Below are 144,179 nucleotides of genomic sequence, written 5' to 3' on the forward strand. Positions count from 1 at the left end.
GGTTTTTATTCTGCATCAAGCATCAAGATGAATTTTGATGACAGAATGTATGAGAAACTCGTTAAACAAGCTCTAATTCACCCAGCGAGATGGTTTGACTGCATCTGTTTCTTGGCTTCTTGCTAATACATTCTTTGATGAAATGCATAATCCTAAAGAACAAGTCCCTTAAGACTCGAAAGTACCAATCTCGATAGCTGCAGTCGCTTAAGTGCAGCCAGTATCCAGTATTCGGGAGACAGTAGGTTCGAGCCCCACTGTCGGCAGCCCTGAAAATGGTTTTCCGTTGTTTCCCATTTTCACACCAGGCATATGCTGGGGCTGTATCTTAATTAAGGCCACGGCCGCTTCCTTCCCACTCCTAGCCCTTCCCTGTCCCATCATCGCCATAAGACCTATCTGTGTCGGTGCGACGTAAAGCAACTAGCAAAAAAAAAAAAAGCCTCGAAGGTAACTTCTGAATTTAGTTTCACTGTCTGTTTGATGGTGTTTTACAAGAATATTGTTAGCTACCTCAGTTTTCTCACTCTTTAAGATACACAGATACTCTGCCTTCCCCACTGAAAAAAGTGGAGGAAAACTTCTACGTTGTCGGTGTCCTCCAAAATTTGTATGTAGTGAGATATATCAGACAGAATGTGGCTTTGCAGTGTAAGAAACCACAAACCCCTGTAATGTCTTGCAAAGGTAGTACACAGCACAAGCCTCACACCTCAAATCCATCAAGGCTTTAAAACCCCAAACAGTGAACGACTGCTTGAGCAGAGTGGAAATTTTTAAACTGTTTGGCAAATCAAATCTACATGCAGCTAAATACTGAATTCCCCCAAATAAAAGAAATGTGCATGAAAGTAATGTTGATCATATAAACCATCTGAGTCTAGAGAATACTTGTCTTAAAAATTAACACCTTATTAAGATATGCACAACTTACCTGACAAGATATATAATTACTAGGGGAGCAGATGTTGACGAGCTAAAATAATCACTGAAAATGATAAATAAAATGTCCTTAAATTCATGGAAAAATGCTATAAAATAAGTAAAAAATGTCCTGAAAATATTTGACTAGACTGAATTCTGATCTAGCAGGTTGGCCGTGCTGTTAGGGGCGAACAGGAGATGGTGGTTCAAGACCCACCGTTGCCAACCCTGAAGATGATATTCCATGGTTTCCCCATTTTCACACCAAGCAAATGCTGGGACTATACCCTAATTATGACCATGGCCGCCACTTTCCCAATCCTAACTATTTACCATCCTTGTGTCGCCAAAAACCTTTGATGTGTTAATGCGACGTTAAACCACTGTCGGCAGCCGCGAAGATGGTTTTCCATGATTTCCCACTTTCATAGCGGGCAAATACTGGGGCTGTACCTAAAGAACAGGGTCACTTCCTTTCTACTCCTAACCCTTTCGTATCCCATCGTCACCATAAGATCTATCTGTGTCGGTGTGATGTAAAGCAAATTGTAAAAAAAAAAAAATATATATATATAAAAAAAACCTATCAGAAAACAAACAAATCTGAGTTCTGGTGACTGTGTAACAATAATAATACAAAAAATATTCCCCTATGTATGTAACTTGGGCATAATTTAAATCCCTCCTGACCATTTTTTAGTCACCAGTAACTGATGATCAGTTTGATTGGTCATGAAAGATATTGAGCAAATTTTAACCATATGTAGGAAAAATGTTAGTGGATTTTTATCAGTTGAGGGTAGAAGAAGAATTTTACGAACAGAATAACAATCTTATTTTATCCTCCAATGACAAAGGCTGCAGCTGAAAATTTTGTGCATACTATATCCATGCATACTTACATGGTAAACTGCTGAGTATTCTCTTTTAAATGTCCAATGTATTTACTTTTTGAACACATAGCCACAATAACAAGAAATTTACTATCTCTACCAATTATGGATATTAAGTCTAATTTTGTACATTCTAATGTAAAACCCTCAACAGCTTTGGATTAAAATGTGACTTCATTTAAAAGGTTATTACTGGACCTCAGACTTTTTTTTTATTTGCTAGTTGCTTTACGTCGCACCGACACAGATAGGTCTTATGGCGACGATGGGACAGGAATTGGCCGTGGCCTTAATTAAGGTACAGCCCCAGCATTTGCCTGGTGTGAAAATGGGAAACCACGGAAAACCATTTTCAGGGCTGCCGACAGTGGGGTTCGAACCTACTATCTCCCGAAAACTGGATACTGGCCGCACTTAAGCGACTGCAGCTATCGAACTCGGTCAGACTTTTAGGTGCTAAAAATGCTTAGATGCCTAAAATAGAATCTCAAATATGAAAATATAGGTTCTAAAAATATATTTTAAGCAGCTTAAATTTTATGTATTTTAATATAATAATAATAATAATTTCGTGTGGCTATTTCTAGCCGAGTGCAGCCCTTGTAAGGCAGACCCTCCGATGAGGGTGGGCGGCATCTGCCATGTGTAGGTAACTGCGTGTTATTGTGGTGGAGGACAGTGTTATGTGTGGTGTGTGAGTTGCAGGGATGTTGTGGACAGCACAAACACCCAGCCCCCGGGCCATTGGAATTAACCAATGAAGGTTAAAATCCCCGACCCGGCCGGGAATCGAACCCGGGACCCTCTGAACCGAAGGCCAGTACGCTGACCATTCAGCCAACGAGTCGGACATGTATTTTAATTAGCATTTATAAATTAAAATACCGTTTTTAAGCTGCTAAATTGATAGTAACTCTTTGGAGGGAAATATAAAACACATTTCACTTGCCTCTTTGCTACAAATGCCACAGAAAATAATTTTACCATCTGATGTGAACTGGAGAAACTTTTGTAACCACTGTTAAATTAAAGATGACTTGGATGCCAACGCTTTAAGCATGATGAACACAGTGAAATATTCTCACAGAGTTAAATGAAAAGTATTGTTTCCAGCAGATCAATGGACACTGTGACATGCAAACTACACGCGTTTACTGCAGGAAGTTCGGAAGGACTTCCAGGAAGTGTGGTTTACAGCTTTTCCCTTTTAAGATTTTGTTTGAAAACTATTTCAAGAATGTTCAAGACACTGAAAACAAATCGGCAAAAATTTTAGTTTTTCGGAATAAATTAAACCAATTGTTAATCGGTTTAGGGTTATATATAGGAATTGTGGGAATATAGGCAAATGTAGGTTCTAACATCAATTTAGACATTTTTAAGCACTATAGGACCACCATTTTTAATCTTATAAATACATGAAACATGTAAATACAACTTCATTTTAAGTTATCTCTTCAGGAACAAAATTGATTTCTGCTTAAAACTGGTGGTTGGAAGGGAAGTGACTGATTCACTACCCTCTGTTGACACTTTCTTGAGTGCCTTCTAGGGGCGAGTAGTGGAACTAGAAGCATGGTAACCAATGCAGTAAATAATGTTCTTAATGAGAAAATATATTTGTGAATGACTCTTCTTCTTAAGCCGTCGTCTCCAAACGGAGGTAGACGATCCACACAGCCAGCTCCGATCTTGACGTTGCAGCCATGCTATGTGGATTTATTGGAATATCTCTCAGGATCTTTAATGCAGTGGTTTCCCGTTGCCTTCTGCATCCTAATGCCGTTGTCCGAACTGGTTCCTCCACCTTTGGGAACAATTTCTTGTCCCCAGGACAATAGAGTGCCCTTACCCATACCCGCTCATCCACTCTCAAAGAGACTGTTGGCACTTGGTATAGGGGATCTCCTTATACCGGGAGATAATCGGTCCCTTCATTCGTTAGCCGCCTGCATATAAAATATTATTTTTATATGCAGTCGTTGCCCCCTCTCTACCGCGGGGAGGTGAATGTCAGGATTTCACCGTCATTGAAACAAGGACCAAATGGTGAGAATATTTTACCAGTGAATATCCAATAGACTTTATCATGCTCTTGACAGTTTCATTATTACTAGACTTTTCCTCCTCTTTCCAGCTGTAAGTAGAATTTCTTTTTATCTTCAGTTTGTTGTTCATCCTTTTAATAGCATTTGTAGAAAGCTTCATGTTTATTCTTTGTTTTTTTGTTTATTCTTTGTTTTTTTGTATGTGTTCTCAGAAAAAAGAGACAAACAGATTCATATTCATTGTAACAGAATATCATTAATGACTGTGTTATTGTATTTTGGTAATTTCCACACATTTTGGTGACCCCGATCTGATATACGCATGATGTTATGGTATCTGGACTAATGTGTTATTAGCAGTTAAAGAAAATGGATCATGTTGTAGCCAAGAGAAAACCTGTTAGGATGCTATTTATGACCAGTTACAATCAGCTGATAGAAGAATTATCAATTGATGATGTCAAAAAATTAAATGAAATTGAAGTCAAGTAAATTAGAGGAATTGTTTAATAAATGAATGTAGGTTTTCATGGCTCATTGTATTAAAATAAAAAATAAATATGCTAGCTGGATTAAAGCCACTTAAATATATTTAACAAAGCCAAGCTTTCTACCAAATTACATAAGGGAATGTGAAGGTCTGCCTCCAACAGTGAGTAAAGAAATTCTTTGAAGGATCGTGGAAGTCTCGACCATACAGTACTATCCATGGCCCCCTCCCACTAACTGGACTCTGGCATCGTTGCGCTGTGCTGTGGTGGTTGGAAGGGAAGTTACTGATTCACGACCCTCTGTTGACAGTTTCTTGAGTGCGTCTCGCTGTGCCATGGTGATGTCACGCATGTATTTCTGGAGTACAGGTCTCCATGTTTTAGAGACCTTGCAGCCATCTTCCCCGTTGATGCTATTTGGGTGCAGCTCTATCTCTATGGCTTCCCTTACAAGTCGAGCATAGAAGTCTTTTACAGGCGCGATGACCTTCGCCTTATCAAAGAGGATTTCATGGTTTGTACTGTAGAAGTGTTCTGCTATGGCAGACTGGCTTATAGCCTTTTCCATGGAGGATGTAAGAGTGATATTCTTGACTGACCTGATATGTTCTTTCACCCTGGTACTGTCCTACTCTATGGCTAAATGGTTAGCATGCTAGCCTTTGGTCATAGGGGTCCCGGGTTTGATTCCCGGCAGCGTTAGGAATTTTAACCATTATTTGTTAATTTCGCTGACACGGGGGCTGGATGTACTGTATGTGTCGTCTTCATTATCATTTCATCCTCATCATGACATGCAGGTTACCTATGGGAGTCAAAGCAAAAGACCTGCACCTGGCGAGCCAAACATGTCCTCGGACACTCCTGGCACTAAAAGCCATACGTCATTTCAAAAAAACCCTGGTTCTAACAAGCCTTCTTTGTCATGCCAATATATGAGCAACCACAACCACATGAAACTTCATAGACTGTTTAATTAGCTGACTATTGTGGATAATCAGATCTGTAAGTTACTAAGTGAAGGCATGTCTGGAAAAACAGGTTGGCCTTCAAAATGAAAACATAGGGTTAAATGTTGCCATCTCCTCTCAGATAAGAGATGTATCTGTCGTGATGTTGGGTGAACAGTGAACATATTAGATTAAATACAAAAGGTGAAAGTTCTTGTGTTTCTGGATTTGCCTTATCTGTAATGTCGATAACGGGCTAAGCCACTGTTGCAATACATCTGCCTTCTAGAGGCGAGTAGGGGAACTAGAAGCCTGGTCACCAATGCAGTAAATAATGTTCTTAATGAGAAAAGATATTTGCATTACAAAGGTGAAAAATGAGAGTATCCTCCTAATTCAATACAATAAATATTCCGTCATTAGACGGAGTAAACAAATTCAAACATGTTTTGGCTCGTTTGAGCCATCTTCAGTGAAAAATGAGGGGAGTTTGAAATAATTTACATAATATAAGTTGAAAATATGCTAAAAAACATAATGAAGGAGCAAATGAAAAATCAAACAAAAGAGAGCCTAGACGGAAACAAAATTAGCACAAATATACAATATTTACATCAATATGCGGAGCAAAAAACAACTCACTGCGACAAAATTCAGTGAAAAGGTGTTAATTTAAAATAATAATTAAAACTAAAAACTGTGTTAACCTAAGAAACAAAGGAATGAAAAAACAAATGATGCAGATGGAAATGAACAATAGTAGCACATGGTGAGGACCATGTTCTTAATGAGAAAATATATTTGCTTTACAAAGGTGAAAAATGAGAGTATCCTCCTAATTCAATACAATAAATATTCCGTCATTAGACGGAGTAAACAAATTCAAACATGATTCGGCTCGTTTGAGCCATCTTCAGTGAAAAATGAGGGGAGTTTGAAATAATTTACATAAGTGCTACTATTGTTCATTTCCATCTGCATCATTTGTTTTTTCATTCCTCTGTTTCTTAGGTTAACACAGTTTTTAGTTTTAATTATTATTTTAAATGAACACATTTTCACTGAATTTTGTCGCAGTGAGTTGTTTTTTGCTCCGCATATTGATGTAAATATTGTATATTTGTGCTAATTTTGTTTCCGTCTAGGCTCTCTTTTGTTTGCTTTTTCATTTGCTCCTTCATTATGTTTTTTAGCATTTTTTCAACTTATATTATGTTAAACCGGATCCGGACTAACCATGGTGTGTGTGCAGATCTTCTGTATAAATGGAAGGAAAAGTTGTCATCCTGCTGCGACTGTGGTGCTGAGAGGCAAACTGTGAAGCACATCACACAAGAATGCCCACTGAGACGTTTCAATGGAGAAACAAGTGAATTTTTCCTGGCGATATAAACCTGTAATTTATTGTACTGTTCATGTATATGCCATACGATAAATAATAAATAAATAAGTAAATAAATAAATAAATAAATAAATAGGAGGATACTCTCATTTTTCACCTTTGTAAAGTGAAAACCGTCAATACGGAATGATTCTAATATCTTGTAATAAAATATATTTGTGAATGACTCTTATAATAATAGATAATAACTATATTTCAGTTTTACAGAACAGAATATTTTACATGGAGGATACACTTATAATCTGTTAAGTAGTTAACCATGTCAATATTGCAGTACTTGGAACATCTGTTATGTTAGCACTCTATTCTGAGAATGTAAAGAACAACAATGAAAGTAACTGAACACCATTTAGTTGTGTGACATTCCCCACCATATATCATGACCCAAGACCCATAAATTGTGCAAAACTGAAATATTTAAAGGAACTGATGGATTATATTCCGGCAATTTATCATGCATACTACCAAAACATTAAATCTATTGCAGAATCAGAAAACATTCCTGATGAGCCATTTTTTTATGATAACAATGACTGCTATTAAATAACATCTTCAGCCATAAATTTTCTTGGAAGAGTTAGGAAGTGCAATAATCTTTATATAACATGTTCAAAATGAGTTAAATGAAAGATTACATGTCTATTTTTGAGTTATATAATTATTATTTTTAATATTGGAGATAACTTTGTGAAAGACCAAAGAAGTTTAATGTAAATATCTTCCATTTATTATTGATATTACCTTGTTTTGGGCTGACAAAATGGTGGCTGATATTCAGCTTTGCACATCCGCTCGTTTCATAAAATCGACTACTGTATATAAGGTTCATGTCAACCTGGCAGCATAATCATCTATTATGCGAAGGGTACGGCTTGACAACTTGGTTATACACTACTACTACTACTACGAAACGCTTTCATTCCTCCCCTGAAGGGGGAGGCGGGCCTCTTAGACGGTTACGCCGTCTCTCAGGCCGGGAGAGCTGTTACGGTGAAGGAGATGTGTGGTGAAGGTGAGGGGGTAGGCGGCCGTGGCCTATACTACGACCGAACTGTCCCGGCATTCACCTTAGTGCAGGAGAATGGAAAACCACGGAAAACCATTCTCAGGACAGCCGACGGGCGAGGCCAGGCGAGAAGTGCAGCACTGTGCCCCAGGCCCGTCTCCCGAATGCAGAGGTGTAGAGCCACGGTAGAGCCGTGACCACCTCTCCTCTGCTCGGTTGGCCAGTCAGAGTACAGAGCTTATGGGACAACAACCCACTCTGCATCTACCGACCCGGTTATACACCGTTTTATATTATTTTTAATAAGATCCCATTTGATTTCAATAAGGGAGTATTGGATTAAGGACACATCTGACATATCGCAACAATGCTCAACATTTTATCTACACAGACATACCCCTAATGTTGCATTTATATGGAGTGACAATGTGGACTTTACTTCCATACCATTATTAATCAATTTTTAATATGTCGTATTGTACATGTCATTTTAGTTTTATTAGTGGGTGGGTGGGGGTGGGGGGGTACTACATATTCTAAAAGTGTGAAATGTAAATAAACTTTTAATACACAGTACTGACTAGGCAGATAATCCATCTCTCTATTTACTGTGATTAAGTCAATACGGACCCAGTACTGACCATTATGGTCAAGATTATTAATAATGATTATTAATAATATGAATCTCTTGGTCGCTTGTTTCTGAGAACAAATAAAAAAAAAAAAGAATAAACATGAAGCTATCCACAAGATTGGCAGTGTATTTTCAATGCTTTTCGACCCATTTTTTCATAAGCCACAGTGAAATGCATTGACTTGCAGGAAGCCCAGAGGCATAACACCAGTGGTACTTATGTGATGTGCATCTCTTTCTCGTCAAAGCTACTATGAATAATAGTCCAGTTCTCTTTAGAAGCATCAATTTATCCGGTAATCATTAACCTAAGCAATGATGGCCAGTTTCACTGAAGTGATGAGCAATTTCTAGATGTGTTGCAAACTTACAGTACCGGCGTATTACTTATTTTTTAACGTAAAGAACAAAAATAATTATGACATATATTATGTGATTTTACTCGGAGTACTATCAGCAATCTACTTGTGTATCAAAATTCAAATTTGTATTGCAGTTGTAACACCCAAAAGAATTGTTAAAAATAAAATAGTAAAAAATTAAAAAGCCAATATTGTTTCAGATTCCAACTTGAGAAAGCCACTGAAAAAAGAAGTGAACAGTAATTTTAATACATACAAAATGTGCACAATTTTACACTGACCTGAAAAATATAATGCAAGTTATGGAACATTTGCACTCTACATTCATAATTAAATAAAACCATAACCATTGTGTACAAACTCTGAAGAACAAAACTGTAAACAAAGATCATTCAGAGTAGCCAACCTATGCACAGAAATAAAGCTTGTAACCTCTGCAACTGAAAACTATAAAAATCAATCCATATACATTATAAACAAAGGTAAGAGATTCTAATCTATTCTTAAAGTATAAATAACAGTAGAGATTTGAACACTTGTCAAGTTTTTCCCATCTTTATTGATGGTTTCAGGAATTATTTCTCATTATTGTACGTCCCCTATTATCTCTACTCACATATACTAAGACTCGCCGCCAGGCTGAGTAGCTCAGACGGTAGAGCGCTGGCCTTCCTACTCCTAGTTGGCAGGTTTGATCCTGGCTCACTCTGATGGTATTTGAAGGTGCGCAGATACACCAGTCTCTTGTCAGTAGATTTACTGGCGCATAAAAGAACTCCTGCAGGACAAAGTTCTGGCACCTCTGCGTCTCCAAAAACCGTCAAAGTAGTTAATGAGATGTAAAACCAATAATACAGTATTACTATTACTAAGACTCCTGGAGCCATACAACAAGAACTGAATTCCACAATAGATCTGCTGAGAAGGCAGAGAAATATTAGTCAATATGAAAAAGAGTATACCACCAGTGGTACACAATGGCTTCTAAGTACAACGTATGTGTATCACCGGTGGTTTACACCGTCGTAAACATGTTAAAGGCAATACAATCCTTTTCTTCACTTCTTAGGCCCTGTACTACAACTGTCAGATAAACATCCAGATATGTAGGCTGCAGTTTCACTACCTGGAAGATAAATATTTGTGTTCTACCAATGGATTTTAACTATGGTATTGTTATGCGAAAGATGTAGTAATATTTTTATTGCAAAGGCAACAAGGTTATTGAAAATGTAGTCAAATTCGGCAAGTGGAATACCTGTTCCCTGGTGTTTCGTTCGTTGAGTGGTATTTCCTTTGAAATTTTATTACAAGAGTCTAATACAGGGACATTACTTTATCCATTCGGGGGATTCTCACTCGCCCAGTCGCCTGCACTGTGAGCCTGTCTTCCGCCGAGCACTTTGCTGTAATGCAACCAGCGCATGTTCTCGCACAAGATTTCCTGTACTTTATGAAGGTATTATGTATGTACACACATTCACGTAATGAAAGTAACACTGGAACAACACATTGAGCACTCAACACATGAATACTTGACTAAACTGAACCTTATACTGATAAAACCTCAGCAGACTGCATAGGAGGGGAACTTGTGGAGCCAAGAAGTGCATAATGGTAAATTGCTTCATAGGTAATAAATTTCATATTATTCCGTATTGAAGAGCAATATGATGTAGAAAGAAAGCTACAGGTTCCTAATACTGTTGTAACCCATTGTATGTTCCATAAATATGCTGAAAAACCCATTAAATGCAGTTAAATATGCAGAATATGCTTGAAAAACACCTTTAAAAACTATAGAAAGGAAAGTGAAACAAAAAACCAATAACATATTGTTATATACGAGCTTTATTTTCTAATTGTATGTATGATACACTGCAATATACTCGCATTCAAGTTTCAAGTGAATATATATGAATAGTTTGCTTATAAAAGTTACAGTTTAAAAGTTCATTTACAAAATGTTCAGAATTAGGCGAGTCAATGAAGTAGATCTGCATTGGTCTGTACAACAAGAATTTTTTTCTATGTTTTCAGTCTTGAATGATTTTCTTAAATCAGTCAATAAAAGTTTCAATGATGAGAACAATCTTTCGACGTCAACTGACACGAGAAGTAAATACTTGAATGATGCTGCTTCTTGTGCAGAGTAGTTCGGAAAATCCTCTGACGGTGCAGACTCGCCACGCAGCATCCTCTCCAAGTCCAACGCTGCACTCCAACCGGGATTTCGAGCCAGCACGAACTCCAACTTTTGTTTCACAGTTTTCCAGTCTCTCTAGGCCACGAGTCGGCTTCTCGGATGACTCCTTGTATTGTAGCGACCACTTCAACCAATTCCATCCCTTGCGATTCCAACTTTAGGATGGCCTCAGGAATGACGCTCATGTAGGCTTTTATGAAAATCAAGGCCAGCATCAAGCTCTTCATTTTAAAAGCAGCCTTAGCTTCTGCCTCATCAAACGTATTGATCACCTGGAAAAAATATAATTGAAAAACATTAGCCGAGGAGAATAACTGAGAAAATTATAAAATTAGGTATGAAAAGAATAATAGAGAAAACCTTGAAAATGAGAAGATTTTAAACATTTCAACTAGTCTTACCTCTTCAACTGCCCTATGATTTTCAGCGTAATACAAGGCAGCCAAGATCCAAGTTCTCCATCGCGTCAATATGGGCTCGGGAGGTAAAGGGAGTTCTGGATGCATCGTCTTGAAGGCACGGATGCGAGAAAGAGCCTTGATGAAAATTTTCTTCACTGAAGAAATGACGCTATTGACACTGGACGATTTTTCGCACAGCTCCTCAGCAACTCTGTGCAATGCATGGGCAAGACAAGTAACATGTAACATCTTCGGGTAGAGGAGCTTGAAGCTCTTCCCAGCCTTAATCGTAGGGAGCAGCGTCAGTCACAAATGCGAGTACTTTGTTTACCTCCTCATCTGAAAAGGTTGGCCACAGCAAGCCTGAAAATGAAGGGTGAACCGTTCAGTTAATGGGATTCTGACATGTCGTACGACTATAAGAGATATTTAACTATCAGAACTATCAGAGTCTTCACTGAACATACATAGAATGCATTGAAATTATAGCCAGACTGTACTTATTTTTCTTTGGCAAAACGCTCGAAAAATAAATGAACAAAAATATACTTACACAGAGCTGCTTGCACTGTTCGCACAATGATACCATGGTTTGTCACATCTAGCTTCCTGCACAGAAATAGGTGGCCCTTCCCTGGTTCACTGGAACTGAGTTTTCCAACAATAATGTTGGCCATGTATCTTCCACAACTGTCTGTGGTCTCATCGATAGATAACCAAATTGCGTGGCTCCCGATGTCGTGTAGAACCTGGTGAAAAAAGTACCTGAATGAATATTCTTCATGGAATGAAGGTATTATCGAGAGATTACCTTCATTACGACAGAGCCAAATCCATGTTAAAAATTACTTCTAAATTGTTTAAACGAGAATGTGGAATACGGCAATCATGCATGAATTCATACCTTTTCATACTCTGAAGAAACGTAATTTTTATGTAGGGTCAACTCATAAGGCAACTCTCTTCCTGCAAAATCCTTGAAGAGAACTCTAATCTCAGCATGTTCGACCTTGTAGAGGGGTATGTTGGTGCTTAAGAACGCCCTACAAACTCTGGAAGAGAACTCGTCCGAGTGTTGTTGCTGATTGAACAAAGGTTGTATCAGCGCTTGTTTCTTCGATTTCTTTTTTTAAATTCTTCGACTTTTGCTGAGTGCCCACTTGTGGCTTTATGTTGGGAAAATTGAAAACCCTTTGAAATCTTGATCTGAAAATAAATAGGTAGATACTGAGCCATGCTAATATGGTATGTTCATAAAGATGATGTTTCCCATATTGCAAATAGCTTGTATCGGCCTCACCTCAATTGACTTAAGTGTTTCCATGATTGTACCAGAGAGGACAGCTCCCTCGGTCATGAGCACAGAAGATCATTCTTTTGGCGAGACAGTAGTTTTATCTCTTTGGAGCGATTCTTTACATTGTTATGTGTGTGGAATATAAACATGGACCCCACGCAGAATGGAGTGGTGTTTTTATGCCATAAATGGGTTTTTAATAGATTTAAACTTGACCCATACTACCATCCTTCCTTTACTTTTGACGACTAATATATCAGGTATGGTAATTCTTGTTTTTATATTGGTTCTACGGTGCTGTTATGACATTCTACGCTATCGTCCATAGCTGATTGATACGCATCCTTCTGCTCTGCTGCATGAATGGGCTGCGTGCTAGTTGTCTTTATTGTGATTGAGTTATGATGTTGGGTCTCTGATTGATTTTATTTACGTGCATTACATTGTAAAGTATCTTGCCATCAATGAATGTATGCCCTGCATGTCGACGCGGAGATCCATTCATGTTGTACGGAGTGCGTGAGCTGATGGGTTTATGTGTGACCACTGAGTCTCTATTAACCTACTGCTAATTGTCTGCGCCGTGCACGCTATCTCACATATGTGAGACCTTTGTTTGTGACCATGAGAGTCATACTATATGAGATTGTGTTCAACTTATTAACTGGAGCAACTGCTCAGATTGTTTGCCGACACTGGCAATGTCTGAATGTTTGGGTGCGTGCTGGTGAGTGAAAGGAGAGAAAGGATGACGTATCGGTCAGCTCATTTTATATTTTAATCTTGTTTCTGAGCCTCATGTTTGTTGCCGGTACGGTGATATTTATTTTGCCTTGGTTTCAATCACGGCCGTTTGCGTGCCCACGAGGCCGCCGTGTTCTTTTCTTATATTCAGGCTATGTGCAAGCCTGTGATTCTCTTTGGGTTTGAATTTTATTCCTTTGGTCCAGAGATGTTTCTCTCTGTGCTATGTTGTGATCTCTCGCATCTTATTTTATCTTCTCTGAACTTTACTTCTCCATGCTGTGTGGGAGCTTTTAATCTGTGTGGTAATTGTTGAGACAATATGGAAGTTAAATAGATGCGTATATAATGAATTTTATTAATCTCACGGAAAGAATGACGGAGTTGATCCATGTGGATTGTATTCACATTACCACATTATGTAGCGAGATTGCAATTGAGACGGTGAGCCCGTCTTATGACTAATTTAAGCTTGGTGTTTGAAAAAGCTGTGCTCACGCGTTAGAGTTATGACTTCAATTGGATGAGCTCTGCACATGTACGTATCCTTTGTTTTTAATTGCTGGCCTCATTTCTTGTTTTTTTTTTTGAATTTTATTATATCAAAAAACCCTCATTTAAATTTAGTTGGGATTTTATTGCTAGTAACTTTAGTCTCATTCCTGTTCTGCTTTTGAAATGAGGACCGTTTCCAGTTCAGGGCTGTGTTTGGCCTTTCCTAGTCGCGGTTCATGCCTCGAATCTTCCGATGTGTGTGTTTTATGGTGAGGTAGGTTGTCGGTAAGGGAGGGGGTGCGGCCAAGTACGCATAAGCAAGAAAAAATACATTGAATGAACAAAAATAAAGCATTGCGGACTATGAAATTATTTTCAAATATTGCAGTAGAAATACGAGCACCCTCTCAATGATCCCATGAAAAACCAGCAAATCCAAATGTTAATTTCCGCCTCAGAAATGTAAAATCTGAGGACCTAACGGGTCTACGAGAACACTCCGAATTCTTAGACTTCTCTCTACTTACCTAGTAGTAGGCAACATATGCTGCACGTACAGCTTACTCTTGAAATTTCAACTGCCTGACCAGTAATATTTTTAAGAACGTAGATGTGGAAAATGTTGATAAGAACTTACCTCTTTTTCGCACATTTTGCAGAAAAGAATTTTTCCGTCAGTAGAAAACGAGTCAGGTTCTTCCTTTGCACATCGTCGGAATAAAACACTCAGAGATTCCTTAACTTTAGGCATCGTGTACTTAAAAATCACAAGAACTCGATAGGTATGTATGGATATGATTATGATCTGAGAACTGAGAGTAGAATGCAGAAACTTCACTCGGACCAGGTCAGATCTTCCACCACTTCATGGGAAAAGCCACCTAAATAATACTGGTTCCCAAAATAGGCACACCACTAAAATACCTCACATTTCAAAGTGAAAGGATGCTTGGGGCTTCCAGAGCTTATCTGACAAGTCGCACACTCTAATCCAACAGAGGTCAATATTAGGGTGTGTGAATGACCTCACTAAAGGTTAAAAACCTGCGGTTCTATTATTCACACCAGATAGGCTTTTCAATAATTATTTCTGTTTTTGAACCTTAAGGATGGTCAGGGCCCGAATTCGGGGGGGGGGGGGGGGAATTTGAAGAAAAACAAACTATTTAGATGAAAACCACAAGAATATGCATTTATGTGCTTCTATTCTGAAAACCGTGGTTTTATGCATTTATATGCTCGATAAATTTAAATTTTGTTGGTCCCAGAGAGATGAAAATACCACCGAAAGGCTTCTTTCAATATGTACTATTTACGAAAAAAATATGCTAATATGCTCGAATCTGAGCCCTAGTGATGAGAGTTAAATACCAACATAAATGGTTCGTTATTGGACATAATTAATTTTCAAGCTAACTCGTTCCTGGTTGCCAGCATTTCGCCCCTATGTGCTATGTTGGGCTCATCAGTTGGTACATAGCACACCCACCAAGACGCATGGCACTATGAGAGACTTTGTCTCACAGGGGCGAAACGTTGGCAACCAGGAATGAGTTAGCTCGAAAATTTATAATGTCCAATAATGGACCATTCATGTTGGAATTATAAATTTACTCATTCGGATATATATTTCAGGTTCCCTATGGGAATCAACATCTATATCATCTGATGGCCAAGCAGGCATCAATTTTTTGGTAATGAGACACTCATAGTGCACTGGCACTGCCAATGGCTGCAAGTAGCCTATGCAGTGGCCTCCACGGTGTGCCCTAGCCATGCATCTTGGTGGGTGTGCTATGTACCAACTGATGAGCCCAACATAGCTCACGGGGACAAAATGCTGGCAACAAGGAATGAGTTAGCTCGAAAATTTATAATGTCCAATAATGGACCATTTATGTTGATATTATAAATTTGCTCATTCGGACAAATATTTCAGGTTCCCTATGGGAATGAACATCTATATCATGAGTGTTAAATCTTTACTTGTTTTGCACTGAATTTCAACAACACATGCTTGCTTCATAAATTTTATCTATAATTCATGTCTTGCCTTACCTTCTATTGATTTTGACTGATGATGGTCTCTAGCAAGGCCGAAACAAGTTTTGTCAAATATATGTAATATTTTTAAGGTTACAATAAATAGTATTGTATAGGTAGAAAACTTTTAGCTTTGGCAAACTGCGTGACAGGAGACAGGCTCACAGCACAGGCGATTGGACAAGTGAGAATCCCCTGAATAGATAAAATGTTCCTGTATTAGACTATCATTAGGCTATAATAAGTTCCAGCCAAGGAAAGAATTATGAAGATTAAAATAAAACTGGAAAGCTGGATTTCACTAGTCAACGGCGTGCACGCAGTGTAAGACCAGTAATTTTATTATTCAATTTATTGTTGCAAATTTAATAAGTAGTTATTTTATTTTTTTCCAAGACAATGTTAGAGTAGTAACTGGCAAGCAAGCATTTATCTTACTTTAGAGTAAATACTAAGTGGCATGTTCATATCAGATGTAAGATTTTTCAGGCGTTTGCTCTATTAACCAGCGTTTCGTCTTAGGTCTGATACCAGACTCTTCAGAGTGGGATGTGTCAGACCCCACCCACTGACGCTGGGGTGCATGCAGGTGAAATTATCAGAAGCAAACACCTGAAAAATCTTACATCTGATATGTTTTTGACATGCTCTATTGGTGAAAAATATCCAATTCCCTCCATGGGAATTTAGAATTTTCCATTAAGTGGCATGTTGTTATGAAGTCAAAGAAATACAATCATCTTAATGTCCCCCTTCAACGGACAACTCAACATGAAAAATGTTGTATACCCTCGCTCCATATGAAATTCATGGAGAGGTTTGGAATTCAACCCAGACTTTTGTCACGCACTCTAGTGATCACGAATTGTGTACAACCACCTCTAGTAACCTGCCAACCAATATTTATATGGTAAAAAAGTATTCAACCAATGGGACTCAAACTGGTAATACATGGTGTGGTAGCATCAAGAGTGTACTCTGTAATGGCGACAGCTTCCAAGCAAGCTTGTCAACACAGTGCTTGTATGCCAGTCATATAATTAGCGGGAACAACTTGCTAGCTCAGAAAGTATAAATTTAAACCGCACATTTATCTTGCTGCCGTAGTACAGGCCCTTCGAAGATTTTGTCTTAGCTGCTCCCTCAAATGGATTTCAAAGGGATGAAAAATAATCAAAAGAAGCTCTTCACAGGTATGGTAGTCGCTCAAAACCATCATCAGGTATCCGTTTCTCTCTGGATGTACAGAGTTTAGATGACAGACAATATCTGCCTTCCATAACCAAGAAGCACAGAATGTCCAGAGACTCTTCAGTGGTGAGAATACCAGTCGTTATTACATCATCTACAAATTCCTTAGAGCCCATTACTAGAAATCGAATGTGGTTCAGTGCCTCTCCCAACTCATTTCGCAGGGTTGGTCCATCAACAGCCAATCCTATTAAATAAAAAGACAAGAAATTATATTAGTCTGGAAACATAAAATCTTAAATAAACAAACATCATATACAGTAGAACTGTACATTAACTTTCCAGTACACGAGTCCACAATCGTAACCTGCATACATGGCAATCTGCTGTGAAGACATGAGTTCATACATTTCGTTCCTAATATTATGTTGTATAAGATTATTTACCTTTTAACTGCTAATACAGTATGTGTACCATCATGGAAGAAAGGGAGGCTATTCAAAGTCAACAACCACAAACATACTTTACATTATACATCAAGATGATGAATGTTATTGTCAGTGAAAGCACTTGGTATGGGAATTATAAAATACAGAAAAATACCCCTCTTCAGAAAGGTCAAGGCTAAGTACAGTAGTTGGAATGCACCCTCCAGGGCTGATATTGCTGCATTGCTAGGTGTTACGATAAACATGGGTCTGCAGCCACTACCTGATACAACAGATTACTTTTCTAGGCAATGGGTGGATAGAATGCCTTTTATTCAGATATTTTCCGAAGAGATGAGTTTCTTCTTCTGTTTTGGAACTTACATTTTGCCCATTCTATTGATAATGAAAAGGTAACCAAAGTTCAACAAATCAGTCCTATTTCAGATAAAATTCAGGAAAAATGCAATTTTTTTTCTGTCCTGGTCCCAATGTTGCAGTTGATGAGAGCACTGTATCATTCAAAGGTAAAGTCTCCTTCAAAGTATATAATCCTAATAAACCTTCGAAATTTGGAATGGAAGTATTTGTACTTTCAGACAGTACAATGGGTACATATAGAATTTCAAAACCCTATTTTGGGAAGATCCCGGTCTCGAAAGCCAAGAATAACGGCCGAGAGGATTTGTCGTGCTGACCACACGACACCTCGTAATCTGCAGGCCTTTGGGCTGAGCAGCGATCGCTTGGTAGGCCAAGGCCCTTCAAGGTTTGTAGTGCCATGGGGTTTGGTTTGGTTTGGATTTTGGGAAGATAGAAAATGTAAATTCAGACCTTCTGAAGACTACACAAGTTGTGAAAGATGTGTGCTCTAATCTCGTCAAGGATCCATGTGACCCTCCAACAGGATATCACATTTTCACTGACAGATATCACAGCCCCCACCCCACACAGACAAAATTAGCAGAAGAGTTATCAAGCATGCAAATGGCAACCACAGTAACTGTAATGCCTTCAAGGAAGGGCATCCTATAAGAACTGAAAATGGTACATACAAAAAAAATGAAACTTTTGAGACATGCTTTCTTATTGGAAGGGTAACAAGTTAGCTCTTGCACGGAAGGATAAGAGAATTGTCATGATGCTCAGTACTTTTCATAAAGGCACACAGGAACACATGACTGCAGTGCCCTCCAAGTTCCCAAACCAACCACCAATAAATAAACCTAATGTGACATTAGATTTTACCAAGCATATGCAGGGGTGTAGACCGCAGTTACCATTACGTCGCATCATATCCTTTTTTGCATCAAGCAAAGAAGTGGTACAGAAAGATGTTTTTCTGTGTGCTTGAAGTTAGCATAGTAAATGCCTACTTCTTGTATGTAATGGTGCAGCAAAAAGACCTCAAAAAGCCCATTTCACATAAGAAATTTAGGAAGCAGCTTCTCTTCTCTTCAGTCCAAGACAGGGTTGCTGTTAAGGGGAGAATTGCAGATGAGATTAGGAGAGGAAGAAAAGCTGTTTGGACCCCCTCAGGAGAGGCTTCAAGGACATCATTTCATGGCTCGCAGAGAGAAAAAGGGTTCTGTGGCCTGTATTGTCAATAAGGCTCAAAAAGTAAGAAAAGAGACTGCTCATTATTGTAAAACTGGCACAGCAAAACCATTCTCACACCCTGATACATGCTTTGAAATGTATCACACAAGTGAAAGTTTCTAAACTGTCAGGGAAGACTCAACATCACGTGTATAAAATTTTATCATAAATACCAGTTAGATTGTTACTGTACATGTTTATTAGTGAATTTGCCAGTTCAATATTTATAGCAGTAGCCATAGTGAATTATGAAGTAGGGTAGAAAGTGAATTACAGCTCAGTTGTTTAGTGATCTTAATCGAGAATACTTTGTGTTGTGCCTTGTGCCTCCTGGAATCAGGTGTGAATGACTTAATAAACCTTATAGTACTTACATATTTGCATTTTCATGTGTGATAAGAATAAAAAATATTCTTACAAAAAATAATTACGCTCACAAGCAAAAACTTATCTGCTTGGCAAGGGTTAAGCATGTGTCGGCTCGACGGGTATGCGATGCATTTGTTCAGCAATTTTCTGGAGAAGTGCCACCTTCAAGAGCACAGATTCATGTTATTGTAAATAAATTTGAAACTACTGTTCAGAAAATTACGCACTGTTTCTTTTAAGTGACTTACATTTTACTTCTTCTGAATTTTACAGTGTCTTCCCCCGTCATTTTACATTGCCTCTTCTACTGATCTGGAGTGAACTTGATCTTTTCTTTTTCCTATGCATTGTTTTTCATTTTTTAATCAGCTGATGATGACCTGGACTAGGTTTCGAAACCGGTACCACTTCTACCTATTATTAAATAAGAATGTAATCACTGCATTTCTTATTCTTTTGTATTGAATAGGTTGAACCTCTTTATTTATTATTTCAATTTTAACTGTAGTAGTTTGTTCTCACTAATACGAATGGTGTACTATATTGTTTTATACTTTATTTCTTTCTACCCAAATGAAGTACATTACACATCAGTTGTTACGTCCACCTTCTCAACATAATCTCCTTGTAACTGTATGCACTTTTGCCATCGATGTGTCAGTCTCTCCATACCTTCCTGAAACCATTCTTTCGGAGTGCTGTGTACTCATGCCTTGACAGCTGTGTCCAGTTCTGTAAAATCCGCAAAATGGTGACCACGCAGAGGTTTCGTCACGTTCCCGAACAGGTGATAATCACTTGGTGCCAAGTCGGGAGAGTATGGTGGGTGTGGCAGCACCGTGAATCCCATTTGATCAATGGCAACGGTGGTCTCTCGGCTAGTGTGGGGCCAGGCATTGTCATGTTGCAGAAGCACACCTTTAGCCCATTTTCCTGGCTGCTTAGTTTGAATGGCACGACGTAAGCACTTAAGGGTTGTCACATATGCTGCACTGTTGATCATGGCCCCAAATTCCAGCCAGTCAATGAGGATGATGCCCTTTGTGTCCCAGAACACTATCGCCATTTGCTTGCCAACTGATGGCACTGTTCGACATTTCTTTGGTGGTGGACTGCCCCTATGCTTCAATTGCATCGATTGTTGTTTTGTTTGTAGCTCATGGTAATGGAGCCATGTCTCATCACCAGTCACAAGCCTAGCCATGAAGTCAACTGGATCTTGATCATAGCATTGCAAAAGTTCTCTGCATACGTCCACACACCTCTGCTTTTCATCCACAGACAAGAGTCTAGGCACCCACGTGGATGACAAGCTTCCCCAACTGTAAGTGGCCATGCACGATCTGCTGCAGGGTGTTTTGGATAATTCCTGTGGCTGCCTCCATTTCCATAAATGTGATGCTTTTGTTTCCTTGGATGGCCTGTTCGACCCAGGCAATGTTGGCTGGCATTGACACTGTCACATTCCAACGTTCCACCTAGTTGGAAACTGTGTTCCGTGACAGCGCATGTTCTCCACAGACTGCCACCAAGCGCCAATGAATTTCTGCAGTGGTCACGCCTTCTTTCCATAGGAACCAAGTCATATAGCACTGTCTCTGACGCTTGCTTTCCATGTGTTCTGCTCCTACACTGACAGTATTGTTATGAAATGGCTATGACGAGTGCATTCGTTGGCCCCTGTGCGTGTGCTGCTACCAAACGGTGGAACAAGACACTAGTTACATGTCACCACCTTCAAAAGTGAAATGTGAACCATACCCAGACGTACAAAAAGTAAAGTGTAAAACAATATAGTACGCCCCTTATACATTAAAGGATTTCAGCGACGCAAGGATGGGAAAAGGCTGCCAAACCCGCTATATCCTGAGTGCAAACTCACAGCTGTACAGCCCTAACTGCACTACCAACTCGGTTGGTCATGGAAAACAATACAACCAGCCATTCGTTATTCTGCTGATGAAGTTTGTGAAGTTGTCGTCCCCTATTGAGTTTCTTGAAACATTTGCAAACACCCCTGGTTGCTTGGATGTAGTTGGCAGCAACTTGAATGCCTGGTCAGTAAATATGATCATTTTTGGTCTTCAATTGGTCTGCATCGACTAAGCTCATAAAAAATGCCACGGTTAGTTGTTGGGTCCACCCTGACAATATTTATGATAAAATTCGTAAGTTTACATAATTATTACCGTACGTGTTTTGAGAGATGGTCCACTCCCTTCATCAGTAAATTTAACATGTCAAAACAAAATTCCTCAAATTCTAAGATCTATTACTATTAACTTACACTAAAAACATAAATAGTTAAAATCGTAAAGTAGCATTTTAACACAAAAACAAAACAGTTTCCTTAATAATGCTTATCTAAGTAGCATTAATAGTTGTTGTATTTGTCCTTATTGTTGAGGAAGCATTTTAAAAAATTTGTAGCAAAAAAAAAAAAAAAAAGGTTGTTGATCTCTTGGATTAACTCAAAATAAAACAATTAATATCTTGGCTTTACTTGCTGTTAAAAATCCATCTAAGATGTTCTTATCCTCCAATGAATTTCTTTCTAACTCATAAGATATATTTAGAATAAGTTACCACTTGAACTGTAACTTAGTTATACAAAATCGTCCTATGACGGGCTTAGCCATATATAAACAGAGAGGATCAAACAATCCCGCTGTGCCTCTGGAATGAGTGCCTGATAGATGTTATTCTTATTCTACAATAAGAAGAAAATTTCATTAGAATGATAAAATCTAATGCTGAAAACCATTATATGGAAAAATATAACCAAACTTACGTAATGTACTAGAGCGGTGAAAACCTACTCACTCTCCAGCCAGACACACAGCTTGAACAGCTCTCAAGGTTAGGTGTTACTTCCCCTCCCTTATCCGCTAGTGGCTTTAGTTGCTTCAGGCTTGTTGGAACACCTGCTGGTAATATACTGTACTCAAAATACTCTAGTGTGTGTTTTTGTTTCATTTATTGCTTTCTTATTCAGTAGTTTGAGTAATAATGTAATTGCAGTGTTTCAGTTCCATACGAAAATTTACTTTTATGTTTTCCCATTTCTACATTATTTTACCAGTCTCCCTTAGAAAGCGTATAACTGAGGTTCATCTGTAACTTAAAATATGTTAATTAAACCTCATTCATACGTAACCCATTTATACATAATACGGTGATATGCATATTAATTTTTGTTTGTATGTAACAAAGTTAAAGTAATGTCACCGATATATGCACTTCCTCCGATCAAAACACAGGTGAGTTAGAAATGTGATAGATTAAGAGTCTGCATTATTGGCAGAGGGACTTCTGCTGCAGATGTCGGAGGGGCGTGGTGTGATGGTGTAACGAAGGTCATGGGAAGGGACCGCACAGCATTTAACTAAAAGAGAAACATTATAAGACAGACAGCTCTTCAAGGAATACAGTTTATTTGCATGTAAGAGAGTTGAAATAACACTGCAGATGTATGCATTTCCTGTTGTTACTCACATGCAGGCTAGTTAGAAATGCAATACATTAGTCAGCATTGTTGGCAGAAGGATTTAGCTGCAGATGTCAGAGGGGTGTAGTGCAGTGATGTAATGAAGGTCATGGAAATTGACCGCATGGCATAAAACCAAAGCAGACAGATTACAAGACAGGTGTTCCGTACATAGGACATGCTTCCATTTTAACTGTAAGCACCTTAAAATGACGCCAACAGCTGACATTTGCCATATCCGGTAATAAAAACTACATTTCTATCAGTAGACATCCTGCGTTGATGTCAGGCAGTCGTGGAGAATACCACTAGACAAGAAAGTAAAATTTATACACTGCTGTTTGTAGAAAGTGAAACACCAAGACCAAGAGCTGTGATCACAATGCAATTTATTCCACATATTAGGGACATAACAAGACACAAATGATTACAATTACAGAACTGTACATGCACGGTGACCGTGGAAATTCAGTACGGCGCAGCGCCACCACGCGCTGCAATCAGAACCGCTAGACGTTGTGGCATGGAATCAAAGAGCTCCTGAATATGCTGCTGGGGGATACTCTGCCACGCGGTTTGTAGGCACGTCCATAAATCAGCAACAGTGGCTGCAAGAGGACCTCAACGAACAAGGTGCGGACCGACCATATCCCAAATATCCCAAACATGTTCAATGGGTGACATATCCGGCGAACGGGCAGGCCAGGGAAGCAGTGGTATCCGTCGTTCTTTGAAGAATGCTTGCACATTCCTCGCCACATGCGGCCGGGCATTGCCCTGCTAGAATATGGCGTCTGGAATGGCCTGCAGGAGGGGCAGTGCCACGGGCTGTAAAACCTCCCTGATGTAGCGGTAGGTGTTCAGATTGCCCTCAAGACGTAGGAGGGAAGATCGCATGTTATAGGCAATTGCACCCCAAACCATCACACTTGGCGTTTGTCCGTTATGCTGCTCAAAGATACAGTCTGCCCGATGGCGTTCACCACGGCGGCATCTAACGCGTATGCGGCCATCACTGTAGGACAAGTTGAAGCAGGACTCATCCGATAACACTATATTTTGCCACTCAGCACGCCAGTGTCGGTGTTCACATGCCCATTCCAGTCTACGGCATTGGTGGTTGCTGGTCAATGGAACCCGGCGCAATGGCATGCGTGCCACCAGCCCGGCCCTCAGAAGACGGCGTTAAACCGTTGATGCAGACAACCCCACACCCGTTGCAGTGCTCCATTGTCGAACCAAAACTGTGGACGGAGCTCTTCTGTCCATTACGGCTAAGAGGACAAGATGGCGGTCATCTCGTGCTGTGGTCACATTGTGTCATCCAGTTCCCTGTCGGCGCTGTGTACGGTCCCCTTCTCTCCACTGGTTCCACATACACCTCACTGTTGGAGCAGCATGCCCTGTACGAGCCGCAATGTCCCGGAACGACAGACCCATCTCCCGGAGCCCTATCATTCTGCCCTGTTCGAACGCACTCACATGCTGATATTCCCTCCTGTGATGTCGGCGAGGCATAGTGGCACTGAGGTACGTTTCCACTTCGTATGACGGCTTCGCACCGACTGAGCATAGCGTAACACTGCCCTGGCCGGTCACACACAGAAGGGCACTGCTGGGCCTACGTGCAAGCCATCTCTCTGCAATTTAAAACACTTATTATGGTTCCACTGTTCTACACGTCCTCTGATTTTGGCGTGTTTCAGACCATTGCTTCTGAGTGTTTCACTTTCTACAAACAGCAGTGTACAAGAAGTGAGTTTCTTTGTTGAAATGAAAAGAAGTTTAAGGTGGAAAGGTCTGATTAATATTCTACTATGATGTTTCTTTTTCAGTGTATTAAACAATAATGTTCCAAACCTGATATATTAAAAGAATAAGCGCAAATTATGTTAAATACCTCTGTCTTTAATCTTATTCCCAAAACTAGAGAAAATATTTTTAATAATTAGACTAGAGGACCCATGCTTCTCTGCAGCATTCATTATAAATAGGTGAGACAACTCGTCTTGATATGCCTATCATAGTCATTTGTTTAACCTGCCCCTTTCAATAGTTTTATGAACATTTAATAAGAATACGATAGAAAAATTAGCGTTTAATAAGGTGACTTTCACAAAGAAAGTATAAAGCTATTTAAAGTTAGTTGTTGAAAAAAATAATTGGAAAACTATAAGCAAAACTTCAAATGCCCATAGCTCAAAAACAGGTTTTTTGACATTGGCCCTTTTAGAATCAAGCCACAGATATATGTTTTTTTATCCTGCAGTTCTTGGTGGAAAGCTTGACATTGTGTCGTAGAAGGCAATGGTATTTTTAATCACAGTTCTTCTATATAGAACGGTTGTTCGTGAGCTCATAGGTTAGTCTCGAAGGAGTGTTTTTTTGCCCAGCAGAGAACTCTTTTAAGATACATGGGCTTCACTCTTTCTAGTGTAGATAGGTTATCCTTCGATAGGTGTTCCCAGATAAAATGTAAAGCGTATGTCATGATGGTCTCTTTGTACGTAGACCTTTTTCTTTTAGCAGCATGTAAGTTGTTAGGAATGCTCTGCCATCTGTTGAATATATTTGGAAGCTGGGAAAGGTAAGAGAATCAAATAGTATCTAGCAGAGAATAGTATTCTTCCATGATCAGAGGAAGGGTATAATCCTTGGCTTGACAAGTAATAATCAGACATAGCTGTATGCAATGACATTACTAAGGATGAAAATCTCATATCAGAATCAGAATATTAATGAAAGTGTTAGTCACTTAGCAACGTGCTAAGTAGTGAATGTATTGTGGGTTAGCGTAAGCCTTCACCTGCAATTACTACAGTGATCATTTAATGATTTGACTTTATGATTATTCATAAGTTGGCTGAACTTAGAGACCTATTAATGTCTCATGATTCACCGGCAGATAATTCCAGAGAGAATAAAACCAAAATGAAGCAAATTGGTCCAGTACAACTGCCGGACGGATTTGCCAAAGCTCTTTTTAGTAAACTCTTTAAATATATAGATAACATAATATCTAAATCTGATTTGTAAGTGATTCTTAGTTATACATAAAATTTGCTCTTCACTTTGACATCCAATGGAAGATAAAGTAAAATTTATACAGCAGTGAACTTACAACAAATATATTTCTTGCCTTAAAGATCCCTTAGAAGCAGGCAAACATATTCTTTTTTTTTTGTTTATGGTGACTAGAAATACTTACGCATTACTTCTTGTTTATGAGAAACCAAAATTATTCATGTATTTTCAATACATAATCCTTATGAGAAAAGTGAATATAAATATATTTCTTTCCTTTATATATTTGCTACAAAATGTTGCTCCTTTGAGGTATGTCTCTTTTTTTTTTACTTAAATATAAACAAATAACATACAATAAAAGTTTGCAAAAATAACTTAAATAATTTAAACAAAATACGGTAATTTTTCTGGACTTAAGCTTATTGGAAGATAGATAACTGTCTTTGTAATAATATCTCCTTATTCCTTGAAATTTTTTGAATAAGATGATAAATTATAAGCAGGTATATAGCATGTTAATGACTTCCAGTAGAATATATACATAAAAGAGTCTGCAATGACTGCAAAATATCTACTCGATAAATGATGACCAGTTTGAGGGTTAAGTCTCTTACTATAGATCTCTATAGTCTTACCAAGCATATACAAAGAGTGTCCCCATAAATTTGTAAATATGTTGTCTGTTCAGCCTTTTAATTATTGTGTCTGTAAATGTGTAGTTTTTAGGGTCACTATTTGCAGTGCAAATCATTTAGTTATGTTTAACTGTCCTTTTAATGTTTACATTTTCATTATTTTTCTACTTTATTAGGGGCTGCCTGGACTAGGCGTTAAAGGTGTACATGGCCCTGGGGTTCACTCAGCCTACATCGTAAATGAGTACCACTCTAACCCTACTTAAGTGCCGAGGTTACGGACTGTGGAAGTCTTTACCTTCCACCCCTCCCAGGGCCTTCGTGGCCTGTATGAAGATGACTATGCTTTGCTTCTACTCCATTGCTAGTTATTTTGCACACAGCTGTAAAAAAAATTTGCTTCATACATGCCTGTGCTGTGGATTGCATTAAGTGAGCAAACAAACAAATGCAGGCTCTAGTTATTACAACTGAAATAAAAATCTGAAAATTTCTATCAACTAACCAACCAACCAACCAACCAACCAACCAACCAACCAACCAACCAACCAACCAACCAACCAACCAACCAACCAACCAACCAATCAATCTATCAATCAATGTACAGACACAACCTTAACAGTGATATAAGTGATATTTTTAAAGATGTTGGTTCTATGGTTAATTTTCTATTTCTGCATTTTAAGTGATGTATTGACAATAAATAAGCTATATTGCTTGCATTTGTAATGATCCCTTAGAACCAAGCAAAAATATTTGTTTTCTTTCTGATGACTATAAATACTTATAAATTACTTTGACTATAAATACTTATAAATTACTTCTCATTTATGAGAAACCAAAATGATCCATTTATTTTCTATGCATAATCACTGTGAGGACAGCTAACCTTTCTGCTCACACTGCGTCAAGGCCCACTTATAGCACATCTTGAAGACATCCATTTCATTAGGAATTTCTAAGGCATTTCCTCTAAGAATGTCTGTGAGGCAGTCCTGGGATATGTGAAGGATATCGGAACTCTCCAGAACTGCAGATGAATTTTCGTTTATTATCTGAAGAAAGAATAAAAATATATTCAAGATTACAGTACACATACATCTCTCAATGTGGATGATGATGATGACAATGATTTTCTTTTAACTCATGACCGTATAGCCCTGATGGGCCTTGGCCTACCAAGTTACTACCGCTCAATCCAAAGGCCTGCAGATTATGTGATGCAGAATAGTCAGCACAAAGAACTCTCCCAACCATTGCTCTTGGCTTTCTAGACTGGGGCCACTATCTCACAGTCAAGACAGCTCATGGAAGCTGAGTGGATTTTGAACCAGCCCTCATATTCAGATAAAAATCCCTGGCCTGACTGGGAATCACTTTTAAGAGGCAGAGCTGCTACCCCAAAATCATGAGGCTAGCATAGTAATAATTTTGTGTGGGTACAACTGGTGGGTGGTGGTGCTGATTATTGTTTTTAAGAAGGAGTACAACTTTGCAGCCATCCTCTATTAACACTAATTAGAGGGACAAAATAGAAGGGATCCAACACTTTGAAAAATAAAGGTATCAACCAAAGAAAGACAAGGGCCACGAAGTGCGTGAAAATGAAAAAAATTTAGGCCTTGACATCTAATATTGCCAGCCCCAAAAAAAACCAAGATTAGATCAAGGGATGTTGGATAGGATTGATAAAAGTAAGAAGACTAGCACAGGTAAGTGGAAGCAATGTCGGGACTCAGCTGAGGGCCCCATGGTAGTCAACTCACACTCCCCAAGTTATGAACCCCTGGAGCCCCTTTTATTTGCCTCTTACAACAGAAGAACATATCGTAGATGTTATTCTACTGCTTTCATCCACACCGGGTTGGGGGTATAATTGTCAGGTTAGGCCTTTCCAAGGCAAACTCTCTAGTGAGGGTGAACAATGTCTGCCATGGAAAGACCATCTGTGTCTACATAGGGAAGGAAAGTATAGTCAACAGGGTGTGCATTGCAAGAGGGACCCTGCTGCTGAGCCACAAGAATTAGCTGTACACAATTAAAAGAAGAAAAAGAAAAAGAAAAAAGAGGCTAACAGGTATTACGAAGGCCATCCAGAAAGTGGTACCCGTTTGTGCAATAAAGATACAGGAGTAAATATTAACAAATATACACATTTTTATTGGAAAGAGCATACTTTACACTACTTCTCCACATAATCTCCAAGCAAATTTAGGCATTTGTCATAACGTGGGACGAGTTTTTGTATTCCAGTATCATAGTCCTCTGCCGCCAGAACAAGCAGACAAGCCACTGACGCGGTCTGACCTTGCCCAGTGGCTACCCGAGTCGTCAGCACTTCATGCGGCGCTAACAGGTACTACTTTCCGGATGGCCCTCGTAGAAAGGAAATAACAAGCGAATATCCTGTGTGAACAAACAGCAGTGCTCAGTTCTTGATGCTTGCTAACTCTTGGTGTATGCTCTAAATATTAAGTCCGCCAACTGGCGTCCCCATAAGTGCACGTGTTTCTGCATTACAGTGCTGTTCTTTAAACTGCATTCTTGTGTTTGTGTGAAATTGAAAATGGCTGATATCACAAATCAAAGAATTTCCATTAAATTTTTCTTCAAACTCAATAAAATTGCAGCTGAAACCCATCAAACATTTGATTGGTTTAAGATTTGAAAAAGGCTGAGAATCTGTGGAAAATGACAAACATTTGGATTGACTGTAATCATGCAGCACAGCTCCCAAAATGGTCGTAAAAGTGCATGAAGTTATTTGTGAAGACAGAAGGCAGACCATTCATACCTTATGGAACTAGGGGGACTGGTTACTGTGTTGCAAAAATGCACCAGCTTCCAGACAAAAACCAACATGACCACCATTCCATCAGTCTGTACACTCCCCTGCTCACCTGATTTGGCCCCCCTATGACTTCTACCTCCTCCCTAAAATTAAACTCCATTTGAAAGGGTGGCATTTTGACTCCATTGAAGAGATCCAAATGGGAACGCAGGAAGTGCCAAACACACTCAAGCTTTTCCTACTTCTCCAAAAACCGTTAAAGTACTTCATGGGACGTAAAGCATATAACAAATTATTATTATTACTTTCCTACTTTAAAGGTGGTGAAAATTAGGTGTTAACATAGTATTCATGTTTTCATGAGCAAAGGCCTGCCAAGATTACTGTTGCCCAGCCAGATGGCTAGCAGATACCAGAGTCCCACATGGTCAACATGACATCTTCACCTGTACTGCTAGACTTTCATGCTGCCTATCATATCAACATACCACTTAGTTGAGCAGCTCTTCTCCTTTCTCCCAAGTCTTCCCAGCCCAAACTTTGCAAAATGTTTGTAACGCTACTCTTTTGTCGGAAATTACCCAGAACAAATCGAGCTGCTTTTCTTTGGATTTTTTCCCGTTCTAGAATCAGGTAATCCTGGTGAGGGTCCCATACACTGGAACCATACTCTAGTTGGGGTCTTACCAGTGACTTATATGCCCTCTCCTTTACATCCTTACTACAACCCCTAAACACGCTCATAACCATGTGCAGAGATCTGTATCCTTTATTTACAATCCCATTTATGTGATTACCCCAATGAAGATGCTCGGAGAAGGTGAGGGGTTTGGAAACCATGACATATACTAAGAAATGTCCAGGCATTCACCTTAGTGCAGGAGAATGCAAAACCACGGAAAACCATTCTCAGGAGAGCCGACGGTTGGGGCCAGGCAGGAGGTCCAGTCCTGTCCCATCTCCTGAATGCAGAGGTGTAGAGCCGTGGCCACTTATGGGCCGAAAAACAACTCTGCATCTATCGACCAAGGATAAGTATTCCTCTGCCTCCATTTAGAAGTGGCAAGTTCATTTGCTCAATAGCAGAATTAGGATGAAGCATTCTGTTCATTGTCAGGCATATCCTCAGTTGTCTCTCCAAATCCACAAAATTTGTTTCAGAACATTTAATGACACCAAATGAGTAGATGAGAACAGAGATTGCAAAAAGAGTTAATTGCCTTTACTTTGTTTCTTGCATTTAGGAATGATTTTGAAACAGATGTGGCTCCGAGTCAGGTCAGGATTATCCTGTTACCATACATGACAGTAGACGGTATTACCTGCAACTGTCTGTACCAAATCAGGCAAACCAAAGGAGAACCAATGGATGTGAGCGGAGGAGTTCTCCCTTAGCAGGTTTGATGAAACCTGTGTGTAGGAAATGACACACAAATTTATCACATTGCTGCAACATGCAGAGGGACAGAAGAATATCAAAGACTAAAGGAGTTAACCCTGACAGAAAAACCTCACCTTGTGGTAGGTCCAGCAAGCCAGAAAAAGGAGGGAAAAAATTGTCAAATTCCTTTCAACAGTAAAACGAGTCTCAGATGTAAACAGAAACCAAGATATAGACCTCCACCTATGTATAATTCTGGTAATGATGATAAGGCTCGAAGTTAAATGGAATTATTCAAAGAAGAAAATTACTGAATGGAAAAACATATTTAAAATAGCAAAATTAAATACCATAATCCTGACTGCTAAATGTGAGGAGCTTGTAGATCTCATGGAAAGAAGAAAGATTGAGGTTCTTGGACTGAGTGAAACAAGGTGGAAAGGTAATAAATTGCTGCGGAAAGGGTACAAACTCTACTGGCATGGAAATAAGAAGGAAACAAGGAATGGTGTGGCATTCATAATCAGCAAGAACATCGATGCTGTGGCTGATATAGATCGTGTTAATGAACAAGTTATTAAGCTACATCAGAAAATCAACAAAAACACCCTGACCATTGTTCAGGTTTATGCTCCACAGACTAGGTGTAGTCAAGAAGACACAGAAAAATTTCTTGAAGAATTAGAGGACCACGTCGAACAAGATAATAAGGTACTCTTGTTATGGGAGACCAAAATGCCCAAGTGGGAACTGTAAGGACAGGGTATGATGCAGTGATCAGTTCTCATGGATATGGAAACAGGAACCTTGAGGGTGAATGTCTCCTTGACTTCTGCATATGAAACAACCTAATAATCGAGAATACCAGGTTCAAACAGCAGCTGTGCGGTAAAAAGCAGCCAAGCCATAAGATCACAAGGTACAGCTGGACTGGAGAGCAAAAATCTCTTACTGACTATGTCACTGCAGACAAAGACGCTGGAACATTTATTAGAGAGGTGAAAGTGCTTCCAGGAGAAAGTTTAGGTAGTGTCCACAGGTTACTAGTAACCCCCTTAGTAAAGCGATTCAATATCAATCACTACTGATCTGCATTTAGGGCAGTCGCCCAGGTGGTAGATTCCCTACCTGTTATTTTTGTAGCCTTTCCTTAAATGACTGCAAAGAAATTGGAAATTTATTGAACACCTCCCTTGGCAAGTTATTCCAATCCCTAACTCCCCTTCCTATAAACGAATATTTGCCCCAATTTGTCCTCTTTAATTCCAGCTTTACCTTCATATTGTGATCTTTTCTACTTTTAAAGACACCACTCAAACTTATTCATCTACTGATGTCATTCCACGCCATCTCTCCACTAACAGCTCGGAACATACCACTATATCACATACCTCTTCGTTGAGCAGCTCCTTTCCATTGACAAGTCCGAACACACCACTTAGTCAAGCAGCACACCTCCTTTCTCCCATGTCTTCCCAGCCCAAACTTTGCAAAATTTCTGTAACGCTACTCTTTTTGTCGGAAATCACCCAAAACAAATCGAGCTGCTTTTCTCTGGATTTTTCCCAGTTCTTGAATCAAGTAATCCTGGCGAGGGTCTCATACCATTGTCCCATTATCTTTAGTTGGCTTCATCTAAACCTTCAAAAAGATTCTTTAAAAAAAAGACATTTCAATTATTAACCGAAATTTTGATTATCCGAAACTGTTCCCCCCCCCCCCTGCTTCAGATAACATGAGGTACCACTCTATTTCTTTTATGCTATTTGTTTTACATCGCACCAACACAGACACGTCTTATGATGGCAACAGGATACAGGAGGGGTAGGAATGGGAAGGAAGCAGCCATGGCCGTGTCCTATTTAGTGTGGAATGCAGCACATGCTGCGAGATACTGTCTCATCCAGGTGGGCAAGACAGTATGTGCCATGCAAAGATCATTTTTGTTCTTGCTCGGACAATATTTACCAAATCAAGCTGAGATTTATAAAGAGCTATGCCTTATTCTTCCATCCATTAAGATTTTGTTCAACTCCATAGTCATGTAAGCATTTGCCAGGGGAATCCCTGCAATTTTCAAAGCGCCCAAGATATATGTAAGCATTTGCCAGGGGAATCCCTGCAATTTTCAAAGCGCCCAAGATATAAGTTAGGGAATTTGAAAAACCAGATAAGAGGTCTGAATATCAGATGAAAATTAGAGGATTTAAGAAAACCCTGGTGGACACTGCAGTCAATATTGTTGGCAAAACAAGTAGCAGAGTAAGGAAAAGAAACCCCATAGTGGAATTAAAGTGTCCAAACAGCAATAAAGCATGACCAACAAATGGCAAATAAGTTAATATGGGAAGGGCAGCTGATTCAGCAAGAACCACAAGAAATTATTATATCAAGAATATTCTGGATGTGGTGCTGGTAAGACCAGACGAGCTCTATTGAGAAACTGAAGTAATAGATGGAATTAGTCATCACGAAGCATGTTTTAGTTGTAGTTAAAAATAAATGTGATAGAAAGGAAGGTATTAAAGTTAGGACTATTAGGCAGTTCATTATCCTTGATAAAACAGTAACTATGATTGGTGGAAAACGGTAAATAAAAATGTAAATAGACTCTAGGATGGGTTTAAAGCAACTGTTGAGGAATGTGAAAATAGGCTTGTACCTTTAAAGGTGGTAAGAAATGGTAAAGACCCACAATATTATAACAGAGAAGTAAAGAGACTAACAAGGAGGTACAGGTTGGAAAGAAATAGAAATGGCTGTGGAAGTAAGGAGAAACTGAAGGAACTTACTAGGAAATTGAATCTTGCAAAGAAGTCAGCTAAGGATAACATGATGGCAAGCATAACTGGTGGTCATACAAATTTTAGTGAAAAATGGAAGGGTATGTATAGGTACTTTAAGGCAGAACCAGGTTCCAAGAAGGACATTCCAGGAATCATTAATGAACAAGGGAAGTGTGTATGCAAGGATCTTCAAATAGCAGAAATATTCAGTCAGCAGTATGTAAAGATTGTTGGTTACAAGGATAATGCCCAGATAGATGGGGTGACAAACACTAAAGAAATATTAAAATTTACCTAAGATAACAATGACATTTACATTAAGATACAAAAGTTGAAAACTAGAAAAGCAGCTGGAATTGATAAGGTTTCGGGAAATATACAAAAGACAATGGGTTGAGATATAGTACCATATCTGAATTACTTATTTGATTATTGTTTTGTTGAAGGAGCTATACCAAATATATGGAGAGTTGCTATAGTAACCCCTGTGTACAAAGGATAGGGTGATAGACATAAAGCTGACAATTACAGGCCAGTCAGTTTGACATGCATTGCATGTAAGCTTTGGGAAGGCATTCTTTCTGATTATATTAGACATGTTTGCAAAATTAATAACTGGTTTGATAGAAGGCAGTTCCGGTTTAGGAAAGGTTATTCCACTGAAGTTCAGCTTGTAGGATTCCAGCAAGATATAGCAGATATCTTGGATTCAGGAGGTCAAATGGACTGTATTGCAATTGACCTATCTAAGGCATTTGATAGGGTAGATCATGGGAGACTACTGGCAAAAAAGAGGTCTATTGGATTAGACAAAAGAGTGACTGAATGGGTGACTATATCTCTAGAAAATAAAACTCAGAGAATTAGAGTAGGCGAAGCTTTATCTGATCCTGTAATTATTAAGAGGGGAATTCCTCAAGGCAGTATCATTGGACCCTTAGGTTTTCTTATATATATAAATGATATGAGTAAAGAAGTGAAATCAGAGATAAGGCTTTTTGCAGATGATGTTATTCTATACAGAGTAATAAATAAGTTAAAAGATTGTGAGCAACTGCAAAAATGACCTCGATAATGTTGTGAGATGGACAGTAGGCAATGGTATGATAATAAACGGTGTTAAAAGTCAGGTTGTGAGTTTCACAAATAGGAAAAGTCCTCTCAGTTTTAATTACTGCATTGATGGGGTGAAAATTCTATTTGTGGATCATTGTAAGTACTTAGGTGTTAATATAAGGGAAGATCTTAACTGGGGTAATCACATAAATATGGTTGTAAATAAGGGGTACAGATCTCTGCACATGGTTATGAGGGTATTTAGGGATTGTAGTAAGGATGTAAAGGAGAGGGCATATAAGTATCAGGTAAGACCCAAAATAGAGTATGGTTCCAATGTATGGGACCCTCACAAGGAATACTTGATTCAAGAACTGGAAAAAAATCCAAAAAATGACTTGATTTGCACTTTGATTTGTTCTGGGCGATTTCCGACAGAGGAGTAGCATTACAAAAATGTTGCAAATTTTGGGCTGGAAAGACTTGGGAGAAAGGAGGTGTGCTGCTTGAATAAGTGGTGTGTTCGGAGTTGTCAATGGAGAGATGGCGAGGAATGACATCAGTAGACGAATAAGTTTGAGTGGTGTCTTTAAAAGTAGGAAAGATATATATTTAAAAAAGCTGTAATTCAAGAGAATAAATTGGGCAAATATTCGTTTATAGGAAAGGGAGTTAGGAATTGAAATAACTTACCAAGGGAGATGTTCAATAAATCTCCAATTTCTTTGCAATCATTTAAGAAAAGGCTAGAAAAACAACAGATTGGGTATATGCCACCTGGGCGACTGCCCTAAGTGCAGATCAGTAGTGATTAATAAAGGAGAAAATGAAATGAGGAAACTAAGAGGTAGAGAATGACAGAAAGGTGCGGCAAGGAATGAAGAGAAATTAAAAGAACTCAATCAGCTGTACCGAGACCTGAAGCTTACAATAATCATTAAACTGAAAAAGAGAAAACCCGGACTGCATTCGCACAGAAACTAGAAGAGGACAGCAAGAACCACAAGAAATTATTATATCAAGTGGTGAGAAGCAGAAAAGGAACTATGAAGAAATAAAGGCCCTGGAGAAAGAAGATAGAAGATGGAAACATCACTTGGCATGACAAAAAGATAAGAGATGAAACAGTATTTTGAAGAATGATATAATAATGAAAATTTAAATATCAAACAACAGGAGAGCAAGGTGAAAGATAATATTCAAAACATGGAGTCTCCTATAACATGGATGGAAGTGGAAAATGCCCTAAGGAACATGAGTAAAGTCAAAGCAACAGGCATACATGAGGTAAGTGCTGACATGATCAAGGCTGCTGGAGTGCAAGGATTGCAGTGGTTATTTAGAGTCCTAAAACACCATTTGGAAAGAAGAAAAACTACCCAAGACTGGACTAAAGGAGTCATTGTCCCTCTGTTTAAGAGACAGAAGGAAACACAGAAATTACAGGAGCATCACCCTTCTATCTCATGGGCTCAAAATTACAGAACGAATCATAGAATAAGAACCATTATTGAACCACAGCTTGAAGAAAAGCAGTATAGTTTTAGAAGGAAAGGAGCAACAACAGATCTGATATTTTAGTAAGGAAGATCATGCAGAAGCACTGGGATAAGGGAAAAGATGTCCTCTTTATTTTCCTAGATAGTGAGAAGGCTTAAGACAGTGTACAGAGACAAAAGATTGGGAATGACTTGAGAATAGATCTATACCATGTGCTTTAATTAATAGTCAAAATGCTGTATGAACATTGCCGGAGTTGTGTCCAAATAGGTGATGGATATTCAGAGTGATCTGAGACTAGGCAGCACACTATCGTCACTTTTATTCATCATTGTAATGGATGAAATCATGAAAAGATTTAAAAGACTCCAAAAACAATTCTGAGTTTAAAGCTCTTGCAGATGATGTGGTGATATGGGATGATAGTGAGGCTGAAGAACAACAGAAGCTGAAGACTGGAATGCTACTGTATATTCAAGGAACCTGGTCTCAAGATATTCAAGTCCAAAATGGCAGTGTTGCCTGTTAATCGACAGAACATCCATACTAACATCACTCTAGATCGGGGCCTGTGAAATGCCCAAAATCTCACGCGTGCAAATCGAGGCGCAAGAGCTCCATGCACTGTGCATCGGTCCCACTCGGTTCACCTCGGACCAACGCTTCATCTCTGGGCTACTCGGCTAAGCTCGGCTCAATTCGGCTCAACTCGGCTCGGATGTGGAGCTCTACGGAGCAAGTGAGGAAGAGGGAGACAGGCGGAGCGAGCGAGACAGGCGTGGGGAAAGATAGAGACAGCGCAACTGCTTCAAATCGAGGAGTAGGGGTCTGCACTCTGGTCAACCAAGCAAAGTCATCTTTTGCACCATGTACAGTGCATGCACCTGGTGCATGCACTCTGAGAGGCCCTGCTCTAGATGGATCAAAGTTGAACAAGTATATCACTTCCATTATCTTGGCCAGTGTAGTAACAACAGATGGCTGATAATCTGCAGAAATCACTAGTGGAGTACAGAGAGGAGCACAGTTTTATCATCTTTAGGATAAGCAAGTTCCATTAACATCAAAACTGATACTCTACAGGAGCTTCTTTGTACCAGTTACCACATACAGTCTAGAAACCTGCATCCAAACCAACAGAAATATCAGCAAACTATAACCAGTGGAAATGAAATTCCTAATCACTATGATTCAGAAAACAAGGACAAAATAAGAAACGAGATACGCCATCTTGACCAAGTGAAGAAAGAAAAAAAAAAAAAAGAAAACACCTTAGTGAGTTCTGTGTTGAAGGCAAAAGATCAAGAGGTCAGCCAAGGATGAGATGAATCAATGAGATTAGAAATGATCCAGCTGGACGAGGTCTGGATTTGCAGCAGCTTATGGAAGAAGACATCTACACAGACAGAAGTAAATGGAGAGCGCTCACTCTCCACACCCGGGAAACTGAAGCTGGTTGAAGATGATGATGATGATGATGATGATGATGATATTATTATTATTATTATTATTATTATTATTATTATTATTATTATTATTATTATTAAATGAACAAGGGGGCATGGTTGACTCAGTGGCTTAGCTACTGGCTTCCCATCTGAAAGGCTGAGGTTCGAATCCGGGTCAATCCTGGGTTGAGATTTTCATCTCAAAAATCATGTGATTTCAGAAAGGGCATCAGCCTTAACCCCCCCGTCTAAAATGATGAACCTGGGTGGATTCTAGTGACCCCAGAATTAACTGGGATAAGCTGAAGATAATTTTTACCGGAACCATTATTACTTTGAACTGATTCCAGAATTAATAGATATTCAACTGTTAATTATCCATGAACTATTGGTTTTAAAATTTCTATAAATTAGTTATACAAATTAAACAAAGACATACCTTCATGGCAGCATCTCTGAGTTCAGGGAGGGAGTACAAGTTACCAACTTCTAGTGCAGTCCACACATCTGAGATAGTGGTGGGCCACAAGTGTTCTACACAGCGTTGCAACAAGTCGTGAATCATGTACTTATGCGCAGCGTAACAGAGCTCCACTGCTTTGGCATTCGATTTAAATGACCAGTCACAGCCGTATATGAACCTGTAAAAATAAAACCAAAGAAATGAGTGCCTTATTTGATAATACAATAAATGCTTTAATAGTTGTGGTGGTGGTGGTGGTGGTGATGGTGGTGGTGGTGGTGGTGGTGGTGGTGGTGGTGGTAAATACTATAAAATGAAATGCACTGCAGTTCATCACAGTATGGAATGTAGACTTCTTTTAATAATAATGTTTTTGGCTTTACATATGACTAACTACTTTTACAGTTTTCAGAGATGCCAAGGTGCCAAAATTTAGTCCCGCAGGAGTTCTTTTACACGCCAGTAAACCTACTGACATGAGGCAGACATAATCGAGCACCTTCAACTACCACCGGACTGAACCAGGATAGAACCTGCCAAGTTGGGGTCAGAAGGCCAGCGCCTCAACCATCTGAGCCACTCAGCCTGGCATAGACTTCTTTTAGTGGTAAGTGAACTCCCAGTGGAAAAGTTCAAAGCATGGGTAACCCAATGATATGAATAATAGTATTATTTTATTTTACTTCCTCTGTATTGGTCTTCTGGTCCTTTCCTTTTTTAATATGTCTTTTCAAGACTGATTTTTGCAAAAGCAACACTCGGAGGGTACTATCAACAGCCGTACAGCACAAGCATGTACTTTGCCGTGGTCATAGTTACCATAAAACATTGTTATGTGTGAAAAAAGGAGGAAGTCTACTTATATATTAGACATTTCATTCATCTACTGTATTTGTGATTTAAATGCCATTAAGGGCAAAAAATAACTGTCTACTAGAATCAAATAGTAATAATCATAAAACATAAATAGTTAAGTAATACTAGGACATATCAGATCAATTGGATTCAGGAGGTCAGTTAGATTGCATTGCCATAGATCTTTCCAAAGCCTTTGATAGAGTGGAACATGGAATATTATTAAAGAAATTGGAGGGAATAGGATTGGACGTAAGGGTTACACGTTGGATAAAAACATTTCTAAATTCAAGGGTTCAGAAAGTCAAAGTAGGAAATAATGTATCTCAGGAAGAGAAAGTTTGGAAGGGAATTGCACAGGGTAGTATAATCGGTCCGTTACTTTTCTTAATATACGCAAATGATTTAGGGAACAATATAACATCAAAAATAAGATTGTATGCAGATGACATAATTGTTTATAGGGAAATAAACAACATTGAGGATTGTTCAGAATTACAAAGGGACCTTGAAAGTATCCAACAATGGGTTGAAGAAAATAATATGAAGGTTAATGGAGGCAAATCAACTGTTACAACTTTTACAAACAGGAGCTTTAAAACTGAATTTGAATATACTTTGGATGAGGTAGTTATCCCAAAAGATGGCAAGTGCAAATACTTAGGTGTGAGATTTGAAAGTAATTTGCACTGGAAGGGTCATGTTGATGACATTGTTGGGAAAGCATACAGATCGTTACATGTCATAATGAGGCTACTTAAAGGATGCAACAAAGAATTAAAAGAAAAAAGTTACTTGAGTATGGTTTGTCCATTATTGGAATATGCAAACAGTGTTTGGGATCCTCACCAAGAATACCTAATAAAAGAAATAGATAGTGTGCAGAGGAAAGCAGCAAGATTTGTAACAGGGGATTTCAGGAGGAAGAGTAGTGTATCAGAAATGTTAAAGGAACTTGGGTGGGAAACTTAAAGTAAGAGAAGGGAGAAAACTAGACTTATAGGATTATATAGAGCCTATACAAAAGAAGCATGGGGAGATATCCGTGAGAGGCTTCAGTTGGAAAATAATTATATCGGCAGGACTGACCACAAATCTAAAATTAGAAGGAATTTTAGCAGAAGTGATTGGGGTAAATTTTCATTCATTGGGAAGGGTGTGAAGGAGCGGAACAGTTTACCAGGGGTAGTGCTTGATCCTTTTCTAAAATCTGTACAGATATTCAAGAAGAGAATAAACAGCAACAGAGAAAATAAATGAAGTGTTAGAGGGCATTCGACCAGTGCAGGTTATTGTAAATTAAAAAATGTGTGTGAATAAATTAATTCCATCCCCTGGTCTAAGGAGTTTGGACAGCCAAAGTAGGGGACTGCCTGTAGGGGTGAAGTACAGTTGGGACTTCGAGGGCCCTGGGACCGCTACGGTAGCTGTGAAGGCCCTTCAGGAACTCTGAAAAGTGGTGGCAAAAGGGGCTCTGGTTAAGACGCAGCAGGTCGTTATGCTACTTAGGTTCCAGAATGGGTAAAAAAAAAAGAAAAAAAAGTAAATAAGTAAATAAATGCAATGTAAATATTAATAATAATAATAATAATAATAATAATAATGTTATTTGTTTAACGTCCCACTAACTACTTTTTAAGGTCTTCGGAGACGCCGAGGTGCCAGAATTCAGTCCCGCAGGAGTTCTTTTACGTGCCAGTAAATCTACCGACACGGGGCTGTCGTATTTGAGCACCTTCAAATACCACCAGACTGAGCCAGGATCGAACCTGCCAAGTTGGGGTTAGAAGGCCAGCGCCTTAACCGTCTGAGCCACTCAGCCCGGCACTGTAAATATTAATCTTATACCAGTTGTATGGTATCATTTGAAGTAATTCCACATACTGCATATCAGTTGACTATATTTGTAAGTAGTACAGGAGATATTATAAGTAGAATTTTGTAAACAATATAAATTTATTAAGGATGAGCTGTGTGTTTAATTAATGTGCCAGACTACCATTTGGAATTGCTAGGCGGGCATTAATTCCATTGTGGAGTTTTATCTCCCGTATGCAGTTATCAGACTGTGCCACATAAGAGGCTTCTGATAAGTTCACCTGCATACACCCCAGCATAAGTGGGTAGGGTCTGACACATCCCACTCTGACGAGTCTAGTGTCAGACCTAAGACGAAATGCTGGTTAATAGAGCAAACGCCTGAAAAGCCATACATCTAATTTTTGATCTGATTTTTGACATTTCTAAACTGTTATTATATTAAGCCAACAACTGTGTCACACACACACATTATATAGCATTATATAACATTTCTCGATGCGAATCTTGTTTCTAGCATGAATTCTAAAGTTTGTCTTTGCTGTGTAAACAACAACAGTATTAGTACGTAAAGTGTACGCCAGATGTCGCACAGCGATGCATAAGCGATTCATAGTTTGTGTTTCAAAGGTTGCCCGTACGAAACTCGAAGATTGCCCAGGTCGACCGATTCAGCACTAGGGTGTAAATATATCCAGAAAAAGTGTGCCGATAATACAGTTGGCACCTCTATTCCATAATCTGCCACCAACTCATCCGCTGACTCTACCTTCTCAAATTTTTCTTCTTTTTTTTTTCTCACTAACTTCCAATATTTGCTTTTTGGTTAAAACAGTTTCTTTTATTTTTCTACCATTAGGAAACAAAATCTGAAAACCATACACACAGTATAACAACAGAAATTTTTGCAGAGACGCTAGATTGACAACAAGGGATATGGCACTCTATTGTCAAGCGGCATAGGATTTATTGCAGTCATAGAAACTATATTTCTTAACAACTCAACTTAGAGAAAGTTTATTTCAGGAGCAAGAAAAATAAATCATACTATAAAAAATTAATTTTTTAAATTTAATATTAGCTAGTCAAGTCTTTTTTGGTATTACGTTGCAGTGACACAGATAGGTCTTATGACAATGATGGGATAGGAAAGGACTAGAAGTGGGAAGGAAGGAACGAACCATGGCCTTAATTTGTCTAGTATGTAAATGGGAAACAACAGAAAAACATCTTCAGAGCTGCCAACAGTGGGGTTTGAACTGATTATCTCACAAATGCAAGCTGATAACTACATGACTCAAACAACACAGCCACTTGCTCGGTATATCGTACCGGTCTTTGACAGATTGGTAAATGGAGAAAAGCAGTGTGATTTGCATCTGGAGTGTAAGCACTGTGGCATGCTATCAGGGTCCATCGATCTAAAATGTTACTCAGAAAGGTAGCACGATTTTATTGCTGACTAGATATACAGTAATTGAAATTCTCAGCCTGCTCCAGTTGGTGTCCTCTCAGTATGATTTTGTGGTGTGTTGGATTATGTGAAATCATCATGGTCTTTGTCATCACTTATGACCATTATGCCTGCTCATTTCCTCCTGCCTTATGTTCAGATTAAACTGAAGGTTATGTGCATTTAAAGCAATAAGTGCAATGTCATCACCAAATGCTAATTCACAGATATTTGCTGGATACATCCTCCAATTTCCCACGGTGAAGCTTTTGGTGCCTTCTTGTCACTCCTTGCCATCTATCAGGATCACCCCAAGGCTTGTTCTGTATTTGCTGAAGGCAGTCCATTTTCCATTTTCCTCGTCTGCTGACTTGCTATGCCTAATACAGTCGAGACGATAAAGAAATGACCATAACATTCACTCACTCACTCACTCTTCTGGCACTACAGACCATGCAGGACCCTGGCCTCTCCTACAGCTGTCGCCCAACCATCTCTGCCTGCTGTACACATTCTCCAGTTCCGGATTCCCAATGCCTGCACATCCTCTCTGACGTCATCCCACCATCTCTTCCTAGGTCTTCCTTGCCTTCTTCTGCCTTCAGGGTGTTGCTCGAGGGCTTCTTGGGAACCCTCTCCTCCTTGCATGTAACTATTCTCATGTTTAGACCCATATTGAAACTTGCTATAATTTGCATACAATTTTTATTTTTATTTTCCACCTATTCAATTTAAATTCTCCATTCTCACCATGTGCCCCAAGTAGCTCAGGCATCTCTTCTTCGCTTCTGCAACCAGGTCTATTGCAGCTTGGAGCTGGTACACCTCTTGATTTGTTCAGATGCGCCATTTGCCTTCTTCACATACAGCCCCAAAGATCTTCCGTAGCACCTTCCTTTCCCACACCTGGAGCCTGTTCTTATCACTTTCCGTAAGCATCCAGGCTTCACATCCATAAAGAACTACTGGCCGTATTATGATGCGGTACACAGTGAGCTTAAGCCTTCTAGATAGAACAGAGGACTTCAACAAAAGTTTGTGGAATGCATAGAAACATCTATTGCCTTCTGTGATGCGTGCTTGGATCTCTGCACTGACTACACTGTTTTCAGTTACTATGACACCCAGATACTTGAATTTTCCAACTCTCTCGTGCTTTCTTTCTTCCCATTCCAGGTCTCTCACCCCTTGAAACCTTCCCTTCTCCCATGTGCTCACCATATACTTTGTCTTTTCATTATTAATTCTCAATCCCAGGTGTCTGGAACTTTCACACATGCACCGCAGTGCCTCCGTCAACTCTTGTGTTCCTACCAAAGACAACGTCGTCTGCAAATGCCACATACTGAAGCGATCTGGTGTAGATGGTACCCCAAGGGTTCAGAGGTATTTTCCTAATTACATGCTCCAGGCAAAGACTGAAGTGGGTCGTCGACATAGCATCTCCCTGCCTAAGCCCTCCTCGCACTGGGAACTCCCTGGTCAGCTTCCCCCTGGATTTTCACTTTAGCTCTGGTATTTCTCAATGTCATCTCCACAAAATAGATGATCTTTCTTGGCACCTGCATTTCTTCCAACACCATTCATAGCTTGGATCTATGGACACTGTCATAGGCCTCTTTATAATCAACGTACAGTTGGTGTACGTTGACGTTATATTTGTGGCACTTCTCCAGAATTAGTCGTAATGACAGGATGTGATCAATTGTGATCTCCTTGCAAACCTTTTAAGAAGATCTTGTATGCCACATTGAGAAGTGAGATCCCACGGTAATTGCCACATACCGTCTTGTCATTCTTTTTATAGATGGGGCAGATGACCTCTGTGTTCCAATCCTCTGGTATGTCTTCCCTTTCCCACACTGCACAAATGAGGTTATGCAGCTCCCTACAAACTTCCTCCCCACCATACTTGAAGAGCTCAGCAGGAATGACATCATCTCCTGGTGAACAATTATTATACATGAGGGATATTGCCTCCTTCACCTCCTCTAAGGCCATTTCAGGCATGTTTTCCTCCCCACCATCTACAACCGACCATCTCCCACCTGCTCCTGCGATTCCTGAATTTTTTGCTCTATAGGGTTCAGAAGGGCTTCAAAATATTCTGCCCACCTTTCCATTATCCTATTCTCATCTCCAAGGCTGGAATCCCTTCTTAATTTACCTAGCTCCCTGGAACATGGCTCTGACCTCCTTTCTGTTCTGCATTTCCTCGAACTGCTGTATCTTTTTCCCACTCCCTCTTCTTCCTTCTCAGTACCTTCTTCTCCTCTCATCTAGCTTGTTGGAATCTCTCAGTGCTTGCTCTTGTTCTTAGCTGCAGTGTTTTTTTTTCTTGCTTCATTACGCCTTAAGACTACTGCCTGACACACGTTGTCATACCATTCTGTTCTACTAACAGGTTCCTGAAATCCCACCATAACTGTGGCTGCACTCTTCAAAGTATCATGTAATACTTGCCACTGCTGAGTCACTGTAGCTCCTTCTAGTTCTTGCTCTCGACCTCTGAGCTTTTCAGCAACCACTTACTTCTTGTCATCTCTATACAGTGCCTGTACATCAAACTTCAAAGACTTCTTTCCCTGTATCTTCCTGATATTGGCTATTCTCTGACTGTACTTCATTATCACAAGATAGTGGTCCGAGTCTGCATCTGCCCCCCTCTTTGTCCTAACGTTCAAAACGTCCGACCCGTGTCTTCGGTTGATAAGAACGTGATTCTCTGTCTCTCCATTGGGGGATTTTCATGTTACCTTGTGAATATTTTTCCATGGGAAATACATCATGCTATTGTGAAGTCTACAAGCCAAGTCCATTCTCATTACTTTCCATGTGGGGCGCTATGCAGTCCAATCGTTGGTCTAAATGCTTCTTCTCTTCCTACTTTAGCATTCATGTCTCCGAGAACAATCTTAACATCATGGCTTGGAGCCGCATCATATTCCTTCTCGGGTACACTGTAGAATTCATCTTTCACATCTTCACTTGAGTCTTCCGTAAGAGCATGAGCACAGAATACTGTTATGTTAAACAGGGAGAACTTTAAGCTTGGGGAACATAGTCTCTCATTCATGGGTTTGAATCCCAGAACCGCTTGCTTCACATCATTTGCTACCATGAATCCTGTTCCCAACTGGTTTTTATCACCCCCACTGAAGAAGATGGTGTAATTTTTCAAATCCATAATATCTGCACCTTTCCACCTGATTTCTTGCAGTGCAGCAATCGACATCTTATAATTCTTTAAGACCTCCTTCAGATTCCTAAAGGCTCCCTCTTGGTGCAGGCTTAGCACATTCCAGGTTCCAAAAATAACATCTCGTTTTCCTTTTTGTTACTTAGTCACCATCAATTTATCCATCCGGCTATTTCTGTAGGTATGTCTCGTAACAAGATTTTTTCACGTGGCTGGGGTGTTAACCCTGCGCACAACCCCCAACCTGGAGGACCAGGGAACCTTCTTTCTGGGTTACCATACCTTAGCCGAGAACATCCCGTTTTAAGGCGCCAGATACTCACCCTCACCCATCTCCTTAGGGAGTAGGATTTGCTGGTTATGTCGGTAGGCAAACCCATCAATTCGAGCATTTCTCAGTATTTACCGTAGACACCCACTCGGCATTGGTGCCCACACTGAGACTCAATAACCAGCCATTGACCCTCCTCCTTTATCCAGGCTTGGGACTGGCACTAGGATTTCCGTGGTATCTCCCAGTGGCAGAGTTCCGTACACCATAACAGCATATATAGAAACATGCAGTTAGTGTACCAGGAAAAACATTATACAAATATTACATTTTCTTCTCTTTGTTGAAACACTTGGCTGTTGTTTACTTTTCTTTAAAACTATGGACAATCATCTCAAGTGTTTCTGTGATGTGGTTAGTTAATTTCAGAATTTTGTGGCTTGCCCCCAAATTGGCTAGGTAACATTAGAGTGTGGCACCTCAAGAATTCTGCCACTGTTATTCATTACTTTCAAAACTCATGAAGGTACCAAGCTGCCAAGACGAGGAATCCTTTGCTTTATGTGCCACAATGGCTGCGATCTAGAAGGAGACTCCCAGGGAGACTGCATGCCAGAGAAGAAACATCACACACACAAAAAAGAAATATGCAAAACAAGTCTACCCGTGGCACCTACTTTGACATAATGGTAAGAAGTGATTTTAACAGTATCTGCTAAAAATGTTTCCACCTACAGCATTGTGCATACCATAAGTTATTGGTCAACATCCTGTTTTTCAAGATTGTGGAAGGCTGCTTGGAAGATGTAGCTGGATAACAATTAAAGATCAAAAGCAACTCTGGTGTTAACTTAGTATCATTCACAAATGATAGGGACAGCATTAACCAACAGAACAACCAATGTGGACTTTAATAACATTCTAATTGAGAAAGTTTTAAAATTTTGTTGGCGAGAGAAAAATGCAACATCAGTCTGTTTGTACTGGCTTGTACTGATGCATATGATTGCCCTGGGGTACATGGTCAGCAGTCAATTTATTCTTCCTTCTTGGCTTATCCCCCAGTTTATTAGGGTTGGCATGTGAAGTCAATTTAGCCCAGTTTAGTGAACAGATGCCCTTCCTGATACCAATCCTATGAGGAGGAATGTAATCACTGTTGGATGTTTCTGTGGTGACTGGTAGTGTGGGGAATTGTATGTAGATGAAGAGAAATTAACACCCATTCTCTGCGCCAGAGGAATTAACCATACAGAGTTAAAATCTCCAGCTTGGGTGGGAATCAAACCCAGGCCCTATGAACCTCTCTCTCTCTCTCTCTCTCTCTGTGTGTGTGTGCGTGCATGTAATTTTTTTTAAGTCTAATTGCTGAGCCAAAATGCACACTCTTGGCGGAACGCTGCAAACATACACACACAAAGAGTCTAACAACCCAAAAGCTTGGTTCTATTGCTGTGATTCTTAAAAATTCATGATTGGCTGAACATCAGACATGGAGATAAAGTACTGTACAGACAATGTCCATTGTGCTTACATGAAGTTCAAGAAAATACTTACATGTACAGATTTGGATGTCAATCTTAGGGTAAGATTTATAAAATGTTATATCTGGTCTAATCTGTATGTTGTCCGCCTCCATAGCGTAACAGTTAGTGTTATTAGCTGCTGTCCTCGGGGGCCCAGGTTCGATTCCTGGTACTGCCAGAAATTTAAGAATGGCAGGAGGGCTGGTATGTGGTTGAAACCGAGCTCGATAGCTGCAGTCGCTTAAGTGCGGTCAGTATCCAGTATTCGGGAGATAGTAGGTTTGAATCCCACTGTCGGCAGCCCTGAAAATGGTTTTCCGTGGTTTCCCATTTTCACACCAGGCAAATGCTGGGGCTGTACCTTAATTAAGGCCACGGCCGCTTCCTTCCCACTCCTAGCCCTGTCCTGTCCCGTCCCATCGTCGCCATAAGACCTATCTGTGTCGGTGCGACGTAAAGCAACAAGAAAAAAAATGTGGTTGAAATGGTACATGCAGCTCACCTCCATTGGGGGTGTGCCTAAAAAGATCTGCACTACCTCAGGATGAGGACACGAGTTTACATTTGCATTTGTATGGTGCTGAGAGATGGATGCTAAAAAATTTTACAAAGAAGAAGATCAAGGCCTTTGAAATTTGGACTTGTCACACGATTTTTAAAATATTATTGACAGCAAGAGTAACTAACAAAGAAGTCCTGAAACTTATGAACAGAAATCAAGAACTTCTTATTACACCTACAAGGAGAAAAACTGAACACCTGGGACATATCTTGCAGAATATCAAGTATTACCTCCTACAGTAGATTACAGAAGGGAAATTTGAATGCAAAAGAGGAAAAGGGTGAAGAAGAATACTACATAAATCCCTGTTCATGGGAGCGGCAGAATACATTAATAGCATCCCCTGCCTGTCATAAGAGGCAACTGAAAGGCAAACCATGGGCTCTCAACGAGGAAGTGTGGGTTGGTAACTACGGTTTTTCTGTCAGAATTTGGCATTGTTTGTGAGTCATAAATAGTCTTACATTTCCACACCCTGCATAGCCCACCACTTTCTTTTACAGACAACTTCATTTGCAGGGTTGGAACTTCCATCTTCCTTCTAATTAGTGTTAAGACAGGAAGGTTGACCATTTGTAATTCCCCTAACAACATCAACAGCAGGAGCAACAACAAAAACATCATCATCATCATCATCTGTATGCCAGCGAATGCCTCTCCATGAATTACAAGTTGGAGAAGTTGGAGATCCTAGAAAGAAGAAGAATACGGAAAATCTTGGGCCCAATCCAGACTGAAACCAGCTGGAAACTTCGGAACAACAATGATGTCTATAAATATGTGGAGAAAATTTCACAGAGACCATGAAAAAGAGAAGGTTATTATTTTTCAGACATTTGTATAGAATGGACAAAAACCACACTAACCAAAAAGTTATTTGACTACCTCTGGAACAAGAAGACAATGATGGCATGGATTAAGGAAGTTAGTAAAGATCTAGATAAATCCAACATCCAAGAAGTTTAGATGTTAGACAGAAAAACATTTTGGACCATGATTCAAAATTTGGAAGGGTTTCAAGTCAAAAGAACTGCAAAAACGGGAAGAGCCTGGACAAATGAACAGAAAAAACAGCACACCCATATGAAGGAGTATTGGATGAAGAGGAAACTTCAAACAAAGAAAAAATGAAATGGTAGTGTGATCCTCAGTGGTCAATTCGCAAATAATTTTTTTTTTAAACCCCCACCAACAATACACAACATAAAAAAATTTACAGTGCTACTTACTCGATAGTCTGCTGAGCATACCCTGCAGCAGTAGAAATTACGTTCCAGTCGCATTGAAAGTACAGCCACAAGTAGGCCTTAAAAAGTAATTAAAAATCTAGAACAGGCTCAGCCAACTGGCTGGCGTGTGAAGTAAGAGAGACCGTGTGACGTCAGAGAGACCATGTGACGTAAGAGCGCAGAAGGTGGGGAGCCGCTGTCGTAAACTGGAGACGAAGAGACAGCCTCGCTTTGTAGTAAACACGTGAAGTGCCATACATGCTGGTGGCTACGGCTTTTATAGACACTTTTCACAAAAAGCCACACAAATCCTTCTTATTAAAAAATGTATCTCTTAGTTCTCTATCACACTGTAAATCTAATAACTCTAATTGCACGTATAGATCATTGTTATCTGCAACAACTGAAAATGGCGTAGTTAAAAGTAGAATATAATTTTCCAGACACTCCTAATTGTTAAATCTAGGATCAAATTCCGAATAAAGGTAATTTTTGATTTTGACATACCTATCAATATCCTCCGCCGTATGGTGTTAGTGGTACAGTACGTAAGTATGGACGAACCGAGCACATCACGGTGCGAGAAGCTATCTACGCCTCCAATCTTATTATCTTTATGGGAAGATCTATATTTATTTGTTGAACATGATAGGATTGCTACAACTAAATGTTTAGTTTGTAGAAAAGAGCTACAGTATGTAAAAATATATAATTTACAACGCCACTGCAGTTTGTATCACGCTGCAGATTATGATCAGTATCAAGGCGAGGAGTCCGCCTCTGTGGTGTAGTGGTTAGCGTGATTAGCTGCCACCCCCGGAGGTCCGGGTTCGATTCCCGGCTCTGCCACGAAAATTTGAAAAGTGGTACGAGGGCTGGAACGGGGTCCACTCAGCCTCGGGAGGTCAACTGAGTAGAGGTGGGTTCGATTCCCACCTCAGCCATCCTGGAAGTGGTTTTCCGTGGTTTCCCACTTCTCCTCCAGGCGAATGCCGGGATGGTACCTAACTTAAGGCCACGGCTGCTTCCTTCCCTCTTCCTTGTCTATCCCTTCCAATCTTCCCATCCCTCCACAAGGCCCCTGTTCAGCATAGCAGGTGAGGCCGCCTGGGCGAGGTACTGGTCATTCTCCCCAGTTGTATCCCCCGACCAAGAGTCTGAAGCTCCAGGACACTGCCCTTTAGGCGGTAGAGGTGGGATCCCTCGCCGAGTCCGAGGGAAAAGCCGAACCTGGAGGGTAAACAGATAATGATGATGATGATCAAGGCGAGGAAAGGGTGCATGTAATTACAGAACTAAAAGGTAAATTAAATAACCATGTCGAGCATTCGATCAGTGAGTCAGCAGTTCAACTCAGTTATAAAATTTCATATTTAATTGCAAAGAAACTTAAACCGTTCAGTGGTGGTGAATTCGTAAAGGAATGTTTAATTCTAGCAGGTGAGGAGTTTTGTCTAAACATCATTCAAGAGTTCGAAGCTACCAGCTTGAACGTGCACACAGTGTCGACAAAAATTCAATCTGATGATGTCCCCCTACAATTATTAGAACTGACAAAAAGCTTCCGGACATACTCCTTAGCAATTGACGAGGGCACAGATATTTCTGACACGGCCCAGCTAGCCGTTTTCATACGAGGGGTTGACAAAAACTTCACAATTTGGGAGGAAATACTGGATTTAGTGCCTATGAAGAATACCACGAAAGGCATCGACATTTTCAACTGCATTGTAAGTGTTGTTGAAAATGCTTCTCTGCCATGGAACAAACTAGTTTCAATAGCAACAGATGGTGCACCTTCTATGGTAGGACGCAATTCTGGAGTAGCTGGGCTCACAATATAAAAAAGAAAGGTTTCCCCGATTTCATAGGTTTGCAGCGAGAATGTTGAGTATTTTCGGTTCCACGTATGCCTGTGAACGAATCTTTTCTATTTTCAATCAACAAAACCAAAACATTGAAGCTAGTTGTCAGACCACAATTTGAAGTGTGCTCTTAAACTTAGTGTTTCCTCAAATATTAACTCCAAATATTGCAAAACTAGTAAACGAAACAAGAATACAAAAATCAAGGAAACCCACGAGTGGCAACTGAGTATCGATATCATGAGATAAAACGTATGTTTTGAGTTTACAGATTACTCTCTGTACTATTTTTGTTGTAAAACTGTACTGTTTGTTACTATTAGCACTATTTTTTACAATGGGTGATATTGTAAAACACTGCAATTTTGTGTTCAATATCAGTTCCAAAGATTAGTTTGTATATGTAGAAATAAAGTTGCTTTATAACTTTTATGTTACTTCATAACAAAGTTACGTTACAATAAATTATGTGGATAGAAATATGTACTACACATAACCGCATTATACTACCTGCAGCTCTTGGGCCTCCCCGTATGAATGACGTTGTGTTTCCCCTCGCCCCTCTAGCCATCACTTCTCAGTTACTCGTTTCGCTGCCCGAGCAGAGTGTGTGACGTGTTACCTGACATCACACGTACACGCGGTTGGCGGACCCTGATCTAGAATGAACTCTGTGCATCATTGGAGTGTGTTCAGTTAGAGTTAAATGTAATGTTCCTAGGTGGTCAGTACTACTGCCCAACTCAATGATGTGTGATATATTTCTAGTATTTCCATCATTTGAGACTATCTCTGACATTGCTGTGTAAATATGGTTGTGCAAGATGGAGATGTGCTAGATGCAAGTATAAGTTTGGACATTGCACTCATAAAACTCCTGACCAACAAAGACGGGAAGAGCCTGGACAGATGAACAGAAGAAACAGCACACCCATATGAAGGAGTACTGGATCGATCGATCAGTCAGTCAGTCAGTTAATCAACACTGATCACCTTTTAGGGCAGTCACCCAGGTGGCAGATTCCCTGTCTGTTGTTTTCCTAGCCTTTTCTTAAATGATTGCAAAGAATTTGGAAATTTATTGAACATCTCCGTTAGTAAATTATTACAATCCCTCTCCTTCCTATAAATGAATATTTGCCCCAATTTGTTCTCTTGAAATCCAACTTCATCTTCATATTGTGATCTTTCCTTTCTTTTTTAAAGACCACTCAAACTTTTTTGTCTTCTAATGTCATTCCATGCCATCTCTCCACTGACAGCTCGGAACATACCACTTATAATACCAATATAGTTGGTCCATTATTGGACATTATACAGTCGAGCAGCTCATCTCCTTTCCCCCCCAAGTCTTCCCATCCCACACATTGCAACATCTTCATAACATTACTCTTTTGTCGGAAATCACCCAGAACAAATTGAGCTGCAATTCCATTGGATTTTTCGAGTTCTTGAATCAGTCCTGCTTAGCGTCTAATACCCCCCCTAGAACCATACTCTAGTTGGAGTCTTACCAGAGACTTATATGCCCTCCCCTTTACATCCTTGCTACAACCCCTAAATACCCCTCATAACCATGTGCAGAGGTCTGTACTCTTTATTTACAATCCCATTTATGTGAATACCCCAATGAAGATCTTTCCTTATATTAACACCTAAGTACTTACAGTAATCCCCAAAAGGAACTTTCATCCCAACAATGCAGTAATTAAAACTGAGAGGACTTTTCCTATTAGTGAAATTTACAACCTGACTTTTAACCCCATTTATCATCATGCCATTGCCTGCTGTCCATCTCACAACATTATCGAGGTCTTTTTGCAGTTGCTCACTATCTTGTAACTTACTTATTACTCTATAGAGAATAACATCATCTGCAAAAAGCCTTATCTCTTATTCCCCTTCTTTACTCATTTATATAAAGAAAACATAAAGGTCCAATAATACTGCGTTGAGAAATTGCCATCTTAATAATTACAGGATCAGATAAAGCCTCGCCTACTTTAATTCTCTGAGTTTTAATTTCTAGAGATACAGCCACCTGTTCAGTCACTCTTTTGTCTAGTCCAATAACCCTCATTTTTGCTGGTAGTCTCCCATGATCTACCACCCTATCACACGCCTTAGATACGGTACGTCAACTGCGATACAGTCCATTTGACCACCTGAGTCCAAATATATCTGCTAGAAACCTACAAGTTGAGCTTCAGTAGAATCTTTCCTAAACCTAAACTGACTTATTAATTTTTCAAACATGTCTAATATAATCAGAAAGAATGCTTTCCCAAAGCTTACATACAACGCATGTCAAACTTACTGGCCTGTAATTTTCAGCTTTATGTCTATCACTCTTTCCTTTATACACGGGCTAATATAGCACCTCTCCATTCATTTGGTATAGCTCCTTCATGCAAACAATAGTCAAATAAATACTTCAGATATGGCACTATATCCCATAACCCATATCCCCTCATATTCCAGCTTCTTTTCTAGTTTCCAACTTTTGTATCTTATTGTAAATATCATTGTTAGGTAAATTTCAATATTTCATTAGTATTAATCACCTCCTGTATGTCCGGCTCCATAGCTAAATGGTTAGCATGCTGGCCTTTGGTCACAGGGGTGCCGAGTTTGATTCCCGGCAGGTTCAAGAATTTCAACCATAATCGGTTAATTCCCCTCGCACAGGGACTGGGTGTATGTGCCATCTTCATCATCATTTCATCCTCAACACAATGTGCAGGTAACCTACGGGCGTCAAATCCAAAGACCTGCACCAGGCCTCTCCGGAGGCCACTGAAGCTCAACTTGTAGGATTCCAGCAAGATATAGCAGATATCTTGGATTCAGGAGGTCAAATGTACTGTATTGCGATTGACCTGTCTAAAGCATTTGATAGGGTGGATCTTGGGAGACTACTGGCAAAAATGAGTGAAATTGGACTAGACAAAAGAGTGACTGAATGGGTTGCTATATTTCTAGAAAATAGATCTCTTACCGAGCTCGATAGCTGCAGTCACTTAAGTGCGGCCAGTATCCAGTATTTGGGAGATAGTGGGTTCGAACCCCACTGTCGGCAGCCCTGAAGATAGTTTTCATGGTTTCCCATTTTCACACCAGGCAAATGCTGGGGCTGTACCTTAATTAAGGCCACGGCCGCTTCCTTCCCATTCCTAGGCCTCTTTCCTGTCCCATGATCGCCATAAGACCTATCTGTGTCGGTGCGACGTAAAGCCAATAGCAAAAACAAAATCTCAGAGAATTAGAGTATGCGAAGCTTTACCTGACCCTGTAATAATTAAGAGGGGAATTCCTCAAGGCAGTATTATTATTGGACATGACATTATTCTTACCTCCTCTATCTGAACATTATCCTTGTAACCAACATGCAGTCCATCAGAACAAACTTTGTTTTGAGTTCATTTTCCCTTACAGTTGTTTAAAGGAAAATGAACCTTACTGTACCGTACTGTAAGAATATATGTTTGCATTACATGTTTACCCACACCTAGAGTATGATGTATTTAAGGATCATTTTCCTTTCCAGATGCGCATAGGAAAATGAACTCAAAGAAAATTGTTCCGATGGACTGTATATCAATATGTGGCTGGGAGGCGTGACCAGTCTTAAGGGAAATAATGGATAGGAAGAGCATTGTCACATTCATGGTTTTGGCATAGGAGTAACAATATGAAATCATTTCATCAAAATGTTCCTCCAGGAAAGTGTCCCTTTTTCTAATTCTAGATCTGGTCACCCTAGGAAGGACCGGGCGAGTTGGCTGTGTGGTTAGGGTCACACTGCTGTGAGCTTGCATCCGGGAGATAGTGGGTTCGAACCCCACTGTCGGCAGCCCTGAAGATGGTTTTCCGTGATTTCCCATTTTCACACCAGGCAAATGCTGGGGCTGTACCCTAATTAAGGCCACGGCCGCTTCCTTCCAACTCCTAGGCCTTTCCTCTCCCATCATCGCTATAAGACCTATCTGTGTCAGTGCGACGTAAAGCAAATAGCAATAATACCACCCTAGGAAGGTAGGCAAAAATTTATCTAATTCACTTTCTTAAGCTTGGTTTATCAGTCTCATGCAAAGGATCTTTGTCACCATTCCCATCATCTTGTTAATAGGAAACACCCAAAGTAATAAGCAGACATTCATTTAAATTGTTTTATAATGATTATGCATTGCACCACTGCAAACAGAATGATGTTAGTGTATACTAAAGTTTTGACTTCTTAGTTCAAAAATGAAATTCAGTTACATTTTTACAGTGAAAATCAACTTCCAGAGTTGTTGCTCTAGAAATGAGTTTATCAGCTGCAGAATCCATGTCCAAAGAGCTGGGCTCCTCATGATGAACATTCAGGATTGTAAGAAGGTTAAGTCATTGTTGACCTCAAGTAGTTTATCAGTCTTCTCAGACTCCAAAATCACCTTTCTGCTGAAGAAGTTGACGTAGGGATCATTTAAAGGAGTGGAACGAACTTCAACAACTCTGGAAGCATGGTCTTCATTTACTTAATTGCCAAGTTTTGGGGAGCCCAGTGCCTCCCAGATATATTTTGTGGGTGTTAAAGAGACCTAGGTCTCACAGAGTTTGTGCCTCTGACCAAATACAGCTTCAAGCAGTGCTCAGACTAAGCAAAGTATGATTCATGTTTACCTTAGCATTGTGTTAAATACATCTGGCTCTATGTCAGGTACTTCAGTTGGTTCTGTTTCCCTCAGTTCCCCATAGAACATGCGCTCGAACACAGGGCTAACGCGGATTAGGAATCCTTTAATAGCTGAAAAGTAAACCTGAAAAGAAAATTTCACAAATCAAAAGAGAGGGTCTTTTTAGCTTCCTGCACTTTATGATAAAAGTATGAAATAATATTGCTATTACTCTTTATGAAAATCTATTAATGCATGGCTATCGTCAGTTGAGTTACGAAGAAGGTGAAATGAAACAGACCCTCCTTCAGACAAATGCTCCGTATAGCACTTCACAATGAAAACATGTTGTTCTAATCTGAATATCACTTTTTGAGCAACTCTGTATTAAAAGAACATTTATACTTAAAATACTCTGCCAACAAAACAAAAAAAACCACACATATTAACACTAAACCAATGATGACAAGCTGACATCATGTATTAACATTTCATCACCACGCTCAGCTGCAGGACCGAGTTTACAGATAACTCCACTACCGGAGCTGCACGTGGTGAGGTATCCAAATAACCAGCAACATGCCTAACTTGCATAACTTTGAAATAAAGACTCCATATGTTTTGTGTAATTTTATAGTACAATTTACTTGAATATTCCCCACTAAGTGACCAAGAAGCATGCCCTAGCTGGCGATGTTGAGTGAAAGTGGAAACGGCTGTGCAAGTTAATTCTTCTTAACTCAAACTGAATTGTGTTCAGCCTTCTGTTTATAGTTAAAATCCTAAAAACACAAAGATATAAAATCAAAAATATCTGTGATCATTTTTTGTGATGAAGAAAAACAGCACAAAGCAAAGAAAAATACAATAAAGAAAGTCAAACTTTAACATTTTTGTAACATAGCTTTTTGATGTGTGTAATACAAAGGTCGATCATGAACATCAACAGTTGGTAGGACTGGCCCCGCGCTTCTGCTATGCCTAGGCGGGACCATTAGGCGTGGGGAGAGTGTGCTGTTAGATATTTCCTGCTGTTTAGTCAGTAACGCTCACGATGTCGGAGCTACAGGTGCCCCCTTTCACTGCGCAACTCCTAATTATAAAATATCTTGCTCGTGAAGCAGTTACAGCGGCAGAAATTTGCCAGAGATTGACTGCACAGTTTGGTGATCAAACATTGTCAAGGATGCATGTGTGTAAAGAGTGGCAGAGGAAAGGTGAGGCAGCACCAGTGAAAGCCAAGACTCAACTGTCAGCTGGCAAGACTGTTGAACAAGGCGAGGGTTGCATATCACCATAAAAGACGAGACCAACCGATTTGACAATGGGTGGCCCCGTACTGAAGCTTTAACTGTCTCCAAGCTACAGGAGATGCACTAGACTGCAGTTGATCATCCTCCTTACAGCCCGGACTTATCGTCCTGCAATTTCCATTTGTTCGGACCGCTTAAAGAAGCTCTAGGAGGGCAATGATTTGAAGATGACTAGAGTGTGGAAGACCGTACGCAAAATGGGTGGTGACACAACCCTGTTATTTTTACGATGAGGGCATCAAAAAGCTGCCCATATGCTGGGACAAATGCACTTCCAAAGCATGAAACTATGCGGAAAACTAAATTGTAATTGCCTTGTATTATTCAATAAATGAATTTAAATAAAAAATAAAATCCCATTTATATTTGATCTCCCCTCATATTAACAGATATTTGAAGCCTAAGTTACCCAACCAGCTTGATGTAAAGTAATCATTTACAGCCTAAAAGCCCAGAAGTCATAAATTAAAATAATCACTTTCACCACCACTTAGTAAACAATCATAAACAGTTTTCAGTGCAACTATGCAGTGAAGACTAGGCCGGCTGGAGTGGTGCGAGAACAGTAGCCACCCCCAAAATGTGCGTGACCATTCTCATACAGGACATTTTCAAGAAATTCAAGCATTAGCTCTGTGAACCAGAAAATAAATCAACTTGTAACATAGATATAAGGAATGGAAAAGAAGAAAAATTGTCAAATCAAGTCATATAGAGAGAGAAACAAAAACAGGAACACACAATAGGATAAACATAAACAGGAGAGGTAGCAATAGAGAGAAGACAAGACTAACATGGAAACACATAAGGACAATCTCCATATCTTTATACATTCATGTTCATTAAAACCAGAACACCTTGAAAGACAAGAGATAGGAAATTCATATTCACAGGACATGTGCATTAGTAAGTTCTGAAGAAATTATTAACATTTGAACCATTCGGTCCTCAGGTTCAAGGTCCACATCGATATCTTGGCGCACCACCACCGACTGGTAAAATGTGCCTGCGGAACTTCTTGTAGCTATAAACCAAAGGTAATGGATCAGTGTGACTTGAGCAGATGTGCAGGATGCCTCGCAGCCATATGCATGAACCATACCATCAAATGAGTGAGTTTAAAACAGGGCGCATTATTGTCATGAGAAAACGCGATGCATCCATCCGGGAAATTGCCGCTTGTGTGGGACGAAGTGTGTCGGCAATGCAATGAGTGTGTACAGAATGGTTGACAGATGGCCGTAGAATATGATGAGATGGGTCTAGTCGCACCACCTAGACCACCCTCTGAGAAGATCGACACCTCATCCGAATGGCATTGCAGGACAGATCTGCGTCCTCCTCGGCTCTGGCACAACAGTGGAACAGTGTAACATATTGTACACTATCAGGAGTGACAGTCCATTGCCATTTATTACGGTCTGGGTTACCGGCACGTCGTCCACTTCTCCGCCTACCTTTGACTAATGTGCATAAGCATGCTAGACTGCAGTGCTGCATGGAAGGACGTCATTGGGGACAGGAATGGCAACAGAAAAGTGTTTTCGGATGAATCCATGTTCTGTTTGTTTGAAAATGATGGCATTTTGGTTCGCCGCAGACGGGGGGGCATCACATTGACTGCATTCGCACAAGACATACAGCGCCAACTCAAGGCCTTATGGTGTGCGGTGCTATTGGGTACAACCACAAATCACAGTTGGTGCGCGTCCAGGGCACTGTGACTAGTTTGACTTACGTGAATGACATCCTGCGACCCGTAACCTTACCCCTTTTGCATGACACCCAAGACGCCATATATCAGCAGGACAATGTGTGACCACATGTTGTTGTACGAACACGTGCCTTCTGGTTGTCACAGGATGTCAGACTGTTGCCCTGGCCCGTCCAATCACTGGACTTGTCGCCAATCGAAAATGTGTGGGATATGGTGAAATGACGGGTGAGGCGCTGTGACCCGATGCCAAACACCAAAGATGAACTGTGGAACCAGGTGAATGCAGCATGGATGGCTATACTCCAGGATGCCATTTGCGCCTTATACACATTGATGCCATCATGCATGGAACAAGTTATCAGTGCCCGTGGAGGACCCAATGCCTACTAGGCAACAGGACACATGCTGAACCTAAGTGACTGAAATGCTAATAGTTTCTGCAGAACATACCAGTGAACGTGTCCTGTGAATGTGAACTTCCTATCTCTAGTCTTTCAGGTGTTCTGTTTTATATGAACATGAGTGTATCTGCGGTCTCTTCCCTTTTCTTGTATTTATACAGCTTTCTTCCCATATCAAGATCTATCAAGATGGTTCCTGAGTGAATGTTGAAGCCTGTCCTCTTGAGGAAGCTGAGAAGCAGCAGTATGTTCATTGGGGGCTGAGAAGTAATGGATGTAGAAGAAATGAGATTAATGCAAGACTTTGTATCGGTAAGCAGGATCCTTCACTGTGTGGTTGGCGGCATGGAATGCAACCCAACAGTTCGGTCGACTGGATGTGTCACTCTAGTTGGGTGCTTTATCGGTCTTAACAAACAGGTCTCCACTCTGTAATTAGATCAGTTTCACAGCTTGACACATGATGCTATCCGCCAAGAATTCTGTGGTAGATATGAATACTCCGCTATGGAAAATATATCATCAAGTTTGATTGTCGATAGTGCAGTGGAGATTGTTTTATAGGTCAATATTTTTAAAATTATTAATCCTATTATCCTGACATTTGCCAAAATGCCATGTAAAATTGCTAGGAGATCGGGAGATTAACAGTCAAGCTGACATTCCTTATCCTAACTCTAGTAGATATTTACGCAAGCAGTAGAACTTACTACAATTTTATTCAGTATGTTTGCCTTCTGATGTTAAAGAAGGTCTTGATCTTGCAATCAAGTCTCAATGTTTACTTGGGGTTTTAAATTGTTCATTAGCTGTTTCTAGATTTTATTTTTTATTTTTTTTTTTTTTTTCCCCAGTCTAGAGAACTTGGATAAAATTTAATGGAATATTGCTTCAAATCTCAAACTATAGCAGCTGCTCAATTAACAGAGAATGGTGCATGCTACGTTTGAATAGGTTGTAAAAGTACTTCTGAGGGTAAGGTGGTAGGTCCCTGGCTATCGAAGTGAACATGTCTCCTCTAAAAGCAATTCCAGGTAAGATTTGCAATTTAAACTTCCTTATAAAGTTATTAAGGCTGGATGGCAGAGAGTAAAATTCTACTAGTGATAACAGCTCTCTCTGCGGATCAGTAGTAGTATTGGCCTCGGGATCCCAAGACCAAGGGTTCAAACCAGGCAGAGGTAATCGGATTTTTGGAGGATGGAAAAAAGTCCATTCAACAATCCAGGTTGTACAATGTTAGCATGTAAAAGATCTCTGGTGACATGCTTAGTGTTTACCAAACAAAATTAAGACTCAGCCATAGACTGTCCAAGAGAGATCCCATTTACTCTGTCATCTGGTAGAGTAAACCAGAACGACAAAATTGTGTGCAGGCAGCTTAGATGACATTAAATCAAAATGCCTGCACATGGCTGCTGATGTCATAAATTATCATCATCATCATTTTGGCTAACTATGGACCACGTAAATTACTCTTCATGATTTCAGTTTTCATTGGCACCAGCATTCCTTCATTCTCTTGCTTACAGCTTCTTTCTTTTCTCCTGGCCAATGTTGTTTCTCCTTGGTTGCTGTTTCTGGCTTTAGGAAACCCTCAGATGTGTGTACCTTGTTTCTCAAAGTGGTTCTGTTGTGGATGTTTTGATCCATGATTTCATTTCTTGCAGATCCTTCTTGGTGTTAACAAACCATTTGCCATGCATTGCCTTTGCTATTGGGTTTGTTGAAATGGTTAAAAAAATTCTTAGCGAGTCTGCAGTCGGCCATTCTTGAAATATGTCCGAAGGATTTGACCCTTCCTTTGTGTATGGTATCCGAAATCCTGCTGTATATACTTCTTTGTTACTACATAATCAGTACGTGTCAGTACATTTTTTTGTCCGAGATTTTTCCTAAAATCTTTCTTTCCTCCTCGATTTCTTCGATGTCTTTTCAGGTTTTTAATCCTAGAAATTCTGAAGCATACAGACACTTTGGTTGGATTACTGTCAGGTAGGCTGAAATGAGGTTCTTGAGGAGCATACAGGGAAAGACAAGACGAGATAGAATGCGAAATGAGGAAATAAGAAGAAGCATGGGAGTGTGTAAACTTCAGGAAGAGATTGATATAGCAAAGCTAAAATGGTTTGGACACATAATGAGAATGCCAGGAAAGAGAATACAAAAGAGAACATTCATGGATATAGAGACTGGAAAGAGGCCGAGGGGACATCCTAGAATGAGATGGAGGAGCTCTGTTGTGGACTGTATTGCAAATAGAGGAGTCGATAGCAATAAAATACTGGAAGAGGAATGGTGGAAAGATCGAGTAAGGTGGAGGGCTTTGGTACACTACCCAGAGAGAATCTGGAAAAGGGAATGGATGAAGAAGAAGAAGAAGAAGAAGAAGAAGAAGAAGAAGAAGATATGCTTGTTGCTTGTTGTTTAAACAGGCCTAACGGGCCAATAAGAAGATACCGATGGTATTTTGCAAGAAGGGTGTTGTCTACAATTATTATACCAAAATTCTCAGAATATTGTCAGGAATCAAATGGTAAAAAGGGCACTAACATATTCCCCCATGGAATTCAAGACAATGTTTTAAAGCAGAACATTATCAATGGGTGATCAATATTCCTGAAGTGTAGAAAGGGTGTTATTTTCAAAACAGCAATTATGATATGAGTACTGTAGCACCTCATCTGCCTTATTATTATACTTAATGTAATGTTCCTTGCTAGTTGTTACTGGGGTGAAAGTTAATTCTTGTTGACACTGTGAGACAGAGTAATATATTAATTTAATTCTTACAATAACAAATAATATATTAGTGACTACTGACAGGTTTTATTGAGTGTTTCCTGTACCTCAGTGTTATGTTAGATGATCGATTGTGCTGTCCGTTTAAAAGTTACTAGTTCTTAGAAGTGCAGTTTTACCACTATAATCATGTCTAGAGGTAAAAGAATTATGGAAAAAATGAAATGAAATGGCGAATGGCTTTTAGTGCCGGGAGTGTCCGAGGACAAGTTCTGCTCGCCAGATGCAGGTCTTTTAATTTGACGCCCATAGGCGACCTGCGCGTTGTGATGAGGATGAAATGACGATGAAGACGACACATACACCCCGCCCCCGTGCCAGCAAAATTAACCAATCATGGTTAAAATTCCCGGACCTGCCAGGAATCGAACCCAGGACCCCTGTGACCAAAGGCCAGCACGCTAACCATTTGGCCATGGAGCCGGACAGAATTATGGAAATATGTGTGAAGATGAAGGTAGAAGAAACTCATTATGTAGACTTTTGCCCAGCAACTCTGGATGTTGAAGTTCATTGTCCAGAAGGTGAGAAAAATTACTTGTATCTTTTTAGAATTGAACCTGAAACAAGATTTGACAGTGTGTTTAGTGCAATGTTAGAAAGTGATGCCAGTGAATTTGATAAAAATAGTGAGGCTTTCAACAATTCTATAAATAGTGGTAGTACTTCAAATGTAAATAGCAATGCTGTGTTTGAGGAAGAAGTGGACACTCTTCAACCTCATATTTATTTCAATACCAGTGCAGTCAGTGTCAATATTGCAGTTAATGGGGAACAGTGGCGGCAATTGGGGAGCGTGAGGACCCCCGTTCTGTGGAGAGAACAGTATATTGTCACTTTAGCCGCCTAAAACAAGGAATTATTTAAAAAGAATTTGTACAAGCATTGTTGTATTATCAACTAATTCTTTCCTTTAATTTCTTTATAATCATTAACAAAATTCTTAGCAGAAATACGCACAAAATGCCGTTCTTTGTGGCTAACCCATTCGTACATCGATACAGCAAGTAGTGAAGACTCTCACAGCAGCATGTAGCATGTGCTGTGAGGAAGGGTAGCAGAGGTATACTGTTGCTCCAAGGTCATAGACACTGAGGTATGATTCACCCACTTGCTGCGCACATTCGTCAGTCTGGCAGTCTCTTTGGTGTCTGTTAGTTTGTTAGTGCGTAGTCAAATACTAAACGATTTTTAATTGTACAATCACACCATACTTTTGTAATAAATATGTAATTATTGTTCCTTTTGTGAAAGTTTTATTTATAGCACTGAATCAAAATCTCAAAATTCAACCTTCACCTCTTTGTCAAAATTTGCTCAGAGAATATCAAAGAACTTACCATTTTATAACTATTTTTGTCAGTTTTGATGTATACCTCCTCCTCCTCCTCCTCCTCCTCCTTCTCCTTCCCCCCAACCCCTGGCCACTATATCCTTCAATTCTGAGTACTTTTTGTTGTCTATAAATTGTTGTGTCCCTTATTTCTAATCCTCAATTGCTGCTACTGTTGGGGAATGTTCAATGGATGGTGTTCTACAGCTGACTGGAACAGAAATACCAGGCAAAGTTCTGTACATTTCCAGGCGTCTTGTTGACTATTCTAGTGACAGTGATAGTGGTAATGATCCTGATTTTGAGCTAAACGATGATGGTTCTGATAGAAGTTATGAAGTGGACAAAGATGTACAGCCAAATGAAGAAAATAATGTGGAAGACAAAGTGGGAAAAAACAGCCATTAACAGATCACAGAGAAAGAAACTATAGGACAGTGGAAAATGTCTTGTAAGTCACAAAGGTAAAGGAAGAAGTAAAAAGTATACAACCAAACCCCTGTGTATCTACACACTGTCCAGACAGCTGTAATAATAAACTATCGGAAGATGACAGATTATCACTGTTAATTGAGTATTGGTCTTTAGGAGATCCTACAAGGCAGAGAGACTGTTTGCTGCATTGTGTACAAAATGTGCCAAGAAAAAGAAGATGGACAGAGGATGTGAAAAAATAAAACAAAGGAATTCCAAGGAATACTTTGTGACAGTTAATGAAAATAAAAATAAAATTTGTCAAAAATTATTACTGGAAACTTTGGATATATCTGAAAAACTTATCCACTATACGTGGGATATACGTCTTCCATCAAAATGGCTAAAAGTGATGAGATGGGAAAGTAGACTGTTGCTAATAAAACATCTGAAAATTTGCGACGTAAAGTGGAAATGTTCACTGAAAGCTTGCCAGCCATTTCGTCATACTACTGTAGAAATTCATCCACAAAGAAGTATGTCTCAGCTGAACGGAAATCTCTTGAGAACAATTACAGAATTTATAGACTTAAATGCCAAGAAAATAATGATAATTTTGTTTCGAGAAATATCTTCAAAACAATTTGGAGAAATGGTTATAACATAGGCATTCATGTGCCAAAAAACAAGTGTACTTTGTGTTTAACTTCTGAACAGAAACCTATAACTGAGAGGTGAAAAAAAAAAAATCTGTGAATTTGTACATCATAATACAGAAAAAGTAAAGTAAAGTAAAGGCGTGCTCGGTTCACCTGGAAAGACGTGGGTTCGATTCCCCGTCAGGAAGTCGAAAAATTTAAGAAACAAGATTTCCACTTCCGGAGGTGCATATGGTCTTGAGGTTCACTCAGCCTACACCAAAAATGAGTACCAGGTTAATTCCTGGAAGCAAAGGCGGCCAGGTGTAGAGCTAACCACTCTACCCCATCAAGTCTGAGGTTACGGATAGTGGAAGCCTTTACCTTCCACCCCTCCAAGGGCCTTCATGGCCTGTACGGAGATGACTTTGCTTTGCTAATACAGAAATACAATATATTTTGGACAAATTTTTAAGTGGTCAGAAATCTAGTGGGAAAGATGGCTTTCTGTGTTGCTCGTTTGACCTACAGAAAGTTTTAAACACTCCTTATGGAGAAAATCAGTGTCAGAAAATACGCAGTTTATAATTTCACTATGTACAAGAGCAGCACACTAAATGCGTTTTGTTATGTTTGGGGTGGTTGGCAGTCAATGGCTACGAAGACAGAAGAAGGAACCTTGTAAACACCTCAACAGCGGAGGAACTGCGAACCACAAACTGCTGCCTTGCAGACAGGAAGAGGACCCCAAAGGCTAAGGGAAGATACCCTGACAGAAAATGGGCTGGCATGACAGCTAAGAGGGCAGCCCCCTCATCATACTAGCTTCCGTAGGGCTAATAATCCACATGGAGCGAAATTAACTATTAAGAGAAACATGAAAGTAGCTGAACAGATATCAAGGAAACAACCTGGCGCGAAACGGTATATGAGAATTGGTACATGGAATGTGACCTCGCTGTCGGGGAAGAAGGTACTGGAGAAACATTGGAAGAAATGGAGAAGTACAAGCTTGCCATACTTGGGAGTCAGTGAAACCAAGAGAAAAGGTAGTGGCCAAATAAATTTGGATAAGGGACATGTAATGAGATACTCAGGAGTCAGCAGGAATGAACGGGCAAGAGAAGGAGTAGCCATCATTATGTCCGAAGCAGTGGAAAACAAAGTGACAGGATGGGAACCTATTAACTCCAGACTTATCGCAGTGGATGTGGAACCAGAAGAATTACGCTAGTGCAGGTCTATGCCCCTTCTGAAGATATGCAAGAAGTAGATAAGGAGCAATTCTATGTTCAAATGCAAAAAGTTATAGATAAAGCCAGACATGTTATTGTGATGGGGGACTGGAATGCTAGGATTGGAAATAGGTTACACTGAGGACATGAATATATGGGCCAACTTGTAGCAGAACGTACCATCAATACCAATGGTGAAAGAATGTTGGAATTCTGTATTGATAACGATCTAAGGATTGGCAACACCTCTTTCCCCCCATAAAAGTGTCCATAAATTAAGTTTTGAGGCAGTAGGCTGAGGAGTAAAGAGTTGCATTGACTACTTTTGTTACACCAAGAACATGACTTTTACAGCACTAGATGTAAGGGTCTTCCGCAGTGCAGAAATGAGTACAGAACATCAGCTTCTGGTTATGAAAACAAGGTTTAAGGCTACACCCACACTCTCTCACCATCGATTCAAGACAGTAAGAATTTCTGCATTCAGAGAGGAAGAGGTAAGGCAGAATTATGTTCAAAAGTTGGGGGGAAAACTTCAGCAAACAGAAAGAGAAGAACCTGAGAGAGGCTGGAACTTAGAGGAGAGATGGAGGGAATTTAAGAAGAATATTATCCAAGTAGCAGAAGAGATCTGTGGGAAACGAACAAAGTGGAGGACTGAGGAAGTCCAGGAAGGTGTAAGGAGGAAAAAGGCAGCATAGAAGAAGTACATGAGAACAAGAAGGGTAGAGGACTGGAGGAATTATGTTGAAGCACGTAATGAAGCTAAGTGACAAGTACAAGAGGCAAAAGAAAGGAACTGGAAGAAATTTGGTGAGGAAATGGAATCAGAATACAGAAATAATCAGAAGAAGTTTTGGAAGATACCAAGATCCCTCCAAGGCAAAACTGGAAAGAGAATCAGAAACATTAAAGACAGGAACCAGAAGATCCAAACGAGGCCACGGGGCATTCTTGATACGTGGAGCACTTATGAGGACGTGTTTCATGCAGACCAGAATTCACAACATGACTCTGGTAATGGGGCAGAAGAAGAACTAGAAGAAGGGGAGACAATTATGCAGAGTGAAGTAAAAGAGGCTATCACCGAAATGAAGGTGAGCAAGGCAGCTGGTTGGGATAGAATTTCACTGGAATTGATGAAGTATGAAGGAGATGGTGTGGGGAAATGGACAACAAGGATATACCAGCAAGCATGGAGCATTCAGAAGATTCCAAAGGATTGGGAGAACATTATTGTTCCTATCCATATGAAGGGCAGCAATCTGGACTGTGCAAACTACCGAGCAATGTGGCTGGAAACATATACTCTCGAATAATGGAGAGGAGGGCGAGACAAGAAGTAGAGGAAAAATTGGGAGAAGAACAGTGTGCTTTCAAGCCAAATCGACAAACACACGACCATATATACACACTAAGGACCGTTATAAAGAAACGACTTAGTCATGGGAAGGATGTTCTAGCAGCATTTGTCGACCTAAAGGCCGCTTTTGACTCGGTCCCCATGGAACAGCTTTGGGCAACACTTGAAGAGGAAAAGGTAACCAAGACTCTCTTATGCCGCATTAGGAGCATGTACAATACAGTCCAAGGAGTGGTGAGAATAGCTGGTTAATGCTCTAGGGAATATGAAATGGTGAAGGGAGTAAAGCAGGGTGAAGCTTGAGCCCTCTTCTCTTTGTGATCTTCATGAACCAAGTCACTAAGCAGTGTAAAAGATGATCTAAAAGAATTAAGGTTGGCAACTGGAACATGAGACCAATATATGTCCAATCCTTGGTCTATGCAGATGATATTCCAATTTTGGCTGGGAAAGAGGAGGATCTTCAACAAGCTTTTACAGACTGGGCTGTGGGATGGAAGTGAATGCGAGCAAAACCAAGGTCATGCAGTTCACCAAAGGAGAAAATGTGCAGCTTCAGATCAATGGAACAATGAGGATATTGAGCAAGTAGAACAAATTGAGTATCTGGGCACCATTTTCAGAGAGGACAGAAAATTAGAGGCAGAAATAAACAACAGAATTAGAAAAGCAAATCGAGTTTACTACGGTATAAACAACACAATCATAGGGAAGAAAGAAATTATTAGAAACACAAAAATGCGGGTATATCATGCTGTGTATCTGCCAACCCTCCTGTATGGCGCAGAGAGTTGGACAGTGCATAAAAAGCTGGAAAGCCGTCTGGTTGCTGCTGAGATGAGATATTTACGGAAAGTTGCCGGGAAAACTCTAAGAGACCATATTAGAAACACCACAGTAAGAGATGAGCTTCACCAGGAGCCAATAATGGATGTCATTGAGAGGAGAGGATTGGGCTGGATCAGTCACCTAGAAAGAATGGAAGTTGAAAGGAAAGCGAAGCAGGTGTGGCGAGCCAGACCAACAGGAAGAAGAACACGAGGGAGACCACAGATTGAATGGGAGGAGTACATCTTGGGACTGATCAGGAAGCGAGGGAAGACCCTGGGCGAGGATCAGAGAATAGCGCACGACAGAAGAAACTTTAATAAATGGCTGAAATACCCCAATGCCTAATGGCAGAAAGGGAAAGAAGAAGAAGTGAGAAGATGTTTGTGGTGAATGTGATGCTAAAAGAGGGGGAAATTAAATAGACACTCACTTCTATGATTATCTTCTAAAAACTGAAGAAAGAGGAGATGTAGTTTTATTAGCTTTGTATTGTAACAATTTCCCAGGCCAGAATAAGAATCACCTTGTACTCTTTATGATCAAGCATTTTCTAAACATTGCTGTTTGTGTGAAAAACATAACAATCAACTATCTACTATCAGGACATTCATATATGCCTGTGGACTCTGTACATTCTGGTATTGAAAAGTATGCAGGAAATAAAGTTTTCTAGGCACCTTCTGAATGACCTATTCGAATAGAAAATTCAAGAGTGGCACCTCATTCATACTAAGTTGAGGTAAGAACTCACAAGGACTTTCTAGCATGGGACTGTGTAAAAGAAAAGCACTTTTCCCAAAACAACTACACTTTGTGAAGATGGCACAAAATTCTATCTTACTAATATAAGAAGCACAAGTTTTAAATATGGTGATAAAGCAATGCTACTTAAGTATTCCATGGCTACAAACACTCTTTTCCTCCTACTTGTTTTATCATCGCACTAACACATCAAAGGTTTTTGGTGATTGAAGGATGGGAAAATGCTAAGTATGGGAAGGTAGCAGCTATGACCTTAATTAAAGTACAGCTCCAGGATTTGCCTGGTGTGAAAATGGGAAACTATGGAAAACCATCTTCAGGGCTGCAGATGGTGGGATTCAAACCCACTATCTCCCAAATAAAAGCTCATAGCTGCATGACCCTAACCGCATGGCCAACTCGCTCAGTTCCCAAGCACTCAACACAGTCTTACCAGAAGAAAAAAATGATAATGATGATGATGATGACACTTGTTGTTTAAAGGGGCCTAACATCTAGGTCATCGGCCCCAAAAAAAAAGTCAACCTCGAATGTTCTCCCAAATAGTTTGCCCAACAAAACTTTACACATCCAGGTTACCAATATCCTCGGAAAAATATGTGTGAAAGGAATCATACCACAGAGATATCATTCAGAATATCTGGGGCTGCCAAATAAGTCAACAGTCAAAGATGTTTTACCCGAGACTGATGGCGAAGATAGTGATGAATGAGCATTGTAAGAACTTGTACAACATAACCTGCATAATTATTATAAATGGTCATTTCAAATTTTAGGGCTACTTTGCCTTTACTTTTCAATTTTTTCTTTAGAACTGGGCTCATGAGACTGTCTATTGTGACCTAAGGAATCCATTGCATCTTAACAATATTTGGTTGAGAAACCTGTGAAGATTATTTTGTCTCATTGCATTGTGTTTAACATACCAAATCCAATTAATCAGTTTTAATTTATCACTTACCTCTTAAAAAGGCAACCTGCAAAAATGGAATTATCAACAATTATTAACTGGTATAGATGCCACATAGATACGGTATCCAAGGAAAAGGGGAAGTATCAACAAAAACTCACACTCATCAAGATATTACTATTTTGTTGTTTAATTTATCCTTGTAACATTAATATGAATGGACTTCCAGAAAATTTCTGCAAATATATTATTCTGAGAGAGAATTTGACAATGCTCACTGCCATGTTGTCTCATTTACAGCAATACAATCAGATGTTCTGCATTCTATCAGATAATTTTAAACTGTTCATTGAACTATAATTCATCATACACATCATCTTTTATTCTTAATACTTTCCACCTTTACAGACTTATTTTAGTCACAATGCTATTTTCTTTTACAATTTGGGGCCGATGACCTTCGATGTTAGGCCCCTTTAAACAACAAGCATCATCATCATCTTTTACAATTTGCTTTACATGGCAATGATGGGATAGGAAATGGCTAGGAGTGGGAAGGAAGCGACAGTGGGGTTCGAATCCACTATCTCCTGAAAGCAATCTGATAGCTACATGGCCAAACCCATGCAGGCTCTTTGTTGGTCACGATGATATAGTTGAACAAGGCTTTCTGAGAACTCCTGTGTGCTCTAATCTATTTTCCTTTTCTTTCCCATATCTTCTATACCTAGAAAAGCATAGACAAGCTTCTGCATGAAGCTGTCTCATTTACAGCAGTACGATCGGATGTGCTTCAGAGTTCTATCATACAGCTTCATATAGCTCATTGAAGAAAATGTTATTTGTGATACACATCTTCTTATCTTCTCTTCTCTTATTTTTTCCCTTTATTCTTTACACTTCCCATCTCTTCAGACTGATTTTGGTCACAATGCTAAAGTTGTTCTACCAGATTTTCCTTTCTGTTTACCTGCGGTCCTACAGACTGCAGTTCCTATTTCTCATAGCTGACACTAGTTTCCTTTTCTTCTCCATAATAGCATTCATTAGGCATGGAGCTCGTTGCTATTGGCAGCATAATGGTATCTCGCCATGTTGTACCCACAAACGGAGATGGTCCTGTTTTTTTTTTAATTCCTTTACTTAATGTACAACACTGAGTGGCTGGCCAAATCACCTTAACGAGAAAGGTATTCTCACGCCTAAGAATGACACTGCAGCAAGCATCAGTGATTACTTATTGGACAAAATTCCTACTAAGATGGTGAGATATGTCTGTGGACTCCATGGTGGAGATATAGGATATGGTCCACTACCCTGTGAAGTTTCTCCACATGTTAAATTCACAAGGTTTTCCACTTCACAATCTCAGACCAAAAGTTGGAGCACTATATTGTTGCTATGGAATCTGATCTCTCCTAAGCTTTGTAATGGCACCAGGCTGCAATTCTAGTAACCATCTTAACAGGATGTAGTGTGGGAGAAACAGTTTTCTTCCCCAGCATTCCTTTGATTCCCTCCAACTCCCAGTTCCTATTCATCAAACGTGTGAAACAGGACTAAGGTATGGTCCGCCTGTCAAAACAATTAATATACAATAGTACATGTTAAGGCTCTTTTTTCTTATTGAAAGCGACTGTACTCAATACTCTCCTGCTGACTTGCTAGGCCTAACGCATAAGAGGATTTTCTTTCAGGGTTTACTCCCTTAGCCTTTGAGGATGCCTTCCTCGTCCTACAAGGCAGTAGGTTCCATCTGTACACCCCAGAAGGATGGGTTGCCACTTCCGCCATCTCCACCGTACCGAAGTCCATCTTCTCTGCCGTAGATGCCGTTGAGGTCTTCACCCTTAACCCAGGGCAAGGGCCCTCCATATTTATGACCCCTGGAGAGAGGGTGTCCCAGTATTTTAAAACCCCCAAGAATTGGGTTACCTGTTGGTCCGTGGGTTGTATTGGTTATTTCAACCAGCCCTACATACTGTAGGGGCCCCCTATCCGCCACCTAGGGACGCGCTCTGTAGGGGTCAGGTTCCCCTGGTTACTTATTGGAAGTTAACCCCACCCATAAGGAGTAGGGTTATTTCCAGAAAATCAGGAAAGAGAAGATTAGGAATGAGAAAATTAGAGAAGAAGTAGGAATAGATGATTCTCTCCTCAATAAGATTCAGATATCAAGACTGAAGTGGTTTGGTCACATGAAGAGGATATGCCAGTAAACAGAACTGCAAGGAAGGAATTTGACAGAAAGGTAGAAGGAAGACGACCCGTGGGAAAGCCACGAAGGAAATGGATAGATTTAGTTAAGAGCGATGTACTGAGAGGTCATGATTGGGACAAGTTGGTGGAGGAAGAATGGTACAAGGACAGGATGAGATGGAGGAGGCTCATATACCACACCCGAGAAACTGGAGATGTTTTTCTTTTCTACTTGTTTTTACGTCGCACCGACACAGGTAGGTCTTCTGGCGACGATGGGACAGGGAAGGGCTAGGAGTGGGAAGGAAGCGGCCGTGGCCTTAATTAAGGTACAGCCTCAACATTTGCCTGGTGTGAAAATGGGAAACCACGGAAAACCATTTTCAGGGCTGCCAACAGTGGGGTTCGAACCCACTATCTCCCGATTACTGGATACTGTTGCAAGTGATAAAAATCATTGTTATCCGTATTGAAGATACTGAATGTAGGATGCTAAAAGGTTTGTTTTATCACTTATTCAATACATAAAAATTTTACAAATTAGGAATTTATTATTGATTCCACTTGAGACATGTTTCGCCCTTCATTGAGGGCATCATCAGTCAAATTATCACCTCAAGGCAAAAAATCAGGTACCTGGTTAGTAGTTGACATGCACAAATTAATACATATTATTAATACACATTACAAAATTAAGTATGAGAAACAGTTGTACAATAGTGATGGTTGAACATATAGGTTTATAGAATAAGAAGTCAGCACCAATGCGTAAAATTAAAATAGTAAGAGTTCGGCAGTGGTGCTCTGGAGAACAGTTGACGCAATCATAGGAAAATATAAAGTTTTAAAAATATTTACATTATAACAATCAAGGGAGAAAAGGTGTAGTGTTCGGTGTCAATGTTTGTAACCAAAAATTAATGTCAAAGGTTGGTAACTATACAGTATTTACATTGTCCAATTGAACAGTTGAGATAAAGTTTTAAAAATATTTACATTATAACATTCAGGGGAGAAAGGGTGTAGTGCTCAGCGTCAATGTTTGTAATAACCTTCATAGTCCACCAATACTCATCAACAATTACCTCTCAGCGACACATCAGGTATGTAACATAACATTCACTCTTCATTACTTACCATAAACCTTTCTTACACACCAACCAATACTATTAACATCTCAATTACAGATAACTTTCACTTCATACAATAAAACTTTCAACAGCCAGAACCCAGCGCACATCGGCACGAATATGGCGTGCCACTACGGCTCCTCTTCGCAGTCAGAATGAGAAGATGCCTCACCCCAGCTACAACGCTCTGACTCTGCAGTTGCCGTATACATTCTAATCTCTCCAGTGCAGTTCACAACTCAAGCAACTCTATTCTATCTCACCAGACCAGTAAAAAACAATAACTTCATCCCGTAGTCCGCCATACTTTATTCCACGGAATAATATCAATTTGTCTCACTGGCATCTCACACTGATGTCTTCACGTAACATTCGAAGCTACAGAAGTCAACTAAAAGAATAAGCGAAAGTTTCAACCCGCAACATATTCCTAATTAGCAACTACCCACAAATAACTGTCACCATTGTTGCCATTCAAACGCACGGAATACCCATGAATCTCCATCCACACTGACCAATCTCCGTACCGATCTCAGTGCTGCAACCAGACAACTTTCAGCTTGATGCCTATAAAACCTCATTTGGCTATGAAATATTTCCCTACCCCCGGTGATTTTAACTAAGATAAACCTCTCTACATATTTCTGAAATGTCAATGCTAATTTCTTCTTCCAACCTTTAAAACATCAGGACGCACTTGGTACTAGAATTTTTTTTTTTTTTTTTTTTTTTTTTTTTTTTTTTTTTTTAAATCCTTGCTCACCAAGCTGCTCTTGTGTAAATATGTATATAATTGTAAAATTCTCAACTGTTCAATTAGACAATGTAATTACTATATAGTTACCAACCATTGACATTATTTTTTATTACAAACATTGACGCTGAGCACTACACCCTTTCTCCCCTGAATGTTATAATGTAAATATTTTTAAAACTTTATCTCAACTGTTCAATTGGACAATGTAAATACTGTATAGTTACCAACCTTTGACATTAATTTTTGGTTACAAACATTGACGCCGAACACTACACCTTTTCTCCCTTGATTGTTATAATGTAAATATTTTTAAAACTTTATATTTTCCTATGATTGCGTCAACTGTTCTCCAGAGCACCACTGCCGAACTCTACTATTTTAATTTTACGCATTGGTGCTGACTTCTTATTCTATAAACCTATATGTTCAACCATCACTATTGTACAACTGTTTCTCATACTTAATTTTGTAATGTGTATTAATAATATGTATTAATTTGTGCATGTCAACTACTAACCAGGTACCTGATTTTTTGCCTTGAGGTGATAATTTGACTGATGATGCCCTCAATGAAGGGCGAAACATGTCTCAAGTGGAATCAATAATAAATTCCTAATTTGTAAAATTTTTATGTATTGAATAGGTGATAAAACAAACCTTTTAGCATCCTACATACTGGATACTGGCCGCACTTAAGCGACTACAGCTATCGAGCTCGGTGGGGAGATGGTTTAGGATGATGATGATGATGATGAGTATATGTTAACTCATTTTCTGCATCCTAACATCATACATGTCTCAAGAACAGATATATTCTCTTCTTCAGCGACTAATAAAATCTCAAAATTCCTAACATAAATCTAAAACACATAATAACATCAAAACGAACATTCACGTTAAAACAAATTGTCTACATAAAAATCTACATTAAAATGCCAACAGTAATGTTTCATATTGCAGTATAAAACACATTTCTTCATCTTCTTCTGAAAGAAAAATTGTTCATGAGAATAAATTTTAGGGTAATAGCATGAATAATTTTTTCTCTGTAAAATAAAATTGTTCATGAGAATAAATTTTAGGGTAATAGCATGAACAATTTTTTATCTCAGAAGATCAGGAAATATGTTTTAGACTGCAACAAGAAACAATAATAATGAAACAATACAATGTGCTTTACAAGATGATGTTATTCTGTATAGAGTAATAAATAAGTTACAAGATTGTGAGCAACTGCAACGTGACCTCGATAATGTTGTGAGATGGACAGCAGGCAATGGTATATTGATAAACGGGTTAAAAGTCAGGTTGTGAGTTTCACAAATAAGAAAAGTCCTCTCAGTTTTAATTACTGCATTGATGGGGTGAAAGTTCCTTTTGGGGATCATTGTAAGTATCTAGATGTTAATATAAGGAAAGATCTTCATTGGGGTAATCACATAAATGGAATTGTAAATAAAGGGTACAGATCTCTGCACATGGTTATGAGGGTGTTTAGGGGTTGTGGTAAGGATGTAAAGGAGAGGGCATATAAGTCTCTGGTAAGACCCCAACTAGAGTATGGTTCCAGTGTATGGGACCCTCGCCAGGATTACCTGATTCAAGAACTGGAAAAAATCCAAAGAAAAGCAGCTCGATTTGTTCTGGGTGATTTCCAACAAAAGAGTAGTGTTACAAAAATGTTGCAAAGTTTGGACTTGGAAGAAAGAAGACGTGCTGCTCGACTAAGTGGTATGTAATACCAATACAAATGGTCCGTTATTGGACATTATAAATTTTTCAGCTAACACATTCCTGGTTGCCAGCGTTTCGCCCTCGTGTGCTAGGTTGGGCTCATCAGTTGGTACCTAGCACACCTACCAAGACGCTGGCTATTGCATACCATGGAGGCCAATGCACAGGCTAATTGTAGCCACCGGCAGTGTCAATGCACTATGTGAGACATTGTCTCTTTACCAAAAATTGATGCCTGCTTGGCCTCCAGATGATATAGATGTTGATTCCCATAGGGAATCTGAAATATTTGTCCCAAATGAGTAAATTTATAATACCAATATAAATGGTCCATTATTGGTCATTATAAATTTTCCAGCTAACTCATTCCTGGTTGCCAGCGTTTTGCCCTCATGTGCTAGGTTAGGCTCATCAGCTGGTACCTAGCACACCTACCAAGACGCTGGCCAGTGCATACCTTGGAGGCCACTGCGTAGGCTAATTGTAGCCACCAGCAGTGCCAATGTACTATGAGAGTGTCTCTTTACCAAAAATCGATGCCTGCCTGGCCATCAGATGATATAGATGTTGATTCCCATAGGCGATCCAGAACTAGGAAATGGAAGTATTCTATTCTATTATTGTGTAGTTCTGACAATATACAGTATATCAGAATTGTCATCTACTGTACCAATCACTGTTAGCAGTTGCCATTGAAACATGGGTTTTCATTTTGTACTTCCCTTAACAGGCGAACACTAATCTGACTTAGTGACCAACACCCTAGTGGTGTTGAGGAGATACTTTCCGATTTCAGCTTTATAATAGACTTCACAAACTATTGCCTAGGCTGGTATAAAGAGCATAGCTTATCTAGTTGACCGTGCTATAAATCCCCACTGTTCCTTCAGTAGTAAAAGAGAAGAAATAGTTACCTTTCTTCCCTAGGGACCAATGTTACATGAAACTGCCTCTTTGATACTTTGGCCCTTCCCCATTTAAAATGAGATATTGAACACTGGAAGCCTCCGTACCTCAAGCCGGCCTCTCACCACTGGATACTGTGGTTCAAATCCCAGTCACTCCATGTGAGATTTGTGCTGGACAAAGCAGAGGCAGGATAGGTTTTTCTCCGGGTACTCCAGTTTTTCCTGTCATCTTTGATTCCAGCAACACTCCCCATTAACATTTCATTTCATCTGTCAATCATTTAGCATTGCCCCAGAGGAGTGTGACAGGCTTCGGCAGCTGGCACAATACCTATCCTCGCCGCTAGATGGGGGCTTCATTCATTCCATTCTTGACCCAGTCGAATGACTGGAAACAGGCTGTGGATCTTCATTTTCATTGAACACTGCTGCCCCATGCATTGTCTAGAAATTATTTAATTTTGATTTCAGAATTTTCATTTTTTTGGATTATCTGTTATCTGGATAAGACCCTGCCCTATTTTGGGCTAGATAAACAGTTTTCTACTACTGAACTTGTTAAAGAGAAAGTACCACTGTTCGACCATACTCTACTCTCTTAACACATTGAGCGTCAAGCAAAATTTTGAAAGTTTGCTCTGTGGGCCAAAACTGTATTTTTGCTCTCTGGTGTTACAGTAGCAATATTCTACCATGCTTTTAATGCAAAAGTAAAAATTAACATCCTCTCTGGTGTTACAGTAGCAATATTCTACCATGCTTTTAATGCAAAAGTAAAAATTAAAATCAAAAACTAGAATAAATTAAGGTGGACACCGGTGTCTGCTCAGGCCTGTTGGGAAACTTACGTTGGCTGGGGCCAAGGCGGTTGCTCTAGTGGACCCTAGCGTACGCGCCCAGTCATGTGCTGAATGTGCATGGGGCTACTTGAAGTGTTGTGTTGTACACATTCAGCACATTACTGAGTTTACTTTACCAATTTTGAGCCAGCGGACACCCATATCCGCCATGGCCTAGCAGGAAGTCCATAAATAGACACCAGTGTCTGCTGTGGACCTCAACATGTTAACACTAATCGGAGGAAAGATCAAATAATTCAGGTCCTTCGAAGAATGAAAGATGGCACTTTGGTAGACTGTACACATGTTTAGGGAAGGAAAAAGACATTAGAAAAATTACTCTTGTAAGAGTCATGTGGACGAGGAGAATTCAAGTGATGTTGCTGAGAGGTTAGAAATGCAAAGCACTAGGCAATTAGTTGGCTATCATCAAACTTGAGTTGACCAGAGAGTCTATTTCTTGTACCCTTCAACTGTATTATATGAGAAGGTAAGGGCTGAGCCAAACATTTCAGAATGATGATACAATGTTACTAATATACAGCACCTTACTTGCAATATTTTTCACAGTGCATTACAGGACATGTCTTACCTCTCTTCACCATAATAGAAACCTAATTGCAAATTCCCTTACTGATAACTTGGGACAGGAAAGGGCTAGAAGTGGGAAGGAAGTGGCCGTGGCCTTATTTAAGGTACAGCCCCAGCATTTGCCTGGTGTGAAAATGGGAAAACCACGGAAAACCATCTTCAGGGCTGCCGACAGCGGGGCTCGAACCCACTATCTCCCGAATACTGGATACTGGCCGCACTTAAGCGACTGCAGCTATCGAGCTCGGTATTATCCGATTTAAAGTTTGTAGTACAAACCTAATGTAGGCACTCCAGTTTATAACACACAACTTCGTGAAGAAATACACATGATTTTTTTTTTTTACCTTAAAATCCTTTTTAGAAGAGAGATGTGTTCATTACGAATGCCAGGGGCCTTTCGGAACTTCTGGCAACTACTATACACCAACTACGAAAACTGATTTTTTTTTTTTTTTTTTTTTAATACAAAATTCCAAGGAGAATTTCTTAAAAGTTATTTTATAGGTGACGTCTCGCAGCTGGCATCTGACTATAATTATACCGGGTACCGATATCTCAAGTCTTTCAATTTATAATTATAATAATAATAATAATAATAATAATAATAATAATAATAATAATAATAATAATAATAGCACTTCAAGTATGTGGTTCAATTTACCATATTTTTTAAAGGAAAGCTGATGTGATATATTTTTTTGCTTTTTATTTGTAGGGATAGCTGAACCATACCGGTAGTTGTCTGCTCGAATGTCAGACTAAAAGAATTCAGTCAGAAATAAGTTATCAAAATATAGAGAATTATCATTAGTACCAGTATCTTTGATATGGTACAGTAGGTACCGGTACTAAAGTTTTGGCGTTGGGTAGGCTACAGTACGGTACCGTACACTGCAAAAGCGTGATTATAATGTTTGTATTTTGTACAGAATATTTAATAAATAGATCGAAGGTTGCTTGGTTATAAGCTATTCATTCCTTCTAGCGTATTCATGTCAGAACTAAGCTTCCATGTCAGTTTTTAAGATATTCTATTTCTTCTTTATCTACCGCTTTTCCCACATCTGTGGGGTCGCGGGTGTGAATTGTGTCGCACATGTGGATTTGGACCTGTTTTACGGCCGGATGCCCTTTCTGACGCCATATGGAGGGATGTAGTCACTATTGCGTGTTTCTGTGGTGTTTGGCAGTGTAGTGTGTTGTCTGAATATGAAGAGGAAAGTGTTGAGACAAACACAAACACCCAGTCCCCGGGCCAGAAGAATTAATCAATGTGAGATTAAAATCCCGACCCAGCCGGGAATCGAACCCGGGACCCTCTGAACTGAAGACCTGACCATTCAGCCAAATGGTCGGACTTTATGATATTCTATTTAATGAAATATAAATAAATATATCTTATATTACGCATTGTGTGGTTATAAAATAAGCACTTCCAACACTAAGAGCTACCGATACTACGTACTACGTACCTTAGATTCGCCAACAATGAATATGCAGTTACTGCCGAGACCTGTCTCAAGCAAGCTCTGTGATCTTTCGTTTATTGTGGAACCACTAAGGCTGACCTGTTGTTCCATTGTATTCCTTTTGATGGTTAGAGATAACCTCAGAAGCACGGATACACCAATTACTACAGATCAACGAAATGACCTCCTGCTGATAGACAGACTACGCGTCTCAATAGCTCTCCAATAGCCTTCACTTCCTTGCTAATATATACCAAATGCACAGTTAAACACTGAAACTGCTCACCGGAATAAGTGCTGCTCGCCAATGAAAGCGCATGCGTTTTAAATAACACTGCTCAGCACCTCAGCAGAACTACAGCACAGACAGCGCTACCAATACGCATGCAGTAAAATCCCTAAGTACCTAGTAATGAGTAGAGCCGGTGAATCCGTCAATCACTGCAGAAAGAACCACATCTGTCGTCAAGCTGATTTTTTTCTCGCTTAAATCCTACCTAAACACTACATTTTCACCGAAAACCTTAAAAATGACTCCTCATCTAATAACAGTGGAACTTCGCAAACTGTTGTGGTTGTGGTACGCAAGTTGTATGTTTCTACCACTCCCTCATGGGGAATTTCCACACGTGCATTACTCTGATTGGTAGCTTGCCGGTCGTCATGTAAGTTATTGAAAATAATAGTCTTCTTCTTTGCTTACGCTATCACACAGGGAATAACCGCTGAAGAACGGTGGAGGGGATTAACAAAGATTGTAATAATTCTGGTGGTTTTTTTTTTATGATGGTACTTCCCCTCGAAGTTTGGCGTGCATTACTTTTGTAGTAAATTACTATGAAAGCAGGAGCGTAACGAATGCGATACGGGCCCCACTCAAACAAAACGTAAAAACATATGAATAAAGATTTATTTATTTATTTATTTATTTATTTATTTATTTATTTATTTATTTATTTATTTATTTATTTATTTATTTATTTGATACAGCCTATGGAGGACCATTTTACACTAATAATAATAATAATAATAATAATAATAATAATAATAATACATTTTTTTGCTAGTTGCTTTACGTCGCACCGACACAGATAGGTCTTATGGCGACGATGGAATAGGGAAGGCCTAGGAGTGGGAAGGAAGCGGCCATGGCCTTAATTTAGGTACAGCCCCAGCATTTATCTGGTGTGAAAATGGGAAACCATTTTCAGGGCTGCCGACAGAGGGAGTCGAACCCACTATCTCCCGGATGCAAGCTCACAGCTGCGCGCTCCTAACCGCACGACCAGCTAGCCCGGTTATTAAGAGCCTGTCCTCCATTTGAAAATGTAGAGTTGATTACCCTACACATAACGCTATTTATAGCTTTAAACAAAACGCGTAAACACAGCAAGCAATACTTCGCGAATAATGAACGCTAGTCATTAAAGTCGTATGTCAGCTCCCCGACGTTACTCCCGAAGTAATTAATTCTCGTAGTTAGTTTAATTCTGTAGTCTGTAGTATGGACTTCTTTAGTATACACTACTTCCAGAATAATATACTCCATCCAAGATTGTGCACGCCCGAGCAAGTAAAGGCATGCTCGGTTCACCCGGCAGGTTATGGATTCGATTCCCCGTCAGGAAGTCGAAAAATTTTAAAAACGAGATTTCCACTTCCGGAGGTGCTCGTAGTCCTGAGGTTCACTCAGCCTACACCAAAAATGAGTACCAGTTTAATTCCTGGGAGCAAAGGCGGCCGGGCGTAGAGCTAACCACTCTACCGCACCAAGTGCCGAGGTTACGGATAGGGGAAGCCTTTACCTTCCACCCCTCCAAGGGCCGCATAATCCTCGCAAATAAATAATATATATGTATCTAGCCTAATGTTACTCTGCGTGGAAAGGGTCGGAAGATCAGATCACGACGGAATTGTTTTTACAATTTTTTTACGTAAAGGAATTGCCATGTGCTTGCATCGAATAGCTGTTGTTATAATTGTGTTGAGTGTGATAAGCACAGCCGTCTCTCGCAACAACGCGACGCGCTCCTCACAGAAGACCTGCACTAAATTATTCAAAAATAATTACAGCAATGAAAATTGTTTACAAAAATATCATATTTTAGTTAGAAAATTATACTTCCTTAATGTGTAGTGTACCCGAGATCGTATTATGATGTAGCCTACTTATTAGTTGTGCGGTTTGATATTTTTCAAACTCTATTTGAACAGTTTTTGGTTTATTTTTGTTCGTATACTTCTTTGGGTTGTAATCGAATAAATTATCACAACTGTGACTTCAATGAAACCAATTGTAAGTACGAATATCTAAGTGATGCGCTGTTGGCAGTTCAGCAGCTTAGCTGTTAAACCACGGAGGCATACAAATAAAACCTAAAACATTACTTTTTAATAATCTTACAACAATGAATAATCCCTTTGTTCATATAATTTGACAATATATTACATTAGTTCTACTAGCTTTAATTACGCGTATATTAGTTATTCATGGGTTTTACAGTTTAATTGAGGGGACCCGAATTTTTATTTTGAATCCTCGGCGGGTCCGTATCACATCTGTTACGCGTTTGCTGCCATCACACTAATTAGAGAAAAAAATGGATGAGAGTATTTGTAAAAGACAAGAAAAGACCACAAAGGGCGCGAAATGAAAGATAGGCCTCACAAACATATGGAATGAAATGGCGAATGGCTTTTAGTGTCGGGAGTGTCCGACGACAACAAACATATTACCGTACCGACGGAGATGGAACAGAATACGAGTAGACCAAAGGAGATCGGATAAAAGAAAGAAACGTGAGGGGCCTAGTATAAGTGGAAGCAATGCTAGATTCAGCCATTGTCTCGCCAACCCACGCTTCCAAATTGAGAGTGGTGGTTATTGTTTTAAGAGGAAGTAGGGCCTACAACTCGGGAATCATCCTCTTTAAAACTAATCAGGGGAAAATAATGGGGAGTCAGATCCCTTGGTCGAATATTCGACGTTTGAGGGTCCAGGGTTCGATTCCCGGCTTGGTCGGAGATTTTAATCGCGTCCAATTCTGGCTAGAGGACTGGGTATTTGTGATTGTGAAAACAATACCCTCTTCATATTCAGACAACACACTACACTAGCAACTACCGCAGAAAACACGCACGAGTGATTACATCCCTCCTTATAGAATGGCGTCAGGAAGGGCGTCCGGTCGTAAAACAGGACCAAATCCACATGTGCTACACAGTTCGCACCCACGACCCCACAGGTGTGCGAAAAGCGGTAGAAGAAGAAGAGAAAAGGGAATGCCGATCATTCAAAGAATGAAGGTCTCGGCAAATGAAAGAGAAGAACTACGAAGAACGTGAAAAGGAAAGACTCCGCAGACCTCGCAAACGTAATACCGTCGGGGTCGGAAAAGAACAGGAGTTGACGAAGGGAGGTCGTATATGATATTTAAAGTTGGGAGACAGGCACGAAGAAAGTGGAAGCAATGCCAGACTCAACTCGAGGCTCCATGGTCGCCAACCCAGGGAGTTCCCCTTTTAATCGTCTCTTACGGCAGAGAGGAGATACCGCAGATGCATTCGACTACCTCCATCCACTCGGATTTTTTTAACATATCAAACCCCATGGCTCAGGGCCATACCCTCCCAAGCTCCCGCTGCTCAGCCCGAAGGCCTGTTGATTATAGCGTGGTGTGGTCGGCAGGACGAATCCTCTCGGTTGTTGGCTTTCTAGACCGGGGCCGCTGTCTCACTGTCAGATAGCGCCTCAATTGTTATCAAGTACACTGAATGGAACTCGAACCAGCCCTCAGATCCAGGTTTTTATAAACCTGACCTGGCCAGGAATCGAACCCGAAGAGGTAAGAGGCAGACAAGCTACCTCTACACCGCAGAACCAGCGGGAAAATAAATCATTAGGTGAATATTATCGATGAATTAAACATTAGAAGTTAGTTTTCCCAAACAGTAACCTCCCACCCACTTGTACCTGGTTTGATTTCCGGTTCTGGAAAGATTTAATACAATTTCATGGAACAACGTTAATATTTGTATTGAGATTTAAATTGTATTGTTCTATATTAAGGAAAAGCCCACTGAGGGGTTTTGCTTTAGTAATAAATGTGGTTTTCTGAAAGCAATGTTATCTTGAAACAGGCCCGGGGCCGTACGCTTTTCCTTCTTTCCTTCTTCTGTGGGAATGTTTGTAAACCTACGCAGGGTACAGAGTGGTATCCCGGAGCGTGGTTGAATGGGCCTGGTTTCAATTCGAGTATTATTCCGTTTATCTTTGAGTGTACTCTTGGAATTCTTTCGACCTGTGGGTCTAACAGTGTTAGAACATTATGGCGGCTCGATAGGTCCCTTATCCGGGGTCTTTGCGAAAGGAAGAGTTATTGTATGAACTGCTCATTAGGAACGTGGAGTCAAAAGGAACTGTGAAAAACAATGGGAATTTATTAAGGTGGAACCTTGATAAACCTATTACTGTGCTTGTTTATACTGATAGCGAGGTCGGTGGGGCGACGTCCTTGATTCGGGCAAACTTAACAGAGATTATCTTAGTCATGGATTTTTTGGAAACTGATATTGCTTCAGTTCATCAGTTAAAGAGGGTTCAAGGTAGTCTGAACCACTATTTACATAGGATCGAAGATTTGCGCTCCTTAGAACTTAAGGATGACCTTAAGGGTCAGGTTGAGGCATTGCAATCGGAAACCTCCACATTATTAGAGAAGGTTGATTCATGGTTGAAGAGGTTGTCAGCTAAATCTAAGAACACTTGCCTTTCCGTTACTGCGGCTGAAGGTGAGTCGAATAAGGCAGTTGACGGAGTTGAGTTAAATGGGCAGTCAGCCCCTTTGTCTATGCCTCCATTAACAAATCGTGACGGCCTTTCATGCAAGGATCAGCAGTCTATTTCGGTGCTCTATAACGCGGGGTTTTCTAGTCTTCCTCACCCTTTGAGTCATGTGTTGAAAAAGGCTTCTTGTTATTCGGTCAGCTCGGCGAGCGAGGTTGTGTTGTTCCTTCGATTTTGGGTCGAATTCCAGGACCATGCCTTGGTCTTCGGAATGTCGAACGTACAGGTCCTCCAAATTATTTACCCCTATGCCACCGGTGTGTTAGCTGATAAAATTGTTGATGCCATAGCGGCCCAAATTTCCTTGCACGAGTTCCATGCGAACTTGTTGACATATTTTATCCCGGCACGTGCTATTAATTCTTTAATTCAGAAACATTATTTTAGAGTGCAGCGTTTAGGTGAGAGCTTGTCTGATTTTATTTCGGATATTAAATTTTATGCTCGGGTGTTCGCACTTGGTTACTTTGAAGAGCAAATGGTGTCTACGATCGTGGAGGGCATCTCCCCTAATTATCGGTCTTATCTGTGCTTTGCTACTCGCCCTCGTACATTTATCGAACTCGAGGCTGTGGTAGTATCTGCCGAGGGAGTTCGGCATGCCGACTCGGGAGTCGTCTGCTTTCGATGTGGATTAAGGGGACACTTGGCGAGGCGGTGCCCTAATCGTTCCGCAGAGCTCTGACTAGGCCAGGAGTCGGTTTCTATTCGAGCCGATCCTTCTTCCCTTGTTGTTGAGAGACGTGATTCCCATCTTCCCCTTCAGTCAGGGTATGATTGCCCGCCCGAGTGCTTGAAAATATCGGGTGATGTTAAGGGTTTCGCTCCTTTTATTTCGATCGAGTTAAATAATGAACCTCCCCAAACACTCTTGGACTCGGGAAGTGTCTTTTCTCTCGTGAGTGAATCTTGGGTTATTTCACACAAGGCCATTTGTAAAATTGCTAATATTCAGCCTGTATCCTTTTCGAGTATTTCGGCCAACCTGTCTAAACTTGAAGTAACTGGTTTAATCAAATGTAAGATTCGCATTTCCAATTTTACGTGGGAGCGTGCTGGGCCCATAATTCAAAGGTCCGTGGATCGAAACCACGCTCTGCTACCACTCTGTACCATGCGTAGGTTTACAAACATTCCCACAGAAGAAAGAAGGAAAAGCGTACGGCCCCGGGGCTGTTTCAAGATAACATTGCTTTCAGAAAACCATATTTATTACTAAAGCAAAACCCCTCAGTGGGCTTTCCCCTAATATAGAACAATACAATTTAAATCTCAGTACAGCCTCAGGCTGTGAAAGGAGTACATAAATACTGGACATTAAGTCCCAAAGGTTTAATATAACACCTCAACCAGGACATTATAACAAGTTCATTATTTCAAAGCTGCCCTCCATATACAAGCACCCAGTGCATACAATACCAGAGAAAACTAGCTTCGATTAATCTTAAACCATTGACGATGGAGGCGGCAGCTAATTTCCAAAGTCCCTGCACGTATGGAATTAAATAAAAAGGCACTGGATTACAATCGTGTCATATGCCTGAACGTTTTACACACCCAGTAGTGAGGTCCTCCCTTCGTCCTAACCCGCGCTAATACTTCAGTTTTATCTATTATCGCGGCCACCAAATTAGGCGGGTCAGAGAAATTACACTGTTGCCAAGGATATGTAGCAACTGGCGAAGAAATGTCTTGTCGTGTACCGACCTCCCACGGACTCGAACCGGCGGACTGCCAGGTGGAAGGCAGCCGGGGTTAGCAGCCGAGTCTTGAGCTCAAGGTGTCAGAGGAGATTAATTAGTGTTAGAATGATAATCAAAGACAGGAGACACCTTGTAGCATTAATGTAATTGAATAATAATTATAGGCAGATTTAGTTACTGTAAGAAAAGGGAAACATTTCAAGAAGTTACATGTAGTGGAGAGAGCTTGCGAAGTGCGCTTACACAAGAGTTGACTAAGAGCGGGGACTTGTTGATCACAACAAGGTATTTACTGTGTATCGACAAACAGAGCTAGTATGGCAGCGGGCCGCCGAAGCCGACAAAGAAATAAAGCCCAGTGCAAGGCCATTCAGGGTCAGTACAGATGCACTAGGGAAACAAGGAAAGATGAGGACAAAAGTAAGACAGAAGACAGTAGTGCCTAGGTAGCAGCACTTACTGTGACAACTATTGAGAATAGCCACTTGAGGGCGCTAGTGACTGGATGATCAGTTTAGCAATGCCCGTAAGACCCAAGGAGGTAGGGATAGAACTTTGAGTTCAGGAGCGGAGATATAACCCCTGGCCAAGATGGCGCGGGGCCTTCTTCCAGCTAATAGTTCGTACTTGTCAGAACGATATTCTGTTCGGGCGTAGCCCAAGTGCCGCAGGGCAAGATTCAGATAGACGCGTAGTAGAACAGTAGGCGCGTGGAGCAAGCTCGCTCTCTCAATAGATCATTACATTCAGACTTGTAAATATACTGTACATAGTAGTTTTAGTGTCCTCAGCAATAAAGGACAGGGAAACCATTTCATCTTTTATTTCGGGAGTTGCGGGACGAGTCATACCTACAAATTACCTTCCTACATTCCGCTCGGCAGGTCAGGTAATACTTCAACATCCAACGGCCTGGTGACCAACCTACGAGATCGTCTCACAGGACAGGTAGGTCACGACAGGCACGTATAAAAATTTGGTGTCAGGTAGTGCAGGGTCCCGAGTTCGATCCTCGAACAGTGTCAACTCACCGAAATAACGTGAGAGAACCGCGACTTCGTAGAAGATTGTCCGTAAGAGAACCGCGACTTCGCAGAAGATTTCCGTGTGAGAAAATCGCGACTTCGCAGAAGATTGTCCGAACCGCGCTACCGCGTAGTTTCGTTCGTGTGCCGCGCATCGCAGAAGAGGAGCATCACTACCGCAGCCTACTAAGCCAGCCCAGCAGAGGGGTAGCAGTCCAGTAGCAGACAACGCCATCCGGTGGAGACGCAGCAATACAGCCGACTACTCATCCAGCCCAGCAGTGAAGCAGCATTGCAGATTAAGGTAAGCTGAATATTTATTTCAAATGGCACGACAGAATAGTTCAGTACCAGCAGACCAAGGCACTGAGATGCTTGACGAGGTGGAATCAGTAAGTATGAGTGGGCCTTTTGTTACAGTAGTAGAAGGACATCGCCTCATTGGACGAGAGTTTGATGGCAGTCAACCAGATAGATTGCATGAGTTCATAGCTAACGTAGATGCTGCTGTTCGTATGATTAAGGATGAGGATCAAGAGTTGTTTTTCAAGTATATTTTAACTAAGGTTACGGGCAGAGCCCGAGATAAGTTGTTGTACAGACGTGATATACATAACTGGGAGAAAGCCAAGCGGGCATTGATAGAATATTATGGCCAGCAAGGCACGTTAGATTTGTACATTTGTCAAATGTTCCAAACAGCGCAGGACCCGCGAGAATCAGTCGCACTTTGGGCGCACAAAATAGAAACATTGTCAGCTTCTTTTAGAGAGGCAATACTTGAGGATGAATTAGAGGAGGATCGTGACGCGCAGTTGAAAATAACGAGAAAAATATGTGTTGCTAGTTTCATACAAGGGTTAGCCAACCCTCGAATACAAGCTAGAGTGCAGTCAGAAAAGGGCATCACTTTTGAGAGGGCCGTTGCACTTGCACAGCAGGAAGAAACCGTAATATTGTCAAAGAAGGCACGAGAGGGCCTACAACACAAACATAGTTCAGGATTTAGCAAGCGCAAACCAGAACAGGAGCGCAGTGCAGCAACAAAGTGGCATACTAAGCCAACACATGCTAGCGTTAGGGTGGTCTGTTACAATTGTAACCAGGAAGGCCACGTAGCAAAGAACTGTAAGAACACAGGAACGCAGGGGGCTCACACTACACAGACCGCTAGTTCCAATACAGCTACAGGGGGCACATTCAGTAAATTAAAATGTCGCTATTGTGGGAAGACAGGGCACATTGAACGTGAATGTAGAAAGAAACAAAGAGATAAGGAAACAGAGGTACGAGAAACAGTGCGCATAGTACGTACACAACCAAACCCAGTGACAAAAGAAAACAGAATTTGTTATCGTTGTGGCCGAAAAGGGCACATACATGTGAATTGTCGACAAGGTGCACACACTCAAGGTGCACGCACACAAGGTGCACAAACTCAAGGTGCACACACACAAGGTTCACGCACTCAAGGTGCACACACTCCGGTGATGCGTACGGATAGCCGTAGGTGCTATTCGTGTGGCCAACAGGGCCACATTCAGAGAAATTGTCGAAAAGCCCAAGGCAAGTCCACGGGCAACAGGGCCATGAAAGACCAAGCTCAGGGTGGTCGCATAAGGGGCAAGGCCGTAAGATACCGAGCCCAATGCGAACATTGTGATAGATGGTCACACCGAACCCAAGACTGTTGGTTCAAAAAGAAGGGTGGCAGTACGCACGCCACGAAAACCTCCGTGGCTCAGGCGGCAAACTAGAACGGGCCCGTAGCAAGGGGACAGTTACGGAGGCCCGCACACCAGAAGGTCCCAAGAATTCTGACGTAGAAGGCACGGTGCTGATCCAGGTCGCAAACCAAGGAAGACCGTTGAGATTTTTGATAGATACTGGGTCCGATGTCAGCCTAGTTAAGAGGCAATCGGTACCCAAGGAATGCCTGATTGACGGGAGTAAATCAATTGAATTAGCGGGTGTAAGTAAGGGAATAATTTACACCCAGGGTACTGTACGTTTTGCCATTGGAAACACAAGTCACACTTTTCATGTGGTAGGGAGTGACTTCCAATTAACACAGGATGGTATAGTTGGGCGAGACCTCCTGACAGATAGCGTGATTGACTATAGGGAAGGTCATGTCACCATAAGAGGGCGACAATACCCTATGGGGGCACGAGAGACGAAGGTGATCCGTCTCGAACCAAGGACCCAGAAGGTCGTTGTTATAGAAGTAGATCGGAATCTACCCTTAGGAATTATTGAGAAGGAAGAGGTGATACCAGGGGTGTACCTCGCAGGGTGCCTAACCAAATCAGAGCACCATGAAGCAATGGTTAGCATGATGAATACCACTGAAAAGGCGGTGACTTTACACAGTCCACGAGTGCACATACAGGAGGTAGATAAAACCTGCCTGGCACAAGTGCGAAAGGTAGAGCAGAACAGTAGAGTGGCAAACGGAGAACCGGCCACTCAGAAGCCCCGATCACAGCGGGTGATAGACTGTTTGCGAGTTGATCACCTCACGCAAGTAGATAAGGAAGGGATATACGCCATCTGTGCTGAGTACAATGATATATTCCATCTTGAGGGAGACAAATTAACTCACACTGATGTACTACAGCATGAGATCCCTACACCCCAAGATCAACCTCCAATTAATGTACGACCATATAGACTTCCCGAAGCACAGAAGGGGGAGATACAAGCTCAAATAGATAAGATGCTGAATGATGAAATTATCACACCTAGCACATCAGCCTGGAATGCGCCATTACTTTTAATTCCCAAGAAGTTAGACGCCTCAGGGAAACAAAAATGGAGGGTCGTGATCGACTTTCGAAAATTAAACGAGATAACGATAGGAACCAGTTATCCCCTGCCATTAATTTCAGAACTGTTAGACGCCCTTGGCAAGGCGAGATATTTTTCGACCTTAGATCTCGCGAGTGGCTATCACCAGGTGTTGTTGAAGCCTGAAGACAGGCCAAAGACAGCATTCTCTGCGCTAGGACGCAAGTACGAATTCAGGAAAATGCCCATGGGTTTGAAAGACGCGCCAGCCACGTTTACGAGGCTGATGAACAATGTGCTCACAGGGTTAACGGGTATAAAATGTCTGTGTTACCTGGATGACGTCATTGTGTACGGGAGTTCAATCCAGGAGCACAATGCGAAGCTAAGAGACGTATTTCAAAGGCTGAGAGAGAACACGCTGAAACTCCAGCCAGATAAGTGTGAATTCCTAAGAACCGAAGTAGCGTTCCTAGGACATGTAATTACTGACGAAGGTGTCTTACCAGACCCACGTAAGGTACAGGCCGTTAAGGACTTTCCGAGGCCGACCACTAGCCGCCAGATCAAGCAGTTCTGCGGACTGAGTGGGTACTATAGGAAGTTCATACCTAACTACAGCAAAATCGCGAAACCGCTGTATCAGTTAGTGAAGAAGGACGTTCCCTTTGTATGGGGAGACGATCAGGAACAAGCGTTCCAGATACTAAAGCAAAAGCTAATTGAGGAACCTATATTGCAGTATCCGGATTTTGAAAAACCATTCGTTGTTACCACTGATGCGAGCAACGAAGCGGTTGGGGCAGTATTGTCACAAGGACCTATCGGAAAAGACCTTCCAATTGCCTATGCAAGTAGAACGCTTAATAAAGCAGAAATGAATTATAGCGTAACTGAGAAAGAATTGTTGGCAATAGTGTGGGCAGTAAAGTATTTCAGACCATATCTGTTTGGTAGAAAATTCACTGTTGTGACAGACCATAAGCCGTTGAAGTGGGTCTTCAACGTGCAAGATCCGTCTTCACGCCTGCTAAAGTTCAGGCTGAAGCTGGCGGAATACGACTTCGACGTCGTGTATAAGCAGGGCAAACAGAACTGCAATGCAGATGCCCTGAGTAGGAATCCCACTGAACCCAAGTGCCAAGCGCGAGTGGTTAACTCTGCTCAGCACAGGTCTCACTCAGAGACAACAGTAGAAACTCAGGCCTCAGACGAGAATAGGGAGGAGGTGCTGTCTTCAAAACCCGAGGACGCTACGGCAGAGGGAATTGAAGCGGACGGTAGCGAGGTTTCCGAGGACGCTAACGCAGAGGAGATTTCGCCCGAAGGTAGCTTATCTGAGGAAGAGAACGAATTAGGCGAAGCTGAAAAGCTAGCCATTTTGAAAGAATGTCATGATTCTTTGGTGGGAGGCCACCAAGGAATAGCGCGCACGTACGCCAGGGTACGTGAACGAATTCAGTGGAAGGGCATGAAAGGGGACATTGAGCGCTATGTACGCACATGTCCCTCCTGCCAAAAGAATAAAGGGACCAGACCAGACGTCAGGGCTCCCATGAGAATTACGGATACCCCGAACACAGTCTTTGAGAAGATATCCCTAGACGTAGTTGGACCTCTTCCGTTGACAGAGGCAGGAAACAGGTACATACTGACATGCCAAGATCAGCTGTCTAAGTACCTAGTAGCGAGTGCCATGCCTAATCAGGAGGCAGAAACCGTGGCACGGACGCTAATCAATAACGTAATAAGTATCTACGGGATACCAGAGCAGATTCTCACTGACCAGGGTAGTAATTTCATGAGTGATGTGTTTAAGACGCTGTGTAAAACGCTGCGCATTCGTAAAACACACACTACGGCTTTCAGGCCACAATCGAACGGTAGCATAGAGAGATCCCATAAGGTGCTCACGGAGTACCTAAGGCATTATGTCTGCTCAGGGGAGCAGAATGACTGGGACAAGTATTTGCCTACAGCTAGCTTTGTGTATAATACCACAAAGAGCACAAGTACAGGGTTCACACCCTACGAATTAATTTTTGGAAGGAAGGCAAATATCCCAGGTGTGCTGCAAAAGCCACCTGAAATGAATTACAATGAACACCAGAACGTGGTGGAGGAACTGACGGCACAGCTTAGGCGAAATCACGAGGCCGCCAGAAAGACTTTAATAGAGCGAAAGGAATTAGAAAAAGAACACTACGACAAAAAGCAAAATGAGGTCACCTTTCAGGTAGGTGATAAGGTTCTATTACGCAATGACGCATTGCGAAGAGGAAAATCCAGAAAGCTAAGCCCACCATTCGAAGGTCCGTACGAAATAGTAGATGTTTCAGGGGTGAATTGCACCCTACAGATGAACAAGAAAGGAAAACGGGTTAAAGTACATAAGAACCGTTTGAAATTGTACTTGTAGAAACGAGAACTGGGAAGCGAATGGTAACACACATCCTGTCTTTACCTTGCAGGTAGACAGCAGATATGGCGCGAATGTTAGAATTGTTGTCCATCGTAGTAGCAGTGATAGTCGTGACGTCACACCGCTACAGAATAGCCGGAGAAGTACTGGATGTCAAGGTGACACCATATGAGAGTACTCCAGGGGCATACTTCGACAATCAGGGTGAGATACAGTTATACCATACGGAATGGACATTAGTTACCTATGTAAACCTGAATAAATTAAGTGATGTATTTTCAAATGTCAAGAGACACATACACTGGACTCAATTAATATGTACACAGTTAGAAAGAAGTACTAACCTAACATGTCAACAGGATGTTAAAATGCTAAGTGCACAATTAGATAGAATTAGGGAATCGAAGGAATTAATTACGAGGATTACTAAACCAATAGGGGAAACGGATAACACTAGGCGAAAACGAGGCCTAATTAACGCAGTAGGTTCCATCGCAAAGGCATTATTTGGAACATTAAGTCAAGAGGATGCCGATAAATATGAGTCAAAAATTAGTGAGTTAGAGCAGGAACAGCTTTCAATTATGAAAATTGCAAAAGACCAGATGATAGTAGTAAAATCAACATTGCAATCTATGAACAGCACCATTTACGATGTCACAGCCAATGAGCAGAGATTAACTCAAAACATTGCAGAAATTAGATCTTATCTTGCCAATAGCACGCTTCAGATTACAGAGGCACTTAAGCAAGTAGAATTAGAAAACTCAGTGAATAGGCATTTAATTGAGATTGAAGGCCTTCTCATACAACTGTATGAGCATTACAGTGTTGTATTATCAGGTATAATGAATGCTCACGTAGGAGTCATTCAGGTGCAAATAATTTCACCAGATGATATTATTAAAGGTTATAAGAAAGCTCAGGGAGATTTCCCTAAAGGATTGTCCTTGCCATTTGATTTAAAATCAGCTTACGGCTACTTGATTTACAAGGTAGCCACAGTGGAAGTGTTCGCCAACAAAAATTATCTAGTGTACGTCATCAAGACACCCCTTACAGATAGGGTAACTTATACAATGTTTCACATGATTCCATTCCCCACGTATATGAAGAGTAATCCACACCATTTTGTTTATATTCAAGAGACCAAGGATTATATCCTTATGTACAAGGAAAAACAAACTTATGTTCAATTAGATAAAGAACAGGTAAATCAATGTAAGGTAGTAACACCCAGTTGGAGACTATGTCATGTTAAATTCCCTATTAATACAGTGTACACTCAAAAGAGTTGTGCAGTCCAGCTTATCTTAGGAGTTAGTCAGATTCCAGATTATTGTGATAAAAGAATACTTCCCGTTCAACAGCTCATGTGGATACCTATCAGAGCTAACAGATATATATACGTATCCCCAGAAGAAGTTAAAGTAACATGCATGTGTAAGGATACCACCAGTGATATCAGGTTAACAGGCACTGGTATTCTTGTTTTAAGTGCAGGTTGCACAGTATATGGGCCACATAGTAAAATACAAGGTGTAGGTGAAGTGAACACTACACAAAGTAAAGACTTTGTACCAGAAGTCACACTTGATTATGACTGTTGTGAACAAATAGGTAGTGAAATCAAGTTAGAACAGATACCCGAAATGAATAAGTTGTCCTTAAATAATTTGCTAAATCACATTAACGATTTACAATGGGCTACCCATAAGACACAAGAAGTGGAAGATATGGTGAGACAAAAAGAAGAAGAACTGCAAAGACAAATGGTCTATCAGCATATTAATGTATACAGATATATTGTGTGGATAGTTGTTGGTATCATAAGTTTAATTTTAATTTGTTATTGTTGTAATTGTTGCTGTCCGAAACTAGGGTTTCCAGCAAAGAGATGGTTTGATGATGCACGGGCTCATTGCCCTAATATATGTATAAAACAAACGGTAATCACGAAGGGAGATAAGGTTAAGACTTCAGATGAGGATTTAACTATATTCCAACGTCCCAGGCGGATCCGGGGACGCCCGGAGATGTCTGCGGAGATCATGGAATTACACTCCAGGCCTGCTGGGGGACGCCCTAGTACGCCTGTGAGATTTACAGAAGCAATAGAAATGGATGCAAGTGATAATCAGAGTAGAGAACAACCTTCCCCTTCACCACAGGGTCGCCGATCCTTACGTACCGGCAACATCAGAGTATAAATAGTGTAGGACAGAAATGGACGCAACGTATGGTTGCATCCATTTCTTCCCTAAGGGGGGAGATGTCGTGTACCGACCTCCCACGGACTCGAACCGGCGGACTGCCAGGTGGAAGGCAGCCGGGGTTAGCAGCCGAGTCTTGAGCTCAAGGTGTCAGAGGAGATTAATTAGTGTTAGAATGATAATCAAAGACAGGAGACACCTTGTAGCATTAATGTAATTGAATAATAATTATAGGCAGATTTAGTTACTGTAAGAAAAGGGAAACATTTCAAGAAGTTACATGTAGTGGAGAGAGCTTGCGAAGTGCGCTTACACAAGAGTTGACTAAGAGCGGGGACTTGTTGATCACAACAAGGTATTTACTGTGTATCGACAAACAGAGCTAGTATGGCAGCGGGCCGCCGAAGCCGACAAAGAAATAAAGCCCAGTGCAAGGCCATTCAGGGTCAGTACAGATGCACTAGGGAAACAAGGAAAGATGAGGACAAAAGTAAGACAGAAGACAGTAGTGCCTAGGTAGCAGCACTTACTGTGACAACTATTGAGAATAGCCACTTGAGGGCGCTAGTGACTGGATGATCAGTTTAGCAATGCCCGTAAGACCCAAGGAGGTAGGGATAGAACTTTGAGTTCAGGAGCGGAGATATAACCCCTGGCCAAGATGGCGCGGGGCCTTCTTCCAGCTAATAGTTCGTACTTGTCAGAACGATATTCTGTTCGGGCGTAGCCCAAGTGCCGCAGGGCAAGATTCAGATAGACGCGTAGTAGAACAGTAGGCGCGTGGAGCAAGCTCGCTCTCTCAATAGATCATTACATTCAGACTTGTAAATATACTGTACATAGTAGTTTTAGTGTCCTCAGCAATAAAGGACAGGGAAACCATTTCATCTTTTATTTCGGGAGTTGCGGGACGAGTCATACCTACAAATTACCTTCCTACATTCCGCTCGGCAGGTCAGGTAATACTTCAACATCCAAGTGCCTGGTGACCAACCTTCGAGATCGTCTCACAGGACAGGTAGGTCACGACAGTCTAACTGAACACATCATTTTGGAGCGCGAGGCAAGTTGTTGTCTCTCAAGCTCCTGATGTTAGTTCATATAATATTTCGCAACAAATTATACTACAAGCTTCAGAAAATACTGCTGATTTCAGTGGTATAACTATTTTCTACATACACCACTTTAAATAATTATTTAAAATAAAATCTTGAACGTGGAAATTTAAATCCGTAGAATCATGTATTGAAAATTTCAGTAAGCGGCCAAGTTTTTATTTTTTCAGCCAATAACATTTTGTCTGCGAGAAAATGTAAAAAATCGCCTGACTTATATTTTTTATCTGAAACATATTTCCGTGAGTCTTGTAATTTTCCTGGGAAATATGGAAAGCGACCACGTAAATGTCGCTAGCTGAGGCAGTTCGTGGCGCGCGCACCAGCACAGGCTGCAGGACGCCGTAAATACTTTCGGATTACATATTAATCTGTATCCGTTTTATTACATTATAACTTTAAATATTTGAATACTGTATATTGTACTGGGTAATATAGAAAAAGAACTACGTTAAAGACTAGGTTTATATTAATTTACAATGAAGTAAGAATCGGTTTCTAGCTTCAAGGCAATCTAAGATTTCTTTGTCACGGTCATCACTCATCTCACTATCTATCGAGTTGTCTTTTACAATGATGATGAATGGCTCCATTCTTTCGTCCCTTACTATTTCCTTGAGCCAATCGTCTGTTTGAAGATTTTCCACGCGATTGAAGCACTTTTCCCAGTCTGCAGCAGTAACACGGTCGATGGCTTCTGACGTGAGTTTTTCTACGTCCTTTATTTTGAATGTCTTGTGTCTCTCTGCCACTTCTCTCTTGACTTGAGCCCAAATCAATTCACATTCACTATCCATCTTTAATGCACTTACGGTGCGAGCTCAACAGCTGCATGACAGGGAATGATTCGTGTAAGGTGACCTGGAGCGGATTGGCTTCAGTTTGACAGCACTGCACGATCAGTGTTGCCAATCCGTGCCCGGTGGTAAGCGACTCTCGACCATCTATCGCTTCGCCGTTCCCATATCTGACGACAGCGCAGTTTTCCGCGCCCGCCTAATTTGGTGGCCGCGTCAATAGTTAGTAGGGCTTACCTCCACACCGTGGACAAGGCAGGGTTCGAAAACCCAAGCGGACCAGCCGCTGTCACTCAAGGCACCGAGAATATCTCCGGCCGCTGGCTATCAGGCAAGTCAAGTGCCCTGTCCGTAGCTCGACAAGCGAGCAAGCGGCAGACGGGAGGGAGGGGAGGAAGGCCAGCCCAATTGGCTGGAAAAGCGGGGAAGGCACGTTGTCATAGCAACATGCAAGCGCGGCGGAAGTACGAAGGGAGAATATCAACCTTTAGAAATACGTGTCAAGACACATATAAGTAAGCCATAAAAGGCCGAACATAGAAATAATAATAATAAATTGAACTCTACATCCAATGAAGACCGTCCTGATGTAACGCACGTAGAAACCACGTAGAAACCTTTGCCAGATCTTACAAAGAATCATGCCAAAAATTAGCGGTTTGTACTCATAATTGATGTCATGCCGAAATTTACCTTAAAAGTGTGGTGCCATAACCGGTGAGCTACGAGAAGACCTTTCACCTCACAAGAGATAGCATGGAAAACAGATCTGCAGATATCGTTTGAAAAGAAAAATTTGTGACCAGCATTAAAGCAGCCCCGAAAAACAGTATAATTAGTACCTTGGTGAGATCATATAACCCAACGAGCTCGATAAAGATGGAAACTGTGAAAGAGCCAGGAAAATGGAGCTTGCATTCCACCTTATGAAAAACACATAAAGCATGAAAGCGATCACAGACTATGCTGACACCATCAGACAGTGATCCAACCAGAGTGTATATACACTTCGAAATGCCTAGGATTAGCAACCAGAACAGACATAGAAGAAAAAGAGAAATAAGAAAATTCCTCGATCCCATAAAATGCGCTGGCACCGATTGCGCAGCAACAAAGCCTGCAGCAGGATATCAGACGTCAAACGAAAACAAAGGATTACATTCTCCGGACACATATCGAAAATGAGCGACGACAGACTCACTAAAAATGAATTTCAACCATTTTAAGAAGTTCAGTTCGAATGAAAACTTGTTTATCAACACCAAGAAGGATCTTCAAAAAATGAACATCAAGGAACAAGATATCCATGACAGAACCACGTTCAGAAACAAGATACGGTACAAACATTTGAGGGGTTCCGGACACAGTGACCAAGAGGAAACAACATTGGATGGATGAAAACAAAGAAGCTGCAAGCAAGAGAATGTAATAATTCTGGCACCAAATCGTAGTATTTTATGTGGTCCATAGTTGGCCAAAATCGATTTTTAAATAGATAGGTAATAGAATTCTACGTTTAAAAAATGTATTCATAGTTTAAGGAAGATATCTTTCTCAGGACATCTTTAGCTCATTTGCTAATATGAAATGCAAGAAAGTCTCTTTAAATCAGGATATGTAAAAACATCTCCTTCTGCGACATACGGATGAGAAAGTGATAGGAATGGGATGGTAGCGTCCGTGGTCTTAATTAAGATACAGCCCCGGCATTTGCCCCGTGTGAATATGGGAAACCACGGAAAACCATCTTTAGGGATGCCGACAGTGGGATTCGAACCCATCATCTCCCCAATACAAGCTCACAGCTACGCGACCCAAACTGCATGACCAACTCGCTCGGTGATTGGCAAACTGTTCACAATAATAACAATAATAATAATAATAATAATAATAATAATAATAATAATAATAATAATAATAATAATTGTACCCGTTGGTACACCCATACGTCGCACATTTGAATTTTCCCCCGTAAAGTGCTCCTCTACTGGAAAAACTCTGAACCTTATAAACTGAATTAATTCAACCATTTATCTGAAGATGTCACTGTGTTAATTTCGAATTGTTTTTGTTTACTAATTATCAAGAAGTGTGGACATTCTCTCACAGATGTCTCTACCAAAAACTATGATCATGCACCCTGGTGCGAAGTGAAGGAACTTTGGTTGAAGAAATTTTGTATTTATAAGTTTTGGTCGTTACTAAATTTTGTTCTTTCATTTGTGGGTTGGCAATATTAAGCTTTCTTTCCGCCTGTTTTGAACGTAGCCAATCAGTAATTTCTGTAATTAATTTTCCACCTATCAGAGGTTTCTTCTTCGAATTTCCATGTGTAACTCTTAGCTACCCAATAAAATTGAGTGGGTGTGTCTTTATTATTCATGAAAGGTCTCGAATCTTCCACGAGGGTTTAAAAACTGCTGATTTTCTCGTCTCTTCGCCACTTCTACAACATCTAGCTTAGTGTATGGAAGTATAGCAAGGTTGCGCCTCTTCCTTCGAGCAGCAGCTCTTCAGCAAAGGTAATGGCCTTTTAACATCTTTATTTCTTTCTTGCTCAGCAGTTTAACCCCCGGGGAAAGTTCGAAACCTTTTCAAAGTATCCTACCTGTTTAAAAATGTAACTTAGTGCCGGCTTATGTAGCATTTTCTTATTACTTTAACTGTAAATCGGGGATAGAGAGTGCTTTACCCTCTCGAGCTCCCCTTCAATTTAGATTTGAGGTGACTACGTTTTCATAACTGATTTTCTTCTCTTCATTAATGTGTTAAACGTTTTCTTATACGAGTCACCTCTATAGTATGGGAATAGCCCCTGTGTATTGGCTTAGCGCTACTTAGGTTTTAACAAGCTTTCATGTAGGAGTGCAAGTACTCGCCTTCATTCAGCTTTGTATTTTGGGCCATTAACTTAACCCGTTTTGTTTTCCTTCCTGCGAAGGCCCAGTAGATTGGGTACGAGGTACCCCTGTTCCATTATAAGTTGTGCCTTGATGGCAGTTTAGTGTAATAATCTGTTATTGCCTTTAATAGGCTTGGACAATTGAGAGCGGGTCAGCTCTTTCTGGTATTTTGAAAGGTGCCTCTAGGAGGCTTGACATTACGAGGTGGGAGCAAATGCTCCATGTAATTAGGGGTTTTCTGCCCTTTGGTAATTTGTGGTTGTGAGCTGAGAGCTCAGAAATTGTTAAACTTTGGGGCTCGTAGCCCAGAATTTGTAAAGACCCCCTAACTTGTGTTTTCGTTTGTAAAGTTGCATTGTATCTGATTTTTCTTTGTTATTTCACCTATTGTTAAATCGTGTTATCAGTTGAAAATATAACCTTTATTTAAATTTTTAATTCATCTTTCGGACTTGTAGTTAGACCCATTCCAGCCCGCACCTTCTTTCACCTCTGCTGATCCACCAAAACACGGTAACAATTATAATAATAGACAGTCACCACCGTACAGGCCATGAAAGCCCTTGGAGGAGTGGAAGGTAAAGGTTTCCACCATTGTTAACCGCGGCACGTGATGGGGTAGAGTGGTTAGATATACGCTCGGCCGCCTTTGCCCCCAGGAATTAACCTGATACTCATTTTTGGTGTAGACTGAGTGAACCTCAGGGCCATATGAACCTCCGGAAGTGGAAATCTCGTTTCTTAAATTTTACGACTTCCTGACGGGGATTCGAACCCACGTCCTTCCGGGCGGACCGAGCACGCCTTTACCGCCTCGGCCAGGCAGCCCCTCAATAATAATAATAATAATAATAATAATAATAATAATAATAATAATAATAATAATAATAATAATAATAATAATAATAATAATAATAATAATATGGCCTCAACCGCTGTGTGTAAACATTTCAATTTGACGCCATCTGGATGTCTGCTCATCAATTTCGACGCTCCTTTTTACTCTAGGCCTACTAGATGGCAGACAGAGTAAACCGAAACTCTCCTGGACCTCTATGGCTGCGATATAATTAATTTTGTCGGGTAAACACGAAATGTGTCACCAGAGATCTTTTATATGCCGACATCGTACGACATGGAGGGTCGAATGGACTTTTGTCTGCCCTTCAAAAATTCAACTACCTCTGCCGGGTTTGAACCCGCTATCTTGGGATTCGGAAGCCGACACTCTACCATTGATCCATAGAGGCAGCTACTGTTCAGAATTAATTGAAGTATTCATGATCTGTACAGGGAATTTTTTTTTTAGTGTTAGCGCGCAATTTTCAAACAAATCGCCTTCAATTTTTTTGCATTAAGTTTTATTTGTAATAGAATGAAGATTATTAAGGTCCAAAAACTGTAAATCATTTTGAATTAAAACATCATGGTATTTTGTACTGAAGACTGCCAGAATAGTGAAGAGGTGGGGCCACGTCTTCAGAGGCCCGCACACTCTGTACGTAACTTCATTAAAAATGTAATATGATGCCCGTTACAAAAGTGTATGTATTGATTTTGTTAGGCTGATCAGACAATAGAGTAGTGCTGTAACGGTTCAAATCCCGTTACAAGGTGATATCTGTATTATTATTATTAATTATTATTTATTATTATTATTATTATTATTATTATTATTATTATTATTATTGTTGTTGTTGTTGTTGTTGTTGTTGTTGTTGTATTATGTCCTTACTATTATTATTTTATCTGTGAGATTACTATTATTGTATTATAATTATTATTCAATTCAATTCTGCAATGCTTGTCGCTTGCGTGATTGTAGTTAAATGTATGCATATATGCGTGTGTGTAGATTAAAACTAAAGACATGTACAGTAAGAGTAGCTGTATATCAGATGTGAATATGACATTGCTACATTGTGCAATACTGCTGGCGATACTGCCAAGTCATTGCTACGTCATCGTGCTTATTTAGCGGTGAGCTCACGTTCTTGGAACCTACTGGGTGCTGCGGGCGATTTCGCCATAGTGTGAAACATTTGTCGCGAGGTGGGAGTAGATCATAGTTATTTCTGGAGATTACGTAGGTGTGTCAACCAACGTCTATAAAAGCTGGGTGCATATTGTAGCGTCAGTCATTGTTCAATTGGAAGCAGAGGCCATAGTTGGTCGGAGAGTGAACGAGATGGAGAGGCCTCAGTCGGTCATTAGTTGGGCCCGGATTCATATGCACTAAAAACTCCAATAATATGCATGGACATATGCTTTAAAAATGTTTAAAATATGCACGAAAATATGCACTAAAAATAAAACAAAATACACTTACAAACGCATTACTTAATTTTAACTCAGTGTTACATCGACAAACAGTTTAACTACTTGCAAAATGATGTATGCCAGTAGGTTATCAACTGTTTTTCAATGTTTTCAGGGGTCAGTGACTTTCTGTTGTCGAACAGAATTAATTTATACGTCGAAAATGATCGTTCTACGTCGACGGACGTAACTGGGTAACACTTGTACACTGGTACTGACTGCTCAGAAAATTATTCTGGCAAACACTGTCTGATTCCACTTATGTAGTTGCTTAACTTCTTCAGTTCTGGGTTTTTGTCCAACACCGCACTGAATTTCCTTTTAACTTTTTCTCCGGTTTCATCAGGGACACAATTTAAAGAACTAATGGTGTTTTGAATTAACTGAAGGGATTCGTGTAGGGGTCACCGGGAGTTTCTAGGCCCTTAATCGCCATCTAAAGTGATGGATGAAACTCCTATCTCTATATACAGTTTCAGATTCAAATGCGCACTTTGCTTCACAAACACATGCAGTATGACTACATCAATACTTTTAACTACATCTTTTACTTAATTCAAGTTCTCCTGGTAGAATTATCTTGTGAGAATAGGTTCCGGTGGAAACAGCTGTTGTGGAGAGGGTCATTACCCGTCTACCTGCTTGTATTGCGACACTGAAAGCACTTTCCTTGATCGTGTTGCCAGTGGGTGTACAACATATAGAGTTCATTAGATTTTTCATTTCGTTTAGAAATCTTGGATAATCGATCACAACATAAGAGAAAAATGTATCTGTATATACACTTACGTTCAAAATATGCACTAACCTTCAAAATATGCATTTGCATATGCGCATATGCATTTTTTTAATCCGGGCCCTATTAGTTAAACGGAAGGTGTACAATGCTTTTTTTTTTGCTATTCGCTTTACGTCGCACCGACACACATGTCTTACGGCGACGATGGGATAGGAAAGGCCTAGGAATGGGAAGGAAGCGGCCGTGGCCTTAATTAAGGTACAGCCCCGGCATTTGCCTGGTGTGAAAATAGGAAACCACGGAAAACCATCTTCAGGGCTGCCGACAGTGAGGCTCGAACCCACTATCTCCCGATTACTGGATACTGGCCACACTTAAGCGACTGCAGCTATCGAGCTCGGTAGGTGTACAATGAAGAAGTCAAATGGATAAGTGAACAGTCATTGAGTGAACGAGATGGAGAGGCCTCAGTCGGTCATTAAGTCAACGGGAGTCTACGGGAAGGAGAAGACTCAGTGAGTCATTAGTCATCGGTCATTGGGAGAGTGAGGCTAAAGTTGGTCGGTCTCTAAGTTGAAGATACGGACGGGAAGGCTTACCACGAAGTCATAGAAGGATAACTTTCCAATAAGTCATCACATGGATACTTAGTCGTCGGTGAAACAAAAAGGATATATCACCAAATTAGGCGTGACACATCTACAGTAAACACCAGATCAAAGGAATACGTCGTAATTACACTCAAAGTGTTGAAGGTACAGTCAAGTGAAGCAGTGAGGGATATATTTCGTATAAAATTGTTAAATGTCCGGGCAAGAAGAATTCAAATTCACGCCTAGTTTCTTTCAGTTGCAATGTCATAACTTCATATTCTCATCTGCTTTATCGCAGCAAGGCCTACTATTTTTTCTATACAATTTAAAGAATATATTCTGTTCGATCAAATGAATTCATAGTATTATTTCAATGACAGAATTAGATAACCTCAAATTTAATGGGGAAACCGAACGCCAATCTCCTTTTCCCAGAACTTATATGGTATGTTGTCAGAAGTACGCTTATTACCCCACACCCTAGAGATATTCAAGATTCTCATTATATAATTTCCATTTATTTTGGAAAGACCTCCTGTATTTACAGGCTGCCGCTAAGAACAAGGTAAAACATATCAATTTTATGTACATATGTATTAATAAAAGAAAATTCAAAATTAGCTGTAGAGGTGGTGCCTCATGATCTTGATGGAGGCTCGGAGGACGAGGGTCGCTATTTCCGGGATGAGCTTCATTGGGAGTTGGAAGCGCTTCCATGTGGCGACGAAGTGACGAGGTATGGTACCGCGAGCTCCGACCATTATCCCTATTATTTCAATTTCCTGAAGGTGGTATTTAGATTTGTAGTAAGGGATAGTGGGTTTGTATTTGTTAATCTTTTCTAGATTAACCTCCTCTGGCTGACCGCTATGGTGCTCGAACCTGACCGTCGGATCTAATATGAATCCTTGAGAGCTGTTGTCTTTAAAGGCTATGATGTCAATTCTTTGCGAACTACCATTTATGGCCAGTCCGTGTACCTCCTCATGTACACTGAATCCCTTCTTTCTCAGTTCTGTAGCAATGAAGGATCTGATTTGGTGGTGCCGCGTGTTTCTAAGGAGCTCCCCGCGTGTGCAGAATCCCAGGACATGACCAAGAGTTTCTTTCTCTCCGTGGCAATGCCGACAGAGGTTGTTGTCCAGGGATCTGCCTGGCACCGCGCGCACGGCAGAAACATTAGCAGTCATCTTTATAGCCTCTCTCCACTCAATACAAGACAGTTTGGTATGATCTCGCACCCAAGAGTTTGCTGGTGTATACTCTTTGTAAAGTTGTACTCCGAGTCCCTTTTGCGGTAGTGAACACCAGAAGGTGAATTCGCGTTCTCGTAGCTCTTGACGGATCTTCTTAGTATCGTACAGGCCGTTCTTGGCAGTTATTTTCTGGGTATCAGCGTTTGTTAGTTTTAGGCGTTCTATACATTCCCGACTCTCCGCGTGACAATCCTTCGAAGCGACACCAAGTGGATGTTTAGTCTTCAGCAAGATATTGCAGGCATTAATGCATTGTTGGTAAACATCCCACGAGGTTTTAAACAGAGCGAGTCCTTTATATTTCTTTTCGGTGTACATCATGCCATCTGGGGTATCCGTCGGCAACTGCAATATCTCCTTTGTTGCACTTTTAATCATTTTATCGTTATCGGATAAAATTTCTGTGCAATTTTCTTGAAACTACATGTCAGGAAAGGGTATATCAGGGTGGGACAGATTGAGGAATTTAGTACTATGAGCTTTTGGTCTTCCTTAAGCAGTGGCGACGATGTTAGAAGTTGGAGCTTATTGTGAAGGTCTTTCATTACAGCAGTCTCGTCGAACACTAGAGTATCCCTGAAGGTAGTTCCAAGGTAACGAATTTGTTCGCCGTCTCCGATCAAGTCAATGCTACAGTCTTCCTCCACGGATAGCGACCCTTGCTTCAACTCACCTCGGATTACACATATCCCTGTACACTTCTATGGATTGATATCAAGACCAATTTCTTCGAACCTCCTGCGGGCTAGTCGAATAAGATCTAAGGCGGCTTCTTTGTTCTTCCCGATGATGACGGTGTCATCGGCAAAGCCCATTACGGTTATGGATGGTAGTTCGGGTGACAGAGATGCCCCGTAATGCCGCGAGAGACTATCTTCTCTTAGCTCGTCTAAGATATGATTTACGGCTAAGTTATAGAGGGTTGGTGATAATGGAGATCCCTGCATCACACCTCTCTTTATCGGGATAGGTTTTGTTCTACCCTTCTGCGTTTCGATTTGAGTGACGTTCCCGGTCTGAAGGTTGAAAATTATGTCTCTGAGTTTTGAAGGTATTCCTTCGGACTGTAGAGTTTTTAGAAGGTGGCTGTGACCGATATTGTCAAATGCCTTTCGAATGTCCAAGAAAATTACCGTGATGTCTTCTTTCCTCTGTTTAGCAGATTTTAACAATGCGCCGAGAATGGAAGTATTTATAATGGTGCCTGGAGTTGAACAGAATCCTCGCTGGTGTTCATTATAGAGGATGTACTCACGTAGGCGACTGTCAAGTACTCTTTCTATTACCCTCCTAATGACTGAACAGATAGTGATGGGTCGCCAGTTCGATACGGCCTTCGGATCGCCTTTCTTATATAGCAAAATTGTTCGTGCCTTCCGCAGACATTCGGGAATTTCGCCAGTTTGTACCATTCTGGTTGCTATTTTTGCTATGATAGCCTGTACGTCGTCGTCTTTAAGGGCTCTCATCAAAACACGATCCGGGCCCGGTGCAGTATCCACTGCGATATGATGGACGGCAGCGGTAAACGAACGTTTCATTAATTTCCACACGCTCCGCTTCAGTGATTTTTGAAGGGTAAGTTTCCCTTTCGTGTAAATTTTCATTGGAAAATGTATCGGAAAAGGAGCTGTGGATGTTTCCAAGGTCGATTTTACACACCTCGGACTTGTTTTCCAACACCCGCCTCACTGCCTTCCGTCTCTGATTGTAAAACTGGTATTGGGTCAGTTCGTAGTTATATTTGTTTCGCCTTTTTTTGCGGGCACGTTTGTCTGCACGCTGTGGATTTGACGAGTGACTGTGGTGTTTTTCGTTAAGAGCTAGACGGCGTTTCTTCCTAGCCTCATAAAATTTGATTGCTGGGTGTTTGGGGCCAGGCAGGAGGTTAATCGATGTGAAGAGGAATGTTGCGAAATCTTGAACCAATTTATTATAGCCATGATCGTCGTTGAATTGTTCAAATTTTGATTTCCAAACGCGAATTTCTTGTTTGTACTTTAGAGATGAATTATCTGATACACCCCCGTCGTCGTTAGGATTGGGATCTTTGCTAGGGACTGGACCGGATGTATCTGTCTGAGATACTTTGGCTGTGTGATTCTGAAGCAATCTTTCGCGATGTCGGTCGGGATGAGAGCGAGTAATATGGATGGATACGCCCCTCTCACCACGAAAATACTGGCTACAGTATTGACATTTGAGTTCCCGAGGCTCTTGTGAATTGTTTTTGTTTTCGTACGAATTTGCGTTCCCGGTTTCCTGGGTATCAAGGCGTTCGTTAGGTGTTAATATCGAATGATCTTCGGTTGCGTAAGACACGATGTGCGTGCTTGATGTCACGCTGTGATCGGGATGTGCGCACCTTAAATGTACAGAAATGTCACTCTTTATTTCCCCTTCATATGTATTATTTACGTCTCCGCGTTTATCCGGTTCTTGTAAATGGGGCGATGATAAAGATGAGTCGACATCTTCCAACCCTACATTTAGGTCAGGTGTAGGAGTCAAAGAGGTCGTATTTACAAGTGAATCACGATATTCTTCTGGATGGGCTTTGATAATATGAATTTTAAGTCTTTTGTACTGTTTACCACAATACTGACAAGGAATTTTCTGATCTTTATAACTGTCACAAGTAATATCAGTCATATTGATGGTTATATATAACGGAAAACGCAGGATGAAATTAAAGGTCTGGGAACTAATGATGTGTCAACGAGCGTTGTGGGTAATGAGAGGTTATGTGTTGCTTTATGGTTAGTTGTCATTTATAAATCAAATATTGGTTCCTAAGCTCATTGGAGTTGATGCGAAATGAAGGAAGACCTAAAAAATGTATATATAAATTCTGTACTGATCTTATGTTGAATGTTACTTCCGTACCGTTCTAGCAGCTATTGGAGAAAAAGAATATAAAATACGTGTATAACTTCCGCGCCAGATATGTTTCCGATTCTTCCGTATCGATCTGAGCTTTATCATTCCATGAAAAAATGGGATACGCAAAAATATATACAGGATAACAAAAAACTGTCGAATCGATAAATCTTCAATATAAAATTATGATGTAAATTTCTGTTTCACGGTAAGAAAAATGTAGATAACACTCACGAACTTTCTTCAGATGACTGGCACGCCTTAAATGACAAAATATTAAAAAAATAACCAACTTTAACCTTATATCATCTCAAATATAGGAAGCATCATCACTTTCCATATGGTCAGTTTCAGTTGTAGCTTGAGCCCTTCAAATAACGTATAAGTAAGCAGGTAAGATCTAAGTGTGAGTACAAAGTCTGACGACTGTGTATTTTATTTAATGAATAGTAATTTTCATATCTTTCAATTTTAACTCAGATGTTAATATATTTTAAAGTCAATAAACGAGTTAGGAACTCTTACAGTGCTAATGCCTGGTGCCATCTACATTGTAGCACATAGGCTACTTTTCAACCACCGCTATGACTGGTTGCCCGAAAGAATGTGTAGAACACCAGCAACTGATGGGAACAATGCTCCTGTAACCCTACTGAATGTTGCGATCTTCTCATTTTTCGACAAGACACCGTACAATATACTGTATTTATAAAATAAGATGGATGACTATTACAACGGTGCACACCTGTGTATGAATAGGGCGTGGTTTCCCATTTTAATACCAGCCAAATGATGGGATTGTACCCTAATTAAGGCCACGGCCACTTCCTCTTTCCCACTCCTAGCCTTTTCCTATCCTATCGTCACCATAAGACCTATCTGCGTCGGTGCGACGTAAAGTAAATTGCAAAAAAAAAAAAACATGTAGTCTATTGAATAGGCCTCGAGCGTGATCACTTCATTGCCCGATTTTTGAATTGGCGTTTGGCTTTTAGTGCCGGGAGTGTCCGAGGACAAGTTCGCCTCGCCAGATGCAGGTCTTTTGATTTGACTCCCGTAGGCGACCTGCGCGTCGTGATGAGGATGAAATGATGATGAAGACGACACATACACCCATCCCCAGTGTCAGTATTATTATTATTAGCGTATGGTAACGTACACAAAACAATACAAAGATTAAATATAAATGAACAGTAAGCACAAACCATTATATACATAATTATAAGATATACACATAACATTGAAAACAATCATGCAAGCAAAAGGTTCAAAGATTTAGATCTAAATTCTCTAGGCATTGTATGGCCTCAGCAGAAGCCACCACAAAGTCGTGGCTAGATCCAGCGAATGCCCTTCCAATGCATTCGGTGACGATATGGTCGATAGTCTGTTTAACTGCACCACAGTCACAGGCTGGGGAAGATCTCATACCCCATTTAAACATCATTGAACCACATCTCCCGTGGTTAGTACGGACTCTGTTGAGGGCTACCCATGTCTTGCGGGGCAAATCAAAGCCAGCTGGAAGATTCTTATAATTGAACAATGCCCGCCATTGAGTCGGAGCTACGCTGTTCCACTCTTGTTGCTAATCTGCTTTTGGATTGAAATCCCTCCTAACAAGTTCCTGTGCTGTTAGAATAGGAGGAGATCTTGATTTGAGGCGGCTGAATCTGACGTTAGCATCTTCATGGATGGGGAGATCAGGATTGGTTAATATCTTGCTGTATTCTCTAAACAAGTTGTTCAATCTTCTAATTCTAGGAGGTTCTATGTGGCTGAGCACTGGCAACCAGAAAAGAGGAGTAGATTTTACTGTGCCACTTATGACACGCATTGTTTCATTCAGGACCGTGTCCACCTTTTTAGCATGAGAGCTGTTGATCCATACGGAAGAACAGTACTCAGCTGTGGAAAGTACCAGCTCCATAGCTGAAGTACGCAAAGTAGATGCAGAGGCTCCCCATGTGGAGCCAGCAAGTTTGTGAATGATGTTGTTGCGTGACCTTAATTTGGCTGCTAGGTTGGTTAGATGTTTCCTGTATGATAGCGTTCGGTCGAGAGTAACTCCAAGATATTTGGGGTTGGCATTGTGAGGGAGAAGACTTACATTAAGTGACACTTTCAAGGTGATATTCGCTTGCCGGTTATTTAAATGGAAGAAGCAGGTTTCCGTTTTACTAGGGCTTGGTTTCAAGCACCACGTTTTGAAGTATGTGCACAAAACATCCAGATCTGCATTTAAAGTTCTCTCTATCACATTAGCATCCACATGCTGACTAATTATTGCCAGATCGTCGGCATAAGCAAACTGACGAGAGCTCGTGACAGGTATGTCTGCAATATACAAGTTAAACAGTAATGGAGAGAGAACAGATCCTTGAGGTAAACCATTGTTAAGTACCTTTATTTTGCTGTGATTTGTATGCATGACTACCTGGATAATTCTGTTTGAGAGCATATTGTTAATCAGACGCGACATTTGACTGCACTTTGTCAGTTTAAAGAACTTATACACAATACCTTCTCTCCACACTGTATCATATGCAGCTGTTAGATCAATAAACACTGCACCACTCTTTAATTGCTTTTCAAAACCTGTCTCAATATGTGTTGTCAGTGCAAGCACCTGATCTTCACAACTACGTTGAGGTCTAAAACCAGTGTCAGTGAAATTAACCAATTAAGGTTAAAATTCCCGACCCTTCCGGGAATCGAACCCGCGACCCCTGTGACCAAAGGCCAGCACGCTAACCATTTAGCTATGGAATCGGACATTGCCCGATTGAAATAGGGAATACATGAAGAAGAGTGACGTCATGACCAGTGGGAGAGGCTATGGTCGTAATATTGAAAGATATCATAGTGTCCTAAATCAGCAAAAAGACGGAAAATATGAGTTTCACTAGACGAAACCGCCAATGTTTATGGCAAATTCGTAGCAAACGTTATTGTGGGGATTTTATTGCTTGATCTTGTTGGAAAGAAAACGTTGTTAACCCAGAAGAACAGAACTAGAAAATGTCAACCATACCACTATTGAAAACCTGTTTCAAAATTCGATTCATCTGTTCATCTGTTATTATTATCCTACTGTTCTTGAACGGGAACATGTTTACGAGTGACGACACGCCCGCCCGCCCGCCCGCCGACCCACCTTCGTCCCTCCCGTACGGCTCGACTAACACAATAGAGTGGTCTGTGTGCGCTTCTAACTCCATGTGTTTCGGGTACCCTGCACAAGCCCGGTTCTTGTGAGACAGTGACGACTTTGTGCTGCTATGTGTTCTACCAGAGTAGCCATACTATTATCTATGGGAACAACTACAATATTTCTCTGTTGTCTGGTTTTTATTTCCAGAACTAGCAGTGCCCGCGATCGAAACTGGATGTAATGTAGCCTGTCATATGCCCATTGACCCTATATATGTACTGAGTTTCAATGAATAATACGCATATAATCATTTGTATTCATTCATTCATTCATTCATATTCTAAAGGCAAGGCCTTGCCGCTGCAACCACACTTGTCTCTCCACTGCTCAGCGTTTCAAGTCAACATATTTTTTCAAATTCAGCCTGTCCATGACGGAATCCAGATGCTTCTTCCTCGGCCTTCCTCTTCCCTTCTTACCCAGAACTTATCCTTCCAGCAGAGTCGTGAGGAATGTGTTATGTCGAACTGTGTGGCCAAGGAATTTGGTTTTCCTCTTTTCTATAGTGTTGATCAATTCCCTTGTTTCGTCTATTTCCTTAAGGACCCTATTGTTTGACTTTTTCTCTGTCCAACTAATTTTCAGCATCCTCCTCTATATCCACATTTCCATTGCTTCCAGGCGTTTTATATTCTGTTTTGCTAAGACCCATGTTTTGCAACCATACAACAAAACACTCCACACAAACATTTTGGCAAATTCTTTCGTAACTTCAATGTTAATGTTCCTGCTTGTCAGAAGCTGTTTCTTGTTACTGAAGGCTTGTTTTCGTAGAGCAATCCTCTTCCTGATTTCTGTGGTGCACCTGTTGTCCTGAGTGATAATGCTTCCCAAGTAGCAAAATTGATTTACTTGTTGACATTTTCATCACCTACCTTAATGTTTATTGGTATTTCCTCACTTCATTTCTTAACAACAAATACTTTTGTTTTCGAGGTGTTCAGTTTCAATTTTGATTCTTGTGGTGTTGATGTTAAAACTTGTAGCATTTTACTTATTTCCCTCTCTTGTATGTGAAATTTAATTCTGAATCCCGTGTGCATGCTCCTTTCGTTTATAAAACTATTTACCCGTTATTTTGGTTGTAGGCCTATTGGACAAAGCATGCGCCAAAACGCAGAAACACATTTTTTCTGGACAAATTGTAAGAGTTAGGATAAAAATGCAGATAACGTATTTGGTTGTTTTTCTAGAAAATTAAATTCTAATTGCAACTGGTAGGCTCAGTTTTCATTAGAACTAACCGTGTAAGCAGCATACTCACTTTTAAGGGGCCCAGAAGCACATTTTCCTCTGATAGATACTGGGTATTTAGCCTATCCTGTGTGCATTGAACCTTTATATGTATTATGAGTTTCATTGAAGTCGTTGACGAAAAAACGGACAGACATATTTATAGATAGAAACGAAAAACTAACCTTTGCTGTTTTATTGTAATTATATAGTATACTTAGATTTGGTACATTAAACGTGTTTACCGGGGTGAATGGCTCACTGTCAGATGATAGAGCACTGGCTTTATGAGCCCAAAATGGCAGGTTCAGTCCCGGCTTAGGCCGATAGTATTTGAAGGCCAGACTCTTTTCGGTAGATTTATCGACACTTAATAGAAGTCTTGTGGGACACAGTTTCCGGCATCTCGGCGACTCTGAAAACCGTAAAAATTGTTCGTGGGATATAAAACATAAACAATGTTATGATTTCTTTTTCCAAGGAGGAAGAAAAAATCCTTCTATTCCCGAGCGACCCGTTTGGTCGGCGAATACAGCGAGCTTGTACCACCAATCTCGAAGCAGAGGCAGTGGAGAAAACATTACTTGTTATTACATTTTAACCGCCTGAAACTAAAAAATATTTTAAAAAATCTATTTGTACAAGCCCTGTTGTCTTATCAGCTAATTCATTCCTTTATTTTCTTATATTATTATTATTATTATTATTATTATTATTATTATTATTATTATTATTATTATTATTACCAGGCGAGTTGGCCGTGCGGTTAGGGGTGCGCAGCTGTGGGATTTCATCCGGGAAATGGTGAGTTCGAACCCCACTGTCGGCAGCCCTGAAGATGGTTTTCCGTGATTTCCTATTTTCACACCAGGCAAATGCTGGGGCTGTACCTTAATTAAGGCCACGGCCGTTTCCTTCACACTCTTAGCCCTTTCATCTCCTATCATCGCCATAATTCCTATCTGTGTTCAAAAAATAGGGGAATGTGTTTTGTACCGCGTCTGTGTCGGTGCGACGTAAAGCAAGCTCTAAAAAATACACATACACAGTTTAAAAATAGGGGAACATGTTTTGTAACGTCTCGTATGTGAACGTTAATTTGGTAGGTGGGGTTCCAATGGTCGTACAGCCTACCTTGAGACCTCAGCTACTCAAGGTATGTCAAATAGATGTTATACTCCATTTGTAGGCGTATCCATGCATTGAACTGCCAAGTGACCCCTCAAAACAAAGTAAATAGCGGTGCGTCCGTGTGTTGTGAAGTACACAGACTACTGCGATCATTTGAGCACGTTATACGTCAACCGGCACATCCCATGAGACATCTTAACGAGGTTCAAGTCGCAAGGGCCGTCACTTTGATCGAGGAAGGATGAACTTTTCGTCGTGTTGCTGTGGATCTCAATGTCTCTCCGTCAGTTATTCATCGCTTGTGGAATCGCTACAGTGAGACAGGCCAGTTCACAAGGAGGGTTGGACAAGGTCGTGGACGCATGACAACCCCACAGGATGACCGATATCTGACCATCTGTGCGCTGCGGCGTCGTTCAGCGACTGCCAGAGAACTGCAACAAGACCTCAGGAGTGTTACTGGAGTCACGGTGTCTGACCGGGCAGTAAGGAACAGGTTAAGATAAGTGTCCTTACGACCCAGACGTCCTGTTCGAGTGCCCCGTTTAATGCAGCAATATCGCGCAGCTCGCCTTCTGTTTGCCCGTGCCCACGTCAACTGGCAACTTCGCCAATGGAGACTTGTGTTGTTCACAGACGAGTCCAGATTTCCCCTAACACAGCGTGATGGACGTCAACGTGTACGTGCCAAATGTTGTCCAGGAAGGCAACCGATTCGGGCAAGGTTCTGTGATGATGCGGGGTGGCATCAGTATTGATGGCCGTACGGATCTTGTGATGATGCTTGTTGTTTAAAGGGGCGTAACATCTAAGGTCATCGGCCCCGTATGGATCTTGTCGTCGTCCGTGGTAATCTTACCGCTGCGGTGTACATCGAGCAGATACTGCTACAGCATGTGTTGGTTGCTGCATATGGTGTTGGCCCTGAATTCGTACTCATGAACGACAATGCCAAGGCTCATGTAGCGCGCATCACCAGAGCTGTCCTGCGAGAACTGAACATTCAAAAGATGGAATGGCCAGAAGTGAGTCCCGACCTTAATCCCATCGAGCATGCGTGGGATATGCTTGACAGAAGTGTTCGTGGGCGTCCTGTTCAACCATAGACTCTCCAAGACCTCTAACAGGCTCTCATTGAAGAATGGGACCTGATACCGCAACGTGACCTCCGTCGACTTATACGGAGCATACCGCGTAGGTGCCAAGCTGTGATGTCACGAGCTCAACTTCGCCTACCTTATGGCTGCTTCTTCGTCTTGATTTAGTGCACACTATATTGCGCTGCTCTATGAACCTTCTGCTTGCTATGCTGTCTCACCACTGCTTCATCTGCTACACCGCCACGCGCAATCTCCGTGACGTCACCTAGTTCTAGTGTGTTCTCGAGCTCGCTTCGCTCCGTGTATATATACTCGCCGCTTTCTCCTGTCCGGCGATCAGGTGTGACTTGGTGTTGTAATCGGCAGTGGGAGCTCAAGCCCTGCACCGGCTGGTCCGAGTGCATTTGGACTTTACCTGGTTCTCCGTTACGTGTTGGGTGAGCAGACTTTTACTGTAATTATTTACCATTCATTTTAATTTCGCCCTCTCATTCATCATATGGGCTTGAATAACGCTTCGATATTGAACTATCGTCCCTTCAGGACACAGCGAAATTTCACGGTGCCAAATTATTGACTTTGACTTTATGATGGAAATATGAAGGAGGAAGCGTGCTGGGCTTCAAGTTTTGAACAGTTGTACTGGAACCTTTTCTCTCGTTTGAAGCGGACATCGTACCCTGGTCAATCCCCTTTCCCTGCTTGAATCTCTTTCCCGATTTTTCCTTCTTTTCGTCTACCTTTCGTACCTCTAGTAACATATTAATAAATTTGTAGCTTGGTGCTCTGCTAAATTTTTTTTACTTCATCTGGCGTGTGCCTTTCGATTATTCTGGTGTCTACTTGCTTTAAAAAGAAAAAAAGGTGTGCCTTAGTTTTAGGGGGATAGCCTGTTCTTTTATCACGTGCCTTTGTGAGCACTGGAAAAATTCCTTTTAACTAATGTTAATTTTCTTGTTCCTGTTTCCATAATTCCTTGCTACTTTTGTGGCATTCGCGTGAACATTGGTATAAAATTTTATTCTGGTTTCGTGCTTGGCGCCCCCCCCCAAGCTCTATTGTGGTTAGGTGATTACCCCTTTAAGATACGTACACTAAACAAAAAAAATGGAGAGAAAACCTGTTGATAATTTGTACAATTTCCCACTTTAATGGTGTATCAAATGGCCGAAGTTCTTATTCTTATAGTGTAAACAATTGTTATTTCTTGGAGTTGTTTTAATATATGTGTTCATTTTTTGAAACCTGTGCTTGTGGGAGTTTTCTTGGGTGTTCTCCTTCCCCCCCCCTCCTTTCCACGTGTCCCTACCGCGATAGTTCCTCTGGGGAAAGGCCCCATAATTGAAATCACCACTTGATTTGGGATGTGATCACTGCTATCTGGTTATTCTAGACACGACATTTAAATATTGGTGTTACCTCACTTTACGCCCTTCCCTGCGCATTGCTCTGCTGAGTCCTCTTCCCCCCCGCACCGGCAAGTATTTCTTGAGTCCCTTTGCTTACTTTACGTCGAACTTGGTCGGTTTATGCTTAGTGATTGCTGCAAGCACTTGAAAGTACATATCCGTTTAAATGTGTCAACGCTCACCGTAACAAAATGGTAGCAGAGTACTTCCTATTTTGACTGCTTCATTCCTTTGTGTGCTTTCATTCATGGCTTGTTTTTCCGATAATTTCCCTTTAGGGGATGACTCTTCCGTACTATCTTCTCCGCTAACACCAAATTTATCATTACCTAACCCTCCTGTACCGAATCTAATTTCCTTTTCGTCTACCCCATCTTCTCCTTCCCTATATCCGTCTTCCTCAACCCATACACCTCATTTGCAATCCGATGATACAAAACCTTCCGTTTTACTACATCACATGGCCCCGTCGCCCCCTCCTTATTCTCAACCCCCAGTACCTACTACCCCCTCTGTTGATAATGCACTTAATGTGCAAATCATTACGCAGTCGTTATTACAAGTTCCCCAATTATCTGCAACAGATCCCCGAAATCTTACCATTAGGCTGTTTTCAGTTCGTAAGTTTTTAAATATAAAAGTTGCCTCCTTTCCCCAATTAATTGGTCTCTTATCCACCAAAACTACGGGGTTTTTCTCCACCTTTTGGTTGGATAATATGTCGAATTTTTCAAATTGGTATGAATTGAGACATGCGATACACCATTATTTCTTGCCCCTAGAAGTCCGTTACAAACTAAGTACAGAGTTCATCAGACGCCACCAGCTACCCAATGAACCTGCGCACGACTATTTGGACTCTATCATCACTTACAGTGACGTTTTGAATGTTTCATATAATACTTCCGAACTGATATCTATTATTCAGTTTTATGCCGCTCCATCATTCCGCATGCTTTTTAATGTTCTTACCCCCCCCCCCCCCCGTTTCCCTGTTTCAACTCTACAATCTTGCTCAACAACATATGGTACATTCTCTAGGGGATCGTTCCTACTATGCTTCCGTCTCTCCCCCACCGATCCCTGCTCCTCCTTTACGTTCTTCTTTGTCTGCCGTACCTACCCTTAGTGCCCGTCCTCCTATAACCTGTTATCGTTGTAAATTACCGGGCCATATTGCCCGTCAATGTACTAATTTGCCTTCGGGAAACGCCTTCCACCCGCGTCCTTAGGCAGTAGGCGTTCACATAGGGAAAATCTGCCTCATTCCTCCCAGCTTACCTCCGTATCCCCATCTTCCCAATCCCTTCATAATTCTATTTCTCTCTCACCCCCGAGTTGTCATGTTATGCTCACAGTTAATAACCTTCCTTCTGTTGCGCTCCTAGATTCTGGGGCGACAGTGTCACTCATTAGTTCCCGATTTTATAGCGATTTACTTCACAATAATCCTCACCTGCAATATCTTCCATCTCCCCTTCGATGTCTTTCAGTCTCTAATCAACCCTTAAAAATTTTGGGTAGTATCTTGTTACATATTAAACTCCAGCACCTTTCTTGGCCTTTCACTTTTCAGATTGTGGAGGACTTGTCCTTCCCGGTTATCTTAGGTTATGATTTCTTTTCACATACTGGTCTTCTTCTTGACTCTGCCCAGTCCAAAGTTTCTTTTTCCTTTTCACACAAGTCTGTTCCGTTGATTAATATCTCTGATTTTCCCTCTCGTTCACATTCTCTACTTCCTGCTATTAACTCTATTCATTCTAACCAGGTTCAAGCTTTGCTCACTGAGTTCTCTGACGTTATTACCCCTAATTTGGGCACGGTTAAGAATTTTTTTGCACATATTGATCTAGTGGATTCTACCCCTGTCCGTTCTTCTCCCTATTTTCTTAGCCCTCCTCGGATGAACACTTTAAATCAATTGATTCAAACAATGCTTAAAGATAATACTATTATTCCATCATCTTCCGATTATGCTTCACCTGCCTTTGTGGTCGCCAAGCCTGATGGTTCTGCGAGATTTATTGTGGATTATAGGAAGCTTAATGAGAAAATCGTCTATGACGCCTATCCGATGCCTAAATTAAATTCGGCATTCCAACATTTTTCCGGTTCCAAATTTTTTTCAATTTTCGACCTCAATTCTGCTTATAATCAACTTCCCTTAGATGACCTCGGTTCTCGGTATACGGCATTCATTACTCCTACTGGGCTCTATCAATTTAAAAAAGTTCCCTTTGGCCTTAATCTTGGCTCCCAAATAATGCAGCGCTTTGTTGACTCCCTTTTTGCTGACATTAAGTATAAGTATCTTTTTCCTTTTGTTGATGATATCTTAGTTTTTTCTCCGGATTTTGACTCACATTTGTCTCATGTACGCGAAGTCCTTACTCGTCTTCGCAATGTCGGCCTCACCGTTAATCCTTCTAAAGTTTTGATCGCCCAAACTTCGATTAAATTTCTTGGCCACATATTGAGTTCTGATGGCATTGCTGTTGATCCTGATCGTGTCTCTGCCATTAATAAGATACCCCCTCCTACGAACTTGAAACATTTACGTTCCTTTTTGGGAATGGTTGGCTTCTATGCCAAATACATCCCTAATTTTTCATCTATTGCTGATCCATTGAATAAACTCAAAAGAAAAGGGGTCAAATTTCACTGGTCCCCTCAGCAACAAATGGCCTTTGATCTTCTTAAATCGAAACTATCTCATGCTCCCCTCTTACAAATTCCTGATTTTAATTTTACTTTTGAATTATCTACCGATGCCTCAGACATTGCCATTGGTGCTGTCCTTCAACAAACTATTAATGACCGTACGCTCCCCGTGGCCTACTTTAGTCGCCTGTTATCCCCTGCTGAACAAAAGTATTCTACTTACGAAAAGGAAGCCCTGGCTCTTATTCTCTCAATAGAACACTTTTCTGAATATCTCGACCATCGCGAGTTTATTGTCAGCACTGATAACCAGGCCCTTTCTTGGCTCTTACATAATGCCCCCAAAATTGGTCGTACTGGTCGTTGGTTACTCCGTCTGTCTCGTTTCAAGTTCTCTTTAAAATTCGTTTCCGGTTATAATAACTCAGTCGCCGATGCTCTTTCTCGTCTCTTTGATGACCACCAGCTTCAACCTTCCGAACTTGATTCCCTTCCTATTAACTCTGTTATTTCCGTCTCTTCCTTAACTAACTTTCCCCTCTCTTTTCAATCTTGCTTGCACCATCAACAGAATGACCCTTACTGTCAACAAATTTCCCAAGAAATTACTTCTCCTGATTATTCTGGCCCTTTTCGGGTCCACCACCAACTCCTTCTTTTTAAACCTACTCCTAAGGCTACTCCTCGTCTGGTTCTTCCTTCCACTCTCCGGTCTATGGTATTTCAATATTTTCATGATTCGCCTATCGGCGGCCACTTTGGGAGAGCTAAGACCTAAGCTCGTCTTGCCTCCCAATTTTTTTTGGCCGCAGATGCGTAAAGACATTTTTTCGTGGGTTCGATCTTGCCCTTCTTGTCAGAAACATAAACCGTTAAATCACCTTCCTTACGGCTCCTATGCCGCTTCTCCCGCCACTTACTCGCCTGAAAAGTATTACATTGACATTGTTGGGCCTATTGTTAAATCCTCTAAGTCCAATTCATACATCTTTACTCTGTTAGATGGGTTTTCTAAATTTCTTATTGTTCGTCCTTTGAGAAATATTTCTTCACAAATTGTTATTAATCTTTTGTTCAATTACATTTTTCCTATCACTGGCCTCCCTAAAGTTCTCATTTCTGATAATGCTTCGATTTTCACCTCTAGACAGTTCTATAATTTTTGTTTTTCTCTTGGCATAAAAAAGGTTTGTACTTCCCCCTATCATCCTCAGGCAAATACCGTCGAACGCTACCACCGTAACCTTAAAACATTTCTATCTATTTTTCACTCCCATAACCAGAAATCATGGGATACCGAACTCCCTTCTTTTGTGCTCGCCCTCAACTCCACCATCAATTCTTCTACTGGTTGTACACCGGCTAAACTCTTTCTTGGCCGTGAGTTGAATACCCCCCTTGCCCTTACGTGGGATCTCCCCTCGCTTTTGGATACACCCTCCGATCGTCTTAATCACTCCCAATTGTATTCCGCTTATCAAAAGCTCCTTCAGGCCAGTAAAGTTCATAAAAATCTGTGTAATTCTCGTGCCTTACCTTCTAAATTTAAATTGTTTGATTTAGTTCTTCTTAAAAATCATCCATTTAGCTCTGCACCTCAGAATATTTCGGCTAAACTCTCCCCTCGTTGGCTGGGTCCCTTTCGTATTCTTTCTTTTCCCTCGCCCAATACTGTTCAGCTTCAGTCTGTGGAATCCCCTACTGATCTCCGAAAGGCTCATTTTTCTCGACTAAAGCCCTTCCATACCTAATCCCTACGTTCCCCTTTTTTTCTGTGGGGCGGGAGAGGGGTATTGATCGGTTCTTTTATTCCTTGTGTATTTTCTTGGTTTTACGATATTAATTTGCTGTCCATTACTCTCCTTTCTTCATATTTCTTAATATTTCTTTTTCCCTTGTCTCTGCTCACCCAGCTCTTCTCCCACTGCCGAAAATTTCATGCCTGATCCTCCCCTTCTTTTAACTAAGTTTTGTCTTGTTATCCCTTTGGGGTATATTATTGATAAATATTGGAAAAATTTTTTTACTGTCATATTGTTATGCAGAGCACTAGATAATTTGCTTTGATCATTTAAATCATTCTGTTTGTTTTCTTGCTCTCTCCTTTCCCCCCGTCCTTTTCCCCCTTATTCTCCTTTTATTTTCTTTGGTGACTTATTCTCTTTATTTCTTCTTTCCTATGATGCTGCGTCTTCCTGTCTGGCCCTGAGACCGCGCTTCCTTCAGACTTCGTGGGACCTGGTGCTTCTACTGTCTTCATGTTTTCGTCGGTTCTGCCTTTTTGCCTGTCATCGTTTTCGCCGCAGTTGGATCTCCGCCACTCTTCATCTTCGTCCGTATCGCTTTGGACCACCGGTACTGCTTTCACCATCTTCTGCTCTCATTTGCCGTCTCGTCAACTTTGGACACCAATCCTTCGGATTTCTCCTGGTGGTGGGAGTATGTCACGAGCTCAACTTCGCCTACCTTATGGCTGCTTCTTCGTCTTGATTTAGTGCACACTATATTGCGCTGCTCTATGAACCTTCTGCTTGCTATGCTGTCTCACCACTGCTTCATCTGCTACACCGCCACGCGCAATCTCCGTGACGTCACCTAGTTCTAGTGTGTTCTCGAGCTCGCTTCGCTCCGTGTATATATACTCGCCGCTTTCTCCTGTCCGGCGATCAGGTGTGACTTGGTGTTGTAATCGGCAGTGGGAGCTCAAGCCCTGCACCGGCTGGTCCGAGTGCATTTGGACTTTACCTGGTTCTCCGTTACGTGTTGGGTGAGCAGACTTTTACTGTAATTATTTACCATTCATTTTAATTTCGCCCTCTCATTCATCATATGGGCTTGAATAACGCTTCGATATTGAACTATCGTCCCTTCAGGACACAGCGAAATTTCACGGTGCCAAATTATTGACTTTGACTTTATGATGGAAATATGAAGGAGGAAGCGTGCTGGGCTTCAAGTTTTGAACAGTTGTACTGGAACCTTTTCTCTCGTTTGAAGCGGACATCGTACCCTGGTCAATCCCCTTTCCCTGCTTGAATCTCTTTCCCGATTTTTCCTTCTTTTCGTCTACCTTTCGTACCTCTAGTAACATATTAATAAATTTGTAGCTTGGTGCTCTGCTAAATTTTTTTTACTTCATCTGGCGTGTGCCTTTCGATTATTCTGGTGTCTACTTGCTTTAAAAAGAAAAAAAGGTGTGCCTTAGTTTTAGGGGGATAGCCTGTTCTTTTATCACGTGCCTTTGTGAGCACTGGAAAAATTCCTTTTAACTAATGTTAATTTTCTTGTTCCTGTTTCCATAATTCCTTGCTACTTTTGTGGCATTCGCGTGAACATTGGTATAAAATTTTATTCTGGTTTCGTGCTTGGCGCCCCCCCCCCAAGCTCTATTGTGGTTAGGTGATTACCCCTTTAAGATACGTACACTAAACAAAAAAAAGGAGAGAAAACCTGTTGATAATTTGTACAATTTCCCACTTTAATGGTGTATCAAATGGCCGAAGTTCTTATTCTTATAGTGTAAACAATTGTTATTTCTTGGAGTTGTTTTAATATATGTGTTCATTTTTTGAAACCTGTGCTTGTGGGAGTTTTCTTGGGTGTTCTCCTTCCCCCCCCCCCTTCTTTCCACGTGTCCCTACCGCGATAGTTCCTCTGGGGAAAGGCCCCATAATTGAAATCACCACTTGATTTGGGATGTGATCACTGCTATCTGGTTATTCTAGACACGACATTTAAATATTGGTGTTACCTCACTTTACGCCCTTCCCTGCGCATTGCTCTGCTGAGTCCTCTTCCCCCCCGCACCGGCAAGTATTTCTTGAGTCCCTTTGCTTACTTTACGTCGAACTTGGTCGGTTTATGCTTAGTGATTGCTGCAAGCACTTGAAAGTACATATCCGTTTAAATGTGTCAGCGCTCACCGTAACAGTGATAAATGCTCATGGAGGACATACACCATACAGAATCTCTCCAACTGTGATAAAAATCCACCCTGGAGGACTATCACTTTGTTTTCGCCCCTAATTCGACATTTACATTTGTGTTCTGGAAATGAACGCGAAACTATCGATGTTCTTTTGTATACTTCAACGGTAAAGAATAAAGGTTTAGTTGGTAATTTAGCCTATCTGGGTGTGAGGTACTGTTTTGTGGAACATGGTATACGTTCAAAAACATGTTCCCCTATTTTTTAACTGTGTATTATTACCGTATTAACAAACCCGGATACTTTTTGTTGTCTATAATTATGTTGCCCCCCCCCCACACACACACACACACACTTCTAATTGCCGATCGCCACTACTGAGCAGGCGAGTCCCGCTCACATATCCGACCCCCACGCAACTTAACTAACGGGCCCTATACATTTACACGTACAATTTCGCCTCCGATCAGCCTGAGCAGTTGAAGACTGGCAGGTAAAACTAACGTATATGGTGTGGCCGGCCGGCCAATCGCTTGGACTGTTTTACTGTGAAAATTCCGTCAGTTCTATCTGCAGGACGTGGCGCCTGACAGGCGAAATAGACGTGAATGGTGGAATCACGGCCGACCAGCAGGCCAAATGCTCATTGTAGTCTAGCCTAGTTTAGTGAAATATTGGCTATCCACCGCATTGCAATCATGGCCACGTAGTCAAATGTGTTTTTGTTTTTTTTAAATCTGAATTTATTGGAGTGTTCACAGATCTCCCTTCATTGTGGAAAGTGAAAAGTAAGGATTAGGTCCATCCATAAGTAAATAACTATGCATATCTTTTGGGTACACTTGTAGTTCTTGCAACAAATTTATGTGGGTGTAACTATTCCAGTTCAACTACTCTTTTCGTCACATTGCACCGTTTCCGTGCTCTCTTCTTTAAGACAGTATAAGTAAAATCAATTTTCAATACATTTTTTAACGATTTTGCTTTACGTCGCACCGACACAGACAGGTCTCATGGTGACGATGGGAGAGGAAAGGGCTAGGAGTGGGAAGGAAGCGGCCGTTGTCTTAATTAAGGTACAGCCCCAGCATTTGTCTGGTGTGAAAATGGGACATTTTCAATAATCAACAACGATGCTATCTCATTAACGACACCATTATTCACCTATTTTGGGGGCTAATAATCCCTCTGTTTTGTTCCTTGAAACAACAATCTCAACATTCGTTTCCTCTGTCATGTTGCCGGGCTGAGTGGCTCAGACGGTAGAGCGCTGGCCTTCTGAACGCAAGTGGGCGAGTTCGATACCGGCTCAGTCCGGTGGCATTTGAAGGTGCTCAAATACGCCAGCCTCGTGTCAGTATACTTACTGCCACGTAAAAGAACTTCCGCGGGACAATATTCCGGTACCTGGACGTCTCCAAAAACTGTATAAGTTGTTAGTGAAACTTAGAAACAATAAAATGTGTGCTAGTGTTTTAATATCGCAGTAACACACAGGTTTTTGGCGACATGGGAAAGGGCTGTGGTTGAAAAGGTAGCAGCCGAGGCCTTAATTAAGATACAGCCTGGTGTGAAACTGGGAAACTAAAGGAAACCATCATCAGAGCTGCTGACGGTGGGGATCGAACCCATCATCTTCCGAATGTGAATACAAGCTCGCATATAAGAGATTCGAACCGCGTAGCCAACTCACTCGGTAACAGCATTAGTATTATTATTATTATTATTATTATTATTATTATTATTATTATTATTATTATTATTATTATTATTATTATTTCTTTGTTCGTATAGGCCCACTAAGAACCACGTAATTTCATCTGTCTTCTCTGGGCTTTGATCTTTGCCCAGTGCTCCTTCATTCTTTGCCGGTGTTGCTCTTTTCTTTTTCTTCCGTCTACATCTTTCCCGTCTTCAACTTTGACCTTTCTTGAAAACCCTGGTGGTCTTTTACTTTCCTCTTGAGTGGGTTGCCTTCTTGTATGTCTTCTAATTGATCCCCATCTCCTGTAGGTCCCTTTCCACCACCTTGAACCAAGTTGGTTGGATCTTCTTATAGGTGAAGATCTGGTTCGATAATCGTTCCTTGTTCAACCCTTGTCCCGTTTCTCTACGGGGTCGGGTATGAGGTGAGATGAATCTGTCGTGGCGGGTTTTTATGACCGGATGCCCTTCCTGACGTCAACGTCATCAGAGGAGTTAATGTGATGATTTGAATGACGTGCTATATGATAGTAGGAAGGGAGAGGATGAAACCCGGTGCCGGCACATAGCCTACTCCTGTCGAATAGCACCAAGAGGTCTGCTCAAGGCTTAACGTCTCCATCCGATGGACGAATCACCATCAGCAGCGTCATATGCCCTCATTCCATACGAGCATTGCGCAGGGGCTTGGAATTGATTCCAGGCTTTTGGCACGCAATGTAGGTAGTGATTAGAAATTTATACCAACACCTCTATACCACCACCTCCCGTACCCTGTAGGCCAACATTCTGAGGGTGAATTTTTTCGACCAACGGGATTCGAACCGGCTAACCATGGTGTCAGACCGTTTATACTTCAACGCTTTAACGATCGTGGCCACCAGGCGGACTATCTGCTTCGATAATCATGTGGGTTTCATTCTTAGCAAATGGTCATAAAATGCAATTCTCCTTCTCCGCATGACATCTTCTGGACAACTCATAGTTATTATTATTGAATAATTTTGGTTTTACACTTACCGTACTGTATGTCTCTGTGAATGTTCAAATGAGCCAACTCATTGAGTCGATTTTCGCTTGTTTATTATCAGTTTCTCTTTATTTTCTTTTGTAAACAATTCCATGAGGGGACTGTTCTAACCCTTAGTAACCCCGCCCCTGGCTACACTCCTGGATAGAAAGGTATCATTCTCGTCTACAGACATCCCAACTGCAAGTCTCTGATACGTAACACGCTATTCAACGTGAAGTTAGCTGATACGATACTATTTTTACCCTCTCTAGGGCATGCTACAGTAATGCTTCTTAGAACCTCATAGGCTATAATTGTAATATCGTGGTCGCCATGACATTTACATAACTTGATTGCCCACCCGAATTAATTGTATATATATGTATCATGTATCATATGTAATTTTATTCGTTATTAACGTCCATAATCATCATTTATGTAATTGGTACGTAAGAACGAGAAATAATGTTTAATTGTAATATATTAGAATATTGCGTTGTAATGTCAAGACAGGTCTTGCTCTAACAGGCTATTTGGTGTCTCGCAATAGTCCAGGAAGGTTAATTTTGGAAGGTTCATGGAAACATACGCAACAGTAAGAGGAAGATACATAATTTCATAGTTGGGACGCTAAATCACCCCATATCACGTGCTCCTATCAGGACGGCTTTTTCTGTCAAGGACAGACACTTCATCTATATATCGACAGGGTGGTGACGTATATCGGCTCTCACTGGAACGAGATGTCATGTGACATCAAGGGAAGAAGTGGGAATATGAAGAGGATTTATATAGATCTACACGGCGGGGTGAAGATCATTCTGCATTCTTCATTCTGCATCCAGCTTTCTTGAGTCTCCATTCTCAGGTAGTCCACGGGCTTTTAGAGAGTCACTCTGCTATCTGAGTGCATCGCTTACGATGTGCTTATACTCGACATTTCTTATCGGCTCTGTGAGACTTACTCAGATTATTTAGAAAGAAAAGTTCATATAATATAGAAGGACTGGATGTTTCCGTTCTCTCTATTCAATTAATTCCGATGTGGAATTTCACATTGTAAGGCTGGTACTATGTTTTTGGTACTCAGCAAAATAGGGAGTGATAGATTCAGGGTGGAATCCATTCCATGAAGCAGATGACGAGGATAATGCTGTTGGAAGAGGGACGACAACTATCAACCACGGAAGCAGACGACGAAAAGATCAACCTCCGGTGAACAATAGTAAGCTCTGTTATCGCAAGTCCACGCGTGTAGTTTTGAATTGTAATCTCAGTCAGTAATTTTGGTAAAAGATCGTTTTTACGTAATTTCATGTTTTTTTTAATAAAACCTTTTTCTATGCACATCGTTGTGCCCGTTCGCACGTCCACGACAGATTACAAAATGGCGCCGACCGAAGGTATGGGCCTTGTAATCTAAAACAAGCAAGGAATAGTCACCTGCTATGATGTCTCAGAGGGCCATATACTTCTCGGGATGGTCATGTATTCGAGTAAAACGGACGGAGGACGGTCTACAGTATTGTTTTCAAAAAAATAGAAAAACATTATTATTAAATAATCTTCATCTTGAATTTTCACGACATCGAGAGCGGACGCAATTACCGTCATCGGATATTTCTTTTGGAGAAGCAAAGGATTGCAAAAGAGAAAAGAAAGAATACAACGATTGAATAAGAATAAAATATAAGTCTTCGCCTGAATTCAAAATCAGTTGAGACGAAAATAAATGTACTGAAGTCGTTACGTAAGAAATTGCGGATACGACGAAGATACGAAGAAAAATAAAAATAAATTAAATTAAGGATAAATGACGTCAGAGAAGAATACTGAAATGGCAGTATATTGCAATATTATCTTCAACATTGTGACTGTCAAGAAGATGATCAAGATGATGTGCTAAATTCACATGATGGACCGACCTGGGAACAATTCATCTTACCATACGACCTGGAAATGACGAGGAAGGCGACGGGTAACCAGATTGTACTACCAGAACGAAGGAGCGGATGACGTTCCAGATGTCTAACCCGTGACCGAACCGAAGACCCATCTACATCCAATGGGAATGGAACAGCTGGACCAGGGACAGCCATGAGCGAGCTAAGTCATTCATAACATTTCATTGCATAATTTTTGGTTTGCTTACACATGTACCTTAGGTATGTGCTGATGGCAATTGTAGACCGATAATATAGCAATGCAAGTGATGATTACCAACAAAGTGTAAGATAATTAAGTTCGAAGTTACGATTTAATAATATAGCAATAGTTTATGCTATATCGACCTGAACATTTGAAAGAAGCGTGAGGTTTGTAGAGAAATATGAAACAGCTGATTGAAATGACATACTGGGAGATTATAGAGATTTCATTGAAGTAATGCATGAAGTTGACGTCACGTATGGTTGTGCGCGGTGTAGAAAGAAACATGGAATTACGCATTTGTTTGGTTCATAGAAAGGGCATTGAACTTCGTATGTAAGTTATGAGAATCTGCGACTTGTAAATTTTATTAAGAATTTGTGTGGTATTTTATCGTAGTCGTCAAGTTGGGAAACGCGATATATTTTTATGGAGGCTACGGTGTTTATATAAGATTGATGTTGTAATGAGAATATGAAAATGGTAATTAGATGAAAGTTTCGAGTTATGTATAGTGATTTGAAAAGGTTTTACGCGATGCAGGACCATCATGTCCCTGCAAGTTAAGTTGTGCCACACCGCGGGAGCTACACAAGCCGAGGTACGAACTGGATTTATTAGTATAGATGTATGCTCGTGATGAAATTATATTTCAGTATAGATGACTTATTATTAACATTAGAATACTACGACTTTGAATAGCTGTAGTTAACCAGAAGCATTACGATACCAATATATATTAGATTATGTTTTCCAAACCTCGCAACTTAGCGCTTCCATGTTAATTGCAAGAGAGTAAAGTAGCTTGCATTGTGGTTGAATGTTATTGAAAGATAACTAATAAAAGGGACATTGAACCTATTAGGGCATGTGTGAGAGAGCCAAAGATTAAGCTAAAGTTAGATAGATAGCTAGATTGGTTAATATTCTCCGTTTTGAACATACATTTCTTTAACGAGCTTCAGCTAGGGAAAGGCTAGAGTAGGAGCCGTATTTAACTGGCACTAGGAAAGAATGCCTTAGTTCGTAAGGAGTTTCAATGCACAACGAGATCGTTGCAACAAAATCATGTCTTCGGATTTTATTAAAACCTAACTTAATATACTCAGTTCTGTTTTCGTTTTCCTATAATTCACTCAGAACCACTTAAACATATTCCAATTATTTCACACTTAATGTATTAGTGTATTTGAAATGCATTGCGGCTGGATATTGTATCCAAGTGAGACTGTTTATATAAGACTAAAGAAAGTGAACTATCGGAGCGAGTTAATTGGGTCGATGTTATACTTACATTGCAAATGCGAGGTGGACCTCAGATGTGTCCAGTGATCTGTTGTAAATGAGCAAATAGTGAACTTCAACTTCACAAAGGAACTGATCATTTTAACAATTGAAATACTCAATATTATCTTTTTGTTTGTCATACGAGCCAGCGCTGACTCATTTTCATTACGTATTTTCAATTAATTTGAATAATGCGTTGCATAATTTGGAAATTAGTAATTTAATATTTTATTAATAAATATTTTGTTATTTTTCTAATTGCCGGTGTCATGAGTTCTTTAATTACTGTCTAGATTGTAAGTTAACTACTAGCTAAGAAAGATATCGAGTAATTTAATATTCATTTAACCATGGTAAGTTCTCTTGAGATCAATATTCTAATTAGGTTGTCGGCGATGATTATCATTATGTCATGAGTAACGATAGGTATCACCCGTGAATTGGAATTCTCTTGGATTCACGTAAAGCGAATTCTACCGTAGGATTACATGTCCTACTTGGCATAAGTAAACCCTGAGGTATCCGCTGAGCGACTCCATTCGTCAAACTAGGCTGCCCAACGACGAGTTAGAAAATGGAGGTATCGGGCAAAGAATGTTTAACCCGGAGCGGTTGCCTTAAATTGTCGCACCAACGTGGGCCAGAAGAGAAAGACACCGTGGGAGTGTAATATATTTAATTGCCGTATCAACGCTGACCAGAAGAGAAAGACACCGTGGGAATGTGATACATCAATTATCGTTCCAGCGTGGATGATTAAAGAGGAATACCCGAGAAAGGAAAATAAGGACCCCCAATATGTGTTTACATTTAATTGATTTCCAATGTGGCGAGAAGAGAAGACACCGTGGGAACGTATTATAATGGAATATAATAAGTACAGATAATCTTGATTAATATAGATAGTATTGTGTAGAGGTATAATGGAAAGGATTTATTAGGGTTGTAATATTTGCAAGACATATGACGAGAGTTTGTGAAGGTGATGTAGGTGTAATATATATGCGTATATAGTTATATCAGATGAAATGAACAATGTTGAGGAGTAAATGAGGATTCTCAAATGTTTTTTTTTTCTTTTCTGGTCAAGTTAATAATAAGTTATTTTTAAGTAATATTTAATGAATACTCCACATGTTAAACACTATGTAGGCTTGTGAATACTGAGTGTAGGTTAGATGCCACATAGTAATAATTTATTTTCTTCTTTGAGATCAGTTCCGGAGTGAATTCAAAATGATAAAATCCGAACTCATGGTCTAGTTGTTCATGGTCTACCTGGTAAGATGATGCTGTTCTCCAGCAAGGTCCATCCATATCATAATTGATTGGAAACAAGAAACTTTAAGCTAGTGCACAATAGTGACATAAGAGACTATTTTAGTATAAGTAGTTTAAGGAGTTGTGAATTGTGTTATATATACGTATGTGTATTTATATCCTGTGAACTTGGAGTATTGCTAGGAAAATTAGAGTATCTTAGGAAAATAGAGATAGTGTTAGGAATTTAGTGAAAGCATACTAGATAGAATTTTACTTGACGGAAATATGGCGATGCAAGGAAGAGTACAGACCAGAAGGGGTCAGGAAGAAGAAATGAGAGAAATACAGGAAAGACATGAGGGAAAACCGATATGGTTCTTAGAGTATTTGAAAAAGCAGGAAGAAGAAAAACAGAAGGAGAAAAAGGAACGCGAAGAAGAAAAACAGAAGGAGAAAAAGGAACGTGAAGAGAAGGAGAGAAGGCAGGAAGAAGAAAAACAGAAGGATAAAAAGGAACGCGAAGAAGAAAGACAGAGAGAGAAACAGGAACGTGAGAATGAAAGGAAAAGGCAGGAAGAGGAGAAGGAAAGGAGACGAACAGAAAAGGAACGAAGATTAGAAGAATGGCAACAAAAACAAGTTGAGGATAGAGGAAAGGAAATACAGGAATTATATAAGAAACAAGAAGAGTGGCAAATGAAGCAAAAGGAGACTTTAGAGGAAATTGTTAGCAGAATAGAATGCGAACATAAAGGGATGATCCAAGAATTGAAAGGGAAACAGGAAAAGATGACTGAAGAATTTTTTGGAGTAAGGAATGAAATACAAGGTTTGCGTGCCGAGTTGACTGAAACCATGGAAAATAAAAACCAAGAGATGCGAGAGGAGATAAACAGAATGAGGGCAGAAGTGGCACAGAATCCGAATATCATCACAGCACTGGTGGATGAAGAAATTGCCAAACTGACTAACAAGCTAGAAGAAATCAAAGGCACTAATGAAAAGAAATGGGAAGAAGTAAACGAAATAAAGAAAAGATAACAGAAGGTCAGGAAACTATGAAGAGGTTAGAAGATGAGAAGATAAATGAAATAGCGAAGGGCATGGAAGGACTAAGCCTTAAACAACAAGACTTAGTAGGAAAATTTAATCGAGCTTCAGATCAGGTAGCTGACAAAATAAACGAACTGAAGGAAAAAATGGAAACTGATAAGGCTGATTCAGAGCGGAAAATGGAGAAGACCGATGAGGAAATGAAGCAAATAAGGAAAGAGCTTCAGGAGATGAGGGTAGAAAACCAATCGGCGAAATCCGTGTTTTCGAACTCAAGTAAACGGCAAAGAGTTATGGAAACACAAGTGCAGGAAAGAGAAAACACACCTTCAATAATAATCGACTCGAACAGACGAGACATGGAAATGATGAACGGAAGCAACCAGAGTGATAGCACTCCCATTATTAATATCATTAAAAATTATGATGATCGACCCAAACATTTCGACGGCTCAGCGAAGATCTCTCCCAAACAATTCCTTAGAGATATCGAGGAATACTTTAGGGAAGGGAGAATACAGGAGGATAAGAAATTACGCATAATCGAGAAGCACTTAGATGGGAACCCGAATATATGGTTTCGAGCATTTAAATACACCTTTCACACGTACGATGAATTTAAAGCTGCTTTTCTGAGAAAATTCTGGGACTCAGAAATACAACAGCAGTTGAGATTGGAGCTCTACTCTAGGAAATTTTCTAATGCAGGGCAAACACGCTATTCCGATTTCTTTTCTTACCAGTTTCACCGTTTCCAAGACTTAGATTGCGCACCGAGTGAGTTAGAGGCGATCAAGACTATACAGAGACAACTACCGTTAGAGGTGCAGAGATTGTTAGCCGCCACGGATATACAGACCGCTATAGACATGGAAAAACGGCTGAGGCAGATAGATATGACATCAACATGCCTAGTAGAAAGAAATCCCAGAAATATTAGGCAAGTAGAGACGATCAACACCATGAGCTCTGAAAGCACGAATGGTAGAGTGAGCAGGTCTGATCAAGACAGGACGGAGAATCATTTCAACGCACAAGATAAAACACGAAAAAGACATTGTTGTCGATGCAGCGGTGAGCAACCTGCGAGATGGGAACCAAGAGATAACAGAAGTAACCCACAATATAGGAACAACATGCGTTATAATAGAAATAGGAGCCAACCTTATCCAAGAAACAGAAGATGGTATAATGAAAAACGACGGCCTAATGAGTATAATAGAAATGAAGAAAATAGAAGATATATACAAGAGCTTCTGAGCAAAGGCAAAATAAGACCCGATGGGAGGATGCTATTAGAGACAAAGATATCAATGGAGACCTCGAAGGAGCAGAGAGTCTCGAGCTCCAAGATTACAAGAGGAAAAGAGAAGAGGAGAGTTATAGAGAAAACAATACGCAGAGGGGTACGACTGATTCCGAGCCATCGGTAAGAAAAAAAAACGCCGATGGAACAATAACTCAGCTGGAAGATGTAAATAATCAGGAAAATAGAAACTTTGTCAAAATTCGCAGTTGGATAATAACACAATTTGATCACTGGGACATCCGACCAGAAGACTTGGTCCGAGATGAGACATGCGATACCAAGGAACCTGTATTTAAATTGCCCGTAATATTAGTTAGGGTAGCAGATGTCAAAATACACTGTTTGGTTGATTCCGGGGCCAGCATCAGTGTCATGTCAAATACGTTATTTCAAGAATTATCAAAGAGGATGGAACTACCAATAATACCCGTATCTGGAATTAAGATCAGGGGTGTCATTCCAGATAAATCGGTAGAATGCAAGACCCAAGCATATCTAACAATAAGAATAGGTAGACACGAGTTCGAACACCCATTTCTGGTAATGAAGAAGATAAAATACTGTATAATTTTCGGAATAGACTTCATGATGGCTTCCCAAATGACGATAGATATGGAACGTTATGAAATTAGATTCCCTATCAGAGAGAATGATGGGAATAAAACTATAGAAACAATCCAACTTAAAGACATGTTACAACCTGAAGAATACTTGAAGATTGAGGGAAAGGAAGTCGACTTGTTAAGTAAAGAGGATTCAGTCTTGGTAGAGAAAGACGAAGAGTAGCAAGAAGACATCGAAATGACAAAAAGGATCGAAGAAATCATAACCATGGAGGAAGAAAATAATGAAAAAACAGAGATCTGGGAGGCATTAGCTCAAGCTGACGTACCATCTGAAGGAAAAAGAGTACTGTACGAAATTATCAATAAATACATTGACGTTTTCGATGATAAACCAGGGCAAATACCGAACTTCAAGTACAAGATAATAGTGAATGACTGGACTCCATACATGGGCAAAATATATGACGTACCAGAGAAGTACTTGAGCGAAGTGAAGACGATTATCCAGCAAATGTTAGACGATGGAATAATCATGAAGACCACCACACCCTATGTGAATCCGATTGTAATTGTAAGGAAAAACAACGGGAAACTGAGAGTGTGCCTAGACGCGCGTAGTATCAATGGAAGGCTAATTCCTGAATACAATAGGGCTCCTAAGATCAAGGAGGTAGTAAAGAAATTTCGTGGTCAGAGGTACTTTACGACCATGGACTGCACGGCCTCTTTCCATCACACTGTCCTCGAGGAAAGGTCACGGTTGTTAACCAGATTTATGTTCAACAGCCAAACATATGCCTACTGTCGTCTTCCATTCGGATTGAAGAATAGTTCTGCCGTTCTGGTGAGAGCATTGGACAGAAGCCTTACTAGCGAAGTGAAGGAATTTATTAACTGTTATATCGACGACATAGTTTTCGGAAGTTCAACTTTTGAAGAGCATTGCATTAACCTAGAAAAGTTGCTCAAAAATCTGCAGAAAACTGGTTACAAAATAAATATCTCGAAGTCAAGATTTTGCCAAAGTCAAGTACTTTTTGTTGGACACTTAATCGATGGCGAGGGAATAAGACCTAACCCTGTCAAGATTAAAGCTATTTGCGAGTTTCCTCGGCCGACAAAGGTCAAGCACGTCAGACAATTCCTAGGAATGACGGGATTTTTCTCAGACCACTGTGAGGGATATACTGAGACAGTCGCATCACTACACAATTTATTAAGAGCTAATAACAAGTGGAAGTGGAATGACGAGGTTGAGCACGCTTTCAATAAGATGAAAGAATTGATGAAACAGAGCATAAAACTGGGATATCCAGACTATGAGAAAAGATTTATAATTCAGGCAGATGCATCGAGTATCGGTGTAGGCGCATGCTTATATCAGGAAAACGAAGAAGAACAGAAAAGAACATATCTGGCATTCACCAGCCGGAAACTAAGGAAACATGAAATGCACTACACTACCACCGAACTTGAACTTCTAGCGATAATCCACGCGTTACAACAGTGGAGAAAGATCATTTATGGATACCCAGTGACCATTAGAACTGACCATAAAGCATTAACTTTTGGGTTAAAGGCAGTCATGGTAAGCGAGAGGATAACGCGCTGGATGCTATATACGCAGCAATTTGACTTGAAGATAGAGTATTGCAGTGGTAAACAAAATATTTTAGCTGACGCTTTGAGTAGGAACCCTCCAGAACAGGAAGAACACATTTTAGAAATCGAGTTAGACATTCGAGAGCAAGAACTACTGAGAAAGCTCGAAAACCTAAAGGAATTCCAGGAATCTGACAAAGAATTAAAATATATCATCGACAGGTTAACAGAGAAGGAACCGGAATCTGAATGGCAGAACAGTTATGAGGTTGTAGATGGAATACTGATCAAAATTATGGGTAGAGTTGACCGGAAAAGAAGGATTATAATACCACGAGTATTGCAAAAAGAACTGATTTGGCATACCCATAATATCACGGGACATGCAGGCATAGATAAAGTGATCAGTACGTTAAAAGAAAAATTCACTTCGAAGGGACTACGAAAATCTGTCAGGAACTTAGTTAAAACTTGTGACATATGCCAGCGTGTTAAACACAACAACTATGTATGCGGACATAAACCAGTGCCAATCATTCCATTAAGATCGCACGAGATATATGCGGTAGATATTTTTGGCAAGCTACCGACCGCAAAAAGAGGAAAAAGGTACATATTAGTGGTTGTTGACATATTTTCCAAGTACATTTCACTTCAAGCTATACAGAGAGCCAATGCTAAGCAAGTCATACGGGCCCTAGTGGAAAAGGTTTTTCCTGAGATGGGTAAGCCGAAAAAAATACTCACAGATAGGGGAACACAGTTTACGTCTGAAATATTCCGTCAACGAATGAAAAATGAAGGTATCAGACATACGATGTGTTCAGTACGACACCCAGAAGCGAACCCTGTAGAAAGATACATGAGGGAAATAGCCAAGTTTGGCAAAATATACTGCAACCAACAGCATTGGAAATGGGTGGAGATATTAAGTATTATTGAAAGGAGCTTGAATAACACCATTAATCAATCCATCGGACAGATTCCCAGTGTAGCTCACAAGAATATACATCCGGAAAGGAGTTGGGACAGAATATTTACAATGCCCATGGAAAGGAAGCCAGATCCACAGCAAATAGAGACTATGATAAAAGAAAAACTACAGGAACAGTCATGTAAACGATTAAAGAGGATGCAAAATAAGAAATTCCATGCACCTTACAAACGAGGTGATCTTGTATTAATTAAAACGGTACCAATGTCTAATGCACCGAATAAAGTATGTGCGAAGTTCCTACCATTATACAATGGCCCATATAAAGTAGAGCGTGTGCTAGGAAATAATGCATACGAATTAACAAGCATGAATGGAAAGTACAGAAATGTACACAATGCTTGTAACATCAAGCCTTATTACCAAGAAAATCAGACTAATGAAACCACAGAACTAGAAGATTAAAAGGCCAAGAAGGTATAAGACACATACCAATATCAAATTATCATCCGCAAGTCATTTGAAATTTCTATTTATTATGTTTATTGAAGGAAAGAATTAGCTGATTACATAAGCACAGTCGAGCGTAGCAAAGAACATCTCTAAATCAGGAGCGATAAAAAAACGGTCGATATATTAAAATCGATTAGCCAGTCGCAATAGGACAATGAATATGTATAAGTAGCGAAGGCACATTTATGATTCGAGTTTAAGAAAGGAAAATATATTGTGACCAATATATTTTGTCCGTGACGGGGGACAATAAATGTGCCCGTTCGCACGTCCACGACAGATTACAAAATGGCGCCGACCGAAGGTATGGGCCTTGTAATCTAAAACAAGCAAGGAATAGGCACCTGCTATGATGTCTCAGAGGGCCATATACTTCTCGGGATGGTCATGTATTCGAGTAAAACGGACAGAGGACGGTCTACAGTATTGTTTTCAAAAAAATAGAAAAAACATTATTATTAAATAATCTTCATCTTGAATTTTCACGACATCGAGAGCGGACGCAATTACCGTCATCGGATATTTCTTTTGGAGAAGCAAAGGATTGCAAAAGAGAAAAGAAAGAATACAACGATTGAATAAGAATAAAATATAAGTCTTCGCCTGAATTCAAAATCAGTTGAGACGAAAATAAATGTACTGAAGTCGTTACGTAAGAAATTGCGGATACGACGAAGATACGAAGAAAAATAAAAATAAATTAAATTAAGGATAAATGACGTCAGAGAAGAATACTGAAATGGCAGTATATTGCAATATTATCTTCAACATTGTGACTGTCAAGAAGATGATCAAGATGATGTGCTAAATTCACATGATGGACCGACCTGGGAACAATTCATCTTACCATACGACCTGGAAATGACGAGGAAGGCGACGGGTAACCAGATTGTACTACCAGAACGAAGGAGCGGATGACGTTCCAAATGTCTAACCCGTGACCGAACCGAAGACCCATCTACATCCAATGGGAATGGAACAGCTGGACCAGGGACAACCATGAGCGAGCTAAGTCATTCATAACATTTCATTGCATAATTTTTGGTTTGCTTACACAGTACCTTAGGTATGTGCTGATGGCAATTGTAGACCGATAATATAGCAATGCAAGTGATGATTACCAACAAAGTGTAAGATAATTAAGTTCGAAGTTACGATTTAATAATATAGCAATAGTTTATGCTATATCGACCTGAACATTTGAAAGAAGCGTGAGGTTTGTAGAGAAATATGAAACAGCTGATTGAAATGACATACTGGGAGATTATAGAGATTTCATTGAAGTAATGCATGAAGTTGACGTCACGTATGGTTGTGCGCGGTGTAGAAAGAAACATGGAATTACGCATTTGTTTGGTTCATAGAAAGGGCATTGAACTTCGTATGTAAGTTATGAGAATCTGCGACTTGTAAATTTTATTAAGAATTTGTGTGGTATTTTATCGTAGTCGTCAAGTTGGGAAACGCGATATATTTTTATGGAGGCTACGGTGTTTATATAAGATTGATGTTGTAATGAGAATATGAAAATGGTAATTAGATGAAAGTTTCGAGTTATGTATAGTGATTTGAAAAGGTTTTACGCGATGCAGGACCATCATGTCCCTGCAAGTTAAGTTGTGCCATACTACAAGTGAATTATATGATTTATTTGCGTAAGAGTGCCCACACCGCGGGAGCTACACAAGCCAAGGTACGAACTGGATTTATTAGTATAGATGTATGCTCGTGATGAAATTATATTTCAGTATAGATGACGTATTATTAACATTAGAAAACTACGACTTTGAATAGCTGTAGTTAACCAGAAGCATTACGATACCAATATATATTAGATTATGTTTTCCAAACCTCGCAACTTAGCGCTTCCATGTTAATTGCAAGAGAGTAAAGTAGCTTGCATTGTGGTTGAATGTTATTGAAAGATAACTAATAAAAGGGACATTGAACCTATTAGGGCATGTGTGAGAGAGCCAAAGATTAAGCTAAAGTTAGATAGATAGCTAGATTGGTTAATATTCTCCGTTTTGAACATACATTTCTTTAACGAGCTTCAGCTAGGGAAAGGCTAGAGTAGGAGCCGTATTTAACTGGCACTAGGAAAGAATGCCTTAGTTCGTAAGGAGTTTCAATGCACAACGAGATCGTTGCAACAAAATCATGTCTTCGGATTTTATTAAAACCTAACTTAATATACTCAGTTCTGTTTTCGTTTTCCTATAATTCACTCAGAACCACTTAAACATATTCCAATTATTTCACACTTAATGTATTAGTGTATTTGAAATGCATTGCGGCTGGATATTGTATCCAAGTGAGACTGTTTATATAAGACTAAAGAAAGTGAACTATCGGAGCGAGTTAATTGGGTCGATGTTATACTTACATTGCAAATGCGAGGTGGACCTCAGATGTGTCCAGTGATCTGTTGTAAATGAGCAAATAGTGAACTTCAACTTCACAAAGGAACTGATCATTTTAACAATTGAAATACTCAATATTATCTTTTTGTTTGTCATACGAGCCAGCGCTGACTCATTTTCATTACGTATTTTCAATTAATTTGAATAATGTGTTGCATAATTTGGAAATTAGTAATTTAATATTTTATTAATAAATATTTTGTTATTTTTCTAATTGCCGGTGTCATGAGTTCTTTAATTACTGTCTAGATTGTAAGTTAACTACTAGCTAAGAAAGATATCGAGTAATTTAATATTCATTTAACCATGGTAAGTTCTCTTGAGATCAATATTCTAATTAGGTTGTCGGCGATGATTATCATTATGTCATGAGTAACGATAGGTATCGCCCGTGAATTGGAATTCTCTTGGATTCACGTAAAGCGAATTCTACCGTAGGATTACATGTCCTACTTGGCATAAGTAAACCCTGAGGTATCCGCTGAGCGACTCCATTCGTCAAACTAGGCTGCCCAACGACGAGTTAGAAAATGGAGGTATCGGGCAAAGAATGTTTAACCCGGAGCGGTTGCATCGTTAAATAATTTACTTTTAGTAGGTTCCCTATGTTTTCTCACATGGTATTTAATGGTTAGTATACTTTTACCTCACGACCGAGATAGTCTCATTAAATTAAGTTTAGTACTTTTTATATCTAAATTCGGTTTCAAATTACATTTAATTTCGAAGCCTGGCGTCCAGCGTGCAATTGTTGTTAATTATCTATATCGGGTGTTTGATCCGTTACATAATCTGACGAATTCTCTTGTCTCGGCGTCTTGGGTTTAACTCCTACAACCTCTGGACTGCCGTCATAGCAACTACTTGGCAAGTCCTTATAAAACTGTCATGCCCGCTTCAGATCTGTGTCAAGCTGCTCTTGTCTGTAACTCTCTCGTATTTCCTGGGAGCTCCCGTATTATTTTTATAATAATTTTAGATCTTATTCCTCCCGCATATCGTAAACAATCAAACAATAAAGGTCATGTCATTTAAATTATATTAAATTATTATAATTAAATAATAATATAGGCCTATTCATCATGTCGTGTAACTCACTTCTGAGCGTCGTGACCCCATTTGACTTCACACAATATTCTTGATTAAGCGGCGCCAACTTTGACGATGTTCAGATTCTCTCAAAGCCTGCTGAAGATTAAGAGCGGTGGTACGCAGAACTTGATCAATCCACCTGCTCGATGTCCTTCCTCGTGGTCTTCTGCCGACAACTTTGCCTTCCATGATACACTTCTCCAGATTTTCACTATCCCTTCTTACAATATTGTCCGAGGAAATTGGACGATGCTCCTTATGACGCGAGAAGAGAGACGCTCGGAGATATTCAATTCTTGAATTATAGATGTATTAGTTCTTCTTTCCATCCAAGCTACACGGAGAATCCTTCTAAAACACCACATCTGAAAGGCGTCGATATGGTACGTATCTCTTACCTTGAGGGACCAGGTCTCGGAACCATAAAGAAGACAGAAAACACAAGAGAATCAACTAGTCTAATCTTTACCGGGCGAGTTGGCCGTGCGGTTAGGAGCGCACAGCTGTGAGCTCGCATCCGGGAGATAGTGGGTTCGAACCCCACTGTCGGCAGCCCTGAATATGGTTTTCCGTGGTTTTTCATTTTCTCATACCAGGTAAATGCACCTTAATTAAGGCCACAGCCGCTTCCTTCTCATTCCTACGCCTTTCCTATCCCATCGTCGCCACAATACCTATTTGTGTCGGTGCGACGACAGCAACTAGAAAAAAAGTCTAATCTTTGTACTGTTTGTTAATGCTCTGCTCTGCCATACTTTTTTGAGTTTGCTTATCGCAACGCGCCCTAAGGTGATACGTCTCCTAATATCTTTGTCAGAACTTCCGGTATCACAGAAAGTCGACCCAAGGTATTCCCACCGAGCTCCATAGCTGCAGTCGCTTTAAGTGCGGCCAGTATCCAGTAATCGGGCGATAGTAGGTTCGAGCCCTACTGTCGGCAGCCCTGAAGATGGTTTTCCGTGGTTTCCCATGTTCACACCAGGCAAATACCGGGGCTGCACCTTAATTAAGGCCACGACCGCTTCCTTCTCATTCCTACGCCTTTCCTATCCCATCGTCGCGATAAGACATATCTGTGTCGGTGCGACGTAAAGCAAATAACAAGGTATTCCCTTCCAAACTTCCCATCTACCCGCAAGTCCCCTGTTCAGCATAGCAGATGAGACCACCTGGGCGAGGTACTGGTCATCCTCCACAGTTGTATCCCAGACCCAGAGTCTGAAACTCCAGGACACTGCCCTTGAGGCGGTAGAGGTGAGATCCCTCGCTGAGTCCGAGAGAAAAACCGACCCTGGAAGGTAAAGAGACAAAGAAGAAGGAGGAGAAGAAGAAGAGGAAGAAGAAGTACCGGTAATCATAATCATAATTTATTTTCCTCCAGATCTTACAGCATATAACCTAATCGATGTATATAATGGAGAAAAATAACAATATATCCAGACCTAAACAAGCTCTTTCAATTTACACTCTGCCCAAATACTAAACAATAAGCAAAATAGGAATAATAGTGCTTCCCATCATCCCACTAGTCAAGGTGGAGCCAGGCACTAATCAGGTAGTTGGCGTTAGCCATCGCATCGTGAGGAAGTTCACGATGGTAATATTAATAACATAATAGTAATTCCATCAAGCAGTGTTAACTGCTATAGGGACCCTGGTGTTAACCAGATGCATGCCGATTGTCAACACACCTCCTAAGGGAGTCTGATGGTCTGCCTCTTCTGCAATGCTTGAGTCTGCGAACCTTGCATTACAAACATTACGTTCCTACATACCATGACCCACTCTACTGTGACTTGCTGACTCCATCATAACCTTACGTCATCCGCAGGGTGCCTGCCCCCATTATTCTCTCATTTCAACTTACTGTCTTTGCAGTTCCTGCAACTACATACACTGTTCTACTTCCGTTTACGCTCATTTAAGTTCATATCCACTTGTGATACAACCGCTTCTGACCACTACCTAACTTACTTAACACTCAATCATTATTTACAAACCCTATATACCACCACATCTTATAATGTCAATATTTCAAGCCCTACCTTTATAACTTCATCACTCTTCATAAACCTCCAATATCTTCATCTCGCTTTAACACTCTTCACAAACCTCCAATCTATATTTATTTAAATTTTGTAACAAGTAATTCAGTTGGTCTTCAGTAAATTACGTTTTCTAGGTTAACTCTTTCATGCTCTGTGGGATACCTACTTTCCACTAATGTTTTTGTGAGATTAAACCCACTGGGATGCATAATTCCCACAAACAGTATGTGCTGTCATCTAGCGAGGAGTCCAGGAAACGTGAAAAAAATTATAGCAATGAAGTTCTTTGACTTGTGTGTCTGTCACACAAGGATATCTGACCAAGAAGGCTGTGAATTGATGTAAACAGAGCTGAAAGAGCGCAAAATTGAAGATTTTTCATCCTTACTTCTGAAATCCGTGTACAGGTATGTTTTATTGAATTGTTATGTATTGTTAGTTTATCTTTAAATGTGCTACCATCATATTAGGTCATAAATAATGAATATCTATAGAATTATAGCCCATTTAGTTAGTGGGAAATATATTACCGTTAGTCTGCTCATATGCCATGAGCACGTGTTACCCGATTTTTATTACAAGCATATATACGTTTTAATTTTTATAAAAGATCATATATTTATCTCTAAAGCATATATACTTAGTCACCTCAAGTATCAAACTATGTGGATCATTTATTATTATCCCAATATATTTTCCTTTATCATAACCTTTGTATGACAATGTGAAATATTTTCAGATGGCTCCGAAAGAGTTGTCATATCTACTATTACTGGAGACTTTGTATTCTCTTCCTGATGGTGATGACGATGCTGAGGAGGAACATGATGAAGGTGCAGTGGCAAAGATGGCTAATCTGTTTGAATTCAACTTGATGATACTTGAGGAATCCGTTGATGAGTCCACAGCTGGTTATGGAGGGGAGACTCAACAAACTTGGAGTCACTGATCAGCTGACATTTAGGAAAGGATTGGCTCTAAAGCTAATTGACGGCTGCATTCAAGAAAGCGGCGAGGTATAGTGGCATTCTAGGTACCAAAGTGAGATGTTATTGGAGTATCTGTGTGACTTCCCCTCTCGGAGAACAATCATCAAACGAGAAATGCAACCAAGCAAGCAAAGGGCGCCAATCTTTAAGTTGAGGACTTAAAGATAAAATTTATAATCAAGCTTGGACAGACTCTTATCACAGGGGTGGGGTGATAGTGCACTAATCATTAAGTAGGAGGATTAAAAATCAAAAGGCTAATTAAGGCAGATTGATTAAAATGAACTAGAAAAATACTATTTATTATATTTAATATAAATGACGACGGTTTAACGAGAACTGAATTTAAAATAGAAAATGAATTTAACAAAAAATTGAATGACTCTACTTCGCGAAAACTTGCAATATCTTTAACTCGCTTGCTCACCATGTAGTCTTGTTCTGCTGGTCCTGGGAAAGCTTCCATCCTTGTAGCGGGAACATCATCGGTCGTCTTTGAGATCTCTTCATCTGCAGCTAAGTACCATTCCTGCCTTGCCAATTGCACCCACCACTAATTGGAAGATGACTTCAAAACTAACACTCCCTATTATGCTCTATCCCATATATTGGAGATAAGCCCTAAGTCATATTTAGAAGAACCACCTTGGGTTATATGGAGAGGATACTCAATTAAGAATCCTTCCAACTTTACTGAAAATGTTCTCTGAAGTTTCATTTCTATCTAGATTAAAACTATCTATTGACTTAGACTGGTTCAAACCGGTCTTGTAGCCGTGCTGTACGTAATTCCTGATGAGAGTGGCTATACACCCCTCATTCAGAATTTCTAAGTATCGAGACGAAGAATCAGTAGATTATCACGTAGAAGATCAAGTAGCGAATGAATACGTAGAAGATCAGAAGAAGATCATAAGATCATAAGATGAAGCCACGAGCTCCAACACGCCCTTTTATAACCTTCTCTCGCGCTAATTACAGGTCGCTACACGTGGTCCAATCAGATGACACGTCTCTCCCCACTCCAGATATTAGAGTTGACGGGCCATAACCAAGATATCAACTGTTCTTCTATTCGTCCTTTCACTCAGTATCCATGGCAACATGACGCTCCTTTGAAAATATAGGCGTTGATCAGTTTGAATAATTCTGGTCGAAATACGGTAGCTTACGTTACCACGCTTGAACACGTGCTCGCTTTTCTCAGAACTTGATGTCTAAATTTGTCCTTCCTTCCTCCTCGGTGATGTGGCAAGATAGAGGAAATCTACTGCAAGTTAATTTTAACCGACTGTCGCAAGAATCTAAGTGAATATGAGGATATTCAGCCCTCGTTTACAAGTCGTAGTTACAAAGTAATGAAATGATAGTGAGCAAATGATTAAACATGAATTATAATACCATTACATACTAAGATAAATATCATGACGTTAAATTCCTTAATTAATTACACATAATAAAATTAATATAATTACACTGTAACGTCTGGAACGTTACATACGCCCCCATGAGTTCTTAACAAATATCACATGAGTTGAGAACTCACACACTTACTCCCACATTGACTTGAAATACCTCTATTACCTGCCCATTACGAGCGACAGTATTTTCATACAATTAATTATATCTCTCTATTTCCATATCTCGCTTAGACTGCTTACCATTGCGACTGTCTGTTATTTCAGTTCATCTTGAGGTTTAGCCACTAAATTATGCCCAACATAAGCAACTTTCCATTTTTGTAAAAAACAAGATTACCCTAGAGAATATAACATAATATATATACAATTCAGATTACTGACTCTGCCGAGTGTCTTTTTGTCCTTTTTCCTTCCCATCTCTCCGACATTCTTTGCTAGATAGCAGTAACACGGTCTCTTCCAATCTTTTACATTAAAAAAATGGAAAACAAATGATACACACAATTTACACTTTTATCACTCTTTCGAATGTTTCAACCTTATCTTGAAGCAGGATGCAATACACTTCACACACATACACACGTAATTTAAGCTCACGGTAAAATTATTGCAAGTTAGAAATGCACATACGGGAAAATTAATTATTTGCCGTCGTCAGCTTTAATTAGCCTTCTGTAACATCTCAGAAAACAAATAATATATAAAATTTCATGGCCTCACATACGGAAAACAGATGATCTATCGTCAATGAACGAGCGTAAATCTACCGCTACGCACAAACACCTCCCTTGTTTACAAACACAACTAGGAAAAACCGCCACAATTGAGACGTAAACACATACCGCTCGTAGTCTGACATAACAAGTAGCAACTTCCCCGAGTTACTGACCTATATCTCACAATCCGGTTCAGCCACCTCACACGACAGGTATCTCCGTAAACTACTAATGTTATATGAACCATTCATTACGCTCTCGCCATCTGCTAACTTGTAAGCACAGGGTCCTAGTTTTCTATGTACTTTATAAGGGCCTTGATATAAAAGAAAAAATTTCTTTGTTACCTTATCCTCACTATTTGACAACATGGGAACTCTCACCAAAACCATATCACCTACCTCAAAGTTATCCAGTACCTTACGTTTCTGTTGCCTCTTACGTTTATCTCCAGATTTAATCAGGTTCTCCCGTGCCAGTCGGACGTAAAATTCAGCATTACGAGGTGGTTCCTCAGGCAAACCTAACACTCTCACTAGTTCATTCTGAGGCTTACAACCAAAATGAACTTGTGACGGCGTCAATCTCGTGCTTTCATGTTGAACTGCATTGATCCATGTCTCTATGCGGGATAAATGAGCCACCCAGGCTGTATGCTTATCGAACACTAAGCATCTAAACATGCGAGATAACTCTTTCATAACGCGCTCACACATATTACCCTGAGGGTATCTAATGGATGAATGAACCTGTGTAATACCTAGCTCTCTAATTATGGACTTCCATTTTCTCGAAATAAATTGCGGTCCACTGTCTGATAATATTCTAAGAGGAGTACCTAATTCAGGGATATACTTCACTTTGATTATACGACTACAAGATTTTCCAGTGGCTTTTCTCATACCGTATAATCTGACCAACTTCGAGAAAGCATCAATAATGACTAAAATATATTGGAAGCCGAACTGTCCCTTAAC

At 40.4% G+C, this 144,179-nt stretch overlaps 2 protein-coding genes across 3 annotated transcripts; both read right to left on the minus strand.

The window, feature by feature from the left end:
* Nucleotides 1-10,426: 10,426 nt before the first annotated feature.
* On the minus strand, nt 10,427-13,077 carry LOC136878838 (uncharacterized). 2 transcript variants are annotated; one of them, XM_067152365.2, is made up of 4 exons: nt 12,222-13,077; nt 11,871-12,066; nt 11,318-11,680; nt 10,427-11,188 (listed from the first exon to the last, which is right to left on the minus strand). In XM_067152365.2, exons 3-4 carry the CDS (start codon nt 11,564-11,566, stop codon nt 10,973-10,975), a joined length of 465 nt encoding a protein of 154 aa, XP_067008466.2. In that variant the 5' UTR covers nt 11,567-11,680; nt 11,871-12,066; nt 12,222-13,077; the 3' UTR covers nt 10,427-10,972. The 2 variants fall into 2 exon arrangements, with proteins under 2 accessions (XP_067008466.2, XP_068085063.1); XM_068228962.1 differs by lacking the exons at nt 11,871-12,066; nt 12,222-13,077 and having other exon boundaries at nt 11,318-11,737.
* A 3,194-nt stretch (nt 13,078-16,271) lies between these two features.
* LOC136879309 (BTB/POZ domain-containing protein 3) lies at nt 16,272-79,125 on the minus strand. The gene is made up of 5 exons (XM_068228963.1): nt 78,846-79,125; nt 55,501-55,637; nt 38,034-38,235; nt 27,522-27,687; nt 16,272-17,334 (listed from the first exon to the last, which is right to left on the minus strand). The coding sequence occupies exons 1-5, from the start codon at nt 78,951-78,953 to the stop codon at nt 17,084-17,086; spliced, it is 864 nt and encodes a 287-aa protein (XP_068085064.1). The 5' UTR covers nt 78,954-79,125; the 3' UTR covers nt 16,272-17,083.
* Between the last annotated feature and the right edge of the window lie 65,054 nt (nt 79,126-144,179).

Source organism: Anabrus simplex, chromosome 8 (assembly GCF_040414725.1).
Source record: "Anabrus simplex isolate iqAnaSimp1 chromosome 8, ASM4041472v1, whole genome shotgun sequence".
Classification (NCBI taxonomy): Eukaryota; Metazoa; Arthropoda; class Insecta; order Orthoptera; family Tettigoniidae; genus Anabrus; species Anabrus simplex.

Excerpts from the sequence above, each read along its gene's own strand:
- LOC136878838 (XM_067152365.2), bottom strand. The coding sequence starts at position 11,566 with ATGTTACATGTTACTTGTCTTGCCCATGCATTGCACAGAGTTGCTGAG. Across the intron at positions 11,189-11,317 it reads ATCATAGGGCAGTTGAAGAG|GTGATCAATACGTTTGATGA; the intron begins GTAAGACTAGTT and ends TATTTTTTCCAG.
- LOC136879309 (XM_068228963.1), bottom strand. The coding sequence starts at position 78,953 with ATGGAACAACAGGTCAGCCTTAGTGGTTCCACAATAAACGAAAGATCA. Across the intron at positions 55,638-78,845 it reads TCATTGTTGGCGAATCTAAG|GTTTACTTTTCAGCTATTAA; the intron begins GTACGTAGTACG and ends TTTTCTTTTCAG. Across the intron at positions 17,335-27,521 it reads GACGCAGTGTGAGCAGAAAG|GATTGGCTGTTGATGGACCA; the intron begins GTTAGCTGTCCT and ends TTTATTTAATAG.